Source organism: Gossypium arboreum, chromosome 8 (genome assembly GCF_025698485.1).
Source record: "Gossypium arboreum isolate Shixiya-1 chromosome 8, ASM2569848v2, whole genome shotgun sequence".
Taxonomy (NCBI): Eukaryota; Viridiplantae; Streptophyta; class Magnoliopsida; order Malvales; family Malvaceae; genus Gossypium; species Gossypium arboreum.
Window position 1 is genome coordinate 2217144 of NC_069077.1, and position 141418 is coordinate 2358561.

The 141418-nt window shown below is 32.4% G+C and overlaps 17 protein-coding genes across 24 annotated transcripts in view; 8 read left to right on the forward strand and 9 right to left on the reverse strand.

Moving 5' to 3' along the window:
* Positions 1-4480, reverse strand: part of LOC108469994 (probable RNA-binding protein ARP1) — a 4849-nt gene extending 369 nt beyond the window's left edge. The window contains exons 1-6 of the mRNA XM_017771162.2: positions 4056-4480; positions 3782-3914; positions 2677-2794; positions 2166-2205; positions 898-1147; positions 1-822 (exon numbers count right to left, since the gene is read on the reverse strand). The exon at positions 1-822 is cut by the window's left edge and continues 369 nt beyond it. Coding sequence (XP_017626651.1) covers positions 899-1147; positions 2166-2205; positions 2677-2794; positions 3782-3914; positions 4056-4235 — 720 coding nt within the window. The 5' untranslated portion in view covers positions 4236-4480 and the 3' untranslated portion in view covers positions 1-822; position 898. The remainder of the gene's footprint in view (positions 823-897; positions 1148-2165; positions 2206-2676; positions 2795-3781; positions 3915-4055) is intronic.
* Positions 4481-7860: 3380 nt separating this feature from the next.
* On the forward strand, positions 7861-10520 carry LOC108468482 (uncharacterized). The gene is made up of 5 exons (XM_017769362.2): positions 7861-8067; positions 8170-8240; positions 8312-8417; positions 9324-9456; positions 10368-10520. Exons 1-5 carry the CDS (start codon positions 8006-8008, stop codon positions 10491-10493), a joined length of 498 nt encoding a protein of 165 aa, XP_017624851.2. The 5' UTR covers positions 7861-8005; the 3' UTR covers positions 10494-10520.
* A 569-nt stretch (positions 10521-11089) lies between these two features.
* LOC108467644 (single-stranded DNA-binding protein WHY2, mitochondrial) lies at positions 11090-15052 on the reverse strand. Its single transcript, XM_017768360.2, has 8 exons — positions 14908-15052; positions 14430-14512; positions 14240-14337; positions 14041-14139; positions 13766-13860; positions 13505-13578; positions 12019-12107; positions 11090-11440 (listed from the first exon to the last, which is right to left on the reverse strand). Exons 1-8 carry the CDS (start codon positions 14937-14939, stop codon positions 11321-11323), a joined length of 690 nt encoding a protein of 229 aa, XP_017623849.1. The 5' UTR covers positions 14940-15052; the 3' UTR covers positions 11090-11320.
* A 3290-nt stretch (positions 15053-18342) lies between these two features.
* On the forward strand, positions 18343-19968 carry LOC108468929 (peroxidase A2-like). The gene is made up of 4 exons (XM_017769796.2): positions 18343-18610; positions 18690-18869; positions 19149-19311; positions 19399-19968. The coding sequence occupies exons 1-4, from the start codon at positions 18401-18403 to the stop codon at positions 19812-19814; spliced, it is 969 nt and encodes a 322-aa protein (XP_017625285.1). The 5' UTR covers positions 18343-18400; the 3' UTR covers positions 19815-19968.
* A 3902-nt stretch (positions 19969-23870) lies between these two features.
* On the forward strand, positions 23871-29382 carry LOC108469463 (uncharacterized). The gene is made up of 12 exons (XM_053031662.1): positions 23871-24184; positions 24276-24362; positions 24991-25124; positions 25774-25832; positions 26297-26351; positions 26450-26500; positions 27113-27152; positions 27348-27399; positions 27802-27892; positions 28307-28354; positions 28586-28705; positions 28891-29382. The coding sequence occupies exons 1-12, from the start codon at positions 24136-24138 to the stop codon at positions 28951-28953; spliced, it is 849 nt and encodes a 282-aa protein (XP_052887622.1). The 5' UTR covers positions 23871-24135; the 3' UTR covers positions 28954-29382.
* A 342-nt stretch (positions 29383-29724) lies between these two features.
* On the reverse strand, positions 29725-30945 carry LOC108469383 (probable carboxylesterase 18). The gene has a single exon (XM_017770273.2). The coding sequence runs from the start codon at positions 30846-30848 to the stop codon at positions 29817-29819; it is 1032 nt and encodes a 343-aa protein (XP_017625762.1). The 5' UTR covers positions 30849-30945; the 3' UTR covers positions 29725-29816.
* Positions 30946-33841: 2896 nt separating this feature from the next.
* On the reverse strand, positions 33842-34905 carry LOC108468483 (probable carboxylesterase 18). Its single transcript, XM_017769364.1, has one exon. The coding sequence runs from the start codon at positions 34844-34846 to the stop codon at positions 33842-33844; it is 1005 nt and encodes a 334-aa protein (XP_017624853.1). The 5' UTR covers positions 34847-34905.
* Positions 34906-38596: 3691 nt separating this feature from the next.
* On the reverse strand, positions 38597-43004 carry LOC108468132 (uncharacterized). 3 transcript variants are annotated; one of them, XM_017768995.2, is made up of 4 exons: positions 42805-43004; positions 42138-42378; positions 40441-40612; positions 38597-38829 (listed from the first exon to the last, which is right to left on the reverse strand). In XM_017768995.2, exons 2-4 carry the CDS (start codon positions 42310-42312, stop codon positions 38736-38738), a joined length of 441 nt encoding a protein of 146 aa, XP_017624484.1. In that variant the 5' UTR covers positions 42313-42378; positions 42805-43004; the 3' UTR covers positions 38597-38735. The 3 variants fall into 3 exon arrangements, with proteins under 3 accessions (XP_017624484.1, XP_017624483.1, XP_017624482.1); XM_017768994.2 differs by having other exon boundaries at positions 42138-42410; positions 42805-43003; XM_017768993.2 differs by lacking the exon at positions 42805-43004 and having other exon boundaries at positions 42138-42562.
* Positions 43005-44745: 1741 nt separating this feature from the next.
* On the forward strand, positions 44746-54290 carry LOC108469785 (CLP protease regulatory subunit CLPX1, mitochondrial-like). The gene is made up of 15 exons (XM_017770822.2): positions 44746-45852; positions 45933-45994; positions 46123-46220; positions 46317-46396; positions 46769-46819; positions 47698-47772; positions 47912-47989; positions 48867-48923; positions 50360-50430; positions 50523-50622; positions 50784-50888; positions 52300-52362; positions 52659-52781; positions 53045-53203; positions 53925-54290. Exons 1-15 carry the CDS (start codon positions 45046-45048, stop codon positions 53997-53999), a joined length of 2004 nt encoding a protein of 667 aa, XP_017626311.1. The 5' UTR covers positions 44746-45045; the 3' UTR covers positions 54000-54290.
* LOC108469786 (uncharacterized) lies at positions 53802-58577 on the reverse strand. Of its 3 annotated transcripts, none has more exons than XM_053031802.1 (6): positions 58059-58576; positions 57856-57986; positions 57693-57763; positions 56843-56924; positions 55347-55408; positions 53802-54025 (listed from the first exon to the last, which is right to left on the reverse strand). In XM_053031802.1, exons 1-5 carry the CDS (start codon positions 58432-58434, stop codon positions 55388-55390), a joined length of 681 nt encoding a protein of 226 aa, XP_052887762.1. In that variant the 5' UTR covers positions 58435-58576; the 3' UTR covers positions 53802-54025; positions 55347-55387. The 3 variants fall into 3 exon arrangements, 2 of the variants coding, with proteins under 2 accessions (XP_052887762.1, XP_052887763.1); XM_053031803.1 differs by lacking the exon at positions 53802-54025 and adding an exon at positions 54714-54927 and having other exon boundaries at positions 58059-58577; XR_008287131.1 differs by lacking the exon at positions 53802-54025 and having other exon boundaries at positions 55358-55408; positions 57673-57763; positions 58059-58577.
* Positions 58578-59166: 589 nt separating this feature from the next.
* On the forward strand, positions 59167-61229 carry LOC108470227 (rhomboid-like protein 14, mitochondrial). Its single transcript, XM_017771506.2, has 2 exons — positions 59167-59564; positions 60277-61229. Exons 1-2 carry the CDS (start codon positions 59346-59348, stop codon positions 61054-61056), a joined length of 999 nt encoding a protein of 332 aa, XP_017626995.1. The 5' UTR covers positions 59167-59345; the 3' UTR covers positions 61057-61229.
* Positions 61230-61969: 740 nt separating this feature from the next.
* Positions 61970-71577, reverse strand: LOC108467464 (ATP-dependent DNA helicase Q-like 2). Its single transcript, XM_017768079.2, has 20 exons — positions 70849-71577; positions 70520-70740; positions 70250-70396; positions 69924-70139; positions 69228-69332; positions 69012-69116; positions 68796-68918; positions 68144-68232; positions 67408-67444; positions 67297-67330; positions 66819-66871; positions 66671-66748; positions 66521-66586; positions 65846-65912; positions 65719-65772; positions 64762-64869; positions 64053-64117; positions 63318-63396; positions 63018-63235; positions 61970-62499 (listed from the first exon to the last, which is right to left on the reverse strand). Exons 1-20 carry the CDS (start codon positions 70910-70912, stop codon positions 62293-62295), a joined length of 2136 nt encoding a protein of 711 aa, XP_017623568.1. The 5' UTR covers positions 70913-71577; the 3' UTR covers positions 61970-62292.
* A 4163-nt stretch (positions 71578-75740) lies between these two features.
* On the forward strand, positions 75741-86323 carry LOC108468485 (formin-like protein 14). Of its 2 annotated transcripts, none has more exons than XM_053031822.1 (18): positions 75741-75974; positions 76285-76359; positions 76457-77160; positions 77249-77470; positions 77682-79324; positions 79693-79819; positions 80791-80862; positions 82013-82111; positions 82862-82903; positions 82986-83066; positions 83147-83197; positions 83314-83395; positions 83480-83574; positions 84064-84135; positions 84228-84344; positions 85319-85387; positions 85476-85542; positions 85633-86323. In XM_053031822.1, the coding sequence occupies exons 2-18, from the start codon at positions 76287-76289 to the stop codon at positions 85845-85847; spliced, it is 3831 nt and encodes a 1276-aa protein (XP_052887782.1). In that variant the 5' UTR covers positions 75741-75974; positions 76285-76286; the 3' UTR covers positions 85848-86323. The 2 variants fall into 2 exon arrangements, with proteins under 2 accessions (XP_052887782.1, XP_052887783.1); XM_053031823.1 differs by having other exon boundaries at positions 75747-75974; positions 76190-76359.
* A 561-nt stretch (positions 86324-86884) lies between these two features.
* Positions 86885-89205, reverse strand: LOC108469629 (nascent polypeptide-associated complex subunit beta-like). The gene is made up of 6 exons (XM_017770572.2): positions 89058-89205; positions 88399-88466; positions 88068-88216; positions 87923-87979; positions 87800-87838; positions 86885-87253 (listed from the first exon to the last, which is right to left on the reverse strand). Exons 2-6 carry the CDS (start codon positions 88464-88466, stop codon positions 87072-87074), a joined length of 495 nt encoding a protein of 164 aa, XP_017626061.1. The 5' UTR covers positions 89058-89205; the 3' UTR covers positions 86885-87071.
* An 8667-nt stretch (positions 89206-97872) lies between these two features.
* LOC108469588 (mediator of RNA polymerase II transcription subunit 13) lies at positions 97873-116778 on the forward strand. 2 transcript variants are annotated; one of them, XM_053031821.1, is made up of 23 exons: positions 97873-98257; positions 99110-99183; positions 99311-99450; positions 99566-99652; positions 99885-99972; positions 100269-100349; positions 103326-103403; positions 103507-103586; positions 103881-103959; positions 104102-104413; positions 104675-104734; positions 105588-105822; positions 106531-106579; positions 106661-106800; positions 107493-108857; positions 109061-109328; positions 109427-109559; positions 110921-111008; positions 111118-111196; positions 111763-112058; positions 113088-114183; positions 114557-114925; positions 115771-116778. In XM_053031821.1, exons 1-23 carry the CDS (start codon positions 98234-98236, stop codon positions 116376-116378), a joined length of 5829 nt encoding a protein of 1942 aa, XP_052887781.1. In that variant the 5' UTR covers positions 97873-98233; the 3' UTR covers positions 116379-116778. The 2 variants fall into 2 exon arrangements, with proteins under 2 accessions (XP_052887781.1, XP_017625990.1); XM_017770501.2 differs by having other exon boundaries at positions 106531-106800.
* A 1976-nt stretch (positions 116779-118754) lies between these two features.
* On the forward strand, positions 118755-128177 carry LOC108469795 (sister chromatid cohesion 1 protein 4-like). 2 transcript variants are annotated; one of them, XM_017770840.2, is made up of 15 exons: positions 118764-119668; positions 120717-120978; positions 121091-121188; positions 121278-121324; positions 121969-122018; positions 122308-122392; positions 122532-123426; positions 123558-123914; positions 124038-124179; positions 124753-124889; positions 125540-126363; positions 126880-126913; positions 127167-127275; positions 127468-127597; positions 127747-128177. In XM_017770840.2, the coding sequence occupies exons 1-15, from the start codon at positions 119545-119547 to the stop codon at positions 127843-127845; spliced, it is 3393 nt and encodes a 1130-aa protein (XP_017626329.1). In that variant the 5' UTR covers positions 118764-119544; the 3' UTR covers positions 127846-128177. The 2 variants fall into 2 exon arrangements, 1 of the variants encoding a protein (XP_017626329.1); XR_008287138.1 differs by lacking the exons at positions 126880-126913; positions 127747-128177 and having other exon boundaries at positions 118755-119668; positions 127468-127573.
* A 4790-nt stretch (positions 128178-132967) lies between these two features.
* LOC108469048 (protein HEADING DATE 3A-like) lies at positions 132968-136377 on the reverse strand. Its single transcript, XM_017769937.2, has 4 exons — positions 136087-136377; positions 135905-135966; positions 134555-134595; positions 132968-133388 (listed from the first exon to the last, which is right to left on the reverse strand). The coding sequence occupies exons 1-4, from the start codon at positions 136282-136284 to the stop codon at positions 133165-133167; spliced, it is 525 nt and encodes a 174-aa protein (XP_017625426.1). The 5' UTR covers positions 136285-136377; the 3' UTR covers positions 132968-133164.
* Positions 136378-141418: the final 5041 nt, after the last annotated feature.

The following is a 141418-nucleotide window of genomic DNA, read 5'->3' on the forward strand; positions in this document are numbered from 1 at the left end:
GCATATTAAAATCACAAAAGAAGAAACTATTTACCATAGTTCAATCAGAAAGGGGCTAAATACTCCCAAATTAAGTTTTAGCCACCTTAATGAATTTACAAAAGAAAACAAAGCTAGGGTAAGTTTGTACTTAAAAACCATTATCTTCCCTTTCCCCAAGGGAAGATGGTGTTTTGATATTTTTCACATATTATTACATTTAAGATATGAAGTGATGTTGGTAAAAAAAGCATTTTAAAATATATATATGACTACATGGTCCTAGTTTTTAAACCCTAAAAACCAGATGTCAATGCACAAAAAAAGAAACTAGGGGGCATTGAATGCCCCCAGTTTTTAAAATAAAACTGCCTCATTGACAAAGAGGTGATTAGCCATTTGAAAATGAGTGGCTTGCTTTTTAGTGTTGCTAAATTTACAAATTTTGCAAACCATTTTTCTATTTATTAGCCTTGCCTAGGCTAAAAGTAAGAAAAAAAAGTCTGTTTTTACTTGGCCCTTTCAAGGGCTGACAGTACAAAAAAGATGGTTACCCCAACTTAGCTGATCCAATAGCTAAAGTTGAGCATTTAGATAAAAAAAATGCTTTGGTTCTCTTCAAGGAACCCTTGTTGACAAGATGCAATGGAAAAAAAACATGCATGATTCTCCATTTTTTGGAGGTGATTTATAGCCCCTACGGGGGGCTTCAAGTTAGATAGATATAGAGGGAGAAAAAAGAACCATGGTTAGGCCCAAGGTTGAAGACTTTAGAGCAGCTGAAGAAATGTGATATCATAAGCTTGGAATGAAGTCTCCTAGCATGAAGAAACAAAGTCACACCTGTGGCACAGGCAAAACACAATGAATATATAAAAATAGTATATATATGGTTGTAGTAGTACAATGCAAACAAACCTTATTGCAAGGGTGGAGTAGGTGCAAGAGCCATAGGTGCACCATAGTGCTGTGGATAGTTCCCAGTTGAGTAAGGAAACAGGTGCTGTGGAAACTGGACACCGTATCCTTGGCCGGAAGAGTAGACCGGGCCGGCCATTCCTTCTCCGAATTGAAGATAGGGATAGAATGCTGTTCCTGCACCAGTCATCAAGCCACCACCATACACTGGATACTGGCCAGTGGCCCCTCCATACAGACTATAGTAGTTCTGAACCATAATGACACAATTCCCAACAGTTAGGAATATTATACATATTTCTCTATACATGTGATCTCTGACAATGTAAAAAAGGGATGAATATATATATAAAAAGTAAAATTATAGTGGTAGCAGTTAGAGACATTTTTTGAAGACTGTGAAAGTGTGAGGGATGGACCACAAGTTCTATGTTCTAATTAGGAAGTCGTAGATAAGGTAAACACAGCATAACTGTATGCAAATGCAAATACAAAAGCTGCTAGCTGGAACTATTTTAATACTGCCTCTACTTCGTGTATTGAGCTAAATGTTATGCTAGTTGTCCGGCAAAGAAAATTTATATACTTTTGGCTTTGACTGAGCCTTGACTTTTGTGAAGAAGTGATTAAAGCTCGTGTCAGGCACCTAAATGTACCCCACCCCATTCCCCCAACCCCAATATGGTATTAAAAAAAAAGCCTTTGGATTTTATCATTGCTTTTAAGTATTGATATTTTTTTTTTTCTTCCCTATTCAAATAACAAGTATTAAAGTACTTTGTAATGGGTTTTCTTTTCTAACACCAAAGATGAAAGTTAAAATAGAAAGTGTACTCCCAAGAGGGGCAAAAAAAGAAAAGTAAGGCTAAGTTCGGTTCAGTTCAATCAAGTTATTTGGATTTTTGAACAGTTAGATTCTCCATTTTTCCATTCTAATTTTGAGTTTTGGGCTTTTGCTTTTTATTTTAACAACATAGGCTTGTTTCATGTCTTTTAAAATTATTTCGTTAAATCTTCATAAAAAATTTTTAATTTTTCAAGGAAATAAAATAACTCTTATATAATATTTTTTGAAAAATGATTTTTATACAAGATAAAGTTATTTTCATTTTCAAATATAAATTATTTATTTTACATAAAAGAAGAATTAAAATTAAATTTTGGTTAATTTCATATATCCACAATTTTTTAACTTGTAAACCAAAAATTCCCAAGACTAAAAATATAATATAAATAAGAAAGATTAAAGAGAAGGATCATGTGCAAACCGTGGCATAATTAGAGTAATCAGGTGAGCATGGAGAGTACCTGAAAGAGTGCAAAAGGGAAAATACAGTAAGCAAAATCTGTTTAAAAACAATCATAGTTTAGGTCACCGTTCTCATTCAAAAAATAGAATAATTTATCTATATTTATTTTGAAATTTTCGGTCAAATTCTGATTTTCATCCCTATACTATTCTCAACTTGAAAATTAAATCCCTAAACTTTAATTTAACATAATTTGATCCCTACTATTGTTAATATTATTCCTTAGTCCAAATCACTAATTTTTTTAAAAAAAATAATAATCCAAATCATAAGGTTGAGCTGGAATTTCTTTTAAATAAAAAAAAAGTGAAATTTGGATATTTCAGTAATCGTGCCAAATTATATCAAACTAAATTACATGAACTAAATCTTTAAACATGGTCCAAAGACAGAAAACTTTCAAAAAAATAATAAAGGCATTTGACAAAGTGACACTATTTAATTCAATAACAGTTAAAAAAAAGCATACCCATAAAGATTAAAAGGAAGTCCTTGTGGGATGCCATAATAATGAGGAGGGAAGGTTGCTGCTGAAGAAAAAGCTATTGCTGTGGGAAAACACCTCATTCCCCTCAAATTCCTTCCTCCTGCATTCACCATTTCTATTATTATTATAATTTCTTTCTTTCCTTTTCTTCTTTAATTATAACAAAACAGCTAACCTAATATTCTTACATATATGTGCATATATAATTAATGCACCACCAATGCATGCCTCTCCTATTGACAACCCAACTTTCATTATAAAATATCTACTTTTTTTTGGCATGCCATTTTGTTTATTTCTGCAATTTTTACAAGGGAATAAATGTACTGTAAAAACATATATACTCATTTTTGTTTATTTTGCATATTTCTTGGCATGAGTTTTGTTTTTCAAGATTCTACACCATCTACTTTTCTTTTCCTCCAAAACCACGAGTTTGGATAAGATTGCCCCATTTTTACCTTCTTTTTTTTTGTAGGAATATTCATTGCTTTTATGTATTTCTAGTTAAGTTACTAGAGATAAAGTTTTTACAAATAATGTTAAAGGAATTATACTTGATACATTTTCTTAAGAACCAAGACATCTTCCATATTTATTTTATGATCTATTACTGGACTTGTGACTACCAATCTCAACAATGCTATCTACAAGGTTTGAACTTGAGTTCTCACTTTTAAAAGTGCAATGTGACCACTGCACCCAACATTTTATTTATTCTACATTTGATGCATTATCATGATATAAAAGTGTCTTTAAATGTATATATATAGTCAATCAATCAAATGATGTTATATCATTAAAATTGAAATCATTATGATTCATACATTATATTGTCTGGAATATAAACTACTATCAATAAACTAAATTATGACATATCTTTAAAAAATAAAGTTACTTTCAAAAAAAATTTCATGACATTATCTCATTCAATGAGGTAAATCCATATATGATATCATTAATCTTTACTCCAAATGTGTTAAACATGCAAATGCATTCATGAATATCCCCAAAAACCCTAAACTCATCAAGCATTAAACCAGATCAATTAGAAAACAAGTAGAAAAGGCAAGAAAAAATTGTTCACCATGCTTTGGAGTAGAGGGTTTAGATCTTTGAGCACCCAAAAACCCAAGATTGCAATTAGCCCTTCTCCCATCAATCACAGGAGCAGCATCAACACAAGCTCTCATGGCTGCTTCTGGTTCACGAAACGTGACCTACAAAAAAAAAAAGAGTCAAATTTCCATTTCGCGTAAAACCCATCACTAATCACCATCAGATCTCCCATTTTCCTCCAAGATCCAGTAATAAAAACAAGGTATACAAAAGACAGTGAAAGAAAGAAAGCATTATCATACAAATCCATAGCCTTTAGATCTGCCAGTAGCTTTATCAGTAATGACGACAGCTTCCAAGATATCACCAAATTGTTCAAAATACTTCTTCATTGTATCTTTCTGGGTTTCCCAAGCTAAACCACCAACAAACACTTTGGTGAAAGTGGTATCACCGAACTGCCCTCTCTTATCACAAGTCATCTTCTCTTAATCACAAGCAACTTAAGATCAATTTTTCGCTGCTCTTTGTTTGATGGATCTGAGGGGATGTGATGGGGTTGTGTTGATTTTAGAATTAAGAGGTGAAATTTGAGTTGGTGGTGTGTGGTTTTTAAGGGAAATAGGAGGGAAGAAGAAAGAGAAAGCAAAAGGAAAAAAAAAATAGAGGGAACACACACTCTCTGAGTATCATAATACGGACGTCAATTATACAACACAGCACATCCCCACATGTTCTTTTTCTGCATTTCACTCCCTCACGCGCTTTTTCTTTCATTTGGATGAGAGATGGTAACGGGCCGGGCCGGGTGGGTGGTTTTTTCACCTGTCCTGATTTGACCTGATATATTCTTAATTTGAGTGTGAGCTGCACGTATTTAAATTTATTTTTAAATTTAAAAAGTAGTTTAATTTTTCTTAAATTCGACCTAATTTAAGAAAAATAAATTTAGGTCTGCCCATATTTAATTATTTTAAATTAATTTTATATAAAAATATTTTTAAATATATATAATATACTAAATGCAGTAAAGAAGTTAAAATAAAAGTATTCTAACATATTAAAAATTATTTATATTAAAAATATTGTCATAAATATAATAAATGTTTTATTATATTAAAAACATAAATAAATATAAGAAATATTTTATTGTATTTTTAGGATTTTATATTTTAGTTGGGTAAGATTTTTTTTAGGTTTTAGATAATAGGTTTAATTGTTATTGGGTTAGTGATTTTAAATATATATAATTATTTAACATATATAATTAATATAATTATTTTTATAACATAATATATTTGTATCGGTCCAGGTTTAGGCCAAAAAGTTTTGCTCAAAGCTTGGTCCATATATAAAACGAACCTTAAATTTTATCTAAGCTCATTTTTTGGGCCTCATATTTATTTCTAAACCCTCGCATTTTTCAAGAGAGCTTTCGGCCTAAACAAATAATTTGGCCCATGAGTAGGTCTATTCCTAACAAAATATTGAGACTTAAAATTAAATATTATTTTTATTCTAATCTCAACTCAAAAATCAAAGTTATACATGACTTGAACTTGACCTAATATGTCAATTTTTATTTTTTTAATGATACTATTAATTGTTTTCTATATTTACTTATAGTTATACTACAGAAAATAGTAATATAAAATTCAGTCTAAAATGTATACTAGTCATCCATTTCAAATTTAGTCTCCTATTTTTATTTCAATTAATTTAGTTACTTACTTTTCAGATTTAAAATGTAAATATAATAGTTAACACTGTTAAATTTATTATATTAAATTAAAATTTACTACAACGTCATTTTCCTTGTTGAATGGCCATAAAGTAAGTATTTGTTTATTTCAAAATGTCAAACTAGTGAATTTAACAAAAGAAGTTTAATAAAGTTAATCATCGAACCATAATAGAGTTAATCATCGAACCGTATTTTTGAAATTTAAAATGTAGAGAAATTAAATTTCTAGAAATAGAAATAGATGAATTAAACTCTAAAGCTACAAATAGTATAAAGACTTGTAAATTTTATTATCATATATTTTAAACTGTTGATAGCCATAAGGGTATTTTCATCATTATCCTAGAGTTGGGCAAGGTTGGTTTTTCTTAAACCCAATCTCGATTCAACCAATTGAAGAATTAGATTTAGACCACCTAACTCGTCTTTAAATCGAATTAAAAAAAAAGACAATTTAATTAAATCAAGTTGGTATAAAGATTAAATTTTAAATTTATTAAGAATACACGTAGTTATGATATATTTTATCATATTAAAAAAACATCATATCTTTAATCTTGTATGCGATAAAAGTAACTTTTATTTTACATCTAACTTATTTTGTTAACACAAATCCAATTTACATTTAAATATAAATAATAAATTATTTTAAGTGATAACCTTTTAACCTAAAAAAAAGATCAGTTTTATACTAAGGGTGTTACAACGCGCCTCTGCTGAAAATGGGCATAAATAACTGCAGATTTTTTCATGTCGGCCTAGCTGTTCGTCTATTATTTTGATGGAATGACCGAAATGACTACATTAGCCTCTTACTTTTGACATATCTACGAGATTTTCCATTCATATTTGCAGGTATGAGCTGGAAAGTCAGTAGTGGTAGAAACGGAACCGGGAATTTATGGGAACGGGAGGGAATTAGGGGAAACACGCGGGAGGTCAACGGTCAACCATCCAATTGCTTTGCATGCAAAAAGCAATTGGAGATGGAATTACAATTTGAGACCAAGGATTGAAAATAATTACCCTTTCACGTATTGAAATAGTTGGGCTGCTGTTGATTTTTTTGGCATACAAACCAATAGCTATAAGAATTAAAAGATGAGACTCGTATTATTTAAGCACAAGATAAATTTTAGTTATTGTTTTAAATAAATTTTGGGATTTATTTATAATATTATTTAAAATTAAATTATGAGTGAATATTTAATACACTATCAATGAATAATAAAATTAATTTTATCATGAGTAAAACAAAAATATTGAAAAATTTATAAATATATTTTTATTAGATTTTGAGTTCAAACTTAAGATTTAAGTTTTTTATCAATTTTTGGGATTTCAAGTTTTAAACTTAAAACTATAATTATTATATTTTTATTTGATTTCTAATTTCAAATTTAAGATTTGGTATTTATATCAACTTTTAGGTTTCAAGTTTTTACTTATGGTTTATGTTTAAATAAATCTATTAGCATTTTTACAAGTTCAGCTAAGCTTTAACCAAAAAAAAAAACCTGAAATTTGATGTAAAATCTTAAATATTAAATCTTAAACTATAAATTTTAAACTCAAAATTTAATTACATTTAATCATATTTAAATAAAGTTATTAGTATATATTTAATCATATTCAATAATGGTGCATGAAATTCGTTTGCTCAAGAGCGGTGATGCGCTAGATGATAATACAAGCTGAAATTGACTTATCTATTTATCGTATAACAATGAGGAAATATTAAATAAAATAATTAAAAGTAATTTAATTGATACCATGTATTATAAGAGTAAAAGATTAATTTATTCCTAATTAATGGAAAAATTAGGAGGGCTGGTAGGTTCTGACCCTAAAATGAAATTCTTTTCATATGGCCCTTTAAATTTTTTAAAATTTTAAATTAGTAAGGTAAAATTATACTTTGCCCTCCAAATACAAAAATTTAATTTAATTCTTTAAAATTTATAAAATACAATCTATTAAAATGAATGAAATTGCATTTTTTCTATTATAAAAATTACAATTTAATTTCGGTCCCCAACAAATTTTCTTAATGTATACATTTTTACTTTTATAAATTATACAACAAATGAATTTAGAATCGAAAAATTCAAATTTATCTTCCAAAATCAGCCATTACGTATTTGATATATTACATATACACAGCACAGCTGTTGCACGAAGCTATTTATTTTGCATAATTTGCTCAACCCTAAATAATTTCAATCATAATACATTTAATTATTATCTCAATTTATTTGTAGACTTAAATTACCTCCTCAAATTCTAAGGCTTGTTTAATATTTAGAACTAAAATAGAATTATTATTATTATTTATTAATTATTGATTTAAAAATGATCCGGAGTAATCGATGATACTATTTATAGTTTACTTTCTCCTCTTACATAAATTTATTATTTAAAATTAAAGATAAGAGAAAAATTGAAAAAAATCTGAGAAATTTCTCATAATTTTGTTGGGGATTGAATTGAATTGAAGTTGGAATAGCAATGTCAGTGAAGGGGTGGTTGAATGAAAAGATTGTGGATCCTATGATCCAAATCCTCCGCAAGTAATCTAAAATATATATGTTTTTATTTTATTTTATTTTATTTTTATTATGATAAGTAAAATAATAAATTTTTATACATGAATGTATAAAATGAAATTGCAGAGGAGCACAACCCAAGCAATTGGCCTTTTCTGCAGCTTTGGGACTTACTATAGGAGTATTTCCAATTTGTGGTAATTTATTTTATTTTATATATTTGAAGAAATTAAGAAAAAAAATGAAAAATGGGGAATGGGAAATGCAGGGGTGACAGTGGTGATGTGTGGGATGGCAATAGCGGTGTTGGGATCATTGGCCCATTCTCCAACAGTCATGCTTGCTAACTTCATTGCCACCCCTATTGAGTTGAGGTGCTTCTTTTTTTCACCATTTTTATCCCTTCATTAACAGCATATATTTATATAATATTTTGAGATTGTAATAATTTATTTTTTATATTAATCATTGGTCATTTATGTAAAGCTCAAATCTATCGAGGGTCAATGTCTTTTGAATATATTTAACTAAAAGCTTTTCATGTGCTTTGCTTTACGCAATTTATAGTATAAATTTAGGTAAATGTTAATGTGTTTAGAATATAATATGAGATAATAAATTCGGATATTATTTAAAAGGAAAAAATTATAATTTAAAATATTATATACGGATTTGAAAAAAATAATTGATTAGTTTTAAGCAGATACGACACTTTATCATTTTAAACCATTTAATTTTTATATTAGTGATTCCATAAAAAGTTTGGCTTGAATTTTAGCCTCTTGATTAAATGGAAAACTTTTATTGTTGACCACTCTCATTCAATTTAATTCATTTTAACACAAAAAATTGAAATTTTATTATTGGCATATGTCACAATTTGACCATAAATTATCTCGTTTCCTCACATTAGTACCTAAAATATCATGTTCGTTCTAGTTCACCTCCTAAAAGCCAATTAGAATGTGATACATGGTAAATTTTAGGGGTAAAATGGGATGAAATGATAGTTTGAGTATTAAAGCACAACAAAAAAGTTCGAATATCCAAAATGAAAAAATGAATATAATTTAAGGTCAAATCATGACTTAAAATTTTATAATTTTATCTCAATCCCCGACACAAAATACTCAACTTCATCTTAACTTTATTATACTCATATCGTGTTTATATTATCTTGTAATCTTATATACTTTATTATACTCGTATCATGTTTATATTATCTTGTAATCTTATATATATGTTTGTTACAAATATTTAATTTTTATTGTGTTGTGCAGCCTTATGGTGCCGTTCTTGCGGTTTGGGGAACTGCTTACAGGTGGGGAGCCATTTGAATTAACATCAGATGCTTTAAACAAAGTATTGACTGGCCAAGCTTCAACCGAACTCCTCTTTAGTATTGCCCGTGCTGTAAGTTTCCCCTTCTCCTTCTCTTTTACTTTATGTATTGTCCTCCCTCTGTATGTGTCACTTTATTATCTGTCATGCTTTTCAACATCATCACATTGTCTTCTAATACATTTGTTCGTGGATCAGATCGGGTCATGATCCAATTTAAAAAAAATAAAATTCCAGTCCGTATTTGGTTTAATCTGATATCACAACTTGTTTCATTTAGTATTGTTGACTGTGTTCTAGGAGTGAGTGAAAAGAGCTCTCTCGTTTCTATTAGCTTTCTTTTCTGCTGGGAGTTAATCTCCTCAACTAAGTCATGGGAAAGGTTTATGCAACCTCAAGCCAGTGGGACTTTTAAGTGCCACATGTTGGTTGAGTATAGCCTATTTATCTGTAACCATACAGTACTTGATATGGTTATCTCAGTGGTTAACCAAATAAGGTCTTTGTGGTTGATCTGACGAGGTCTTCCAAGCACAATAATTTTGATTATATATATTTTGTAATTAATTTAAATTTAAAAACTTGTTATGTGACTAACCCTAAAATGTTAGGAAATTATTGAAGGTATTTGGTGATATCATAGATTGAAATACAAAAAATTTATAAGGGGCAGCTAATCTAGGTTTAAGTGCAAACCAACTTTTGGTTTATTTGCATTTAAGCCTTTGGACTTAATTGAATTGTTCAAATAAGTTCCTTCAATTAAACCCTAAATCCTATTTTAATTCCTTAAGGGTTAACTAAAAGTAACATGGGTCGATGTTTGAGCATTGTCATGTTTGGTATTAGCAATACAATGACTAAAAATCATTTAAGAAAACCTGAGTGTAATACATAAAGATATCATAATTAAGTTAATTATAATCCTTGATATATTATATAGAAAATTGGTCCCTCATTTGAAATATGATTGGTGGTTGCAGTTGTTGGGGTGGCTTGTTGCAGCACCCATTGTTTTGGGCACACTCTACTTTATATTCTTGCCAATGTTCAAGTTCCTAGTCCCCAAGTTCAGTGGTGCTCCAGAGAAAAAGGAACATGATTCATAATTTACAAAGGCAAGAGAAGGGGGAATGTTTTCAATTTTGTAATTTTTGTACAATTGTTTAGCAGAGTATATCAATCAACATTATTATAAATTATAAATATTATTATACCTAATATAATACTTATAAGCAGGGATGTAAATAGAGACCTTGGTCTTCCTGATTAATGATATAATTTTACCTTTAATCCCTTTTAAGTACAGAGAATTCAATTTAATCATTTTTTAGCTTTAGCCAAGTGAAAGAAAGCTGCATTTTTTAACCTTCCAAAATTTTAATTATTAGCCATATTGTCCCTGCTTATAAGTCTCCCTTTTTGTAAGCTTAATATTCTGTGTAATGGTTATGTATTTTATAAAATCATTTGCAATAAACTAGTTAATTCAAACACCATTAGTATTTCCATCAAAATTTACCATCAATATATACTCATTTAATGATACCGACTTCAGAGGTAAATCATTATGAACTAAATGAAACGGTGTCCACGATTACATAAGAATTTTTTAATTAAAAAAATAAGAAGATTAAATTTTTAAAATTTTAATGTAAAGGGGCTAAAAATCAAACATTACAAAAGTACAAGGACCGGCAGCATATTTGACCGAAAACAAAACAAGTGCCAATATAATATAGTAGAAGATGCATATAGCAAGTCTAGTTCAGACTTTAAACATGACAGATAATAGCACTGCTCATCACAAAGTAAAAATTAACATAATAAAGGCTTTTAACTGACAAAAAGAGAACCTCTAGTTCAGCATGTCCATACTAGCAAACTAAGGAAAAGCAATGCTAAAAAACTTTTATATAGTTTTATACTTACACTTTCATCTATCCCACTCCAAATCGAAATGCTGCTTTGAGTTCACCTTTGAAGGACTCCCCTTGATGCCTTTAGGTGACTGATTCGTCAACCGATCCCAACCCATGATGTGAGGCAATGCAAACTGTGACAACATTGGAAAACCACATAGCAAAAGCTCTTTTCGTTTTACAACCGCATAGCAAGGGAGCAAATAATTTAACCCGAACCAACCCACTTAAAAATAATGCCCAAGAAAAGCTCAAACAAGGTTTATGATAATCTATGGTCATTACCGGTACATTATTTCAGCCTGACTAAAACCAATGTTAACATATCATGAAATTTAATTATCATATAAGAACATATTAACCTATTTTAAGTGCCATATAAGTCCCATAGCTCTTCAATGCTATGTCTAGCTTTGAAATGACAAGATTACTCTTCTATAGTGGAAGTCCAATATCACATTAAAAATAGGCTGCAAACTATGTAAAGCATTCGACATTCTAATTTGTATGTGCGCATGTATGTACATGTGAGATCAAAAGTATTTCTTTCAAGCATTGTAGAATTTTGAAAAAGGAGTTCTAGCCCTAATTACTGATTACTAAGGTAATTTAGAGATTTCTAGTGTGATCTCACGCAGATACCTACAATATTTATTGAAGATCATTAATTCAGGGAAATAGCAATAAAGTTGAGTTAGTCATCATAACATACACTGCATGCTGTCTTCAAGACTGCGAATTCCGCTGTTGTAACAGGTATGTTAAAGCGCTCGTTTGATTTTAGAATGTTGTTGGTAACAGCTGCAAAGAAATTACAGAGGAAGTTAAAACTTACATGGAACACCCTGACAAAGAAATAAATGTAATACCAGTTACCATATCTTCTTGTGGATTGCCTTGCTCAATAACAAACGGATAATAGTTGCTTAAAATTGAGGAAACATAGTACTGGGGAGAAAATGAAACGAAAGAACGAACGGTTGTTCTACACTTCCATCATAAAGTCTTAATTCTTCAAAAACAAAGCATTGCCGATATGCCTAAGGAGAAAATGATCTATTACTTTTTCAAGCATTAATCGATTTTACTTCTAAAGGGGAAGTTTTTTCAAAAAACAAATTACATTATATGTAGGTGATAATGATTGCATAAATGAACATAATTGACATATTATAAGAAGCTAAGTTCCTATAGTTGCCTAAATAGCATTTGAGGCACTAAACAAGGTATATAACGAACATTTGGTCCAAGAAAGTCTCATAACTGTTCTATACAACAAACATGTGTAGGTCACCAATCCCCTAGATGTATGTACATACATAGCAGAATTTTATGTTCCCATGAGTGTAGCTATTCTAACACAATCTCTATCAATCAACCATTATCCTTTCAAGCGATCTCAGAGAAAGCTGTAATAAAGATTAGTATTGTCCTACACAGTTATGCCCTTGATTCCTAGACCTGTCCTGCCAAGATTATTCTTGTAAATATTAACTCAACACTCACTATTCTTTCAAAGTTAAGCCAAAATATAGCTTGCTCTCCTTTCACAGTAATACAATGTTATCAAGTATACAAATGATACCATATGTTTCGTCCAGACTATTTGATGCTATTTTATTTTAGGAAATTTCTTAACACTTAAAACGCCAATTGTCCCCATCCAACTATTTGCCAACCTTATTCTAAGAACCTCTTCCCATCCTCTGTTATTGGGCCTTGGGTCTAGTATCAGATAGAGGCATATGTCAGATACCTAAGTTTTTTCGTGTATTTGGAAAGATCTTGGAGGGTCATATTACCATATCGATGTCCAAAAATATGGAGAACACGGGTGTTGGACACGAGTACTTCAAGAAAAATGAAGCATCGGAGCAACATAGTTCTAGCAACCAATAGTAAATTTCCGTCCACTACAACTACTTGAGTGTTGATCTGAGATCAACCTGATCTCATCAAAATACCAACTTTTAACTATGTGTAGCACCATTGGTGATGATGAAACACTCCTAAACTGCTTCATATAAGTATTTGTTCTTTACAGTAATGCTACTCTTTCTTGCAAATAGTTTGGAAGTAATGTCCAGCTCTTGGACAAGCAAATAAATAACAACAGCAACAACAAAAGGTAAAGTTGCTTTGAAAGAGAGCAACATTAAAGTTGAACACAAAGAAAGAAATTAGAACAGAGTACTTACTCAAAGAAATCAGGTAGCCATTACCGCCATCAAGTGCCTTAATACATAACTTCTTGCTTACTTGACCAGCATTGCTGTAGCAGAAATAATTTGTCTTAAATATATATAAAAAGAAAAACCTTGCATGCAAGCATTGCTTTTTCCATTTGTTATTATTTTTTTAATTTTTGAAGCACACAAATGTGCCACTAAAAGTTAATGGAAATTAGAATTGCTTCCAACAAAATGAATATATAAAAGAAACAAGTGCGAAAAACTAACCTTGATTTCATTGAAGGGTCATGGAAGAATTCAGAGGCATCATGAGCACCCATGCTTATCAAAGACCCAACCTCCGTCGGTGACAAAGCAAATTTCTGCAATATGTTAAAAATCAGTGTTCCTAGCAACATACTATGCAAAGGCCAAGAGCAACAAGAGAAAGTGTTATCATAAACAAAAGGTATCCAGCTGGGAGTATGCTAAATATGAGCTCTATCTATCAATGCATTAGAAGTGCAATGAGGAAAACAGATAGGATTATAAGAAATACTTACCTGTCTCTGTTCCCAATCGTACTTGCGCTCTCCAATAGCAGGGCAGAATGTCAACATCATGGAACCACGGCGATTAACTTTAAGGCCACCAATGTCGGACTGCAAACACGAGGCAAATGAAAGTCACCATTCACTAAAATGAAAACCACGTGAGGAAAATAATAACTACAAATATTTAGGAAAGGCAATGGGAGCATACATCCATCTTAACGAAAGTTGGCAGAACAGGAGAAATAGAGAGTGAAGCTTTCCCCTTGTATATCGTATAAGGAGCAAACACACGACCATTGGCATTTCCTGCATATATATGAAAAATAATAATAACAAACACGAGTTATGGTTAATCAATATTTGTGAAATAAATGCAAAAGTGAGGGACAATTCGATACCTGTAGCAGCGAAATCCTGTAGAGAAGTTGAAAAGGCAGCTCGGGATTCAAAGCCATCACCCCATTTCGCAGATTGCAGTGACCTGTTTGCAGTGAAAACATCATTAAAAACTAACTCAACTAGAAAGGGTTCAATGGCCGTATTTTTATTTGTAAAGTAAAGAAATACTAAGTCATTTTTGCAGAACAATGAAAACCCTTTGCTCTGAACGTGATGAAATCCATGAAAATTAATATTTACCCAAAAAAACAGAACCTCTAACTCTGAAATATGAAGATATTTTTTGGGGGGTTTAGAGGAAGAAGACGAAGTTAGGGCTTAGTTGAGGTTTTAGAAAGTAACAAAAAAAAAAAATTGAGTGAAGGGGACAATGTAATATAGTAGAATAAACACTTCGATTCTTCATTCTCAAGCACCATAAATCTTTAAGTAAAACAATATAATTAGGGTTTTTGAATGTAAGCTAAAAAATTGAACCTGGAGAGCAAAGAGCGACATTGTTTCAACATCTTGGCGTAGGCGCGTGGATTGACGGGGATATTGCTCTGGTTATCGCCCGAAATTACTTTATAGTACCCAAAATTATTCTATTAAAAATGGGGTAAATTAATCTCTTACATTTATCAAAAAACAAAATCATTCCTCTATTAAAATTTTTATCTATTTTTATATCAACACGTATTTTTGTTTATTTATTCTATCAGCTAAATTAATTCTTAACAACATAAATATCTGGAATTTTTAATAAAAAATTTAATTTATTTTTTATCTTAATTTTAATTAATTGATTCCTAATATCTATCCATACTTTCAATGTTAAAAGATAAAAAGAAATCAGTCAATTGGATGACATAATATAATATATATATATATTTAATATTTCTTTCTTCTTTTTCTGTCAAACCAAATATCAATAAAATCTTTTCTAGATTAGTCTAGCCTTAATCTATTTATTTTAGTATTTCATTAAAATTTGAAATTATTTTATAAGTTTATCACCTTGATTCTATTTTATAAATAAAAAAAAAGTAAAGATTCCTTCTTTTTTGGATTGTCCATTAAGTAGTATATTATACTTATTTCGACTTATTTTATATTTATTATATTATCTTTATTATTTATTCTGTTATTAGTAAATCAAAAAAATAAAAATTTTGAAAAATCTGGAAAAATCGAAACTAAGAATAGAAATCTTTGATGGTCTTAGAATTGTTATTATTTCGACACAAGAAAAGGGTGTATGAAATTCCTTTTCTTGTGTCGAATGCTAGAAAGACGGAGAGTACTCCCTGTAATTATTTGTTCCCCTCATTTATCCTTCCTTTCTATTCTCCACTTACTTATATTTAGTATCTACTCAAATTGAATTTAAAAAATAAAACCCATTCTGTAACATTTAAATATGACATAATGATTAATTTGTCTATCTTTTAATAAAAGAGCAAAATGCAATTTAACTACTAGTACAGGGGCATCCATTGTACTTTTACCGTTTTATTAGTTTTCTTATATTGTGCATCATCTCTATAACAACTTCATTTGTCTGCTCAATTTTTGTGGTAATTGTTTTACACTTATAATGACATATTGTTATAGATGTTATAGAGAGGTAATTGTTGTAAACTTACCTTGAACTTATATCATGAATTTTCATCAAATAAAGAAAGTCAAAATTAAGTTCAAAAAAGAAAAAAAAAATGGGAATCGAATCAACGAAATTAAAAGACGTATATTAGGTGCATGCATTATTGCTTTTATGCATATTTTATTTTACATTATTTCACATGATCAATTATAAACTTCATAAATCTAACAAGTTCAATTCATCAATATAAGTTATCAAATTAAATAATTTAATTTATAACGAGATATTAAATTCAAGTAATCTATTTATAGATTTATGATGTTCCAAATTCATAGTAGAATGATTAATTAGGGAACTTAATAATTTATTGAATTGATATTTTTAATTCTACTTATTGAAGATTTTTTCATTTAATAAAATATAATTAATTTAATCATTTTATTGAAACAATATTTTAATTAAAACCATTTTCATTTAATAAATAATAATTAATAGATTTGTTTATATGAAATAACTATAATTTTAGTTAAAATTTTAAACAACATATTATAAAAAACTAATTTAATAAATAATGTACTTCGTAACTATGGATGTTGTTGTTATAAGTCAAAAGTTGTTATAGAGTGTTAAAATAAAATATAAAAAAATTATGTTCTACAAAAACTTTGTTGTTATTGCAAAATATTGTTATGGTGGGTGATTGTTATACGTAAGATTAACTATATATATTAAGCATTGAGTTAGTATTAAAACTCAAACGAGTACTAATTTAGTTGGATTATGTTATATAATTTTTTACAAAATAAAGTATATTAATTTGAAAGTATTTTAATTATTTTATATCATTTAGGCCCTTTTATAAATTATAAGAATTTAAATTAATAAAGGTAAAATTGCACTTTAGCCCCAAAATGATAAAATTTGATTTAATCATTTAACAATTATAAAAATATAATTTATTAAAATGGTGAAACTGTATTTTTACTATCGTAAAAATATATAATTTAATTTCAACCTCCTAAAAGAATTTATAGCTTCACCTTAGTGAGTTGTGGGGACAAGTAAACTAATATAAGAGTGATGATGAATTTAGTAATTCTATCTTGCTCTATTGTCATCCTTAATCTCTATTATAATAAAATCATTAATTGAATTGAAGTGACTCATCAACCGAGTTTTAATTCAGTTGATAAATTATTAAAATTTATTATTTTTACAAAAAATTATATTATTATATAAATTAATAAAAAAATTAGGTATAAAAATTTTATCATTAAAATCAAAACATCGACTCTTACATAAATTTTTAATAAATATATTTATTATTGATAATCTAACGTATAATAAAATATATTCTAACATAATAATAAAAAGCTCACTACAAAAGAGATATACACGTACATGGCGGTGTTAAAAATAACATACATGCATAGTATTTTTTGTTTACATCATTTGACCTAAAAGGAATAAGAAGCCTTGTTCACACACACATGAATATATATATATATATCCACATGCATGCATGGACAAAATATAATGGAACTAAGTCTACCAATTCCACGTCAGCAGCAAAAAGAAGCCAAATTATTGGTCAACTTTTGCAACCATGGAATCTGCAGTGAGAAGCCACCCAGTAATTTCTCAACTTGAAAATAGACATTCATCATGGATAGATAAGAAAATTTTTATAAAAGCCCTAGAGTTTGTCGTTTTATTAAAATAACTTTTTATAATCACTTACATTTAAATAATCTTTTATAATCGAATTATGGTTTATTGATTGATGTTTACCGTTTAAAATTGTTTAGGTTCGAATTATAAAAAGATTATTTATTGTGGTGTATGTTGATTTTTAGGGTTAAAAATAAATAATAAAATTTTGGAGAGGGTAACCTACAATTTATCAATATATTAACAAGTGATTTCATTAATTTTGAAGGGTCTCTGTAAAAAATTTACCATTTTAGGAGGGCAGAGGTATTATCAGCCCTTGTTCCAGCCCCGGTAATGATTTGCTCTTGTTCCCAAGTAAGCCTACGTTAATATATATAACTACATTTGGATTAGGTCTTGATTGTAAAGAAAAACAGTGTAAAATGATATTTAAAAAGAAAGACATGCATGAACCCCAGATGTTAGGCTTTGAAAGTCAAAAATTAAATAAAAAGAAAAAAGATGGCAGACACGCGTTTGCATTATTGATTATCACAGAATATTACTAAAACTAATCATGATTCACACTGCAAGTCAGTAGTCACCCTATAGCAGATATACTCAAGATGCAACTTGCTAAACCCCCCAGCTATAAGCCTCTCTACCCTCTATATAAAGGACCTTCAATGGCGTCTCTTAAAGCATCTCATTCATTTTCCATCTTCAAAAAAAATGGCTTCGTTTCATATGATTACAACCCTTCTTTTTCTGCTAACAATAATGCTGGGTGCATCAAATGCTCAACTCAGTGCCACCTTTTATGCCAAAACCTGCCCTAATATGTCCACCATTGTTAGTAATGTGCTGCAACAAGCTCAAGGAAATGATATTTGGATATTCCCTAAGATCGTTCGCCTTCATTTTCATGATTGTTTTGTTCATGTAAGAACATAATATTTGTTCCATTATATGTATGTATATATGTACATGCATGCACTCATGGTGATATATATACATGCAGGGTTGTGATGCTTCGTTACTGTTGAACGGTACGGACGGTGAGAAAACGGCGACCCCAAACCTTTCGACGGAGGGATATGAAGTTATCGACGATATCAAAACGGCGTTGGAGAAAGCTTGCCCTCGTGTCGTCTCATGTGCCGATGTTTTGGCACTTGCTGCTCAAATTTCTGTTTCTTTGGTATGTTTTCCATTTTTAATTATGGTTAAAAATAAGTTTAGTTAGCGGAATAATTAAATTGTTACACATGATGTGTTATATATATTTCATGTTTACATACATGAACCGGTTTATAATAGTGAAAATAAATAAAAATTTTAACAAAAGTTCAGGTTTGTTATTTGATCTATGGGACAAAAATTAATTTGCTATTTTTTTTATTAAGGGTCTCTATAGTACTTTTACTTGATTTGGTTAGTAGTAAGACAATGTTGTTTAAAGAGTATGTTTTGTATATAGGGTGGAGGTCCGACATGGCAAGTTCCGTTAGGGAGAAGGGATAGTCTGACTGCGCACCGGGAAGGGACCGGAAGTATCCCGACCGGCCACGAGAGCCTTGCTAATATTGCAACCTTGTTCAAGAGCGTGGGACTTGATTCTACTGATCTAGTCGCTTTGTCCGGTACGATTACTTTCTATTGAAAAGATTTTTTCAAATCACTCCATAAACAAACATTTAATTTTTATTTTCATGATGGTTGGTTCTTAGGTGTTCACACATTCGGAAGGGCTCGATGTGCGGCGTTCATGGACCGACTCTACAACTTCAATAACAAAACGGGGAAAACCGATCCTACCCTCAACGCGACATACGCAAACACACTCAAACAACGATGTCCTAAAGGCGGAGACACTAGAAGTTTGATCGATCTCGATGAACAAAGTTCGCTTACGTTCGACAACAAGTACTTTTCGAACCTACAAAACCAAAGGGGATTGCTTCAAACAGACCAAGAATTGTTTTCCACTAAGGGGGCTGAAACAGTGGCCATTGTTAACAGATTTGCAAGCAGTCAAAGCCAGTTCTTTAGTAGCTTTGCAAAGGCCATGATAAAGATGGGGAACTTAAACCCTTTGACTGGTACCAATGGAGAAATAAGGCTCGATTGCAAAAAGGTCAATTAGAGATTATGCCAAATGGGTTTTAACTTTTAAATTAAGTTTAAAGTTTGAGGTTTTTTTTTTTTTTTAGTGATGGGCTGTTTCTTTTAAAGTGTGCAAAAAAAAGCATTATCCTATGATGTTTTGGAATAATAACAGTGAAAATTTTAGTTAATAATTAGAATTTTGTATTAATAATTGAATTGCATATTGTTTTCTCTACTTAAAAATAGATAAATTATTTTTACACATTTGATGAAAGAGTAAATAGATTTTTCTATTAAAAATTTCATCCGCTTCTACTATTAAAAAGCTAAATGATTATTCATCACCACACTAATTTTTAATAGTAAAATAGATAAATTTTTAAAAGAAGTGATTAGTTTTTATTTAATGTAATATACAAATACTAATTTTAATTTATTCTTCTTCTTTTTGTTAAATAAAAAAAATGCAATTAATTCCTAATATAAAAATCTTCATAGTGTTTTTACCATCTTTCATCATATAATGTGTCATGATATTGTATGAATTGTAATAAAGACAACACTTTATAAATCAAAACATTTTTCTTTAATAACATAATCCATAACTCGTGAATTAAGTTCAATAATTATGTTGAAATTTGTACAATTAAACAAAAGAAAGTAACATACCATATATGAAGAGAATGTTCATGCGATGCAACCATCGTAGACTTGCTTGGGGGGCCATTGACGCAATACATTAAGTGGCAATAAATAAATAAAAGAGTAATGATCCAAATGAAAATGATAGGTGGTCCATTTTAATTTGTTTTTTATGTTTTTATTTTAACTTTTCATATTTTAATTATTAACACAATTAAAATTATTTTGTTAATTTTAAATTTATTATCTTACTAAATAAATATTTCTTTAAAATATTATATTAACAAATTTAATTTAAAAATAATGTTAATAATTAAATTTAAATTTCAAATTAAAAAAAATTCTAAAACACCCTTTGATTTTTTTTTTCTTCACCTTTGGACCGTAGTGTAATATTTCTTTATTTGGGTATAAACAAAACCTAGAAAAACAACGGAACCACTATCTATGCGACGAATTGGGGCCTGAAGGCCATTGACATCTCTGCAGGGTCAAAGACAGTAACCTGCATATTGGACGACAGCCAACAATCCATTACAAAAATATTTTAAGATTTTATATTATTGCTACAAACAAATACAAACAAATTCACCAAGTGTATTAAAATTTCAGTTTGCTGCATATCACATCATTATATGTCCTTACTGCAATTGCACATCCCACGTACAAATTTGAAGGTTGTAATCCTATTTTAAAAATCATATATAATTACATAATATTTTAATTACATTAAATTATATTAGACATTAAACTTAAATATTAAAATTAAGTATAATAGAAGGATCAAAATTAAATTTTAATTTTTTTTTAACATTGCAAAAAAAATGATAAGACCAAATGCAAATCTAAAAAAATAGAGCATTCAAATGATATATAATAATAAAATATTTTAACAGAAAAGTTAATATTATAAAAATAGAGACAATTTTATATTAAAAATAAAGGATAAAGATTAAATTTTAAGCTTAAACATATTAGAGAGGCCAAAATTAAAATTTAATCATTTTGGTAAAATACCAAAAAAAAAAAAAAGAAGAAGAAGGAAAAATATAACTAAAAAATAGAGAGACCAGAATTGTAATTTGACTATTCTTAACATAATGTAAAAAATAAAATAATAGCTGGACACATGTCAAAGAAGGACCTTCCTTTTATATATGTGTATATATACTAATACTATAACAATTTGATGTTACAATAAAAGAAAAACATTTTTATGTGGCACATTTAAAATTTGCAATTTGTCACTATGAAAATTTAAAATTTACCATGTGTAATTATTTATTATATTAAAAATTAATGTAATGATTTAAAAATATTTTACTAAATTTGATTATATAGTATTCAAATATCATTAATTCACTTTAGTAATACTTGCATAACAAAATAGTATTGAACAAATTAACCATGCATTAATTATCACAAAATAATGCTATAATTTTAGTATAGTATCTTTATATAAACTAATATTTTATATAATTTTACTATAAAAATTGAATTTAAAATATCATCCGTGTTATAAAAATGGGAAAAATTGTTCTTAATTTAAAATTTATATTTTATTAAATATATAATTAAAAAACTTACCTAAAAGTTATTTACATAAAATGAATAAATAAAATACTAACAATTACTCTATATGATATGTGTTGATATAGTCAAATGTTTAATTTGATAATAAACCGTTATTGCATACATTATACCATACGAATTAATTTTACCCTTTTTATATGCAATGCATCGTAGTATGGTAAGTAATTAAATACAATTCAAAATTGCATAATGGAAAGTGCTAAAATTAGGTCATATATTTAGTAATTCCTTTTATTTTAAAAATATTTTTAAAATTACTATTTTTACATCAATTTTATTTTTTATTACAATGATAATATTTAATTTAATGCAGGCAAAACACATAAAATAATAATGCACTATTATGACTAAACTTAACTATTTTAACCGATAATATTAATACATATCCCATGCATAATCTGTCGGATGAATTACTAATTGTGATGTCGAGGAACTACTTATTTTCAAAATTAAAAGGATTAAATTACTCTTTTATTTTCACGGAGATCAATTTAATCAATATCAAAAATAAAAATAAAAAGAAATCTTTTACCTCTTTTAAAAATTCCATGTCATTTTTAAATTATTATTCTATCATTTATTTAAGTTCATCGGATAAAATTAACAAAGATTTTCATCCTTTAAAAAGAAGAAGATAAATTCACTTTTTCTAAAACTTAAAAACTCTTTTACTCGTTTTAAAATATAAAGACCAAGTACAATTCATTTTATGATACTAAAATTTATGTGTAATTAAACAAATCAACGATGCTAGAACTAAGCTGGATAGTAGTCGGATCAAACATATGATATAAAACCATATATAAATCAAACAGTTTTGAACTATAAGTTAGCTTTAATATTTTGTACCATATCATAAAATTCATTTTAGTTCCTCTATTATTGAAAGAAATATTTTAATCTCTGAATGTTTAAAAAGCTCACATTCTAGTCCCTACACATTAATTTTGTCATTAACTGAATGTTGTGGCTTAATGGTAGCTAATATGTCATTAAATCATATTAAAAGGTTCGCTAGTCTTGAAAATAAATGAAATGATATGGATCAAACTCTAAATAATTTAAACATAACAACCACTTAAAAAAAAACAAATAGAATCAAAAACAATTTCGAGGTAAAAGCAAAATTAATTTTTTTACCTCTATTCATTCTTAAAACTGTTGTTTAGCTTTTTAAATTTAATAATTGATTTAATGTCATGTCAACCACCATTAAATTACGATATTCTATTAAGAATAAAGTTAATGTGTAAGAATTAAAATATTTACTTTTCAAATATACAATATTTATTTTAATAACAGGAGACTAAAATAAACTTTATGATATAATACAAAGATCTGTAATAAACTTTAACTTTAGTAAAAACCGAAAATCAAGATAAAAATAATGGTTCAATCAATTGAACCAAAGCTTCAATTGGTATCATCTAATCGATTTGAGCCGTTCCCATTTTTATAACATTAAAAATCTGAACTATTTGCTTAGCCCAATCAAACTCAAAGAATAAAAAAAAATTATTAACTCCAATATTGAAATAACTTAAGAGGTTTTATCTAACTGTGTCAACAAATAATTTAAAATGACTCAACTCTTTTAGAATGGGTTCCAGTCAAATAGTAATGATTCAAAGCACTTCTTTTTACATTATTTCAGAAACTCAATAACTCAATAATATAGATATGTAAAATACATGATTTTTAATCTTAAGAGGAAAGAGAGGAAAAAAATACTCAATTTAAAATGAGTAAATAAAATTTCATACTCAATCTCATAAATACATATAGAATTCTATAAAAATCTCAAAAGTAGTATATAATACTTATAAAAGAAAATAAAACCTTTCCCACCACCACATGAGCAATATCCCATCCAATCAACCATGGCACTAAATAATTGGATGTAACCATTAACTATGTGATAAGAAAGTCCTACCTAATAAATTTCTGCAAACTTTTTTTTTTCAGAAACCTATATAAGAGATTTTAAAAATTTTTGATACCGCGAACGAAAACATTCACGGCATTGTGACGCGGCCTCGTAGCAATTTGTTAAAAGGCAAAAAGAAAAAAAAAACTGCTCGAATTCTTATTTGGACGAGGAAGACCAAAGCCGCGAGTAGAAAATGGAAGAGTATTTGCAGTACATGAAAACTCTCCGATCTCAGATCAACGGTTCTTTCTTCTTTGATAGTTTTCTTACTCTGTTTGTTCCTTAATTTTTATTTTCTCGGAAAATGTTAATTTGTGGAAAGGAAAATGGCAGATGTGGAGGATCAAGCCGCCAACGTTTCAGCTGAAGAGCAGATCCACTTTACTACTATTCAAACCTTGCAAAATGATATCCTTTCCGGTACTTTCTTCTTGTTGTTCTTCTTCTTTTCTCCTTATTTTGCTAATCGATTCGGCGGGAATATAGAATAACTTGACTGTGCTTTCGTTTCCCTTTCATGTATGTATGTATGAATGCGCGTGCTCGCGCGGAATACTGTACACTTTTTGTAATTTTCATACATTTATATATATTTAGTTTGATCTTTATAATCTTTTACTTGGATCGTACAAGAATACAATATGAATCGAATTTTAAGTAAATTAAAATATTTAATTATTTGTTCTATGTTAGAATGTTTCAGTAGTTGGATTTATATTGATAACCACAGTATTCTTGATCAATGACTTTATAGGCGCAGGAGTATAATTATATTGCCAAGTTTAATAGTGATTTGTTTAACTATTAATTGTGTATGAAAGAGTGTACAGCTTATTTATTTTTCCTCTACTGAATTACTTTTCTTGTGTGTATATTAAAAAAAGGAAAAGAAAATATCAGGGAAATGATAGGTATAGTGTTTTTGAATATATTTGCTTTTAAGGATTATATATCTCATTTTCTCTACTTTTGAATTCAAATAATCCAATGTTTTGTATTGAATCATTTGTTTCATTCTATTAATTACCGTATTTTCTGCTATTTGCAGCAAAATCCATGAAACAACAACTTATAGAAGATATCGAGAAGATGCTGACAGCAAAGGGCCAATTATGTTCGCTGATAATTGAGAAACAGAGAAAAATAGCCTCTCTAGACTCTGATTCAACTACACTTGCCCAGGTTATTTCTCTATCTCTCTCTTTAATTGTATGAGTGACTTCTCATGTGGTCATCAGTTTTGAACTTTGCTAAGAACAAGAAAGCAAAACTCATAGCCAGAATAGAAGCTATATATACTAAACCCAAAAAATCAGTCTATATAGGAATAGCAATGATAATGCGGATTCAAATATTTACGGATATTCAACATGTAGTTAATGTGAATATAAATAGATATGGCTTCTAAAGCGATTAAGCAGATATAGATGTAGATATTGTAAAAGTTTAAATTCAACCCGTTGTTATGCCTATGTCCGACTGAGAATCTCTACTGTGTGTATATATATATGTTTTTACCTTTAAACAAAGAAGGAAAGGAAACCTTTATGCAACTAATTTGAGAATAGCCATAATGTAAGATGCTGGTCCAATGAGATTACTGTTCTAATTGTTTACTGAATAACAGGCTCAAACTCAGAACTTCAAATACAACTCTAATCTGGCCAGAACAATATGCATGTCAAACTTTAACTTTTTACCCCAAATGCGTATGTTGGCTACATATTTGAAATGTTCACCTTTATTTCTGCAACTGAGATGAGGTATCCTATTGCCATTATGTTTTTTACCAGCATTTCGCTTATCATTTTTGTCTCTGACTTGCATACAGACACTGGAGCTTATTCAACATGAAAAAATCAGTTTATCTTCCAAATTACTAGAAAAGAGGTAATTCAAGTGAACTTATAACAATTTAATCTACACTGTTTCATATTGTGAATGTCAAAACTGTCTTAAACTCCAAGATGATGTGTAGCTTGTTTGTCAGCATGCTATCTATGTTTAAATTGTGCGTTTCTTGATCATTTTTTTGGAGAAATGTCACATATATTGACATGTTGCTCAACATATGAGGCCTTAAGTCCTTCACAATGATGGAAATCATAATACTTGGTTCTATTTTTGCTATGGATTTGAGGACTTTGCTTGACTCATATTAATGTCAGTGGACCATGTAGTTCTGATGGATGGCTGCAGTTCTTGATTTAATGTTACAGTCTTTTATATGCTTGATTTAATGATTTTAGGCTGAACCTTGTCAATTACTTATACTCACATACTTTCATATGCTTGATTTATTTATCTTCCATGCTTTATGTGATGAATCCCTATCTCCTTTATCCTGATAACAGTGCTTACTACTCCAAGGTGGTCGAGGATCTTTCTTACAAATTGCAGCAACAACAGGTTTGACTTTTGAGTTCCAGAATCCACTTCTAGGTTTCTGAGTTTTGCATTTAGCTCTTCAGCATGCAGTTGGTGATATCCTCTTCATATGTGCGTAGGACTGGGTCAAATCTCAGAAACATAGAAGACAAATGGAAGAGCATGATTTGGTACATTACTACATCTTCTATGCTTTCCTTTGTTTTAGGAATAAGAATCAATTCTTGTAGTACAGAGCTAGTATACTCATCTCTCTTTCATCTTATACAATTTTTTTAAGCTTTTGGCTAATGTTGGTGAGTCCGACTTGACTGAATAAGTAACATAACATGGTATGTTATATAGTAATTCTTGACAACACAGACTGGTTTCTAAGGTATCATACAATTTGTATCATTTTTGGTCTTTGGCATAGTAATAAACTGATGTCCCTTTGGCAATAAGCATGCATATAAAATATAATGTTTGAATGCAGATTTTTAATATGAAAATTCATGTAAAAGTTAAGTTCCTGTTTGCTGGGAGATCCACATGAAATTAGTTTAAATATCTTTTTCGAGCTGATCTGGTTAATTCATGATTTTGCTTGAGAATGGAAAAGAGAGAGAGAGCCCTTATGCAGATAAATATTCAGGGATTACCCTATTTATAAATCAATCTGTAATGGTTAATAAATTCATGACATCTTTTTGCTTATCTGAGTGTTTGGGTAGCTTCTAATCATTGTAAATAGATTATTTATTTATTTATTATTCTTAAATTCTAATAATTAGCTCCTGCAGGTCAACAATAAACTTGACGAGAAAATGACTGAATCTGAAGGTTTGGGTTCAAGACTTATTTCAATTTATTGTTTGAGGAATTCTTTGAACTGTTTATGCGAGTTATGCTTGAAAGTTGATCCTAAGCATTTGTTTTCACCCAACTTCCATGTTCTACAACAAATGTTGGTAATTTGCGAAATTGATCCTTATAACTATGTCAATTATTTCATACTGTTTTGGATTAATCTTGCAGGTAACATTAGTGTTGGAAACTGTTTGATCACGGACAATGAGGTAAAAACCTTGCGCCAATGACTGAAAAAGATTTCAGGGGTTAGTTATTTGCGATAAACTATACATCCATTTTGATCTAATATGTATGTCATACATGAAATTTAATTTTATGTGATTTTATATATAAAATTTTGATTTAATTTAATTTTCATAAATTATTAATAACATTGTCGAATTAACACCATCTTAGATTGATATATTACATTGACAAACAATTATATTAATTCAATATGAAAATAAATATATGTATTCAGTTCTTTAAATGTATACATATAAACCATAATTTAAATTTCATGTGTATAATTGTACCAAAAATAAAATTCATGTGTCAAATTACATATTAGAAAATTATAAATATTTGATATTTATCCTAGCTATTTCTAATGACTCCTTTTAATAACAGAATAATGAAGGAATGACTTGATTATCAAGTTGGACTTGGAAAAAGCCAAGCTAGATGGGATTAAACAAATGAAAGCCAAACTCGTGAGAGATAATAAAAAGGTTAGTAGATAAATTGAAGCGGACACACACTACATAAAAAATAGCATCAATACAAATGTATAAATGTATCAAAATTTATATAAGACGAATTATTAACATATCAAAGTTTATATAAATATATAAGACCTTAAACTTTATTATGATATATAAAAATACATGAATGCTACATAAATACATAATTCCTTTTACTAATGTGACTCAATTATATGTAAGTTATTTCATTTGGATGGAAGCGGTTTTATCCATTTATCTAAAATACAAAGTGGATTGCTTTCTATATTTACAACCGAAGCTTATTTTTAGCTTCCTTATTTTTAGAATTCTGATTGTTCCATTTTAAGCAAAATATTTAAAATATTTCCGGATATTATTTTCCTTATTTTTAGAATTCTTTCATGGTTTTCCTTTTTTCAGATTAAGGAGTCTATTGAGCAAGCAAAGCTCGGATCAAACCATTTTAAGGTGAATTGCTTACTGAAATTCTTTCATACAACTGTGAGCTTGTTTACAAGCATGAAAGTTATACAAGTATGCCATTAGAGAACTGTCATTCATAATCCTTGCAAATGTTTGATTGAGTTGCATACCAAATAGTATATGATGTGAAATGGTTGCATACTTGCTACTTTATGTACAGTTTATGTATCTGTTACAGTTTTCTTCGTTTCGTACAAATTTTGTTTGTAACTATAGCCGGAGCTGTTGGAAATAAGTGTAATGGCACTTGAAGAAGAATACAAAGCACTTCTATCAGATAAAGACGGAGAAACTGAGTATCTTTGCTCACTGCAGGACCATCTTGAACAAATAAAGGTAGATATATGGTTTTAGATTATGCTTTCTGTTTCATGAAGCGGCCTTCGAATGTGGTAATTCAGATGGTTGAATGTTTCTGGTTCGCTTGCACGAGATAATTCGATGATTCCACCATCTTAAAAGTCTCTTAGGCCAGTTCTTTTCCTAGCAAGATTATTAATAGGTGCGTACTTGTCTTACAGGGGATTTCTCATGTGATTAAATGTGCCTGTGGAGAGGAATACATGTTGGACTTTCGTGCCTGATCAGGTAATGTACAACTCAAAACTGATAGGCTAATATGGTAAAAATGTTAATAGGCTTGAACCAAGGGAGCCATTTATCACAAGTAAATGCTGAATATTTTACTGGAGAATGAATATCAGACACATGCCATTGCTTTCATATTATGTGCCAATATTGGTTCATGTGCTCTTGTGCCAGTTACCTACCCCAGCCATTTTGAAATGCACCTGTTGAGTTCGTAGTCCTTTGGTATGCCATTGCTTAACCTGAAATGGGAAAAAAAAGGAAAAAATTAAATGGGGAGTTAAAATGAGAAGACGGGATTAGGGGAGTGGAAAGAAAGAGAGAGAGAGCAGCAAAAACCTTAGAAGAAAATGGAAGAATTGAAGAAAATAAAAGAGAAAAACCAGAGAATAAATTTTGATAGAGAAAATGAAGAAGGAATTGGGGTACTAGTTGTGTTCTGCGAGAAGAAAAATGGATGAAAAAAAAGTAATTAACCAATCAAAAGTGATTTTGGTTTAAGAAATGCTAAAATTTTCCATACCAGCAAAAGGATTTTTTAGAATTTGAGCAGTTTTTTAAGGTTAAAAGTACTTTTTAAAATTTAGTCTTATTTGAAATTTATTTTGGTCCACGTTAGGTTTGAATCTTGATAATTTTTTTTTTAATTTAACTTTTAAACTTGAATTTTGTTAAGATTTAGATTTAGATGTCACACTATTCTGCCACATTATCACTTAAAAGTTTATATATATTTAATCTAAAATATAAAAAAATTTATTAGAAAATTTTAAAGTAATTAAAAAGGAAAATTAAGTGATAGATTTGATATAAACTCAATAGTGTTGCATTATTATCTGACCCGACTGATGGGCGAGTTCTAACTGCACCCCTCTTTATTTAAATTAATTAATCTCTCTATGAAGCCCTTCACTGCCTCCATTAACAGACAAGTCTCTTTCAATTCTGGGACACCATAAAAAGTGTGAAAAGCATGGGGATACTCAATCAAACATGCTTCTTTCCCGCATTTCTTCAATCCTTCGTAGTACCTTATTTGCCAATCATGCATCGGGTCAAACCCTCCGACCACCACCATTGTCGCCGGAAACTTCAACCTCGATATATCATGCACCGATTTTGGCCCAAACACATTGCAAGCTGGATGGTTCCGATCCGACCCTTCCGGCAAAAACGCCTTCCATAACCAGTCCGTACCCTTCACTGATATAATCGGCGCGTCAACTATTCTGGTCTCCGATTCCGTCCTTTCTTCCCCGCCGAAGAACGGTTGTATTGCTACTAACCCTATCAGCTTCACATTTCTTAATCCGTACTCGCACGCTTTCACTGCCATATGGTGCGCCAAGTTGCCGCCGGCACTATCGCCGGCGATGAAGCACTGCTTTAAGTTAACATTGAAGGGAAGGTTTTTGGTATTAGCCTTGTCGTCGATGAATTTCAAGACATCAAATCCGTCATCGTATTGTGATGGGTATTTATGCTCTGGGGCCAACCGGTAGTTTACAGATATAATCACTGCACCGGTTTTCTTACAAAGCCTTCGACAAAAGTCATCGCAAGGTATGGAACTTGCCGACAAATATGCAAAACCACCGCCGTGAAAATAGACGATGACTGGCACGTCGTCGTCTTGATTTAGGGAAGGAAGAAAGAGGCGGAAGTATAAGTTGCGAGTGGCGTCGACGACGGTGTCGGATGTTTTGACGCCGTCGAAGAGTTGTTGGGAGGGAGGAGCTTTGAAGTCGAAGAGGTTCATGATGTAGCGGTTGATGGTGCCGTCGGAACGGCGAGAGAAGTTGACGGCGAAGCCGATCATGGAACTGAAAAATCGATGTTTCCATGGCACGTCCTGAAAATTGGAAGTTGGATTGTTGGACATCTTGTACATGCAGATCTTTCTAATGGCTTTCAACTCACTTCATTCAATTCACTGTTGATTCAAACTTTAATATTTGTGTGCAAATAACTATGGATTACGTACGACTGCGGACATAGATTTAATAATGCAAATTTAATTTATGGGTTTGAATTCAATATTTTTATATTATGAAAAATCATTTGTGAAAATCTCATTAAATATTCAGTGTTTTTATAATCTAATTGATTAGGTGAGGAATTCATTGATATATAAATCTAAAATAATATAAAACTCGATTAATTTATGAATTAGTATAGATTAATTTGTTCGATTTAAAAATTAATTAAATATTTAAACGAATTGAAAATTATTGATCTGATTCTGAAACATTACAAACATTGTCTAATATCTATATTATTATTCTCAATTGAGCTTTAGTTTCATAGCAATGTTGAGTTCAAGTTTTAATGAAATCGTGAAATTTTTATATTTACTCTGGAATTAAAGGTTTTATAGATTTATTTAGGTATTCAGGTAAAAGAAAAACTAATTTAAAATTATTTCTCATACATTTTAAACTATTAACTTTATCTTTAAACTTTTAAATTTAAACGTAATAAATATATGTCTGAATCCACCTTTTTTAAATTATTGTAATAATAACATTAATTAAACTAATATTTCATTAAAACTAAATTATAATTATTAAATTTAGTTCAAACTAAAACTCTCGTAGTCAATGTCTCATTATAGTGTGAATTTAAAGTTCCTTTTTGAAAAAAATTAATCTCTAGTAGTTGTAACCAAAAGGTGACCGATTAATTAAATGTGCAAGAAGCAGAAGACTTCATAAATGCAAACAAAAAGCTTAGGTGAGTCCATACATATATATATATTTAATATTTATGGGTTTTTTCTCTGCGTATGAAACTGACCGATTGATAAAAATAATCATATTCAACCTTACATTCTTTAATTTAACGCAACCCCACTAAAAATTACCACATTGTTAAAGCCAGTCCCACATTCATTTTTCAAGATATAAAAATTAAAATATGCAACGTATTTTTTTTATATTTGGAAAATTTTATTTATTTCCTTTAGATTTTAAAATTTAAATTTAATTGTTAATATATTAAAATTATTTATTAAATTACGAAAATATATCACAAGGCTCCATGGACGAGCAGGAAAATCCTACCAATCGCTATTCAACCTACAATAGAGGACTGAAAAAAAAAAAACAACAACAACAACAATGGATGAATCATAGTTTTACTCATCTGTAGTAGATGTGGATGTATTTATGAATTAGTTTTGAGTAAAGATTTTTGCTTTTAAAATGTACAACTCAACTTGATTTTAATTTAAAAAATTTATTTTAAATTTAATTATAAAATATATAAATATTAATATAAAATATTTATTATTTTAAAATAATTATATGAATTTTTTAATAAATCAAATATATTTTTTAAATTTTATCATTCATCCATCTCATAAATAAATCTATTTCATAAAATGAAAAGGAAACATAAAGAGAGGGAGGAAGGTTTCAGGGTGATAATATGCTTAGGGAGGTTTTAACAATCTTATATTATGATAAAGCATATGACACTTTTTTTTAGTTCAATTTCGGGTGAGTTTGGATGGGCGGTGCATTTACCTACGATTAGTGTAAAAACAGCGGTGGCGGTGAGATTAGATACTGTAGCGATACTATTGCGTGAGACAAAAAATAAGCTAAACACACTGCACCGCACCCAATTGCCCATCCAAACTAAGCCTTAATGTAATCTAATTACTTTTTTTTTCTCTTCCACCAAAAAAAAAACATAAAGAGAAAAACAGAGAGGCAAATTGAAAACGAGTGTTCGAGTGACGCAAGCATTAAGGGAGCTCGAAAGGAAGGTAGGTTAGGAGATTTATGACTAGGACACATTATAAAACTTTTGTTAAATTCTATTATTAAGTCATGTAATTTATGAAAGTTGTGGATTTAGTCTATATAATTTAATTTGATTAATTTTAATAATTTTAATAATTTTACTTGTTGAATTATCTAGTCGTCATTGTACTTTCTGAATTTTGAAATTTTAGTCCTGAATCAAATAGTACAATTACATTCGTTAAATTAAATTCAATTACTAATCATATATATTATGTGTACAGATGTATATTTAGTTCATATTCTCCAATAAGACCATTCTAATTTTTTATATTTATCGAATTTTAAAATTTCAGTATTGATACAAACGACAATTATCAATTCATTTTTTGGATATTGTACAATTGGAGGATTAGTACACACAGAGTAAGGATACACCCACACTGCACACCAAACACGCACACACTACATCCAAAGAGAGCTACCCAAATAAAGGTCTACCCTTTGCTTCTTGGAGGCTTAAAATTGGGTGGGTTCGATGGGTAAATATCTCTTGGCCATCAAGCCAATCACATAAGTTTATAATTGTTAATCTATTCACAAGATTTTTAGTGAGTAATATATGAAAATGATAAATTGATATGACATTACACATATGATAGTAAGTTTGTCGCATCAAATTTCAGAAACAACTAAACTTAACTTCATAAAGTTTAAAATTATAAACTTTGAAAAGTAAAAACTAAAAATGACAAAATTAAAGTGCATGGATTAAATCCATAACTTTCATAAAATACAGGAATTAATGACAAAAATTTAACCTAAAACCTTAAAAATACAAGTATGTAGACAATGAAGTTATCATCGTGATTGTTTGAACCTGAATGGATCGAGAACCAATTAAGTTATCAGTTCGAATAAATGCATTAGACTAATTGATTTGGGAATTAGTACAAACCGATTAAACCAAGCTAAAAACCAATTAGATTGGTTGAACTATTTTTTTTTATTATTTTATGAATTTTTAATGATTTATTTAATTAAATCGAACGAATCAATCGAACCAATTAAACTAACAATTCAATAAAATGAGTAATTCAACTATCGATCTAATTCTAAAAACCTGAATGTAAACTTATTTAATTAATTTCCCTATGAAATCTTTCACTTCCTCCATTAACAAACCAGATTCTTTCAATTCAGGTGCACCATAAAATGAGTGAAAAGCATTTGGATACTCAATCAAATATGCTTCTTTCCCACATTTCTTCAAACCTTCATAGTACCTTATTTGCCAATCATACAACGGATCAACCCCTCCGACCACTACCATCGTCGCCGGAAACTTCAACCTCCTTATATCATCAACAGATTTCGGCCCAAACACATTACAAGCGGGATGGTCCCGGTCCGACCCTTCCGGCAAAAACGTCTTCCACAACCAGTCCGTACCCTTCACTGACAGAACCGGCGCGTCAACTAATCTATTTTCCGATTCCGTCCTTTCTTCCCCGCCAAAGAACGGTTGTATTGCTATTAACCCTATCAGCTTCACGTTTCTTAATCTATACTCGCACGCTTTCACCGTCACGTGGTGTGCCAAGTTGCCACCGGCACTATCACCGGCGATGAAACACTGCTTTAAATTAACATTCGGAGGCAAATTTTTGGTATTAGCATTGTCGTCGATGAACTTCAAGACATCAAATCCGTCGTCGTATTGAGATGGGTATTTATGCTCCGGGGATAACCTGTAATTAACGGATATTATCACCGCACCGGTTTTCTTACAAAGGTTTCTACAAAGCTCATCACAAGCTATGGAGTTCGCCGACATATATGCAAAGCCACCGCCGTGAAAGTACACGATGAGTGGCATGTTGGTGTTTTGTTCGAGGGAAGGAAGAAAGAGACGGAAGTAGAGGTTGCGAGTGGCGTCAACGACGGTGTCGGAAGTTATGACGCCGTCGATAGGTTGTTTGGAAGGCTGAGCTTTGAGGTCGAATAGGTTCATGATGAAGCGGTTGATGGTGCCATCGGAACGGCGAGAGAAGTGGATACCGTAGCCAAGCATGGACCTGTAGAATCGTTGTTTCCAAGGCACGTCTTGGAAATTGGAAATTGGATTATTGGAGGACATAGCTATTTTCACCTTAGAGCTCACGGTTTACTTCTGTATTACATCTGCAGCTATATATATTGGACGTGCAGATATATATACACCCAGTTTTTATAGGATATATCATATACGTACGGCTGCGGAGATACTGTATAATTCATTTTTTACTTAAAATTCATATTTAATAATTTATATGTTTGATTTTTGTTGAGGAATTTTTCTTTCTCTTCTTTTTCCGTTGATATTTATCTATTTATATGATATGAATATTATTCACTGAGATGACACGTTAATTATAAGCTCTATGCATACAAATACATACTCTACTTTAAATTTAACATGTGTTAGGAATTTTCATGCACATATAACATTGCAGGGGAGTAGGTGGCAAACGAGCTTAGTCTGGGATATCATCATGTGAGCTCAGTTTATAACCTTGTGGGTTTGGACCGAAATGTTTTGAACTGTACTGGTAACTACCCTAACAAGTTTATAATTTTGTCTTTTTTTAACTAAAAAATCATGCAAATAATAATAGTTAGAATTATATGTTTTTAATGTATCAATTGGTAATTGAATTTGACATCTGAGTTTATTTCGATGTCTATATTTTTTTAGGATACTTTAGTATTCGAATTCGATAATTAAGTTTGTTTTAATTTCTAAAGTTGAAAAACATAAAAGTTTAATGATCTGATGCTATGAGATTATGTCACATTATCACCTGAAAATTGAAAAATATATATTTTTAGGTGATGATGTGGTACAGTCTTAAAATGTTACATTCAGTGCTTTAATAATTGGATTGGTGGTTAAACAGAATAGACCACAACTTTAGGTTCAATCAATTTGATCGGTTTAATCATCAGACCAACAATAATTAAATAAACAATTAAAAATTAATAGAAATCTAAAAAAAATATTAAACTAGTTAAATCTGTTCAACTATCGATTTTTGTCCTTTTTTTTTATATATCAATTTCAAATTATTTTTAAGTCAACCAGCTCAACCTTTCTGTTTGAACCGTTATATCATTCAATTCTCAGCCCATCTGACCTAGTCCTATTCCATAACACTAGTTATATAATCAAATATTCACAAAATCCAAGTTTAAGAGCTAAAATGAATCTAATTACTAAATTTAATGACTAAACTAAAAAATTACAAATACCAAAATAAACTTAATATCTAAGTTTAAAGTCTCTAATTATTAATAATGGCCGGCCAGCGGATTGTTTTTTCAAAAATTTGATGCCTAATTAGTTAAAATTGAGGGGCATGGCTTTGAGACAATCAATTTAAAATTGTTGGTAATTAAAACAAATCGATTAATTAAATGTGCAAGAAACAAAAGACTTGATGAATGCAAACAAATGTTTAGGTGAGTCCATAGAATACATTTTGTTTTGTTTTTCATTAGGTATCCAATTGACCAATTGATTAAAAAAGTTCACATTCACCCTTACATTCTTTAATTTTGATCATTCTTTAATTTTATGCAACATGACAATTAGGTAATTAGGGTTTAGATATTTGTTCAAGTTTTAAAAGATTTATTTAAAATTTAAGAAGATTTGTATAAAAATATTAGGTCCAAAAATAAATTTGAATAAAAAATAAACTTACTTAAAATATGAATTGAGGTTGAGTTTTAATTGTCAAAACTTGAATACGACTAATCTAATTTTCAAGTTTATAATATGTTAATTTTTTCGTTTCTTTTATAATGTAAATATTAAAAAAATGTGTTATGTTATTTATGTTTAGAAATTTAACAAATGAAAAATATATAATAAATTGCATATAATTGTTGTTGCTAAATATTAAACAAAAAATTTATATTTAAAAAAATTATAAATCAACCTAAACAAGCTCGGATTAATTATTTATAAATATGGATAAATTTAAATAAAATTTAATACTCAAATTTTAAATCAAACCAAACTTAAACAAATATAAATAATATTAATATCGTTCATAAGCTTAACCCAAATATAATCCTTCCCTTTAGACTTTTGTAACATTAACCCTTCAATTAAAATTAAAATTTAGTTGCAACTTAAACTTGGTTTACAATTTATATTTGTTAACCTCTATGAAGAAGATGCTTTGGAGGTTGTTTTAGAATAGAAGGATGAATCGGCTTGCAAGGTAAAAGAATTGTTAGAGCGTTCAAGCTTTTATTTCAAAACCTCTTCGATACTTAATGAATTGAAATAACAATAGTATGAGTGAAGATACTTATGAATATGAATGTATTTGGGCTTTTATATCGAGATCCACTAACATTATAAAGTCGTTGATTGTATCAAAGTGCGTAAATGACTCGCACATGTGATCCGTAGGAACTAATGTCCTTGATCTAGAAGATTGTGCCTCCAAACCCTTTGTTGATTCTACTCTTTAGCCTATGGTGGTTAAGTGATCCTACACTATGACTAGTACGGGTAATCTTACTCTTTGACCTATGATGTACTAGTTAATTGTTGCCGATGTGGTGTGTTTTGCGTAAAGGTGTTAATAGACCGAGTTTAAGCATGATATTAATATATGCTTGTCCAAATCTAGTTCAGTTCAAAATGTAAGTTTAAAATTTTATCAAAACTCACTTATATTTGCAAAAAACTAAACCCAAGCCCATTTTTGCTTAAATCCATTTTTCAGCCTAATATTTTTCACTAAACACTCCTAAATTTTGGACGAACCTTCGAACTTAAACGGGTAACCCAACTTATGAACAAATCTAGTTGTGTGCTAGCTGGCTATTTGTAGGCTTTTATCTTTCAGGTTTTACTAATTTCTTTAGGATTGAGGCATATTCTCTTAAGCTCGAATCTTGTTCTTTTAAATTGGTACAACAATAATTATTTAGTATAAATTACTAAAATAGTCACTTTTATTTGCCTTAGCCACTTATGTTTAAAATTTATGTTTTAGTCACGTTATCGTGTTGTAACATTTTAGTTACTGAACCGTTAATTGTCATTAGCGGTGTAGTGATAAGCTGACATGACACATTAAATCATCATTTCAAACAAAAAATTTAAGTTAAATTATACAATTGGTCTTTATACTTTTTGTTTCCTATAAAGAAAAAAAAGTTACATTAATATAAAAAAATTAAAAAATTAAATTGCTCAAAACAAAAAATATAAGAAATAATTGTATAATTTAACTTAAAATTTTTGTTTGAAATAATGATTTAACATGTTATATCACCTTACATTACAGTATTCAAAAATTAACAATTTAGTGACTAAAAATTACAATACGATAATGTGACTAAAATATAACATTTCAAGAAAACTAAAATGTATCCTGAGCCAAACAAAAGTGATAATTTTGATAATTTACACAATTACTTACTAATACCATTATAAAATTTTAAATGAAAATGTATCCAAACATTTAAGCCAATTAGTTGTATGATTAATTACACATGCTAATTCACTATCTATTTGGAAACCACTTAACATTGACTGGTAATTTCGAATTTTGGCTAAAAAATTGTATATATTATATAAAAAAATGTAATATAATTTTTGGCTATCGGTTAAGTCGGTCGATTAAGTTACGAATATTCATAACTAATAACCAATTGAGAGTATATTTTAAATGCTTATAAAACCGCCTCAACGATCATAACTAACTTGACCTAACTGACTCGATTGAGAGCTATCGGTTAAGTCGGTTGGAACCGGCTTTCCTACTTGACACGACACTAGCATATCATAAAGATCATATTTTTGTAACCAAAGAAAAGAACAAAATAAATATAAACATGAACATATATTAAACTTATAATAAGTAACATACATCCCTACAGGTATTTTCATGCAAACACTATACTGCAAAATAAGAAATACTTGCCTTTTAAACATTCACAAATGACATATCCTTCAAGTTCATTCATCTTCTCCACTTCTCAATTTCTCTAGAAGCTGCTACAGCTACCTTCTTGGTATTAATCACGAGCTCATCGATTAGGCCACTGATTTCATCCCTGACCGTATAACAATGTATACAAATAACAAATAAAAAATTGTTACTAATGAAACAGAAGTGTTGGTGACATTGTTTATGTAAAATGCAAAATGCAAACAACATATAGGTTACTATGCATTTTTATAGTGCCATTCGATTCTACAATCATTTAGACGCTCGAAGTGTCGCGAGAAAACTGTTAATCTTGAAACCTAATGTAGCATTTCAAAGCAGGGGAGGAGTCGTGCTTGATATTCAACTGGTGGAACCAATTACACTATTGCTCAGTACAAATGAACTGGTTTCTAGAAAATCTATTGCCGCAAATGCGGACAGCATAAAACAAAAATCAAGAAGCAAGGATAAAGGGAATTTAATGTGCCACCACTACAAGAAGTCAGGTCACACAATAAAAAGTTGCTGGAAATTTGATATAGACCAGGGTATTCTTAACCCAAAGCGACAACAAAAGGAACAAGCACACCCTACTCAAGCCAATATCATCACTACTTTAATCAGACCACTCCATGTAGTAGAGAGTTCAACAAAGATGATATTAATCGGCTGAAAGTCCTTAACTCAATAATTAAAAAAAAAACAAAAACTTGAAGTGCATGTTCATTAGCACTCTCAAGTAAGTTTCCCTCTGCATGTGCTCTTGGTGTTTCAGATCCTCACTCAGCTCTTGGATCATATACTTGAGCAACCGACTACATGACTTACTCATCTCATAGGTTTTCCACTTATAGCCCTTGTCCTTGAAATAAAAATATTATTATAGCCAGCGGTTCCTAAATGATGGTAAACAGGGAAGAAGACATTCACATAGGACAATCCTTATATCTATCCAATAAATTGCAAAACATCTAAACTACTGCTTGACTTCTTGCCTAAACAAGTTTTTCGGGATCAAGTTATGAGGAACACAAATGGGGATTCTAAGGCCAACGGACTTTACTATCTTGACTTTACAGATTGCTATGTGAACACTGGGATAGTTACTCATCCATGCTCATCTATAAAACAATTATGCCAAGTTAAGACCAGATCTGGCTTTCACATTTTCAAGTTGTTACTGCAAATGGATGATACAATGGAGTGTTTTAATCAAGTTTTATTCCCATTTTTTCAAAAGGAGAGAAATATTCATGAATCATCCGGTTTTTATAAACTTAACAAAATGGAAGCTGAAACCTCCTTGGAACAAACTGCGCCCTCCTTTCTCAGAGGAAAATTCCAAACAATTTTTGGAGGAAGCCGTACTTACAGCCATTCATCTCATTAATGGAGTATTGGAGTTCCAAACAATTTGTTTTTACGCCACCCCCTCAAAGATAATTTTTTTTAACTTCATCCTTTTATATCCAAATCAAAATAACCTGGCTTTAATAACTTTAAACCCCATACTCTTAGATATCCAAAAACCTACTTCACCAAGAAGGATGAAAGTAATCAACTTGCTAAGCTAGAGAGTAGGGTGACAAAGGTATTTGTTTCACGTCAGGAAAACATGCATTTAAATTCAAGCAAAATCTTCAGTGAAGTTAATTGTATTATTTCTACAGACAAAGAACTTAGAAAGATATAGCAGAACAAAAACAAATACACATATATAAATAAAAATACTCACTGCATAGGACGATGCTGGTTGCCAAATAGGCTTTTAACATTAGAATATGTACGGTACTCATCATGAGCAATGCCCCTACCGACACCATAGCCAAATCCTAAACCAACCCCACATCCAGCACCAAAACCAAAGCCGACTTGCAAGCCAGGAATTCCAGGACCAAAGCCAGCACCTGATGACAAAAACCATTCAACACTTAGCTAAGAAATTAAGAGCAGATCATCATGTGACACTGAATAGAACAAACTTAGAATTGAAGAAAATAAATAAAAACTGCAGCTTTAGGTCCGTGCAATCCCAAAGTATGAAGCACAAAAAACTTATGATCATTGACAAATTAAAGTAGGCCAGTAGCCTTTGATCTTCCAAAAGCACACAGTAAAACTAGCATCTAATCAATTATTCATTTATTCAACAAATGTTTTTCAAGTATAGATTAAATATTTGCAATTCAATTAATAAATAGATTGTATATGTTTTTAATATGCACCTTTAACTGAATTACACTGTCGGTAGCTATCTTTTAAACCATCAAATATGATACTAATTTGTTTTTTTTTTGGCTTCCACTAGTGCTTATTGCACATTATATCAATCCATGATGCTTAGCTTCCTTAACTTATATCCTAATCAATCCTCTATTTTATTTTCTTTCATATTAAAGCTGGGGAAGTTTATTATGTTACCCAGTCCCAGTGTGCTTTATGAAAGATCTATGTACAAGTGTTTTTATGAAGCTGATAAAGCTTTCGGTCAGGAGTCTTTCCAAGTTGTCCTAATATATATATAGCTGTTCAAGTGTATGTTTATAACTTTGGGGGTCTTAACCTTATCTAATAGCCTTTCTTGCATGTAAAAGAAATGCAGTTTGAAGTAATATGAACTTATTGCTAAGTTAGATATCTTATCAGCTAATGACTCTACTAGTATCTCTGTATGGCTTCAAATGGTTGAGGCCTGTAAAACTTGTTGTTTTAGTCCCCAACAATTCAGTTAAATTTGAGATTCAAGACATGAAATGGACAGGGTTTGAGACTGCCTCTTGGACGGAGCGGTAAGGAGCTCAGTGATCCTAAGCAAGGTTCGGATTTGGAGTTTAAGAGAAAATAGACACCAAGAGAGCTTTCACCTGTTTGAGGTCCGACCCGAGGCCAATTTAGCTACCAGATACTAGGGTCAAGAACAAAATAAAAAAACGCATATACCTACCTATACACACAGTAACTTTGTTATCAGAAATCACTATCTCCCTAGCGATTTTCAAATTGGTATGCTTGTTCCTTTCAAATCAGGGAACACTAGCAATCCGATTCAGTAAAACCAATGTTCCTATAAGCCTATAGTTGATTATAAAACTATTGAGTAAAACATACAATTCATCAACTTCCAAATTTATTTATTTTAATTATATACTTATATACACAAGCATATATATAGGAGTTCTAAAAATTATTTGCCAACAAATCGTTCCTACTAAACGAACTGGAGAAGTCTTAACCCTAGAGAATTAGGTTTTATAGAAGTAGCAAATTTCGTTCTAGTTTCCGTTCCTCGTAGTGGACTGATCCGCCAATGCACATTACTATCCCAAAAGGTTGAACAAAATGATAATTCTCTAAAGCAGGGAAATATTTTTTTTTAAATGTTAAAAAAGGGAATACGAAAATGAATTGAGGGGAAAATAGTAATGAAAATACCTCCAACGAGGCCGATACCAAAGCCGAGACCGCAACCAGCGCCGAGTCCGAAAGCAGGACCAACCTTACCCACTTCCTTCAACTTCAGCTGCGGAAGTTTCCAAATCAAACCCTTGTCCATTTCTTCCACTTCTCTTCTCCGCCTCCTGCCGTTCCCGTTGCCGTTTCCGTTCATGGCTCCTCTGCTCCGATTACGGCTTTTACAATGGGATCGGTGCCTCTCCTATCCGGTTCGCTTCCACTGAGAGCAGTTGGGAATATCGAAATTATGACCTAAATCAGAGGAAATGAAATGAAAAACAACAAATTTGAAGAATTATAATGCTACAAGGCTCTCTAGTGAACACTAGCGTCAACCGGTTTGACCAAAAGTCAAATTCGAGTTTTTAAAATTTATCATTTTTTTTTAGTTTTTGTTTGAAACTATTTTAAAATTTAAATTTTATCATTGTAAAATAATATACTTATCTTTTGTTAGGATTTTTATTTTATACACGTGGGTGAAATTTTTCTAACCCACAAAAATTTTATTTAAAATTAACTTCCATTCAAAAAAAAATAGAAGCAACAAAGGATGAAATTGAACCGATGTAGAATTAATATAAAGCAAATTGAATGGAAACAATAAATTTAAGATAAACCATACAAAAAAAAAAAAGTGAGAGACCTGAATGATCTGGAATCCAAATTTGGGAACTAAACAAATTCTGCTTGAATCAGGCCGCCATTGCCAATAAAGAGGAGCAAGGACGAAACCCTCACTTGTATGTCAGTGTTCAATCATCGAGTTGGAGGAGCCATTGTGATGCGCCCTTTCACGTTCTCACCCCAGTTGAAATGGTCATACCTCTCGCTAACCTGAAATAATAACTATAGATTATGTGTTATGCATTAACTATTTTTGTTCCTTCATAAAAGATCAACATCGTTAATATTTTGAAGTAATTCGTATAACACTTAACAAGTTTAGAAATCAAATTAAATAAAAAAATTTAGATACCAAAGTAAAAAAATATCAAATTCAAATACTAAACTAAATAAAAAACTTAAATATTAAATTAAAAATATCAAATTTAAATATCAAATAATATATTAAACAATGCATATATTTCAGGCCACACCAAACATAAAAGCTATTAGAATCATAAAAAAAAACTTATGCGAATACAACAATAAAACAATAGTGTTTAAGTATATTTTGTATTTGTGTTTGTACATTTTAAGGTTTTCAAAATTAGACTGATGGTTAAACCAGTCATGCCATCGATTTTCAGTTTGATGGTTCAATTGAATTAATTATTAAATAATCCAAAAAATAGAAGAAAAAAATTCAACAGGTTTGACTATTCAATTCAATCTATTTGCAAGTCAATTGGTCTAACCCCTTATATCAAATTGGTATGGATACCCTAATCAAATTTCAATCCAATCGGTTCAACTGATCGGTCTAGTTCAATACTTAGTATGACTTTTTAAACTTCAACTTAGCTCAAAATATAATTGAACTACTTGATTTCAACTCAATTATACTCATTTACTTGATTCTCATACTTAAACTTGATATTGAATTATTTTTTTGCATATACAAATTTTAATATTTAAATTATATATTATAAACAAAAATTCATTAGATTTAGAGGCGATTCAAATTCAACGCAATCAATAGCTTGAATTGCTTTATCTCAAAATTTATCGAATAAAATACGAACATTTATTGAATTGAATTCAAATAATTTATGAGCACAAGTATGTAACCGATGAAGTGTTGCTAAACAAATTATTTTTATTACTTTCAATGTCTTAAAAACTAGATTAGTGGTTGAATCGATTAGGCTAATTTTTGGTTTAGCTAATTAGACCACCAATCCAACAATAATTAAATGTTAACATATGCCATAAGTCATTATACTCTTTACAAATATAGAATTTATTTATTGTACTTTTATTTACAAGAATTTAATATCTCAACTTTTTAAATTTTACAATTCAGATCCACTATTAACACTATTAATTAGTTTTTTGTTAAATTTGTTAGTGTAATATTTTGAAATAGAAAAAACCTCACTTAATAGTCGTATAACTAAAAATTGTTGGAATAAATATAAATTTAACAAAATAATCTTTACACACTAACAGATTAAACTCAGTATTTTGAAAACATAAAAGTAAGGAGACTAAATTCATGAGGACTAAATTTCAAACTTTTGAAAAGTATAAAGATTTATGACATATTTTAACCATAAATAAATAATAAAAACTTTTATAAACCGGTTCTATGGTCTATTTTGATCTAGTTTTTAAAATTTTATCAATTTTGAATAATTCGCTCAAGCTAATTCAATCATTTTGTCTAGATCAATATATTAATTAATTTTTATAATATTTTTAAAACTGGACCTGTAGTCAAACTGATCAAGTCATTTATTCTCGATTCACATCAAATTTTTAATTCAATTTAATTGATTTACAATTGGTCTGATTTATTCCTCTAATCAAATCGATCTCCAAAGATCAATTAGTCTGACTAACAAATCTGATCCGATTTCAATGGGTTCAGCTTAAATATTGGATAGTTGAAAGCCTCAAAGATTAAAAAAAGATAGAAAATAGGAACACGTGAAAAAGTAACATCCATGAAACCTCCTTTAGACACTCGCTCTGCCAAACTACCGTCCGAACAATGCGTATTTCTTTATACGTGTTATATAACTATTTATATTTATATTTATGTAAGTAAAAAATTCCCTTTCAAGCAAAGAAAAGAATAAAAATAAAAATAAAAGGTAAAAATAAAAATAAAAAATAAAAAGCTCATTTCTATAGGGGGGGGAGGGGGAGAGAGAGTGAAACAGAGGAGTGTTATCTAAATCTAAATCTAAATCTCAAAAAATCAAAAGACAAGAAAGAAATGTCTGGAGGACTGTGGAGGAGATGGAGGAAGCTAGTGGTGATGGAGCATTTGAATTGTTTGGGCCATTGGAGGAGGATTGCCGTGGGAATTGGTGGAATTCAACATCGATTCTCCAGTGGCGGAGGAGCTGACGGCGGCGGCGGCGGCGGAGGAGGAGGTGACAATTATGATGATAATAAAAAAAACGATGTTGCTGCTGGTACTAATGGAAGGACAAAGAGCAGAGGTAAAGCTAGAACGAAAAGCAGTGGCACTGCTACTTCGGCTCTTACTCGTAGGATCAAAGCGGAAATAAATTGTCCGCGATGTTCTAATCACAATTTCTTCAATTTCAATCTTCCTGATGCTTCGTTAGATTCTTCCGATGGTAATTCTAGTAATGGAAAATCCACAATTAATTTCTGTCCTACTTGTAGGACAGCTTACCACTTTCGTCCCCATCGGATATATCCTCTTCAGGGAACTTTCTTGGAGATTAAATCCAATTCGAAAGCTGTTCCTACTCCTCCTCCACCTGCTCCTCATCCTCGGAACGGTGTTAAGACGTCGTTTTGGGATAATCTTAGATCCGAGAATTCTCCGCCAACGCCACCCGCTGGGAATGGCCTCGCTGTGCAAACTCCGCCTGGACCGCCCTTTCCTCCCGGAGTTAATTTCGTGAGAGCTGATGGGCCTAAGGAAGGTCATGCTCATGGTAATGGCACATGGTTGGGCGGGGCCAATTTTGGGAAGGATTTGCCTACACCGAGAGAGATTTGTAAAGCCCTTGACAAGTTCGTTATTGGGCAGCAGAAGGCAAAAAAGGTGCGTAATTTTTGAATTTATAAATAAATAGATAAGTAAAACCTAAATCCTCATTTATTGCTGTAAATCCATTATTCCAGGTGCTGTCAGTTGCCGTTTATAATCACTATAAAAGAATATACCATTCCTCCTTGGAGAAAGGGTTAGTTCCCATGTTCATTTCTGAAATTTCAACCTGATATTTGTTATCGTAGCTTAATTGTGTTCCATTGGGTATACTGATATAGAACATAGTCATTAGAAAACTTAGGTCTCGGATTTGAATGCTAGGTCAGGAGTAGAAGAAGGAAGCTTAGAAGCACTTGAGGACAACGAAAATGTGGAGTTAGAGAAAAGCAATGTGCTCTTGGTCGGACCAACTGGCTCTGGTAAGCACTCTTCACTGTTCTTTGGTACCCAGTTGGATTTATGAAATTCAAATTCATTTACTGGATTTCCTTAACTTACACACGTACATACAACAGGAAAGACTTTATTGGCAAAAACTCTGGCTCGCTTCGTCAATGTTCCTTTTGTCATTGCAGATGCAACAACTTTGACACAGGCAAGTCCATTGTCCATGTTAATCTAGAAAATCTTGTAAAATACAGATTTTGGACAGGGATGTGTGAAACCCATTGGCCTTGAGCTATGTAAGGGAAGATGGTCCCATCCCATATTCATCACTTTATTCTCCCCTAAATTGTTTAAGTATTTTAGCTGATGACTTGAGTTGTTCGATATCTTCCTAGACATACAAAATCTTACCATAGAAAATAATTGTTGCCTTTTGCTAAACACATCTGAGGTCCTAGAAGTTTTTTTTACGATTCCTTTTTTGCCTTCATGATTAATTAAAGGTCCCACTTTTCTTAACTAAATATTCTTCTTTGTTTTTGCTGTCCCATTTAATGAGGGAAATTCTTCCTTTTTGCAGGCTGGTTATGTTGGTGAAGATGTTGAATCGATATTGTACAAACTACTCACGGTATTAACTTTGATCTTTGCATCGTAGGGCTTATAGGTAGATCCCATCATCATATCATTTAGTAGTACTCAAAATATCTCAATTAGTATGATGAGGGAGTGGGGAAGACAAACTTCTGGTTTGAGGCTTCTTCTCCGATCAATGAGACTTTGGTACCTTCAATTCTAACCCAAACATGCTGATTCCCCCCTTCTCTTCCCCCTAGTTGTTATACATCACAAATTTTCTAGTTGCTCAATGCCTTTGAGCAAAATCGAACATGCTAGAACTAAAGAATGTGAAGGTGAACCAGAACCACTGATGCCATTCCTTCAAGATTGTATAATAAGAATGTGGGAGAGAAAGAAAATTAAGCAAAGAAGTTCGCACCTCTTTAACGATCCTTGACCCCAGGAACCACGTGAAGGTGGTAACCAGAATTCAAGAGATGTGAGAGGCTATATATGCGGAGAAAAGGTGGTACGATAAAGTCAGAGAGATTGGAGAGAGAATAAGGGCTTAGAAAAATACTTTTATTGAATAAATTACCCAATGGCTGTTGAGAAGCTCATAGCTTGCTTTTTAAAACTTTTGGCTCAAAGTTAGAACATGTTCTAGAATAAAAGTGTATTTTTGTTCGGGTTTATTGCACCGTTGAGATAAGATAATGAGAGGAGTTACTTTCTTGTTCTTTTCTCTTGATGTGGCTTTCAGACTTTAATTTTATATCATAAGATGGATGGTTATGTTCCAAGTTAATGATATCCTTACAAATTGTTTTCTTTTTCTATAAATTCATGTACAATCTTGAAGAGAGAGTGGGGGGTTAAAGAGTGAGAGCTAGGTTATCTATTCACATACCAGTAGTCATATATATTTTCCTTTTGATGTGCATCTAGGTGGCTGAGTTCAATGTAGAAGCTGCTCAACAAGGAATTGTTTACATTGATGAAGTTGACAAGATAACTAAGAAGGTTATACAATTACTCAGCTCTAATTTACCCTTCTTCCTTTTTTTTAAAAAAAAAAGCAACTCAAATTGTCAGGTTCATGTTTTAATCTTGGATTTCTTTTGGACCTAAAATTTTCTTAAACATTGAATTGCTTTTGCAGGCTGAACGCTTAAACATTAGCAGAGATGTTTCAGGGGAGGGTGTACAACAAGCATTGCTTAAAATGTTAGAAGGAACTGTGAGTTGTTGTTGTTGGTGTGTGTGTGTGTGTGTTTTGAAAATAATTTCATTGGTTGTGGACTGGTATGTTATTATTAGTTTATATATGTAATGCCTTGTGGTTGCTCGCTTCCTGCCAAATTTCCTTCCAACAAAAGTTCTTAAGTGGTTGCTGAGTTTCTAAACTTCTCCTCCTAATTCATTAGTAGGTAGTCTAATAATTATCTAGGGTTTGAGTGAACAACTGGGATACTGGTTATGTTTATAATTTCTGAGCAATATGTAGAAAGAGAAGCAATTCTTTCCCTAAAAGATAACAGAAAAACAATAGTTTGAGCTAGATTATCAGCTGAAGAATAATGGTTTGCTTTCACGGCACTGAGGAGAGAATTAGTTATGGAAGTAAATGTTTGGAAGAGGCTTAATCTTGAGAAGAGATAGTTTGAGATGAAGCTAAAATTGGTCAGTTTCTAAGAGGATAATAAAGTCAAGTATTGCTTTAAAACTTTAGTAGACTGATGTAGATTATCAGAAATTGCAAATTATCAAATCCTATAGACTAAATTCATATTGAACTCTGAAGTCTGACCGTATAAACTAGTAATCTTTTCAATAACGGTACTGTAAATATTTTTCCTATAATTAGAAGGAAATGGGAAAATTTCTTCAAAATTCATTTCAGTTTTTTCTTTCATCTTGTGGAAGAATTTATGAATGAAATGTATATATTTGGAAGTGACAATAGGGATATGCAACATAGTATAATCTACAAAAAAGGTCAATTAGTTGTTGTTTTGCCTCTTTTCATCCTACCTAATTTTGCATTAGACTTAATTTGAGGTTTTCAGCAGCATCCTCTCTAGCTGCCTCACAGTTGATAAATATTTCTTTGGCAGATTGTAAATGTTCCAGAGAAGGGAGCAAGGAAGCATCCTCGGAGTGACAATATACAGGTATTCTTTCGATTTATCATGTCATTCACAAATGTACCTTTATCATGAGCATGTTTATGTTGTGTATCTGCAGCCCATTGTATGCTTTTTCGGTTCAGCAACAATATTATGTTTTTTCTGATATATGGGACAAACTGGTTCAAAATTTAATGGCATAAATTTCTTTAATTCCTAAAAGAAATTAAATAGAATTATTTTAAGTAGTCAATGCATATGGTAAACTTGATAAAGTATTCTTTCCCTTGGCATAAAGGAGAACTAGAACCATAGTGCAACTGGAAATATTTTTGTCTTGCCTACTGTTGGAAATTCCTTGAGATGATTGCAAGAACTTGAGCCTTTGTAAGTGGTAATTTCCGCAAGCCTGAATGAACTGTTATAAAGAAAAGATGCTTTTTCTTTCTTCAATGAATCTCCCTATGTGTACTTTTTGTAGCTTTCGACTATCATACACCATATGATCTTAAGACATGTCACATCACTTGAATGTTTTACCAATCAACTTATAAAACATCTGAATATAATATTAAAATGAGATGGCCAAGTATTATACTACCAGAAGAGATCTTTGTTGTGTTAAGGAAATCTTTGCGACATTCGTCTGCTATTGAATATCAGCACTTTAAGTTTCCTGTTATATTGGGAACTTAAGAACTCTCAACTAAATCCAGAATCTGAAGCTTATTGGAGATCAACATGTCGAATTGAAAATTGATCTACTGAGATTTGAATCATGTTACAGTGAATCTCCTTTTGTCTCTTCAATCCCAAAGATATAACCTGCTACAGCAAATCCTTTCTCAAACCATTAGTTATGATATGACTTGTTAGTATTTTGAGTGGAAGCCCATACAATACAAAGATCAAATAAAAATCATTGCAAATACATAAATATTTAATTATGCACAAATGAAATGGGTATCATATATTGTTATTGTTTTTTTTCTAACTTTGTGCATGCTGTAAAGTTCATTATAGATATGAAATAGTAGGGAATTTACAGAAGTTCAAAACATTGAAATCTGTTCCTTGAAATTATCCTTATTTCTATGCTCCACAGTGTCAAAACCAATCAGATAAATCCTATTCCACTTAACACACTTGTACATTTTTTCTTCGATCATACATCTCTATGATCCTCCCTAAATTTCATCTCTCGTAATTCCTAATAACTGAACCCTCTGTTTGCTTTCAGCATCCTATGCGTGTGCACACAATTTTTAACCTCTAAGAATTCTTCTGTCATATAGGCCCTTGTTGAGCTACACATTAGGGGAGTGTTAAATGGTTTTATTCTACATTTATTATGCATTGTGTTCTCTGTGATCTTATATTCAAGCTGGGTGCCAATTGACGTTAAGCTGCTTGCTTAGCTCCTTCATTTAGAAGAGTTAATTTTTGCAACTACTCTTAAATGGGATGTAAATAATATGCAGATAGATACGAAAGACATCCTTTTCATTTGTAGTGGAGCATTTATTGATCTTGACAAAACAATTTCTGAGAGGTAAACCCTTATCAATACTTACCAAAATGAAATTCTCTGTCAGATGTCATTTTGTTCATTTTCTTAGGGGATTTAATTATTCGTTGGTGCAGACAGCAAGATTCTTCAATTGGTTTTGGAGCACCTGTACGTGCTAATATGAGGACCTCGTGGGTAACCAATGCTGCTGTGACATCATCTTTGGTTGAATCAGTGAGAATAAAGCCTTTTTCCTTGTTTCTTTCTAATGTCAAGACAACAAAAATAACATGTAACGTTATTTATATATCTAAATTCTCTCCCAAGCTAACCCTAAAAAGGACAGCAATTGCATAAAGTTCCACTGAGATCTTTAAGCTACATTTGCATTTCAGGTTGAGAGTTCCGATCTTATTGCATATGGCCTTATACCAGAGTTTATAGGACGCTTTCCAATACTAGTTACTTTGTCAGCTTTAACTGAGGAGCAACTTGTGCAGGTAACATTTCATATCACCTTCTTACCTTGGTCTACACATGTCCTGGTGTGTGTGTACGGTTTCTTGTTACTCAGTTTAATCCTTTCTGGTACATGGTACAGATCATTTTGCTATCTCTAAGCATTAAAATTGTTGTTCACTTCTTTCTTAACTGTTGATGGAAAGATGATTAAAATGGTAAAATGCAATGTATTAGATAAGGGACTGTTGATATTAAATACTAAGTTTATTTTTAAAAGGGTTAACTTAAATATTTGAGATCATTATATTTCTATATAAGTCGTATAAATTATTTATAAACTATATATTGATAGAATATAGTGCAAATATGAGCCAAATTTGCAGAAAAGAAAAAAGTGTGACCAATTAGTTGAGATAATTAGATACATCATACTTATGCCCTTTTTTGTGGAGGAATTCAGTTAAAGAATGTTTATGTATAGACAAATTTAGTAATTTGGGTTTTGTTCAATTTATAAAAATAAATTCATTAAACCAATTATTTTCTAATAAAAACTATATCTTTAAGAATATTCATCTCATATATTTATTATATTAGGTACTAATAAAATTATTATAATATAAGTCAATGAAGTTTTCGTTTCAGGAATATATATATATATAATATCCAGGAAAATGCTTATATGATCTTTTTAACTTTACATTAACGCCAATGACACGAAGGAGCAAGTGATTAAAGCGCTATGTTGGTACCTCAAAGTTCAGGGTTCAAGTCCTAGCTATTACATCCCCTCCCCCAAATTGTAAACCTGTAATGGTACCAAAAAAAAACTTTACACTAACAACACTTTAGCATAAAGGAGTAGTGGTTAAAGTCTCTTGGTGGCATCCCAATGACTAGGGTTCAAACCATGTTGTTGTAATCCCCTTCCTTCTAATTTAATTTGTAACTTACTCAGTACTCAAAAGAAATCATCATGTGACAATAAAAAGCCAAGGAGTTTAAAGACTCCAGCAACAATATATAGGGTGATATTTCATAATACATGGATATGAGGATATGACCTTCAAGGATCCTCCAAATACATGAAAGAACTTCAAAAAATCTGATCACCATGTAGGACACTTACTCGTCTCCGACACTCATTTCCGAGTCCAAATAACAAAGATTTATCCTTTCTTTTTCTTTATTTTGTTTTGAATTTTGAAGTGCTGATCACCATGTCCCACAAGTCTCTGAACCCTTTAATTTTTTCTGTCGCATTTGATTGTATCTGATATACATGGACAAGGACACCACTAATACACAGGTTACTTGAATTCCATGCTTCATAGATAGCCACAAATTTGGATTCTAGATTTGGGAAGATCAATAGGATCATCATTAGGCAACTCATTAATAAATTACTCCTTTTATATTACTATTTGTTGAGAAGAATTCGTGATACAGGTGCTTACAGAACCAAAAAATGCTCTTGGAAAGCAATTCAAGAAGTTATTTAGCATGAACAATGTAAGTTGTCTCTGCCTGTTCAAGTTCTCTCAGTTCTTACACTCTTTTTTTGACTATGTTGCTCGGGTTCTTCATTTTTCTTGAGGTACCTGTACCCGAGACATGGATAGGAGGATATGATCTCTACAGATCCTCCAAACATGGAAAAACTTAAGAAAAATCTGACCATACCCATGCCGGATACTTACCTGTATCCAACACTCACACCCGAGTCCGAGTAACATAGCAATTTGACAAATATTGCATTAATTTGAATCAGATCTCATACTTTCACATCATTACTGATCTAATTTCAGGTGAAGCTACATTTTACGCCAAAAGCATTGAGATTGATTGCTAAGAAGGCAATGGCTAAGAACACAGGTGCAAGGGGTTTGAGAGCTATACTGGAAAGCATTCTCACTGAAGCTATGTATGAGGTATTTGAGGGCCATAAGTTTTGAATAAATTATGTTATTTGGGTTTGTGTGCGTCTATCAGATACAGATATGCTGCATCTGACTCAGGCATTGTTAGATTTTTATGTTTTTACATATTTGAAGAATCTTTGATGGTCGTGTCTCCCATATTCATGTGTCAAACATAGATACTTCAACAAAAATAAAGTCATAGTACGTAGATTCATATCCTTACGAAATTAGAAATTTCATGATATGAATCGTTTGACATTTGTATGTTTCAGATTCCAGATGTAAAGACGGGACACAATAGAGTAGATGCTGTTGTAGTTGACGAGGAATCAGTGGGTTCAACAGATAACCCTGGATGTGGAGGGAAGATTCTTCGTGGAGATGGTGCTTTGAAGCATTACTTTGCCAAAACCATGTTGAAGGATTCTATTGTAAGTTTTAGCGTCATTCTTATTTTTCGCTTTGTGCATATTATCAACCTCTTTCAATCGTATATCATTATGCTGGGCAGCCCACACCACCTATTCATTGATAATATGATGATATTTACTTCATTAATGCCCATAGGACCGAGTGGTATGCTCCTTATGCAAGATCTCAGTTTCGAGTCTTTTGAATAGCGAAAATAGGTGCTGGGATAGCTTGCTCCCTATTTGGGGTCTGACTTAGCTTGATTTTGAGATTGTTCGAGTACAATGTGGTTATTGGATACTGAACCTATTCATTGATAATATAATGAGATTGGCTTAATGCCTATAGGGCCAAATGGTAAGAAGCTCAATGCTCCTTTAGCAAGATCTCGTTTTTGAGTCATCTGAATAGAGAAAATAGGTGTGGGGAGAGCTTACTCCCTACTTGGGGTGCAACTTAGCTTGATTTAAAAGATAGTTACTGGATGCCGAAGGTCTTAGACCCCCAAAAAAAAAAAAAAAACCTTCCAAAAAAAAAGAGAAAAAAATTCTTAGATGCCCTTATGGTTAGACTATCTGATGTGGGAAAAAGCATCCTTACCCAATTGGACAAAAATAATTTCATATTGGAAGTCCTGACACAATTTGCTGTATTTACTTGCTCATCAATTCTCTTATGGATCAGTTTATACATTCATTACAAAATTTGGTAAACATGATTGTGCTTGTGCTTGTATTTTAGGAAAACCTTTCATCGGTAGAAGGACAGTCGCCAGAAGCTGAATCTGAGGTTTCAACAAGAGCCGTGAGCTTGTAGCATTTTTCCCACCAAAGCTGCTGCTTCTGTAATGTGGTAAAAAAATAATAACTATTATTTGTACAAGTAACATTCATTCATAGGTCCGTTTACCTTGTATAACAACATAAAATTTTGCTGCCATAGTTGAATAGAGAAGATACAAGAGAAAGTAAAAGGGAAAAAATCAAAATGTAGCATCTTAGAAAAACAAGCAGCAACTTATGTAAAATTTTTGGTCTATTCAAGTTTTACGTTGTAATATATTGTAACATCTTCATTCATTGAATAACATGGAGAAACCGTGGTATATCATTTGGTGTTCATTAAGATTAGGGATTGCAGTTCGGATTCGGATAATATTTAGATTAAGGTTTTAGAATTACTATCTGTAAATAGACGCTTCAAATATCTATTATCCGTATTTGCTTATTCCGGTCGGATAACTGATGTGGATTTTCAAATCTACGGATTATTTTAGTTTTATGATTTAAATTAGGATTTTGCGAATTTAAATATCCCAAGCATATTAAAATAGGGAAATTAGTTTTTTGCAAATTAAAATATTCAATAGATAATTTAATTCGGATTTAAACTTTTAGATAATTTTGTAGATTCAAATTTGGGTAGTTAAAAAATGAAACATTCGATCGACTACCATTCCTAATTATGAACTATATTTTCAATCCAGAATTTAGGATTTGTATAACATAATTATATATTTTGATTGAAACATTTTAATTTCCTAAAATGAAATTATATAAGCATAAATTAACTGGATACCAAATCAGTTGTAAAAATACTGAAAACTCATTACAATGTGGATGTACCATAATCTATCATTTAGTAAAGTATGGAAGATTTAAGCAAAAAAAAAAAAAAACATGATCATGATACATGCGTTAGCACTAGTACATTGTTGAGACCCTCATTTGTGCTACTTGCAAGGCTGCAACAATGGTAACCACACCATGATGCACAAAACCATGAAAACAACTACATATCCATCGGCAAAAAATGAAAACCCCCATATGCCACTATAATCTTTTAATTCAAGAGTTTGCAATTTGTATACTAAAGATTGCTCCTCAATAAATGAAAACCAAATAAACATTTTAAAACGAAAAAATAACAAATCATTTGAAAAATTATTCATTTCACTTTTTGGTTATCTCCAATAGTTAAATGTAGATTTTTTTGAGTATAAGCACAGAAGTTCTTATTTGTTTCAGCTTCAGACTAACCCAGTTCAGGGCGAAGTGGTATTCAAGTAAAAACCTTTCAACAATGAGTTAAATGTAGATCTTTAGTAGCAACAAAAGCATGCCTCTTGCATCATTCATTAAAAAGATAAAGAAATTGGTGTACCTGATATGCAGAGGAATAATTAGCATCCACATATGATAGTGCTACTTCAATGGCTTCATACCCTATGGAGTTCCAACACAATTAGAATAGTTCCTTTTCTAATTTATAGCTACAAAAAAAACTAAGATGTTAATAAGGATGTTGAAATTCATTGACATAAATTCTTTGTTTACCAAATGAGCCTACATATGTGACACTCTTAACCAAATCAAGAAAATTTACCATCAAGATAATGTTAAAATAAAGAGATGGTGTGCAAATTTACTACAATAATTGTGTGAGTGATTCTAGATTTACCATTAATCTTTTCAACTCATGCAATATTACCATCACACTCTAATTTTAGAGTAACTTCATGATAATTATTATAGCATATTAAACAAAAGGTTAAAAAATGCCACAAGTCTTCTAACCCTTCGAAAATTTGAAATTTAGTCTTTGTACTTCTATTTTTAGGAATCTAGTCCCTCTACTTTTTAGATTTCAAAATTCAAGTCCAACTATCAACGATATTAAATTTTAAAAAAAATGACATTTGTAATGAACCTGAATTTAACCCCCCCCCAAAGAAATACCAGTGTTAACAGTTAGACCTGAATTTTGAAATTTCAGAGGTAGAGAAAAATAAAAGCACAGGGACTAAATTCCAATTTTTCGAAGAGTATAGAGACTTATGAGATATTTTAACCTAAACAAAAATATAGATTATTATAGCTTCATGATGTTTTCCCTTGCTATGCATGTCATTTTCAAAATTCTTTTATTTACTTATAGACTTAATTTTGAGTGCCCTACAGCAACATTATAAACAACTCTGGTAACACATGCATATGACACTGGATTTGATAAGTAAGGAAAATGGAAACCACAATGTTCAGAGGTGTGTTTTGCCTTTTCCTAATAGACAATCAAAAGGGTGAATGTACCTTAAAGGTCCCTCTATTATAGGAATCTGATCAAATTAGTACCTCTATTATTAAATGGATCAATTTAGTCCTTATACTATCAAAATGACTCAAATAAGGCCAAATTGGAACAAAGTTAACACTTATTGTTTAAAAAATATCATTTATTGTTTAACAGAGTCAACATTTTCAATGAAATCTTTTGTTTGGAATTGAACTACAATTGAAAAAAATAAATTTCAAGACATTTTTTATACAATAAATGTTAACTCTATTACAATTTGGACTTATTTCATTCTTTTTAATAGTATAGGGACTAAATTGGTCCATTTAATAGTAGAGGGACTAATTTGATCCAGCCTCTAAAATACAAGGACCTCCCAAGTACTTTAAACCAATCAAAAGGTAATGTTTAAAAAGTGAGAATGTAGTAGGATGCACTATGAAACAAGATAATCTGTTGATAAAAAACGAATTGGGGAAAAATTAGAATGGAGCAAAAATGATAACCAAGTAGATGTGTCCCCTTTTTTTAGTTCGGAGAGTGAAACAAGCTAAAATCTTAGCTTTTATCATGGTTAAGTGTTCTACCTTGGACGCCCTCAACTTATTTACTGCCTTCCAAAGAGAATCATCCGATAGTATTAACCGCGAAAGTGCCCCTGTACTCATCCTGCAAGATTAGACAAATACAACTGTAAACATGATGTGTAAGCAAACTAACATGTATTAAGCAACACAGCAAACTACAATTCAAAGCTCACAATTGAATATCGATAGAAAATTTAGAATGATACAAGTGTTTTCCTTTACTGACATTTCCTGCCAGTTTCCCTCCATAACTATGGCTATTCATTATGTAAGGGGTGACTACCAGCAGTCTATAATGTCAAAAAAAGAGGAGATAGATTTCGAGTCATTCTTGAATTATCAGTATAGAACATAGGTAAAAAAGACGAGTCAACTAGATTGGCCAGAAATTTGAACCAAACCCAAAAGTTCAAACTGGATCCAATCTAATCCGAACATGAAAAGGGAATAACCCAAACTGGCTCAACCGAACCCGAAAATAATTCAAATTCCAAATGTTCCAAACATAAAATGATCCAAAATGATATGAATCCAAGATTATCCAACCTGAAAAACCCTAAAAACGAATGAACCTAGTAATCAAAAGGCAATAACCCAAACTGGCTCATTCAAACCTGAAAAGAATTCGAATCCAAGATGTTCCAAACACAAAAGGATCCGAAATGATATGAACCCAAAGATGATCCAACCCGAAAAACCCTAATGATCAAAACCAAAAAGAACACAAACCTAAATTGATCCAGAAATATAATAACCGAATTGAACTACTGAAAAACCAACCCAACCCGTCCAATTGTTAAGTCTAGGCAGAAGGAAGGCAATAAAAGTACCAGAGGTTAATATAACGCACCCCAGAAGCTTTGCAGCATCAGATATAGACCCATCAACTGCAAAGATTAGATCAAGCAGAGCCTGCATACCCTGTGAAAAGGGGGTTAAAATGAACCACAATTCATCAGTATGTAATGCTGAAATTAACTAAATTTAAATGGGGAAAACACACATATATATACCAATATAAACTTGGGATTGTTAGGCCCAATTTGGGGACCAGAATCAGATCTCCTATGCGTTGAGTTTCGGGGAAGAATTTGAAGAAGCTCGGGAGGCGGTGAATACGATTCAAGAGAGACCGGATTTCTAACTTCATTCATATCAATCAAACAGCAATTAGCTAATAGCAATTAGCATTGAAGAATGCAAAAAGAAAAGGTACCTTTGAGAGCAATGAGAGTACGAAGACGAGCTAAGGCAGAAGCACGATTCATGTGTTGGGAACGGTCTTCAACGGCCTGAGCAATGATACCGGTCGGAAGGTGCTTGAGACGAACGGCAGACTCTCGCTTATTACGGTGCTGACCGCCGGGCCCTGAGGCTTTGAAGGTATTCAATTCGCACTGTCGCATAAGCTCTTCGTCTTTTAATGTTAAGTAAGTATTACTGTTGTTGTTATTGGTGTTACTGCAGCAGTAGAGTTGAAATCCTTTTAATGGCCATGGCCATGGCGGTGCCGCAGCCTTACCCACCAAGGAAACGGTGTTACTTCTCATAATTTGGTTCATAAATCCACCACCCATTGCCGCCGTTGCCATTTCCTTTCACCCCAAACAAAGCTTTTTCAGTGGTATTCGTTGTGGCATTTGAAACTTCTAGAAGGCAGAAAGGATATTTGGAGTTTATTAAAATATGCCCTACACCTTTATCTAATTTGAAATCCGAATAAGAAATAAAAAAACGCAGCGTTTTCTGCGGGCCTGTGGCCCTGTTTAAAATCATAGTCGATAAAAGGCTTATTACAAAAATTAGCCCTCATATTATACCCTTTTTCATATTTATGTACTTACAATTTTAAAAATAATTTGAAATCTAAATTATCAATTTCGTTTTATTTTACTTTAAAAATTATAATATCCTATTAAAAAAGTGTCACATGCCATGAAAGGCATTTTATTGAAGATAGAAAATTATTCGACATGTTTGCCAAACTATTAATAATGTGAAATTAATTAATGACATCTAAGACACGGTCTCATCTTTTGTACGGGTAACAAAGGAATTAAAGACTATCAATGATGGTCTCGTCTTTAAGTATAAAAGATTGATTTTTTTTTTTGAAAGTTTTACCAGTACATTATATTATAAGAATCGGAAAAGAATCAAATCAATATAAAGTATGGTAGATGAAAAATCGAAAAGAACTAAATTAAGACTTGAATAAAAATATTTGCATAGTTTAATTATTTAAATTAAAGTTTTAAATAATTTAATGATTATATTATAATTTTTTAAAATTGAGTGACAAAAATATGATATTAGACCTGATTTACTCTAAAATTAAACAAACGTAAAGAGAAAATTTTACAAATAGAAACTGAAGGAAGAGTCTGGAAAAGGCAATGCTAACCATATATAGCAAGAAAGCTTCTCTTTCTTTTAATCTTTCATTGAATGTTTTTTTTTTGTTGATTCACAAAGTGAAAATTGCAGACAAAAACCGTAGCCGATGGACAGCGGAAGATGGAGGAGACGGGCGGTGTCTCGTGGAATGCTGCCGTTGTTGGCTCTTCACGCCGTCAACGAATATTACCGGCTGCCGTGGAAGCCGCCGGTCACCGCCGGTCTTCTCGCCTCCAACACTCTCATTTATCTCAGGCCTTCATTCCTAGATTCTCTCCTCCCTTTTGTTGATGAGGTTTGGTTCAATCCTCATCTTATTCTCAAGGTACGCTTTACAGTGCGTGATTTCTTAACGCCTAAGGAGAAATCAATAATCAAGTAAGAAAGATTATGAATCTGGAGAAACATATAAAGATTTAGGAAATCTTTGAGAGAAACCGTAGATTGATCAATCAGAAATATGAAAAATCTGAAAATTATAGGAAATTATTTACCTAATTTACGAATTGTAATCAATTCTCAAGTATATCGATGCTCAGTAAATTAGTTTTCTTCCTTGCGAAATTGTGTGTTGCAACATTGATATACTATCAACTAGATCGAATGATTTGAAAAGGAAAAAAAATTAAGGCATTAATGCAAATCAAATGATTTTGACAATAAAATTCATCATCTTTGTAGACATTGAGAGAGTTCACTGAAGGTAAATCCCGAAAATGGTAAGAAAAGAAAAAAAAAATAATGGAAGAAACCCTTTGAAAGCATAGCCATTGAGAGGGTTCTTTGAATGTCAGTGAGCCTTGTTCCTTTTAAAAATGGTTTAAGATTTATAATTAATCCCTTGGCATAGAATGGTTTGAATCTACTTCATAAGTATCCTTTCTTTTTTCTTGTGTTTTACCAATTGTTCAAAGCTGATGCCTCGTTTTAGCTTCAAAATCCATAGTTTTGCGAATTTAGGTATCTTAGGCACTTGAATATTCCAAAGTAACCCGATTTCTTAGCAAGTAATCTGTTGTCATGTTTTTAATATGCAGAACAAAGATATGAAACGCTTCTTCCTGTCAGTATTCTACCATGTCGATGAATCTCACCTGGTCTACAATATGATGTCCCTCTTATGGAAGGGGATCCAATTGGAAACTTCAATGGGGAGCACCGAGTTTGCGTCTATGGTTGTTGCGCTGCTTGGTTTGTCACAAGGTATCAGCCTGCTATTAGCCAAATCCCTACTTGTCTTCTTTGATTACGGGAGACCTTATTACTCTGAATACGCCGTTGGATTTTCGGGTCTCCTGTTTGCCATGAAAGTCATCCTCAACTCTCATTCAGAAAACTTCACTAATGTGCATGGACTTATCGTACCAGCTCGTTATGCGGCATGGGCTGAATTGATTCTTATCCAAATGTTTGTCCCTCGTGTCTCGTTTCTTGGTCACCTTGGTGGTATACTTGCTGGGATTCTCTATTTGAAATTGAAGGGTTCGTATTCTGGTCCGAACCCATTGACTACAATAATCAGAGAGCTCACCAGTCTGTTAAGGTGGCCTGTGAGATTTATAAGGAACACATTCCGATTAAGGAGACGAAGAATCTTAGGCCAGGGAACTGTTGGTGGGGGTGAGAGAAGAAGCTTATCTGGTACATGGAGATGCCAAGCTTGTACATATGATAATTCTGATTGGTTAAGTAATTGTGAGATGTGTGGAACAAGTCAAAGCAGCGAGAGCGGTGGGTTTTCGCGGCAAGTATCTCGCCGTTCTCGTGATCTTTCTTTGGAAGAATTACGGCGTCGAAGAGTTGAGAGATTTGGTTAACACTTGATATATGTAGATGAAAGAGTTTGAATTACAGAAACAGAAGATTGCATTACAATTGCACAAAGTTTTAGCAATTTGATTTGTTTCCCTCCATACATATTCATGTGCAGTCTGCCACGGTGAATTATATTTTATTGATTAAAATATACCATAGTTTAGTTGTTCTAAAACTTGAGATTGAAATGAAATTTTAAAAAATTAGGGGTCAAAATTAAAAATTGTGTTAAAATTGTTTAAATTAAATTATTAATTTTCTGTCATTTAGTAAGGGCTTAAAAAATTGAATTGAATTATTATTTTATAACAAACACTAAAAATGCAATTGTGCCATTTAATCTGGATAATTGATTGTTAATGTCAATAAATGTTAGTTAGGAAAGCATAATGTTACCCTTAATTTTCGAAACAATGATAATGATATAATAACGTGTGGAATATGTATGCATCTATATTTGCAGGGCATGTGGCAAAGGTCCAGATTATGATTGTTGTAATTGTGTATGCATGTGTGTACATATATCGTATTCTACCTATTTCTGGTACTTTTGCTTTGCAGCATATTTGCCTGAGGATGTCTTATTAGGGGACGTGGATTGAACTCAAGGATGAATACAAGGAGCCCTTGGATAATGAGGCTAAAATCTATGTCAAGATTCGTTAAAGAAGGAAATTTTGATAAATGATGAGTTATATTTCAACATAAATTTTTTTAAAAAAAAAAGTGATAGAAATCAAGCATACGAAACACACATTAAATATCATATCAAACACAAAAGTTACAGAATGAGTGAAGTCAATCTGTCTCTTTAAAATATATATATGTTAAGACATTATTGAACAAAAATTCAAATCAATCACATGTTGAATGATATGTTAGACAAAATTTACAAGTTACATACAACAAATATAATTTATATAAGGGAAAAAGGATGTTTTAATTTCTTTTTTTTAAATATCTCTGTTTCTGTTTCTTTTACATTGAAGAAAAACCCGAAGCATTGTCTCAGGTAAAAAGTTAGTCACAATGGAGAAGATAACATAGTAAATGACATGACAAGAACAAATCTAAGAGGAGTTCCAATTAGCAAAAGCTTAGCTATATTCCCTTCTATCAGTAGAAACTTCAAGTTCCAAAATGTTTGGTAACAGCCCTGAAATGCCTGGAAAACTATGGTGAAGCCAAAGGATAGATGTAGGTCTAGGGGTAGTGTGGAAAGAAGCATAAGGAAAATATCAATCAGATTCATCATTGCTGCTGTCAACCATAATAACTTGTTTGTTGGCCTTCTTCAGCTTCTTTCTAGGAGGTCTTATTTCACTGCTTTCTTCTTCATTCAACACTTCATTATTTGGATGCTCTGCATTACCATACTTTTTTACTTCTTCAAGAATTCTCCCCCCATACTTCTCTGTCTTCAACTTTCCAATAATCTTTTCCAACTGCAAGAAACAATATGTATATATATATATAAACACACGTGCAAACATACGAGTTATGTATTCTCTTTCTCTTGAGACACAAAAATAATAGAATGAAAATGGTGAAAGTATTTGGCAGGTTACTCTATTATAGGAACCAGATCAATTTAATCCTAGTTCTATTAAAATGAATAAAATAAAGCCAAATTTTAACAGAGTTAACTTTTACTATTTAACAAATTTAATATTTTGAAAGCTTTTATGGTTCTGTAAAATGAAATCTTTTACTGAAAATGAAAAATAATTTTCATGTTTTAAAATAGTAAATGTTAACTCTATTATAGTTTGGCCTTATTTGATTCTTTTTAATAAAACCAGAGGTTAAATTAGGACTAATCTGATCCAGTCCTTATAATAGATGGAACTCAAGGATGAGCGGTAAAATTCCTTTGCATGGTAGCAAACAAGAGTTTTGTCCTACCAATTGTTAAGCATAGGATAAATACACAAGAAAAGAGTTGAGAAAGTTTTGGACTTGCCTCTTCAATTGAATTTGGTAAATGGGCGCTTATGCTGCTGATCTGTTGGCCTGACAACACAGAATGAGGGAATATTTCCTTGTCATGAGAAGCGAGTTCCTTCCTCAGCTCATCTAGCTTGAACTCCAATCCCGATGTGACACCATGTTTACTGGATTTCCTATAGCCATCCACATCCTTCGATGTGCTAGTGACATCCATCTTAATGATTTTTTTCCCTGCAGGCTCAAGTGTAAATCAACCATGCCAACCCAACATACTTTCAATAACTAGCATGTATTATAGAACAGATGCACACACCTTGCAAAACTTGGTTTGCTCTTGGTCCTACTGTAACATAAGAATTTGTAGCATAGGCTGTATGCTGAAATTCTTCCTTCTGCATGATTGAAAAGCAGCATAGAGATGTGAAAACAGACGAAGATCACAACATTACATTTAAAAGCAAGATCTTAACATCCAGAATCACTGCAGCACCCTAATGGAAAAATCCCCTATATCTAGAACTATCTGATCAATAACTATTAATCACGGTGGCAATCAGCAGATTTTCTTCCTAATAACAATGCGTTTGTTTAATATATGTTCTTGTCTTATTCCTTATTCTCCCAATAACTAGAACATGAAGATGGGCCATTTCATACTAGAAATTAGATAAAAATGAAGCGAACAGGTGTATGCCCGAAAATTTCAGATTATAGGGAGCAATATAACTTCTACTGAAGTAAATATTCCTTTAAATACCCTCTTGAGGGTTTTAAGCCATGATGAACTCCAGTTACTGAAATAACCACTGCTCTTACACCATTCATTTTGCACAAATTCAAAGGTACAGTAGTTTACATTTAAGTCATATAGCACATGATTTCTTAATGTAATTCAGCACACCTCGAGCATTTAACTCATAGAAATGAACCATTTCAGCAGCGAAGTATTTTCTATAAATAACTAATCAAGTTTATATGGTGCAGTCAGATTAAATAAATAATCACAAGTTACGCTAGATTCATGGTCCACAAAATAAGCGACTCTTACCAAAACACGATCTAGTATAAGCTGTACTACAAGCTGTTCCATCTCTTCCCTCTTTAGTTCAAAATCTGGTAAATTCATAAAAAAATGGATATAATTATGTTGCTACAATAAATGGGAACAGTCAAGAACTTAGGTTACCTTAACGACAATGAATGAAAGAGAACAAAAGAAATATGATATTTATCTTTCATACAGAGAAACAGATTTATGTAGCTCACATGTTGAATATGACATTAGACATACATCCCAAACACCACCAATAAGGAGTTCCAATAGCAAAGCCCACGTGATTAAATATTCTTAGCTCAACTAATTTTGAGGGTACTCTTGGGAGGCATAATTTGCCCATATGAATAGCCACAAACAAGTCAGGCTTTCTGACTTTTTATTAAACACGAAATACAAGATATGTGTTTCTTAAGAGTGGCATTATTTTCATGCACCAACCAACAGGAATACATGCCCACCACCATCTAGAGGTTATAATTTCATGTTTATACTTCACCCCAATGAATGTTATGCCCTCCACTCACATATAGAAAAATCATCTTTTTGCTCCTCTTACACCTTACAAGATAGAAAACAAAAAACTTCAAAGCAGTGTAGAAATTATACAATAGAAATGCAAGTCTATATTGACATCTACAATGGAATATAGATTTATCCTAACCAAACTTATTAGATGTAGTATAAGAAGAGATGGATGAACCTAGTTGCTTTTGCTTATTTTTCACTCTGTCCACCAATTGCAACATTGTCACTCTTTGATCTTTCTCTTGCATCTCACGCACCAGAGAAATCAAAAGTTTTGAATGACCTGCAAAAAAATGATCATATGAAGCAAAATACCACTTATTTTTCCAAACCAAATAAAAAATGCAACATATAATCCCCAATACAACAAATATTTTACAAACTGAGTTGAACATATGGAACACTTTCAGCACCTTTCTGAGGGTGTTTGAACCAAATGTCTTAGGTGCGATTGCAAATGAAACCCTAGGTGAGATTTTCGCAGATTTTTTCACTTCCCCCTATTCTTTGTTTATTTCTTTTCCAAGCAAAACACATCTATAATAAAAAAAGGAGGGGAAAGGGGGGCAGCTGTAGAAGAAAGAGAAAAATCCAAGCACCTAAAGTTAAAATCAAATGATAATTGACATCTGTAAAGAGACCGCGTCTCATTTCCATTAAATTTTGTCAAATGAAAAGTTCAATTGCATTTTAAACTATATCGCTGTGTGTCTGGCTAACTAAGGAATTATAATAACATCAGTAGCCCAACTCCTGGAGTAGAAAAGTATAGGAAATCAACACTCTGTTCAAGAAGCTAATATAAAGACAGTCTTCTTCTAGAAAAAAACTAAGTAAAAAAAACACGTTATTTTGCTCAATAAAATGTATTTGCTTTTCACCCTGTAATAGGCAAGACATAAATTTTGACTTGTGTAGGGAATACAAATACCTCACACCACAGAATGAAAGTTTAGCAACAAAATGTAATTAAAGGAAGAGGAGAAAAGCAAAATGAGATGGCCAAGCAAGAAAAGCAGAAGGTGTCATACATATAATTGAGTTGAAAAGAAAGGTGAAGAGAATATTACTTAAAGGATAAAATTTAGATACGAAAAAGTAACTTGAATGAATAGAAGTCAAATAAACATACCTGAAGCATCCACTTCTTTAATCTCACTTGAGAATGCACAGCTGTCACACATCCCTAACATAATATGAAATTATGATTATATTGACCAAAACTGGCGTAAAAGTAATACAAAGTAAAAGAAAAATACCATTGCACTCTTGCAATGGCTCAGCAAAATGCCGGAAAAAGGCACTTCGGCGACATTGTCTTTTAGACTACAAAAAGAAGAAAATGTAATACTTAGTAGCTCTCTTGAAATAAAGGATCTAGCACATGCAGACACTAGTAACGTAGTCAAATCCAAATGCAATAAGTACCGATTCTTAAACAAAAACTGGTGAACAACTAATGGCAGCCAAAGAACCCAATGATAGAAATTAACCAGTGGTTCTTCTAAACCCTAAAAGCGTAAGGATTTATAGTAGGAGTTACCAAACTTAATGTGTGAAAGAAATCGTAATATTGCTATCTTTTCCATCCTAAGCATATGGGCTTGTGTGAAAGAGATTGTAATATTGCTGTCTCTTCCCTCTTCTAACGTCTACAAAGCATAAGGATTTGTAGGAGTCATTGAACCAACTTTTAAGAAGAAAAAAAAATCCTACATTTGTTCTTTTTCATCTTAAAAGGGTCTTCGTTTCATTTTACTTCTCCCCATTCTATCACAGATAGCTAAAGGTTAAAAATTAACCAGCAGTACAACAAATAAGGTGCAAAGAGTAAAACTAAATCAATTGTCTGATTATTAAACTCATTCTGGCAGACAAACTTCCTAATGTGTATATATATATACACGGCAGAGTTAAAAGACAGATGATTATACCTGACAATATTGTACTATGTCATAAAGGTTCTGCAATCCAGAGTTTTCATGGAAGACCATGGAGCTCTGTTAAAACAAAGATCACAATTAACACAAGTCCGAAGCAAACATGACAGCTTTTTTTAATAATAAAAAAAGCCAAAAAGTTACCTGTCTAGGCATGTCAGCCGACCTGAAAAAGAGTAGACACTCAGAGGGGAGTCCATCTCTTCCAGCTCGGCCACTTTCCTGTAGCAAAGTAAGTCAGAGAAAAAGAGAATGTATGAAGGAAAAAGTTTACAAAGGGAAGGCCAAAAACCTGGTAATATGTTTCCATTGATTTACTCAAGCTATGATGGATGACAAACCTGACTACAAACAGTTACAATATCAAACACTAAACAAGTGTTAGATATAACAGAAACAGGTAAAAATTATATTGAGTAGCATACACCTAGTAGGAAGCTTGCTGGCTAGAAATTAGAGAGAAAAGGAAAATAAGAAAAAGGAATGACAAAAAATGCTTTTCTAAGTGCCTACTAGTTTATCTTCCAATGTATATGGCTACCAACTTCATCTATAAAATATGGAGACTGCCAAGATATATAACTCGGGATGCTTTAGCAGGGGGATTGCCAGAAAACTATAAAGGTAATTGCCATATAAGGAGTACACGTATAAACTATAAAAGCTAACTTCTGCAGGCTACATGACCATTTCAATCCACATTAGAATGCCTGATTCAATACAACTTTCTTTCTCCAGTAAGTAGTATCTTTTTCCCTAATCATACTTACCATCAGGTTTGTTGATTCCCATTCCAAATGCAACCTGCATAAAAGTGAAGGTATAACAACTGAAAACAGAGAACCGACAAGATATCTAAAAAGGGCTGATGGTAAACTTACTGTACCAACAATGATCTGCAATTTGTTTTTGCTCCATCTACATCATGAAACACGAGTAAGAGGCTGACAGAAAATAAAAATATGCTAGTTTTGAAATTTAAGTTACTTTATATTTTATGGGTCCGATTGTAATCTTTACATTGTTTAGGCTAATTAAGATTCTTTGGTTACTTTACATTCATTGGTACTTCTTTTCTACATGGTAGGCTTTATGGTATAATTGGTATTTTCTAGGTTTAGTAACAAGTACCTAAATTCAATCAATTTCTAGCAGGTTTGGTTTGAAGTTATTGATATGTTCTGCAATGTAGTTGGAGGAAGAGAGCATGACCTCTAGGAACAAAGGTGAAGAATACTCGGCCATTTCAGGATCTTCACATTTGATGACTGAAATAATTTTTTTAATTAAAATTTAATTAAACCTAAATAAAGTTATTAAAACATAATTTCTAACACCTGACTACTTCTAGTTTTAGAAATAATGTGTCATCCTATGATAATTTATTTATTCACCAGTGGATCAAACATAAACCAATTACGTAATCCCAAACGTGTCACACCCTTTAATTGAAAAAAATATAGAAAAGACGAATTATATAATTCATACTGCAGTGATTAGTCACTTCCAAGTATGTGGTGCAAATCTAGTAAGGTAAGAAAAATAAAAGTTCACTCTGAGCATTAGATAATTTGAGCATAAAGGATCACTATTAGAAGTTAGGACAGTTGAGATTACCGCATGTGAACTTTCTCACGAGCATTTACATCCATGTCAGCATGGTAATAATCAGCAGATATTCCCCTCTCACATAACTCACTTGCAACCTACAGCTCTTGATAGAGTGAAAGGAATATATAATACATACCTATGTACTCACTATAAATCTAGAAATTAGATACTGACACCCTATAAGTAAGACTTAATAGCTTGACAACCAACAGATCAATTTACTGTTTTAACTTGCAACACAGCTAGAACATCTGAACATAGTCCAGACATTATAAAAGACTGAATTAAAATGGATCCTTAAGATGCCTGAGGATGCAATATGACAAGGCAAATAACATGCTAACAGGTAGTAAATGATCATGAATAATATATTGGTGAATATGATGGTATGGCATGATTCTGAGAGCATTTATTAACAACATAAAGGTTAGTGCTTCTATGCATCTCTCCATAATGTGGACTTGGAACTAAACTAAGTGCATAACTTCTCTTCCTAGGAGTAGAACTATCAACTGTAAACAATAATCAAGTCAACAAACAACCTCCAATTATGATGCCCCTAGATAGAGGACAGCAATAGCAAACATTTCAAGACATGAAATGTTCTTTTATGGGTACAGGGTTGTGTGAGGCACCTCCGGTGTAAAAAAGCTCATACCTGCTCACATTCCTTTCTGGAAAAGCAATAAACTATGCCAGATTCCTTATTTGGATAGGATTCCTTTATGTATTTAGCTATTTCATCAACAACAATCTTTCCAACAGATGACTTCTCTCGGACCTGCAATTTAAGAAAATTCCTTTATCTAATAACATAGTTCCTACATAAACTCTTAACAACGAAATGGCCATTACTAATAATTGTTCCAATTACCATATAAAAAAGATTTGGCCGGTTGACAGTGCTGACAAACTTTACGCATTTTGGAATATGCAGCATCTCAATCAGATCATTTTGGACTTTCATTGTGGCAGTTGCCTGCAAAATATGTTTAAAAAGTAAGGTCATATATTTAGCCAAAAAATTGCAGCTATGCAAACAGCAAATATACAAATGCGTGTGAATGTTAAGGGGCAAGGAACTACATACTGTTAAAGCCACTACAGGAACATTTGGAAACTGAGTTTTTAGTATGCCAAGATTTTTGTAGTCAGGGCGAAAATCGTGACCCCACTGACTACAACAATGAGCCTCCTGCAAAATAACCAACATAAAAGTAACATTGGGTCATGCAAACTATTAATTTAAACATAAATCACCTACACAAAATAATAATGATACATACATGCATGCATGCATATTGTTATCAACAGTCTAGCCTGAGGATTCATAATGTTGGAGTTGCTTGACACTTGCAGCTTTCTATCAAATAATTATGTTTACTATGTATAACCAGTAGTTCAACACGTTTTGAAAGAAGAACATGTACAAAGTATATGTATCGAACCTAGATTGTGTAATGCATTTTAACATATAAAAACCCAGGCATAGTAAAATGTTCGTATTAGTTCATATCATAACCTCCAGCTACTTCCGATTCTTATATAAAAGATAAAGGTATGGATCTAGAAGAAACAAGTAAACAACCAATTTTAGTAGCCCTCACAGCATAAAATATTTAAAACTAAAATCATAACAATATTGGTAAAAAGGAACCATGCATGCTTAAAAGATATGAAATGTTTAAAAAGAATAAGAAATTAAAATAAGCAAAAGGATCAAAGGAGCAAAGATATACACATCAAAATGACAAGAAAAGAATATGTAGAGAAAAGGAAGACTAACATCGATGGAAATAAGAGAGAGGCGACCAGCATGATGGCATTTTTCAAGCTTAGACATAAATCTCTTGCTTTTGGATACTTTCTCAGGTGTGACATATAATAATTTTAGGTCTTCTTCACCTTTCTCGAGGGCCTTGTATATGAACTTCTCATCTTCCTTACTTGTGGTGGATGTGAGCATATGTGCTGGAATGCCTGAGGCAACCAAACCCATTACCTGAATCGTTATTAATACTTGCAGTCAATATTTTGAAGGGAAAGAAAAAGAAAACCCAAATAATGTAGTATCAGATATTCATAATAACTAAAAGAAGGAAAAAGAATGACCTGATCCTGTATTAAAGAGAGCAAAGGACTAACAACAAGAGCAATTCCTTGACGAAGTATGGCAGGGAGCTGGTAGCAAAGGCTTTTGCCACCACCTGCAGCCATTATCACCAGAACATCTCTTCCACTCATCACTGCATTTATGATCTACAAAACCCTTATTTTAATTAGTAACTAAATCACATTTTTAACCTTCATACCATTATCATGTCCCAAAAGAAAAAGAACGATAAAAGGGGTGATCAAACATAATGGAATCAAGCAACCTACCTCTCGTTGATTTGGACGATACGAAGATATGCCGAAAACATTGAACCTAATATCTTCGGCTTGAGAATCCCAGTCAAATGACCTTGACCAATCTTCCGCTTGTACGTTGGTCGGAGCGGAGCCAACTTTGACATCTATAGGACATGTTTCCAGTAAAACTTGCAGTTCCGACCGTCTCTCGTACAACTTCTCTTGCTTCTTAATTAACTCCCGTATTTGTTCTAAAGCATTATTGAAATTACTCAATTAAGCAACACGCTCATCCATATAATTCCACAAACAAAGGTATATAAAATAATTTAATCATGAAAATTGATAAATTATATCACCTTCAACATCATGAATCTCAAACTCAATGTTTTGCAGCTCCTCTGCTATCTCGTCTGCTTCCATTTTTTTTATGGAGAAAAATAAATAAATAAATAAAATGAACTTTGGCCTGGGCCTTTAGCTTTCCCTGTCCCCCCTTGGTCGGGTGGTGCTTGTGTAGGGATATATGACCTGAAATCGGGTCTTTCGATGGAGAACTAGTTTTCTTAATTTATATATTTAAACTAGACAATAACGAAAAGTGAGCACTTGGCATTTCTAGGGCAGCAACTTCAATTAACGTAAGTTAATATCCCTAAATGTGGAGATTCCCGAAACAGAAACAAAAGCAAAAGCCATCCCCGGTGAGATATATCACATGGGAATAAAGACAAACAGATGGTATGTGACTCGACAACCTGAAAATCGTCACTGATCTAGAAAGAATAACGAATTTTCAACCAACATCAGCAAGACCAAGCTCACTGGTCCCTAAGTGGCAAGATTGGCTTACAAAATCGCAACATCCGAGATAATAGTCCGAAGATGGAAGTTGACAGCAAAGCGCATCAATGTCGCCACGTTCAACATTAGTCTCAGAAGTTTTATTAAATTAGCTGTTAAGTCGTGACAATAGACCTGTAATGTCACGACATTGAAGCTCGAGGGGCTAAAATTTTCCAAAGAGCCTTAGGTAGATGAGACTCAGAGTATTAATTTAATTTCGCTTAGTTTAGTTTCATCAGGTCGAAAAATAAATAGACTACTACGAGTCAAAAGATATTTATTAGATTAATTATTAATTAATTGGTAAATATCTCTAACTTTAGATTAATTGCAACTATTGACATTAATCAATCTTTGCTTGTTAATTTAGAAATTTTGTTATTTATAAAATTTAGTTTTTTTGCGTTGAAACTTCAATTTTAGCATTTAGCCATAATATGACCAATAGAGTAGTAGCTGCTTAGAATTAACTCAATATTTATATTTACTGTTAATTCAATTTAGATAGAAATCTTTTTGGTACATTTTTTGGAATACTTTCAGTACATTGTTGTAAAATTCTTTGTATTACAATTTGATTTATATACTTATAAACACAGCAAGTATTTATATATATATAATTGCATTATTCTAAGCCCTGGAGCATACACGCCAAGACGCAATCAAGTTGTTAGTTGTTGTTATCAAGGAGATTTCGATGTTAAATTGATTTAGTCATAAAATTTTGTATGCTAGTTGGGATAAATAGTGAATTCAAAAAGTATAGATACGACATTTTTATTTTTGCTATTTATTTGCAATTTGTTTTTCTTTTATTAACTTAACTATTTTGTCTTGTAATGTATGACTTAAAGCAAGAGTGACCTGATTGAGTCAAACCCTAAATTTAAGAAGACGTTACGTATAGCGAGCAGAGCTTTAGTTCCGAGAGAGGAGCCGCAATACATAGATCTACTTCAGAAAAATTCATTGTTCGAGGAACAGCCAGAGCAAGTACCACCACCTAAAAAGCCTATTCAGCCAATAAAGAAATAATAGTTGACTGTGATCACATGTTGCATGACTACACAATGCCCAACCTAAATGTACAGCTATCCTCTGTAAAAAGTATAAAAAATCAAACCATAATGTATAAATCTCCCTCAAACTAAGGAGAAATAAACCATCACAATAATAAACCCAAAACTCATATACCTATAAAACAACTTAGTATTTTTTTTAATATTTAGATTATAGTATAGCATATTTAATTTTTTATGTTGGCGGCAATAGAGGAAGATAGACGATGAATTGACCCCCTTTGATAATCTATCTTCTGATGTTACTGACCTGTGGCTAATGTTGTGTTATATGGAAAGCCACACTCTCCTGGTTTTTTGCTGATAATATTGGAGGAGATTTTGGTGGAATACCAATAGCCGAAACTCTGTTGAAGATAGGAAACCGCTTTCAGTCTTTACTTTATTGATTGTAGCGTTGGACTATTTTATTTTATTTTAATAATAAACACTCCGGTATTACCTTTTAATTTTTATATAATATAAATTACATAATATATATAAAAATAATATATTATAAACATAAAACTACTGCAGTTGGGCTGAGGCTTTGATTATTGGAGATTGAATTTGATTATTGAATAAACTTTTTTTATCTAAATTTATTTTTCAAACATAGTAATCTTTTTTCATTTATACCACTGTGAAGTGAATCTAAATTTAATAATAAAATTATTATTATAAATTTAATATAATATTATTTATTAATTGCTTTCTTCTAATAAGTTAAATTTACGAAAACATTAAATAATATTACAATTGGCGATCATTATAATTATTTATTTCAGTGTTAATCGCCTAATATATTGACTTTTAACATTTATGTTTATATTAATTTAATTTTATTAACATGCCCATAAAAAAAAACCTTATTTCACACACATTTAATAGCCTGTGATGATTATACTGAATCATATAATATATATATTAGTAAAGTTTTAACATACAAAAGGAATCTTATTTAAGTGGAGTTATTTAAATTTTGCCAACTGAGATACTTTGCTGTATTACATATTACATTTCTTTTACATTTTATTATTAGCTAAAAATATGAAGCCTAAATAATATTAAATTTCAATTTTTCATTGTCACAATTTATCTGCATTAAATCACATTAAAGTTTTAAAATCTTTATTTTCATATTTACATAAATAAAATAGTTCAATTCAACTTTGTTGATACAAATCTTAATAACAAAAAGGTTAAAGAGGAGGATGTAGTGGTGATGTAAGGGAGGTCAATTCACCTAAACAGATGGAAAGTCGGACAAAGACAATAGAAGGAGGAAGGTTGTTATGAAAGGTAGAAAGGTTGAATGCAGATGGTAAGTGCTCAAGATTGCTAATAGGAAGAAGATCTCATTCTCGTTGTCTGGGAAGGTATTTATAAGATATACCCATTGTCTAGTAGTGGTGATATAACAAGGTGATTATCATTATGAAGTAAGTGAGGGATATGCACGATGGAATTCTTTCTGTTATGCCTTTTGAGGGAGTACGATGTTATTATGTTCAGGTATGTTCAAGAGATTATTGAGGGCAATGCTCGCACGTGGGGAAACGTTCAAATTGCGAGTAGCTTGGCAAAAGGAGATGTTGTCTCTTAGGACGAATTGTTTTCACGGCAGATAGTTAGTTTTAGGAGGTTGAGCAATTGAGGATGTCCTGATTGACGACAAGTGGAGAACCATTTTTAGGCGTCCACTTGGTGCCTTCCGAGAATGACATATGTTCAACTCAAGTGGTGCTATAACAAACTTGAAAAAACTCAATAAGTAGGACTAAGGGGTGACAAATCTCCTACATGGGTATATTATAATACAAAAATATAAATATTTTAAAAAAATAGACACATGTCAATTTTTTAAGATTGCTTGTGGAATAAAAAAGTACATTGTTAGTCAGTGGTGGAGTTAGAATTTTTCTAGGTTGAAATTAAATTGTATATTTTACGATAATAAAATGTAATTTCATAATTTTAATAGTTTATATATTTATAATTTTTAAAGAATCAAATCAAATTTTTATCATTTTTGAGACGGCCAAAGTGCAATTTTACCATTAATAATTTAAAATTTTATAAATTATAAGAGCTTAAATGAAAAATTTTTCATTTTAGAGAGATTTGGCCCCTGATTCCACCATTGTTGTTAGTTTACCAAATACTAACTCTTAAAATTTATATTAATTCATTTTAACTAATTCTATAATTTCATTTTCTCTAATTAAAATGATTTGTTTATCTTTTGATAAATAAATAAATAACAATTTGTAAATGAGGTGAAGTTACAATATTTCATTTTATTATTTTTATATCAAAATATAAACACAATTTTTATTTATTTGTTTATAATATATATACCTATTTTTTCCCAATGTATTATTAATTAAAAATAATTAAATAACATATTATTTTGTTTAAAAATAACAAATGATTAATTCATGCATTACACAACAAAGAAAACTAAATGTTATTTAATTTCCAAATATTTCAAAAACAACTTTACCAAAATAAATTATCACCAATTTTGTAAAATTTATAAATTCCTTTTCAACCTCAAAGGTTTTTTTTTCAAAATTTAAATTATTAAGCAGATAAAGTGTTTATCTAAAACATTTATTTTATTTTTATTTTTAGTCCCTATGCTGTTATCAACATTGGGATTTAATCTTTTGTTTGACTTTAACAGCTTTTATCCTCCTATTATGATTTAATCCAAATTATTAGCATTGTTAAATAGTAACTTTTGTTTGAAAAATATTAAATAATACCTTTAAATGACCCGATGCATAATTTAAAAAAAAACACCCAAATCATTGAAATAGATTTTCTAAAATCATTTTATATTTTTTACATTATATTTATTAAATTTAAAATTTAATTCATATATTTTTTATAATCATAGACACAACTCAAAATTCAAAATCGTAAAAATTGTGAACATAATAAATAAAGTGGTATTTAGTTCCTAAATTTGACAATTTTTTCAATTTAATCATTAATTTTTTAAACATTAATCTTATAATTTGACAACTTTTTCAATTTCATCATTGTATTTTAATTTAGTTAAGATATGATAAGGTGGCACTATTATCATCACTTTTCTTAAAATTAAAATTTTCTTTATACTTTTGTATTTTTAGATTATATATATTTCAAAATCTCAGGTTATGACATGACATAATCTCGTAGTGTCATTTTATTATACCTTAACATAATTCAATTTTAAGGATTAAATTGAAAAAAAATCAAAATTTTGGGACCAGTGTGGACAAAAGATCCAGGGCCCAAGTTGAGAAAACGTCAAGTCCAGGGACTAAATACCGCTTTATCCAAAGAAAAACCGTAAAGAAACATGGTGCAAAAGTTTGCGTCATGCCCAAATCTAGGGGATGAGGAAAGGGTAAATACGTAATTACATGGCCGTTAAATTAATAAGAAAAAAAGAAGAAAACCCAAATATTTGAAGTTCAAAATGGAAGAACGCTCTGTAAGATTTGAAAATTAAAAACCAGTAGAACCATAGAGTTGGAGCTTGTTTTCACCAATCTTAAAAGCTTATGCATTTCTTTTAATCACAGGTAAGTAATTTTAATCCTTAACCTCAACTATTTTTTTCTTGTATTATGTGTTTTTTTAAGGAATAAATGGTTCGCTTTATTTCAAATCGAAGTCATTGAGCGTGGCTCTGCTGTTTATAAATTTCGTTTCTAGTTGAATTGCTTTAAATAATTGCATATTTCTTCTTTTTTGTTTTTATTTTGCTGCCGTTGATTTTTCTCTGTAAAATTGCAAGCACGTGGCAACAAATTGGAACAGTTTCGCGGGTTCTTGTTCTTATTGTTGTTTGTGAGGGTGTTTTTAGCTCATTGGGTGAAATTGTATTGGCAGAGATGACACTTCTTAGTAGGTTTTTTTATAGAAGACCCCCGGATGGGTTGCTTGAATTTGTTGAGAGAGTATACGGTATGTGCTAAAAAAATTCTTTAACCTCAGCTTGTTTGATTTGGAGTCTCTTTGTGTATTTTTTATTGTTAAGTGAATTTGATCTAAATTAATGCAGTTTTCGATTCCTGCTTCTCCACTGAAGCCTTGCCTGATGGTATGTACCAAGTATACCTACACGAGATTGTGACTGAGTTACATGAAGAGTTCCCGGAGTCATCTTTTGTGGCTTTCAATTTTCGCGAAGGTGAAAAACCAAGTGATTTCGCGGAAATTTTATGTCAATACGATGTTACTGTATTGGACTATCCACGACAATATGAGGGTTGTCCCCTGCTCCCATTGTCTCTAATTCAGCATTTTCTTCGTGTTTGTGAAAGTTGGCTTTCACTTGGGAATCATCAAAATGTCGTTCTTCTACATTGTGAAAGAGGGGGGTGGCCACTTTTGGCATTTCTGCTAGCTAGTTTCTTGATTTTTAAAAAACTGCACAGTGGAGAGCGCAAGACCCTTGAAATTGTTCATCGAGAGGCTCCCAAGGGTTTCTTGCAGCTCCTTTCACCTTTAAATCCCTTCCCTTCTCAGCTTCGCTACCTTCAGTATGTAGCTCGAAGGAATATAGCTCCTGAATGGCCTCCTCCTGAGCGTGCTCTTTCTTTAGATTGTATCATTCTTCGAGCCATTCCGAGCTTTGATGCCCAAAATGGATGTAGGCCAATTATTCGCATTTTTGGTAGGAACCTTCATAACAGAGATGGCTTGTCCACGCAGATGCTGTTCTCCATGTCCAAGAAAAGGAAGATGCTTCGACATTATCGTCAGGTAAAAGTCCCCCCTCCCCAAATTTTTTGTATTAATTTTTGTGTTCCGTGTTAACTTCTGAAAAATGACTTTTTTTTCCTTGTTGCAGGCAGACTGTGATGTGATTAAAATTGACATCCAGTGTTCAGTGCAAGGAGATGTTGTATTGGAGTGTGTCCATTTGGATTTGGATCCTGAAAGGGAAGTTATGATGTTTCGCATAATGTTCAACACTGCATTTATTCGATCCAACATATTGATGCTGAACTCTGAGAACTTGGACATTCTTTGGGACTCAAAGGAGCGGTTTCCAAAAGGATTCCGAGCAGAGGTAAATATCTTTTTGAGCCTCTTTTAGGATTTGGATGCATCATGAGAAGGAAGAGCAAAGGCCAACCGCGATAAGCAATTCACTTTCTTAGCCACTAACCTCCTACCATATTTTTCCAAAACCTAAGGTGTTATTAGTTTTAGTCATGAACTCATGATTCTTTAGTTTCTTCAACATTTGTATCTCTAATTCAATAAACTTCTAAATTCAGGTTTTGTTTGGGAAGGTTGAAAATTCCACCCCACCTAAGGCTCCTATAACAGTTTTGAATGGTGAGGAGAAAGGGGGATTACCTATTGAAGCTTTTTCTCGTGTTCAAGAACTCTTTAGTGGTGTTGAGTGGGTTGATAACAGTGATGATGCTGCTTTGTGGCTACTTAAACAACTTTCTGTCTTGAGTGATGTAAAAGAATTGTCCAGATTGCAGAACAAAGGAAATTTATATGCATCTCCTGTTGATTCTGAGGAGGAAAACAATGCATCTAGCACTGCTGATAGTTCAGATGAAGCATTTGACGTGATCAATAAGCCTTTGGGGGATCCAGCAAGATTTCTGCCACCAGACATTGTTGATAAAGTTCCCTTACATTCAGAAAGTGATAGTTTACAAGATTTAGATCATGCATCAGTTGAAGCTGTTCAGGTAGTGTCATGTTCTGGAATGCCATCTCATTCATCTCCACTGGAATCTTCAGCACCTGTTGTACCCACACCACTAGCACCACCTCCGATACCTAGTAAAAGTCTTTCTTCAGGATTTGCACCTCCTGGACCACGACCACCACCACCACCACCACCTCCTCCTCCTCTACATCTACCTTCATCTGTTAACATCATTACATCGAAGCCATCTGCACCCCCACCTCCACCCCCACCCCCTCCTCTTCCTGGTTTCTCCGAAAGGAATCCTGCAATATCTTTGCCTGCCACTACCAAAAGAGGTCCTCCACCACCTGCACCACCTCCACCTCATAGTTTTTCTGGTAGAGCCTTTTCAACATCACCTGAATCTACAAACAATGATCCACCTCCACCTCCTCCTCCTCCTCCTCCTCCCCCACCCCCTTTCAACTCCTCTCAATTGCCATCTCCACCCCTACCCCCACCCTTGCATCCACCATCCTTCAGCAGCAAATCTAAAATGCAAGAGCCAAACCAACCACCACCACCTCCGCCACCACCTCCAATGGTTGTCTCTACTACTAGTTCCTCTCACAAGGGATCTGCTCCATCTGTCCGATGCCATAATACTAATGTCCCTCCCCCGCCTCCACCTCCGCCAATTGCAGGACTTGCAAGGCCAGGTTCTATTCCTCCTCCACCCCCTCCACCAAAAGCTCCTCCAGTGCCCCCTCCACCCCCTCCACCAAAAGCTCCTCCAGCGCCCCCTCCACCAAAAGCTCCTCCAGCGCCCCCTCCACCAAAAGCTCCTCCAGCACCCCCTCCACCGAAAGCTCCTGCTGCACCCCCTCCTCCTCCACCTCCACCGAAAGGTTCCACGGTGCCCCCTCCACCCCCTCCACCAAAAGGTCCTTCTGTGCCCCCTCCACCTCCTCCACCAAAAGGTCCTGCTGTGCCTCCTCCACCCCCTGCACCAAAAGCTCCTGCTGTGCCTCCTCCCCCACCAGGTGCACGGCTGCCAGGTGCAAAGGTTTCCAGTGTGCCTCCACCACCACCTGCATCAAGTGGTAGGGGAAAAGCTTTGGGACAGACTGGTCATGGAAGAGGCCGCGGCATTGGCGTGAGTAACACCCCTAAGAAAAACTCGTTGAAGCCGTTACATTGGGTCAAAGTCACTCGAGCAATGCAAGGGAGTTTATGGGCTGATTCTCAAAAGCAGGATAATCAATCAAGGTGCATGCATATATAACTTGTATATCAGTACCAAATTGTTTCATAGGTTCTTATAATTGCCAAAAGTTTTTATTGATGCTAGATTGCACAATATGTGCTGGAATGTGGATAAAACATTTTATAGTAGTTGCATTTTGTTGGACATTCACTTGAATGTTTTTGAAAAAGCGCTTTGTCATGTTACATGTCCATTTACTTTCTATCTTGTTATGTGATAAAGAGAGAAAAAGGAAGCATAAATTCTTGGTCAATCTGTCCTTTTTCTGTTTCCCCTTTTATTTATCTGTAGTTTTACTTGGATTGCTTTTTCCTCTAATATGGGAAGATGATTACTTTCTAACCCTATAGATCAATTTCTTTTGGTGTAGGGCCCCTGAGATTGATATGTCTGAACTTGAAAGTTTATTCTCAGCTGCCTCTGCTTCAGACGGCAGTAGTGCTAAACTTGGAGGCCGACGAGGTTCTAACATCAATAAACCTGAGAAAGTGCAATTAGTAAGAAATTTTCTTTCTTCTAACTCCTTTTATGTATGAAATGAAGGATATTTAATCAAATATATGTTAACTTTGGCTTAATATTTTTACAAAACATGCATTATATAAGGAAAAACACAGTTTAAGTGATCCTAATTGGCTTGATTAAAATATGAAAGAAAATAAATAAGGAACATGATATGGGGTTTCTTTTCCTGAATAATGAGCTTAGTCAGACTTTGTAATTGGTTACATAGTTTCTCCAATTTTAAGTTTACTGTCCTTTAAGTAATTGCCTTGTCAACTATATACAGAATACAACTATGTATTAAGCATTAAGAGAATTTCAATGGCCTTTAATTTGTGGTTCCTCTAGTTAAATGGCACCATCATGGCAAATAATCATTAAGCTTTTAGCATACAAATATTAGAAGTGATTGATTCTGTTGTGGCTGCTGCTCTAGTTGTACCATCATTGTCATGCTTCCCTTTATCTTCACTACATCTTTGTTATTGATTTTTATGTCTGCAGCATGAATGACATGTTGGTTTAGTTACATGACTGTATGAGTCATCAGGGTAGAGTATCATTGTTGCGTACTATTTTTTTTTTTTTAAAACTATACTTGCTACCATAGCTGTGCAATGCCGTCCTATTCTAAAATCAGAAAGAAGGTCCTTTTGCTGCAAATTACATATTTTACAACCTTAAGAAAATACTATAATAGGAGTTCCAAACACCATTTATTTGTCTATATTACAGCTACTCTTTTATGACGAATATTTAAGTTTGTAAAGATCCTCTGCTGCTAATGATGGATGATTTTATCCTTAATCAACTTTGAACTTGACCATCTACTGCAGATTCATGAAGTGCCACATGTAGCCATCTAATTCCTTCTTTCATCATATAATTTCTTTTATATGCATTTTAAGGACATTAAGTTTCTTTACCCTTATTTTGTGTGTTTGGTGCTTGTATTATATCTCAGGTTGAGTTGCGCAGAGCATATAATTGTGAAATAATGCTCACAAAAATAAAAATCCCTCTGCCCGATATGATTGTAAGTTTTTTAGCTTACCCTGCTAAATGTTATAAGTGTGCTAAATTGTTATCTTTTTCTTTTATTTTATTTTAGTTTTTAATTGAAATGGTGTTGGAATATTGGAGATTTAACCCCTCCCCCTGTCCCTTGCCCTTTAAATTGTCTTTTTTTATTTTATTTTTTTATATTACTTCTAATATATCCCTATCTGATGTCTTCTATTTGATTTTTTCCCGCATGTAATATTCCATGGTAATACTATCTTAGTTTCTGATAGGTTAAGTTCTGTGCATAAAGCTTTTGCTGGCAACCAGATTCCTGGGAGCCGGAATCTTTGTTTATGCAGCATATTCTATAATTTGATATCAAAATTGGTAACCCGCAGCAGCAATTATGAATTTTAAATTTATTAATCCTCAAGCTTCTTATTGGTCACCTAGAGCTCATGATCTTTTTGTTGGAGTTCTATCTGCTGAAGGGCATTGGGTTAGGGTTCCATCAATATAACGTGATTCTTTAGGGAAACATGTTAGAGCTATGTTAGGGATGTTTAGTAATGTTGAAAGGTGAATTCTTTTGCCTGGGGGGTAAAAACGTATTTGGTATAATAGATTTAAGTGATATAGTTTATATTAATTTGGATTTCTTAGTTTGTTTACAATGTACTACTAATACCAACTTTCGAAGCTTCATTGTTTATCCTGTAGCTGTTAAAATAGATGGTATATCTATATTGTAGTGAACTCACTACAACTGTTGATTAGGTAAATTGGATAGATTTGAAATGTTTATTATGGAATGCTTTTATAGTTGAGGGTAAAGTTGAATTTTGTTTGTTTTACTTGGACCTTTTTGCTATCTCCATGGGAGGAATGAATGACAGTTGGCTTTGCTGGATCTGGGATATATCATAAATAAACTATTTGTTCTTTTTCTGTGGCCCAGATTATATTGCTTTGTAGTTTTTCATTTCCATTTTAACCACAACCAAAGTTTGATACTGAAATTTCTGTTCCTCCGTAACACTTAAATTCATTCTCTCTGTTGGTTCTTTCTTTTGCCTTGCCAAGTTGGGTCAAACTTTTGCTACAATATTCTCAATTTCCATTTTTGCTTTTACTTCTAAAGTTGAGTCGGTCATTCTAAATATAGTGCCCTCTATTTTCAGAATGCTGTACTAGCATTGGATTCTTCAGCTCTTGATATTGATCAGGTGGAGAATCTGATTAAATTTTGTCCCACTAAGGAAGATATGGAATTGCTAAAGGTAATTCATATATACTATTCAACATTTTGGTTGCATATATTTTTAAATGCTACATTTTCCAGTTTGTTTACTGTGCTCTTTAAATGATACTGTAGATTTTTAGAGAACTCATTACATATCATCACCTAAGAAATAGCATGTTATCTTTTATACGATAAAAATATTTGACTTGGAAAGTCGCATATCAACGTGACAGTTGTATTGCCACCAATCTCTTATGAGTTACAGGCAGTAGACCACTTCATGGAAATTTTAAAACTGCCTTTTGTTGTTTTTTGTTCGAACTCCTGACTGAACCTGAACCTTTTCAGTTCTAGGAGGACCATTTAAACATCTGGATATTTTTCTTATTAGTTATGAGTAAGGCTACATTCCGAACTAATTGCAACCACTGTAAGGAATCAGTTGTAGGTTGATTTTGACCCCATGCCAGAAAAAGGAAAGACCACTATTTCATTTTAACTTAAGTTCTGGTCTGAGTGAGGGAAAGGGAAGGGAGAAGGAAGAGAGGAGTGGTGCCTTCTCCCAGCTTTGGAAATAATTTAACACGAGAGAGGGATTTTTGGTTTACCCATTCAGAACCCTTGAAGTCTGAAGCCATCCTTTTCTTTAAATTCCTTAAATTGGGACCTTTGGGGGGAAAGGATTCCTCTTTACAACTTCTATTAGATAGCCCTTATTTGAACATTTTCTTTAACTTACAAGGATGTAATTGTAAAAAAAAAAGTTTGCTACTTTTGTGTTTGGTAGAATTATACAGGTGACAAGGCAATGCTTGGAAAGTGTGAACAGGTGTGTTCCATTTTCTCTCTTTTAAGACATCCGATCCCTTAATTTGATCAGTTGTTAATATTATAATTGATAAATCTTTCAGTTTTTCCTAGAGTTGATGAAGGTTCCACGAGTAGAATCAAAATTGCGAGTATTTGCATTTAGAATCACCTTTTCCTCTCAGGTATTGTCCGGATAATTTGTATATTCGATATTTTATTCTGGGATTTATCATTAATCTATATTCCCTTTCATCTGTTTCAGGTGGATGACTTAAGGTCTAACCTGAGCATTATTAATAATGCGACCAGAGAGGTACTGCTATACCTATACTGAATCTCAAATGGATGCTGCATAATTGCTCATTTTGCATGCTAAATGTCTAGCATGTTCTTTTTCCTGCATCTAAAATGTCAGAAACTTATTTTCAGGTAAAAGAATCTGCAAAATTGCGTCAGATAATGCAGACAATTCTCACATTGGGAAATGCTTTGAATCAAGGCACTGCACGAGGTACTACCCAGCTGGTCTATACTTAGGATTTTTGACCATTTTTTTAATGACGCCACTTCATCTTGTTTTTGCTTTTATTCCCAGGATCTGCGGTGGGATTCAAATTGGATAGCCTCCTTAAATTATCTGATACGCGTGCAAGAAACAACAAAATGACTTTAATGCATTATCTATGCAAGGTAGGACATTGAAAGTTAGACTTCTATACTTGCACTGGAAATTCGGAATAAGGTTTATTATTAAGGTTATGGGGGGTGGGGCCAATGATGCTGTAATTTTGTGCCCTTAAAATGGTATTTGTGTGACATAGGGAAAGTCTTCTAATACTGTGGTACTCTCATGTAGTCTTTGAGGAGAGAAGCTAGATGCTCTTTATTACTAGTATATGTGCCTGGGGTATGGGATGGTAAATCTTGACTATAAATAATCTTTTGCATGTAACTTGTTTTAAAAGGAAAAAGCTATTGGGTTATTGCTTTTTCCTCTGATTCAAGTATGTTTGAAACCTCACTCTAACCAAATTTACCTTCTTGCCCCACATGAATGTTTCATTTTAGGCAAAAAACAATTTGCACTCTGTTAATTCTTTTGGCATGCTCTACTCAGATTTCTTAAGTCACATGGTTTTTTTTTGTTTTATTTATTTTTTCACTTATTGCATGTGTTAGCTTCTATCGGAGAAAATGCCAGAGTTGCTGGATTTTGATAAAGATCTTGTTCATTTAGAAGCTGCTTCTAAGGTATGTTTTATATGGTTATAGTTTATTGGATTCTTTTCTTCTTAAAGTTGTTAATTTCTTTTATCCACTTGATTTTCATATCATGTGGCTAGATTCAATTGAAAAATCTTGCTGAAGAAATGCAAGCTGTGAGTAAGGGTCTTGAAAAGGTTGAGCAAGAACTCTCCGCTTCAGATAATGATGGTGATATCTCTTTGGGCTTTCAGAAGGTGAGGAAGAACAATTATTATTGCTTAACAAAGAATCTACTCCATTTTGTCACTTCCCACCCTATTTGCTTGCATACAAAAATTACCTTGCTCACTTTTTCCTGTCATCATAGATATTCGGATTTGGCATGATGTTGATTTGCTAGTGAAGGAAACAAACTCTTCTGAATTTTCACAAACCCTTAGGGTGTGCTGGGTTGGGTGGAAAAGTGAACGATGGAAGGAGGGAGTGGAAAGAAAATAAATTTTGAATATGCTTGGTAGGGAAGAAACGTGAGGAAAGAAAATAGGAGAGATGGTCATTTTCTGTCCTAATGCATAAAAACCATTCTTTCCAAATTGGAATGATGAGAGGAGAGAAAATGAGAGAGAGATGTATTAGTTCAAAATTATGCATTTTTCAAATGTTCTATTTTCTTTCCTTCCATTTTTCAACTCTACCAAGCAGTGGATGGAAAAAAATTACTTTTTCTTGAATTTCCATCTTTCCTACCAAGCACACACCTACTGAAAGAAAAATACCCATTCAATTTTCCATCTTTCCAACTTTCTTTTCACTCTGCCAAGCAAAGCCGTATTATTATCACCTTTCATCATTTATAGAATTTTTTTCCTCTTTAAAGATTGACCAAAAACATCTTTTCTTTATTGTGGTTTTAGGTTTTAGGAATTAGAGTTTTCTTTTCAAGAATCAATTAGATACTATCTTCTTCAGAAATTGTTGGCATGATTTTATGTTTGTTTTCATTCAATCGCGCTGTTCATTGTGATCTATGTGCTGCAGTTTAGTCATTTGGAAGAAAATGACCATATGGTGAATACTTTGAGATGCTTATAAATAATTAAGACCACTGACACCATTTCTATAGTGATCTCCATTGTCCGAATGTTTGTATGATATCTTTTTCCTGGAAATCACTGGAATTTTCTTTGAGCATGTACAATTAGTGTTTAATAGAAGTTGTCGGTTCTAGGTGTTGAAGAATTTCCTTGATACAGCTGAAGCTGAAGTGAGGTCACTTATCTCCTTGTATTCTGAAGTGGTAAGTACTTTCCCGATTTGCAGTTGCTCGAAGGATATTTTAAACTTGCTGTGCATTGCAGTTTAGTCTGAAGTTGTATGTCTTGCAGGGAAGAAGTGCGGATTCATTATCCCAATACTTCGGAGAGGATCCTGCACGATGTCCTTTTGAACAAGGTTTTCCATCTTTAACAATTATTGTTCATATCGAAAACCTACCTTTCAAACAAACGCCTGACTGGTTGAGTTTGTTCCTTGTTGCTGCAGTGACTCAGATATTGGTTGTTTTCGTTAAGATGTTTAAAAAGTCGCGAGAGGAGAATGAGAAGCTGGCTGATGCTGAGAAAAAGAAATTGGAGAAGGAAGCCATCAAAGAACGAGCAGCAGCAAATGTAACTGTAAAGAAGGATGGGACCGATACGAATGAGCCGAACCTTACTTCTCATATCCTGAATTCTCACCTTCTGAAACACGCTCCCTAATAGTAATGAAGCTTTTGCAATCAAGCAACAATGGAAGCTGCATATTTGACTTGCAGCTGACAAGGACACAGTTGAAAGCTTTGAATACCACATTCAGCAAATAAGCTTTGATATTTTGGTGGGTCGAGATGGGCGGGCGTGTGAGCCGGGTCATTCTTGAATAGAAAAAAAAATTATTTGCCCAACTTGACCAGCAAAAAATCCTTTTTTACAATTTCAAATGTATTAATATTTTTTTGATATTAATATTTGAAGCGCTTAGAGCTTTTTTGTAATTGATTGAAGTGTTTTTGCATCAAAAGCTGTTTTGAAAATGCAAAAACTCTTTTAGTTTCAACTTGTAAAAGATTAAAATTTTAGGGATTTGTCAATTTCTCTTGAGATCAGACTGTAAATTTGCTTTCCCACGAAAAGCATATTGTAAAATTTTCAAAATTCATACATGGTGAAGGTACAAAAGATTCAATGTTTTCAGAGCCATGGTTTACCATTACAATTTGATTTCTTTTTTCTAGATTACCTATAATTTTTCGTTCGGATTCATACCCTTTTAATTGGTACAAAGTAGTGACTTATTCTTCTTAAAAATAGTCTGAATTCAAATCTTAGTTACAAAAATATATATATGGTAACCAAATGAGGAGTTAAATTCTTTAATCATTCAAACTCCTTAAAATTTAAGTGTTCCATCAATTTTTTATTTAGGGAGGGAGGTGGCAAGAAGTTAATAAAACACAAATTTAATATCCAATTGTGACTTCATCTATGACTCAATCCACGTATTTTCATGTTCTTTTTCTATATATGTTAAGCAATCATAGGTTAATTGGATAAGAGGCAACCTTACCAGCAATATTATCTGGCCAAACTCAACATACCCTAACAATGTTCTCCACTAGCAGTGCTCCTAATTACGGTGCTTTTAGTGACAAAACTCCCTAATATAAGCTTTAATTGGGCAAAATAAAAATGATACTACAAAGCCAAATGCAACTTTCTTAGCTGCATAGATTAGCATTTCAAGACAACTATTGGTCTTTGGGAAAATGCATCTCTAATCCATTGGCAATAATAATAGGAATTCTAGAAGGCTTACTCTGAACCAAACCATTAAGAGTACATGGTAGAGCAAACAAAAACCACAAATAGAGAAAATTTGGAAAAAGAAACAAATAGTTAAATTCATCAAAAACATATAACAAAATAAAATTAAAGATAAAAACTCTATTTAGCAGCTTGGCCTTCTGCTGCAGCTTCAAAGGTCTCGCCAGGTACAAGATCTGGTACCTCCTCATCGTCCTCTTCCTGAGTAGTGGCTGCACCGGTACCGTCACCAGCACCGGCAGCAGGTGCCTGCTTCTGGAATTGCTCTGCCAATTTCCTCAAGTTGTCCAAGTTATCAGGTCCTATAAGTTTTAGAATAAGAGTCAAAAAGACGGCCAATATCGATGTCAAAACATGAAAGACAGAATTTGGGGTGTAATCAAGCTGAGCAAGCCCCAATACTGCCAAGCTTGAGCTCAAGCTCCACTCGAAATTTGAAGCTTGATACTCAGCTCAAGCTCGATTGAACATCTGTTTTTAAGATCGAGCTTGGCTCGAGATATGTTTGAGCTACTCAAGTTCAAGCTTGATTAAGCTCATTTACCATTTTTTGTACTCAAACTCAAGCTCAGCTCAATAATTAAGCTTAGTGTTAATAATATGTATTAAGGGTAATAACATAATTTAATAATATAAAAATATGAAACACTCATTAAGGCTTGCGAGCCATTCGATTCAAGTATTCCTAAGCTTGAATTCGGCTCAATTGATAGCACGAGCAGCCCACGCTCGGCTTGATAATTACCAAATCGAGTTTGAATTTTTTTTGCTGAACTTGAGTAGTTTGCGAACACCAATGTCTCATTTACATTCCAAAAACAGAACTACTCAGGGTCAAGTGTACATACCCAACTGGTTGATGATTCCGGGGAGAATATCTTGCAATTCTGGAATAGGCGAAAAACATGAATGTCAGATCAACAAAGGTAAAAATCAACTATGGGAAGCTTTCAATGTTAAGAGGTGCATACTCTTTGTTTGAGGAGAACCGCTTACAACCCAGGTGTTGGCAGCAATAGATGCTTGAACTGAAATACAGACCATCATATACGTTAGTTAATTTTACAAAACCTATGAGAAAATTGCACAGTCCACTTCGATAAAAGACATATCTACCTTTGGGATTAATAAACTGGATAACAACATCGTCCTTGAAGATGTTGACTTCCTCGATTGCGGGAATAGCATTGACTCCTATTCTCTTGAGGGTGCTTTGTAACCGTTTGTCGTCTGTGGTAGTTGTCTTGTGGACAGCCTTCTTCTTTCTATTAAACACAAGTTCCAATAACAAGATAATGATTAGTATACAAATTACAAAGAGGCATCAAAATTCAAGCACCTATTACTCCTAATAACTGCAACAATTACATCCTATATTCAGAGATGATAAAGCAAAAAACATAATATAGCTGGTATATCCAAGGAATTTTCAAACCATGAACATTACCTTCTCATGCTACCCTTCCCGCCGGTGCGGACTGCACCGGCCATTTTCATGAGCCTCTCCTTGTTCATCTGCCCAAAGAAGCAAACAACAAATAAATAAATAAAAGTATGATAAATCAAGACCCAAGATACACACAATAAAAACAAAGAGAATATTGAGGTAATAAGCTTATCAAAAGCACTAAAGCAAACAAATCAAACACAATACATATGAAGCATGTGAAACAATCAAGCACTATATAATATACAAGGAAATCTAGGGAAAACATAAGAGAAATTAACGCCTAGCTCACACTTTATCAACCCACCAGAGAAAAAAAAATTAGAACAATATATAAAAATATCAATGACCCTAATTTAGTTATTGTAATTGTATTCAAGTGTTAAACCCTAAAGCATAAACTAGGCTAAAAATCTAACCTTTGGCAGCTGAAAGGAATTTTAAAGATAAGCTTCTTCTTTTTTTTAAGACAATAATTCCCCCCAAAATTTATAAACAAAAGGGTCACTTAAAACCCTAAATCAAAACAATCTAAAGATAAAACAAATCAACCGTTGAAATTAAAATAGCAAAAATGAAATAAATTTAAGTTCTTTATTTTTTTTTCAAAACGTATATGCCGAATGATAAGAAGAAACAGAGAATTAAGAAATTGAAACCTTTACAGTAGGGAGTACTAAAAAGGATATGCCGCAACTTCGACTGCAACTAGGAAAGATAGGGTCACAAAATAAGGGGTTTTTTTTTTTTATATAACCCAGTGAGCAGGCACAAGCTCTTTATGCCTTTAGGGTTTTATCTACGCCGTTGGATTTTTAGTATTTTCATTCTGACGGCTTTGAAGCCATCAGGTCCATGTTTGTCTTTGTACATGCCCTTTTTTTTCCTTCAATTTTATTTTGGGTTAATTGAACCAATTGTTTCACCCGCTCTTAGTTTAATCGGTTAAATAGATTTGATTATCAGTATAATAATAATTAAAAAATAATTTAATCAATTATTTACTGGTTTTGAATGGTTTGCTAAATAACCAATTCAACCTATTTATCCAAACCAACCATGGTTATTCGAATCAGACTGATTAGGGTATTAATTCAGATAAAGACATTAGACTAGTTGATCTAAGAATCAGTACGGACCAATTGAATCGAGCAAAAAATCAGTTTGAACTAGACAATTAAACCATATTTTTTATTTTATAAAAAAATTTATTTTTATTTAATCAAACCAAATAAACTAATCAAATCGATTGAACCAATGAACTAGTAGCTTGACTGATTCAACCACTGATCAGATTTTGGAAACCTTGGCAATAGTATATTGATCAGTTTCTAGTTCAACCAACTAGTTTGGTCCTACTCCAATAACTTTAATTCATGCATAACTTCGAAATGTTTTAAATTAAATCCCTAAAATATTATTATCGTATCAACAAGTCATTCTATTAGCTTAATTATTAGCTTGGGAGTTAAAACTACCTTAAATTTGATATCAAATATATTTAAAGTATGTGAATAAAAATATTTAAATGTGCATTTATCTCATAAATAGCTTAGGTCTAACATGTTCAAAATGAAAATTATTGCTCTTGAATCTAACGAAACTATCTATTTTTCAATATATCAAATTTAAATTGTTCATGCTTAAATGTCATCTTATATATGATTAGGGTTAAATAAGAAAAATAAAAATCGATCCAAATCAAAGTGTTTGAAAAGTTAATAGAATACAAATAAAATAAAATAAAAGACAATTAACCGAACCAATTTGAATTCCATTTTAATTTAATTTATTAGTAAATTATTTTTATCATATAAAACAAATATTTAAAATAATGAGAGTAGCTTAAAAATATTTAAAATATTTTTTAAAATACCATTTGCAAAGACTTATTTGAAAAAACTTGAAACTTTGTTAAATAATATTCAAAAATCATAAGATCAAATTCATTTTTGTCAAAATTAGTTCAAAAACTCAAACATATCACTATAAAAATATAAAATAAAAATGAGTCAAACTAAAGCAAACCAAAATCACCTCTAGATATGATGCCTAGTATATTTAAAATAAATGGATAAAAATTTAAACATGTATATATCTAATGTATGGATTGTTTGAATTTAACATGTTAAAAAGTAATGCTCCAAAAATTTAAAGGTATCGTATTTTTTTAAACATGTTGTATCTAAGTCATCTATGCATTATTTTAAAATTTAATCCAAATATTTTAAATATATTTCAGTTTATACTAGTTTATTACCTATCGATGCACAAGTTGACCTTGTATCATAATTTTTTTAAAATATAAAATTTTGAGAAGTCTTTGAAGTGTATCCTTGAGGACGCTAACTTAATCTCTTGACAGTGGAAAGTATTGTAAGGGTTTTGCCCCCTCCGCAGAAGGCTATGTACGATTCACAGAGGGGACCCTTGACTGTACATGGATGTACAACCTCCCATCAATAAGCTTAAAATCTTATTAATTATAAAAAGTATTATTTATATTGCTATTTAAATATTTGATTAAGTTCATATTACTTTTAATCGATTCTAACTTAATTAAAATAATTATAATTTTTATAATTAAAGTATATTATTGTGAAAGTATCTTTAATACCTTGATGTTAATTAAGTTAATACTCAACCGATTAAAAATAAATAAAATTATATTAAATATACTTTTTACCAAATCAAATTTTTTTAACAATCTTATTATAGTTTTGATTATATCTACTCTTTTTGACACAATGTCTAAAACTGCCAATAGCCCCTCTCAAATCCATAAATAGAAAGATAATGCACTTCAACGTACTTAGAACCCAATTTTTTTGCATTGACAACAATGCTCATACCAATCGAGTTAAGACTCAATCGGCTTACCAAATCAAATTTATAAATAACAAAGTTAAATCATATATATTTTTGGTAGCAAATCATCCTATAATTGGAGCAAATGATCCTAAGGGTCCACCATTAAGCTAGGGTTGGGGTTATAAAAGATGGAAAAATAATTGCATGAAAATGTGATTCCACATCATTCTTATAATATTCTAATAAGAGAATGATAAATCAGATTTTTCCTCCTAATTTTTAGTATTTTTAGTTGGATTTGAATTTTTGTAAGAGGAGAAAAAATATGATCTATCATTCTCCCATTGGAAAGAGATAAATATGACGTGAAATCACATTTTCATACAATTTCTTCTCGTAAAAAGACCATAATAAATTAGATTTTAAATTTGCAATGTGTTTTGATTTTTTTTGGATAAAAGTGTTATTTAAAAGGGATAAATATTAAAATTATACATGAACTTTGATTTAATGTACAATGTCATATATGAATTTTGATTTTGTGTGACTTTATACATAAATTTTTATTTGATTAGATTTTCATAAATTACATTGATATATTGCATAAACACAAAATTATATTAATCCGAATTAAAAATAAATGTATGTTTTATTTCTCTTATTATGTGTACAATTGAATCAAAACAAAAATTTCATATATATATATGAACCACAATTCAAGTTTCATGTATATAATTACACCAAATCATAATTTATGTATCAAATTGCACATTAAAATAAAGTTCATATATAAATTTGATATTTATCCATTAAAAAAAACAAAACTTTGTTATAAGGGTGAGTATTCGATTGATTCGAGTAGAATCAAGTCAATAGTTTTTGAGTTAGTCGAGTTAACAAATCTTATTTTAGCAACCGAACTCAATTTGAATTCTTTTCAAATCGAATCGAGTCAAAAAATTTCGAGTCAATCGGGTCGAGTTAACGAATCCTATTATTTATACTTAATGTTGCATTTAGATGGACCGGTTATTTAACTAGTAGGCGAAGTACAATATTATTTAACTACATGAACAATATAATGATTTTACCTTTTAACTTAATGGGTAAACATGTCACACGTGCTCGTGTCCCTGCCCATGTGGACAAAAATAGGCTATTTGTAAAACCATTTTGCCACCCTATTTTCATAAGCATACACAAGTATAAATGACAACATTTCATAACCCAATAGGTAGCCATTGCATAACATTTCATGCACATAAATACCAATACAACTTAGCACTTAATTACATAATTAACATCATGCATTATCCATTCATATGTCAACTACATATCAAGACATTATTTGCACATTTTCATTCCATCTATTTCTTGCCAAAACATACCATAATTGAACACTTATACACAACCAAAACATAGTACCAAAATAAGCCAAATCACATGGCTTAACTTATACACAAATTATACCAAAAACATAATTTTCAAGTAACCATAACTATCACCTTTTAAACTAGCCTATACATACCATATTTACAATTATCCACTAGTTCAATAGTACCAATCGACAATTGGATAGTGTGATGTGAAACTCTGACTTGTCCGAAACGAGCGAGCTATCGAACCTGTATAAAACATAGAAAAGAAACAGAGTAAGCTTTATAGCTTAGTAAGCCCGTATAATTTAGAATTAAACTTACCATTTATACCAAATCAATACAAATAATTAAGGTAAACTCCATACAATTTCCAAATGCCTAACACAACATTCATCCAAATGTTAGTCATATAACACATGAAATCATCCATTATCACAATTCAATACTCAATATATATTGTATTCAACATTTCATTCTCAATCATATAATCAATCATTCATTCAATAACAGTACTTATCCATGTAAACAGAATTTATGGCCATTGAACTTATTAGAATCTCGAAGGACACTAGGGTGATATACATCAGTAATCCGTCAATTGATTATCATTTTCGCTCTTTCGAGCCATGATCAATAATCTCCTATTGAGCTGATGAACAGTAAGCTTTATTGAGCTAAAATAGTAAGCTCTAACGAGCTGAAACAGTAAGCTCTTACGAGCTGATATATCGGTAAGCTCATACGAGCTATGGTGAATCCACAACAAATGCTAGAGCTTGACCAAAACGGTAACCCTAGTGACATGTCACTAGTATTATACGAATTCCTACGGTTCAAACGGGGCTCGGTAACTGATAGATTATATCGATAAGGCATTCATATTTCAAGTATATCAATTATTCAACCACATACATTCATTTCAAATACTTACGAATATATATAAATTCGATTCTAATTATATGAGCTTACATCGAGTTGCTCAGATGGAAACTATCAACTACTCGTCTACTTTTCGTTTTCCCCGATCTAAACTTAATCTCAAATTTGTGGTTCCAAAACCACTGTTCCGATTTGACAAAAAACGGGCTGTTACAACATGGTCATGTTACACAGCCGTGTGTCCCCTGATGTTGAAATTAAATTGAAGTCAGAATGCTCCACACGGCCTCATACACGGGCGTGTGGCTGGTCGTGTGGTACAAGTCAGTATATCCCCTAAATGGCACACGGCCTAGCACACGGGCGTGTAACTTGGCTGTGTTGCATAAGTCAGTATGTATGCCCTGTTTCCATACGGTCTAAGACACGAGTGTGTCTTTTAGCCGTGTGAAGCACATGGCCTGTTTACACGGGTGTGTGACACTTGAAATGTTGAAATTTTTCTAAGTTTCCAAAATTTTCATATGTTATCGGTTTAGTCCTAAATCACTTCTAAAGTATGTTTAAGGCCTTGTAGGCCCTTAAAAGGGACAATATGTTTGTACGAATGGAATTTGTATGAGATATGTATATTAAATGATGTGTATTGATTGGTCATACCTTATAATCCTATTTCGGCGACGGATAAATGTTAGGGGTGTTACAAAACATTTATCAAAACAACGTAGGTTTGCATTTTAACTTAATTATTTTGAATTTTAACTTTTAAAAAAATAAAAATTTATCAAAACGACGTAGTTTTGTCTTTTCTTATTCGGATAACTCGAATTGTGTAATTCATATTCGAGTTAAATAAAAAAAATATTTGAGTTGAATCGAAAAACAATTTTTTATTCGAGTTGATCCGAATAACTTAATTAACTCAAATAACTCGAACTATTTAATTCAAAATTTAATTTTTTATCAAATTTTTCGAATCAAAACGGATTTTGCTCACTCCTACTTTGTTATTGTTGTTTTCTTACAACTGTCATGCACACACTACAATAAAGTAATCCTTAAGATTTGAACCATTGATGTGGACTATGAGGTAAACATTTATGACCCATAAATTAAATGTCATGGTTCAAACTTTGGTTCATTATTTAATCGGTAAAGATAAGAAAAAAAAATCCTATGTGATGGTCTAATGGTTAAGAGTGTTCAATGTCTCAAGCGTGATTAGAGTTCGAGTCGCACCAATCGCATTTGTTGTTCAGGTTTTACCTTGTTATTGTAATTCACCGTATATATATATATATATATATATAGATATATATATATTGTGATTTAAATAAATAAAAAAAGGGATAAAGAAAAAAAACTATTTATGAATCGACTTGAGTTGATGTTATTTTATTTGTGATGTGAAACTCGATTAATCAATATTATAGACATTCATCTTACCTGTGGGTAAAATAATAAATATATTTTAAGTGAAAATAAAAATAATGTTAAAAACATGAAAGGAATGAAAATATTAAAATTAATAAAAGAGGTGAGTAAAATAAAGACGACTTACATGTTGTAAGCAAGGATAAAGTGTTTTTTTTAATAACCCAAAAAGATCGGAAATGAAAGAGTTGAATGTGTTTTTCTTGCAAGTGAAGTTTTAATAATTTTTAATTATATAACATTTGATTTACTTTATTTTAGGATGTTTTAATAATGTGATAAATTTTAAAATTATACATGAATTTTTATTCAATATAAAATGTGATACATAAATGTTAATTTGGTATAATTATATACATGAAAAATTTATTATAATTTAAATGTATATATGAAACTTTAATTTCAATTTAATTATACATGTTTAATGAAATAAATACATCAATTTATTTTTATTTAGATAAATATATTTATTTTTGCATGCAATATATTAATACAAAATGATTTCACATTAATAATATGTTAATAATTTATGAAATTTGAATAAAATCAAAATTTTATGCATAAATTTACATAAAATCAAAGAACATTTTATATAACTACACATTAAACCAGAATTTATACACAATTTTAAAAACTTAGTTCATCAAGTTGACATCGCTTGATTTATAATTTGAGATGATAACATGGCAAATATGCCCCATCATAACTCAACCTTATCCCGACATAGAATCAAGAGATAAATATGTCCCATAAATTTTAATATTTAAAATTTTTATCAAATTAAAATATATTTTAAAAATTTTATAATATTTTTAATGGTACTATTCATTATTTTTAAAAACAATTATGCTGAAATAAATATTAACATAAATTTATTATCATATATATTTAAACTAATATTATATATATAAATGAAAGCGTGGGAATTATTTTGAGAGGGTACACATATTTTTTCCTAAATCCAACCTAACCAGATGTGACTAGATTAATTGAAAAATTAGACAAGAGTAAAAACTCAATTTCAAGAAGGGTTAATATATACAAAATATTTGAATTTGATCATTTATATTTATTTGATATCTAATTTTTTCGGCTCTAAGTAGAATTTAAATTTGGTACTTTTTTTAAGTACTTGACTAACTTAAAATACACTCACGTGCCATCGACAATTAATATTATGGCGAACTTGACATACTCATATTTAGGGCTTAATTAACGTTAACATTGTTACCAGTGTAGGAGAACATGTGTTTGAGTACGTTGAAGCGCATTATCTTATTATTTAAGGGTTGGAGAGGGATTATGAGTAGTTTTAAGCATCATATAAAAAATCAAATATTAGGAATCGTGAAACCACACTTATATGAAAATAAGTAAATTAAATATATATAATTTAATTTTTTATATTTTTGTCACTTTCCAAAATACGAGATTGCCTCACGTCACTATGTTATTGGTCGTTAGTACTACGTTAATGCATTTTAATGGTATTAGATACCTAAAAATAAGTACCAAGATAACATTAAGTAAGTATAACTTATCAAATTCAGATATATTTATTTGTAATACCAAGTTTTCATCAAATGTTCTATAAATATTATTATTAAGATATTTTAATAATTTAATAAATCATATTGATATTACTTTTACATGTGATCATAGACGTAAGTCAAAGCTAATTTATTAGGGAGATATTTATTTATACTTAAATTAAGATTTTAAGTGAGATAATTTCACTTGTCGACTGAGCATCAATTAATTTTTTTATGTTTAATTTATAAATTATTACTTAAATTATATATTTTTTATTTGATTATAAGTGATGCCCAAATTAATATTTTCCTCAAGCTAGTATCTCCTTAGTAAAACTGTTAAATCTACTTTAAATAAATGTTTAACTTAAAATTAGTACTTAAACTATATATTTTCTCCCATTTTGGCACGTAAACATTATTTTGATTACAAGTGGTACCGAAATTATTTTTTTCCAAGTTGGTACCTCTGTCTAGTAGGTAAATCTATTTAAAAACAATAATCAATTAAAATGTGAAACATGGAAAAAAAAAACAAAAAAAGGTGTTGTTTTCTCTTATATATATTCATTTTCCTTTTTTCTTTCTTTAGAACTAGACCGATCGAATCAGTCAGGTCACCAGTTCTCGATTTGATTAGTTCATTTAGTTCAATTAAATAAATTACTAAAAATAATAAAAAATATTTAAAATTTTGAGAAAATCGGTTCAACTAGTTTTTTAGCTTGGTTTCAATTGGTTTATATCAATTCACAAGTCAATCAGTTCAACCCCTATATTCGGACCAATATCTGAACGGTTCTCAGTTGAGCTGGTCTAATTTTAAAAACACCGATTTTGATTGATGAAATAAAAATTTTGATCCCCTTGGGTAGAGCAAGCAAATAATAAAGTTTGAAAACATAATTAATTCTTAGCGTCTTGACCTCAGGATGACAATTTTCGAGTTGCCAAACATTATAAAAGTAGAATAATGAAAAAAACTGAAAAATACAAAAAATAAAAGAGAGAAATAACATAAAAGAAAAAATGGAAAATAGAAGAATTAAAAAAATTATTAAGTTCATATAATGTCGTGGTTTATTATTGGACAAAAAATTAAATATCAATTTAAGAAAAAAAGTACAATTTAGATACTAAATTATGGTCAAGATCCTTTTAAAATAGATTTAACGACTTGATTAATGCTTGGATCAACGGAAGTATCAACTGAAAAAAAGTGATTTATATACCACTTTGATAAAAAACAGGTTAAGTATCAAGATGAAAAAATGATATAATTTAGGTACCAATTCCTGAATTAAGCTTTTTTTTTAAATAAAAGACAATTTTATTTTTAATTACATGGACTAAATCGAAAATCTATCAAAGTATAGGGACTAACAGATATTTTAACCTAAAATAAACCATATTTAATTATTATTATTATTATTACTATTTTCGTTTTCAGAACATTGTTTTTGTTCCATCCTCGTCCTGGATCTACATATTTCTGGTTATTGTTATATATACTAAGTACTAACCAGAAAATTTCTAATGCTGTTTTGTGTTACGAAATAAATGAATACAAAGTGAAGTATTTTTTGGGTATTGATGGGCTTTAAAACAGTTTCGGTTGAAACTTGACACACAAATAGCGGAACCCTAGAAAGCTTTATTCCCTTGGCTCTTTAATCTGCAAAAAAATAAAAAAATGGCAGGTAATTCGGGGAAAAATCAATTTCAATTTTGGTGAAACTGAAGAAGAAGACGACGAACAGCGAGAAAGAGAGAGAGCTTCTTTGCAGTTATTATCAAGTCATGTGGACGAATGTTTTTAGAATCGTATGTCGCTTCTTCGTTTCTCTTTTAATTTTCTATGTTTTTTTTTTGTTCGTTATGATCGAATTAGGGTTTTGCTAGTGCTTTTTAATTTAAATAATTCATTTTGCGAACTAGAGGATAATTCCTGATTGAATTAGTTTGAATCTCGATTAACTTACCTTGTACTGCTCACGTATTACATGGTAACTGACTTGTTTGTGGATTAACAGTTAGGCATTTGATCTCTCAGTTTTGTTTTTACTTTATTTGAACGCACTTCGCGAAAATTTGAAGGTAATAAAGGAATTTTTAAGCTGTTTTATATCCTTCTGATTTACTAAAAATTGACTTACATAATTCATTTAACTTGGATTGATCATCATGATCACGTGCCTGACTCTTTAAGCATTTTTATCAGGTTGCTGTAAATTTTAGTGCTGTTTACTTTAATAATTCATTTGCTAACTAGAGAACAATTCCTGGTGGAACTAGTTTGAATCTTGACTAACTAACTTCATACTGCTTACTTATTACATGGTCTCTGACTTATTTGCGGATTAGCAGTTAGGCATTTTATCTTTCAGTTTTGTTTTTACTTTATTTGATTTACTATTTGCGCTGAAAGCGCTTTGCGAAATTTTGAAGGTAACAAAGGAATTTTTTAGTTGCTTTAAAGGATTTGCAACCTTTAGGTTTACTAGCAATTGAATTTCATACTTCATTTAACTTGGATTGATCATCATACACATGTGCCTGACTTTTAAAGCATTTTTATCAGGTTGCTGTGAATTTTGTAGTTACAAATGATTTTGAATTTTAATACCTATAAGGTTAAATAATTTCTTTAACATGGAACATGGGCCATTTCTACAGGGAGGTCTCAGTCAAGTATCGTGGTTCCAGTTTCACCCTGTTGAATCTGATTTAAGCTCCCTCCCTGACAAAAGGTTAGTAACGAGGGTATCAGTTTCTTCTCATCTTTCTACACTCTTCTTGGAGCTTTGAAGAAGTAAATATTCAAGAGTTAATGTGTAAACAATCAGAAATTTATAATTTGTTTTTGAGGCTGCACAGAATAAAAGTAGAGCAGAAAGATGCTGCTACATTGTTAGTTCTCTCGTCCCATCTGCAGCTACAGAAGGAGGGATTTCTTAGTGCATGGACCAATTCCTTTGTTGGACCCTGGGATCCATCTCAAGGTCTGCATAATCCAGGTTAGGTTCCAATCTTTGGTCTGTGACAATGAACTCTGCTGTAGTTTAACTTTGAAAGAAAGAGATAAAATACACTAATTTCCTATATCTAATGGAGTTTTATGATGCACTGCAGATGAGAAGATTAAGCTGTGGCTTTTCATCCCTGGACGTCATGCATCTGTTGTGGACTCTGCTCAATCTGCAGTGTCCAGGTTAAGAGGTATCTCGTAGCCCTGAGTTTTTATCATTGACTTTGTTCTTTTCTTTAGTTATATGTGTGTCTACATGCTTGCTGGTGTATTTAGTACTTGCGTATTAGGGATTTTGTAGATTAGAGTGGCATCCTTCTTTCAGTACTCAGTTTCCTTTTGTCATCTGCATGAAACACACATATAGACACTTACTTCACGGTGTGAATGCACTATTTTACTCATCTATTTATTTTGTTGAAGTTGTTGCTTCGGGACTCTGGTTGGCACCTGGTGACTCAGAAGAGGTTGCTGCTGCCCTTTCTCAGGCTTTAAGGAATCGCATAGAAAGGTTTGTTTCCATCCATTTCCTAGACCATAAACAGTATGTCATATTGGATAAGTCTAGAGTGGACCTGTCAACATCGGATCAGGCCTTAGACATGATTTTGAGGCCCAGGTCTGACCCTATTTAGTATTTAGTTAGTAAAAAATATATTTTTAAATTTTTTGAATAGTAAAGTGGGCTTCTGGGCCCAATGGACCAGGCTGGGCTTTGGGCAAGAAAAATTAATGGTCATCTAAGTGTGGCCTGTTCCAGCCCATGGACTGGACTATTCTTGACCATGACTATATTAAACTTTACAGGGCACTTTTGGGACTCTCGTACATGAGATTTGGTGATGTATTTTCAAGGTATCATCCTCCACAAATTGAAGAATCTATCAGGTAACTTTATATTTATTGTTAGATGCTAATAATTTAATTTTTACAAGTAGATATTGTGTGGCTCAAAAGGCCATTGTTACTGCATTCAGATTAACGTATGAAATAAAGAAATCATATAATGGTTATGTAGGTATAAGACTTGATATGCTGATACATCCATCATTGTTATTGAGATAAGCATCTGATGCTACTTGAAGTGCTTAATTTTAATTTAACGTATTCCACCTTATTGTTATGTCTTTGTTGGCATTACTCATGTTTTATCTGTTTTTGTTTAATTAAATATACAGTATGCAATGTCAAAGGAGGTTAAATTTATGGTAAATATCCTGATTGCTTTTACTCTCAGTAGTGGAAGCAAGATCATGCTTTTCTGATTGCAGTGAGTTTGCATTCAGTTGCAGTCTTTTGCACTAGAATTTTCAACTGCAATCACAGTGACCAACTAGGCTTAAACTATTATTTTATGTTGATCTTTTTTTACCTTTATAATTTGTTTAGCTTTGCTATATTCTTTATGTACCTCAATTAAACTGGCATAGGAGAAGCCTAATCTGTTTTCATTCTTGAACGAATTTGTGAACAAGTTTTAGGAAGAAGAATGATTCTCTCTTATTACTTCTAATCTGAATACAGCCTTTTAAAGAATAGCAGGAAAATAAAAAGGAAATAATCTCTAGAAATTAGCCTATCCTAAAAATTAGTAATTTGATTATGGCTAATAGTACAAGGAAATTCCTAGCACTAATGTAGAAAATCTGCTTAATTTAAGGAATTCCAACACTCCCCCTCAAGCTGGAGTGTAGATGTGAATCAAACCCAGCTTGCCCATAATTTCTTCGAACATTTTTCTTGAAATGCAACCCCTTACCAGGAGTCCCTTTTAAGTATCTCAATATCCTGTAGGCAGCTTCCAAATGTTTCTCCCGTTGATATCTCCTCCTGTCTACTTCTTCTCCATCCTTATCAGTTCCTAATTTAAGGTTGGGTTCCATAGGAGTCTTGTCTATGTTCTTTGGAGTTTCTACAGAGTCAACATTAGAAACAAAGGCATTGTAGGATTTAGACAAGTTTCCATAGGATACAAACCGAGAAATTGGATGTTGAGTGCAGCTCCTAGTGCCCTTTCTTACTGCAATTGGAAGATGGATGGAAGATGAAGGAGGTAAAACTTCTTCCTCAGGACAGTCCTCGGGTAAAGATGGCATAGGCACTGCTGTTTCGGTCTCAGGCAGCTGATGTCTCCGAGAGTATACACGAAGTCCCTGAGTTTTTCCTTGTTGTTTTTCAGAATGAGTGGGCTGTTTTTCTTCATTAGTATGATTAATCACCCTTGTTTCTTGTTGCTGAACAGTGGAGATAGGAAAAACAGGTTCCAAAACAGGAATAACAGTGGCTGTAGGATTTTCAGCAGGTTTTGTAGTTGTGGTAGGGCTGACAGGTTCCAAAACAGGAATAACAGTGGCTACACCATGGCCTTTTTGAACCAGAATCAATTCCATCTTTGAACCTTTGAGATTGAGGGCCTCTTGAAATAAGAGCAGAGTTCTCGGAAGGATGATGACCAGCTACGGTCAATAGTTTTAATTCTCTTGCGTCTCCCAACATAATAAGACGCCGTTTCTCTTCCCTCCTTACTTCAGCAAATGCTTCTCCTATGGTTGGCAGTGTGGTTCTGCCTAGTATTCGTCCTCGGACCTCATCAAGATCACGATTTAGTCCTGCTAGGAACTCATAGAGACGTTCTTTGTTAAGATGATCCATGAACTTGGTGTGTTCCAAGCCCTCGCCCCAATCAACTTCATAATACATGTCTAACTCCTGCCATAAGATCTTTAGGTTGTTGTAATATTGAGTGACTTCAAGTGTTCCTTGTCGAATATCTTTCAACTTTAATTTGATCTCGAATACTTGGGAAGTATTTCCAAGATCCGAGTAATTCTCCTTGATTGCATCCCACATTTCTTTGGCAGTTTTGAAAAAAAGATACGTTCGGCTTATATGACCTTCCATCGAATTTATAAGCCAAGCCATAACCATTGAGTTGTTAAGCTCCCAAGTTGCATAACCAGAGTCTGTTGATGCTGGTCGAGGAATTTGTCCATTAATGTACCCAATTTTTCCTCGGCCACGAAGAACCATAAGGACAGATTGTGACCATTGCAGGAAATTTTTTCCATCTAATCGATGATTTGTGATTATAAGAGAAGAGTTAAGGTCACCTTGTGGGATTCCTTGACTGTGATTTTGAGTTATTTGTGAGATCTCAGTCTCAGAGAAATTTTCGGTGTCACCCATGGGAGTAGTGTTTCTAACAGAGAAAAACAGAACAAGAGAAGAGAAGAAAGAGCAGGATCAAATGGATTCCTGATGCTCTGATACCATGAACAAGTTTTAGGAAGAAGAATGATTCTCTCTTATTACTTTTAATCTGAATACAGCCTTTTAAAGAATAGCAGGAAAAATAAAAAAGGAAATAATCTCTAGAAATTAGCCTATCCCTAAAAATTAGTAATTTGATTATGGCTAATATTACAAGAAAATTCCTAGCACTAATGTAGAAAATCTGCTTAATTTAAGGAATTCCAACAATTTGTTTGTTTGGAATGCTTATATCTGGGTATTTAATTCTCAAATGCTTGCTGGGAGGATTTCCAGAATCACAGTAGTGGGAACTACTTAATGTATGTTACGGTGCAATTGGGTGTTTCTTTTCCTTGTTATTTCTTGGCCAATCACTTTCTTCCTATATATGTTATTAACTTTCTACTCTTTTAAATCTTTTTTTCCTTTTCCTCTCCTTTTGTTCTCTTTTTAACCACTCTGTTGCCTCCTCTCTCTGCATTTAAAAAATTGAAAATTTGAGATAAAAGCACTGGAAAGAAAGCTGCAAAAATTTCGCAGCATAACTTATCAGTTGTATTTTCCTTCTGGTTATTCTTCACTTATGGAATGATATTTATTATTATTTTGCAGGAGAGCACAGCCTACAATTGAGTTCATCTTTGCTGCTACAGAAGAATCTATTTTTGTACATGCTATAATATCCTCAAAGTTCGTGAAGCCTGGCATCTTAATTTTCTAGCAGTTTGCACTTGGGTTGCTTTATTATTTTCCCTCTAACTTGCTTTGATACCTATTTTAATTATATTTTCAGGCATATCCGGACACTTTCAGCTGGTGATATAGAAAAAGTATTAGAGCATTCTTCTAATAATACCAGTTACCTGCTTCCTGGTTCGTTCAGTGCCCTTCACAATTCTGGTTTTTGAAAATGACTTTGAAGAGGCTTGTCTTTGTGCTTTGGTGTGTGTATGTGTAAGAGTGAGAGAGATGTCAGGTTTGGGTAAAAAAGTGTAATCAAGCTGATAAAACTGACTGTGCTATCTTGTATGATTGGTTAGTTAAGTTTCCTGCTTTTTAGAATACTAGTTTATTCATTACATCAACCTGCTTTTAAAAAGGTCAGTTATGCAATCTTTGCTACACCGACTAGCTTGTGATTGTATTTATTTTGATGTTTGGTTGTAGTGATTATTTCCCCACATGGAATGTGTGGAAAACTCACAGGATGTTGTCCAAACGATCTTGTCAAGCAAGTATATTTCAGGTGGACTTTATTTATAATCTGTTCATTTGTAATTTTTTGGCACTATTACCTTCTTTCATTTATATAGAACTTACTCATTTCCCTATAGTGATCGTGCCCGGATTGATATTTTCTTTCTGCTGTTAAATTTCTTCTTTTTCAGCAACTCTGGCAAAATTGGTCTACCACACCGTACTTCTCAAAGTTCTGGCTGCCAGTTGAGGGGCCAAAACTGCTATGTTAAAGTTAGTCTTGGATGCTCGAAATCTAGAGGTGACAAGTCACTGAATCCAAACCCTGATTATATCCGGAATTTACCCAAGCACCAGTCTACTGAAGCTTATGCAATGGGAAGAGTTGATCAGAAGGGACCACTAGGTCTCTTATCAGTACATGAGAAGACATTTATTTATCCACCTGAGGCTGTGCTTGTCCCTGTCTTGCAAACATCCTTTGCTAGATCCTCTCTGAGAAGGTATGTTTGAATTCTGTGGTAATTCTATTGCTGCCAGTGTTGATTTGTGTGTAATGATCCAGCTTGAGAACTGGTGAGGCCAACTTTTTCAAGCAGGCAGCATCTGGGTTTTTTGTCATATATAAAGCAGCATCCTTTTAAGACATTTCATAGTGTTTTCATCTTTGTAAAGATGAAGTGATGACAGTAACCATATTACTTGTTCCTCTCTTGTAAATTTATTTGTGTGACACTTACAAAAGCTTATATGTGAACTTGCAGATTCTGGTTACAAAACTGGATAGGACCTTCATTGGCTGGTTCATCCTTTTTTAGGCATTGGTTAGTGTTCTCTCTCTTGCTTCCCTTCTTACCCTCTTATTATCTTATTTGTTTGTTATCTTTCATGCTTTGCCTCCTTGTGGTATTCATTAAAGATTTAAGCATAAGAACTGCAAACCAATGAATTCACAATCAAAGCAAGAAAGCCTTGTGAAAAATGCATGGAATGACCATTCTAAATGAAGAAAATAATTGTCGCACAAAAGCTCCTTAATATTTGCTCTAGCTAAATTTAATATCTATTTTGAGACAGATGAAGGTAAGCCAAAAACATGATTGATCAATTGAACAAACAGAAGTAATAACCAACAGCTTCCTATTTTGTGCCTCAATATCACAATCAGGGTGCACCGATTTCAACACATTCACATAAACATTAGACACGTGGGACATGCTGTAAATTTTACTTGTTTAAATGAAGAAGGAAAACTATATATGGAGGTAGGGCTACCCTAACAATCATGAATCATCTATTCTTTACTTAATACCACAATTGAAGAACTTTTTTTTCCTGCACGTAGTTATTTTAAGGATGCATGTCATCTTAATTGTGCTGAAGAAAATTCTCTGATTCTTTTCTTCTTCATTGCAATATAATAGATGAATGCAATAGATGTTGCATTCTTTTCCTAAGGTCTCTTTGACGGGACTTTCGGGCCCCCCTATCTAAAATGCTTTCATCTCAAAACATCCAGACTTGACTATTTTAGTGTTATGGTGAATCATAATCGACAATGACTAAGAATATGCGAACCATAGTTGACCTTGGTTGCAAGCAATTGTAACTATGATAACATCCAGAGTTATCTCTTGAATCTTCATGTCCCCCTTATCCTGTTATTAGTTTTTGCAGTGATGGCAATTTAGATATTCTGGAAAAATCTTGGGCTGAATTCAGTGGAATACACACACAGCATTGCTATATCAGCAGCAGCAATAGTAATAATAGCAGCATAAGTTCCTTAAGTAGTAGTTCCAGTGATAGTGTGACCACAGGAGCTCGTGACCTGGAGGCAGATGCAGATTCGTCCTGTAGACAGTCTGGCTTATCTTCTAATGATCAGATGGAGACTGATTGCCTCAAAATGGTGAGACTTTTATCTATGTTTTTTTAGCTACTTTTTTCTTAATTTTTGTGTGCTACTTGTGTCAATTCTGGATGGAAGGGTGTCATCCATGCAACCATAAAATATCCACCTGATGATGCACTAACAAATACGTTCTTATGTTATTATATACTTTTTAAAGCTCAGTAGACGAGAGGAATGCAAAAACATATATAGCCTATGTTTGTGCATCCATATTTTAAATTATTAGGGTTGTATGTGCTATATTTGAGTAGCCTTGTCTGGAGTGGACTTCTGTTATTTGTTGAATCATAAATGTATCAAAAATGAGAAAGTCTGCTTTCCGACTGGCAAGTTTACAGTCCGCTTTCCGACTGGCAAGTTTACCCATTTAGATGGGAAGTACTGCAATGTTCTTCTGAGTTTATTGTTACTATATTTAATTTAAAGATGCTTAAAGCCCAAATAGTGGGGTTTAGATTTTCTCCTGAATTGTGAAATCTTCGTATCTTTTTCACTACTTGTATAAGGGATTGAGATGGGCTTCTTTTCTTGCATATTTTTAGCATTTAGTCAGGAAATAACAATGACTTGTATATGGCTTTTGAATGTGAAGCCATTTTGACTCTTTGAATTTAAAAGTCAATGGCATATTTAGTAGTTTTATTCTCTCTAAATTCATAAAATTTTGTTTGATCTCTGAAATTAATAGTTGTAATTCCTGTGTAGGGCTCCAAACGGCCACGAATTGGGATGACAGAGTCATATGGTCAAGCAGGTACTGTTACAAATGCTCCAACTGAAGATGTGTATAAGTCTAATATTAGGTCCATGGAAGTTAACAGGTCAGTGATTACAGGTGTCGGAAATGACCAAATTGGGTCTAATTGGGATTGGGATGACGACGACAGGGGAATTGTCATGGATATCCAATCTCTTCTCTCTGAGTTTGGAGACTTTGGGGACTTCTTCGAAAATGATGTACTGCCATTTGGGGAGGTAATTTCTTATCCTTCCATATATTCTATAATAAAGGCTTTTTATCTGATATTTGTACCATTCGGCTTAAATCACTTGGAGTGTGTTTGGATGAGGGATTTAGAGAAAGAATTTCAAGATGGAATTATAGCATCTCAATTTTTTGCAGTCTTTAATATTATTCTTCTTCCTTTATAATCATCCTTTTCTTGTAGTCTAAAGAATTTCAAGATGGAATTATAGCATCTCAATTTTTTGCAGTCTTTAATATTATTCTTCTTCCTTTATAATCATCCTTTTCTTGTAGTCTTATCAAATTCCATTTTTCATTCTAAAAAATATTTACCCAAACAATCTTCTGGTTTTGAGCTGCTGCATAACAAAATGCCTTCATTTCAAAATCCCCCTCCCAAAGTTCACTCTTTGTTTAGAGAAGCAAAGTTTTTAAATGCTGTATATTGTTTCATATGCATTTGTCGAGCTGTTTTAATTCATGCCTTCAAGCTGCACACATCAACTGGATACAGTGAAAAGTTCTTTTTGAGTAAACTTTATGAATGTATTTTTTCTCTTAAACACCTCTTTTTTAGCTCAGTATATGAAGTTACAGCTGGTGTTGGCCTGCATTTGGCATTCAGTCTTGTCGTTAGCACCTTTTTGCCTCAAGATGATTAAACTTTAAATGATCTCCTTATGGTCTTCCTATTGTGAAGCCCCCAGGAACTGCAGAGTCATCGGCTATTATGTTTGGTGCTTCAGATTGTGGAGATGTAGGAAGTAGTCCAGCTGGGGTGATGGATACTTCAGATCAGATGCTTTTGCCTGTAGGTCTTCCTTCCTTTGATAGCTTTAATCCACCTCTTCCAGTTGTCACAGAGGAGTTTTTGAGCAAAAGTCAAGAGGTCACAAATAGTGCTGTGACATCTGGTCCATCAAATCAAACTCCAGCTTCTTCTACTGGTGAGTTTGATCATTTAATGAAAGCTGAAGCACTGATGACGTTTGCAGTTGAATATGGAGCTGTAGAAACTCCTGCAAGTGATTCATCATCAGTTTTTAGAAACCCTTATCTCCCGAAGTCTCGTAAAGTGGAGAGTTCTAATTCAAGCCAAAGTAATTACAAATATGCTGCAACGCCTCCTTCTTTCCCTTGCTTTGGTGGATTGGATGAGAAGACTGGTATGCCTATGAATCTGAAGGCCCACCCTGGAGGGCATGATTCAAACGCCATGCTCCAACTGAAGAAATATTACACTCATGTGGAAACTAGGGAAGAGAGATATAGCAGGAGGTTGCTCACACATAATGATAGCAATGCTACAAACGAGATGTCAGGAACATCTCAGTTTGGTAATTTGTATTCAATCAATTCAGATAAGTCGGCAAGCAGGAAAATGACACAAGGTGTATTTGGTGGGGAGCGTATCCTTCTATCTATGAAGACCGTGCTTGGAACTGAAGTGGAATGTTCCATGTTCCAAGCTTCCATGTTAAGGATGAGGCACATACTTCTGTCTCCCACTAGCCCTGCAACTATTAGCTTGAGTAGGCCTACAGCAAGTTCTGTTTTAAACCAGCTTCCTGATGATCCTAGTACCATGGCAGACAATCTATCTAGCCGGTATGAGGTGAAGAAAGAATCTATACCTTTCAAAAGTGCTGGTGATATTGATGGAGTAATGCTAGACGGACACCTTAATGCACCTGTAGGTGTATGGCGCACTGTTGGAGCTCCAAAAGTTTCAAAGCTTGCTACTTCAAGTATTGAAGCTAGTCCATCCTTAACCCATAATTTGTATAATGAGGAAAGTATGCTCTCTTATGGGCAAAGTCAACCACTTCAGGAACTTCTTGATGGCATTCCATTACTAGTCCAGCAAGCTACTTCCTTTGTTGATTTGGCTTTGGATGCAGATGGTGGCGACTGTCCTTACAGTTGGCTTGCATTACAAGAGCATTGGAGGCGAGGGTTTTGTTGTGGGCCTTCCATGGTTCATGCAGGTTGTGGGGGGACTTTGGCTTCTTGTCATTCCCTGGACATTGCTGGTGTGGAGTTAGTAGATCCACTTTCTGCTAATGTGAGCTTTCTTCATTGTCCAGACTACTAATTACACTAGTATCTATGGGTCCTATAATAATTAAGAGTGAACTCCATGTGATATTGCTGATAGTTATCAATGTCTGTTACTTTTCACTGTCTAAACGTGTGTGTGGATGTGATGGATTAGAGAACTTTGACTATTTATCATATGAGTCTCATGCAAAGAATATTTTCTTACAGATTCATGCTTCTTCCGTAATCAGTTTGCTGCACTCTGACATCAAATCAGCCTTAAAATCTGCATTTGGCAGTTTGGATGGTCCTTTGTCTGTCACTGACTGGTGCAGAGGTCGCGGTCAATCAGGTGATGTTGGAGCCTCTGCTGATGGATCATCTACAGAGTCCAATATAAGTGAATGCCGAGATTCTTCAAGTACCGTAACTCTCTCTGTGGGAGAAGCAGTGAGTCCATCCCAAACTTCTGTTGGCGGATCATCTTACCTTAAAGGTATGTTTACACACTATTATGTTACATTTATGGGAGTTCTGAAGAAACTTGACACGCCGAAGGGGTTTTCCTTATTGATGCAATGACTGTTGCAATAGATGGAGGTAAAGTTGATGAGACCAGCCAAAGGAGATTGAACCAAGAAACCTCTGGTTCTGAGTTAGAGCAACAACAAAGCAGCCGGCTAAGACCAACTCTTTTTGTTCTCCCATCACCTGCCTTACTTGTTGGGTAAGTGTCCTCTATTTTTTATTTCATGAACAATTACAAGTTTGCTTAAGTCGATTGCAAATGGCCTAACAAAAATATTTAAAATTTGGCATCATCCTTGTTGTCTATGCCTCATTTACCAACTAAAATAATTTCTAAAAGACATTTGACCGAGCAAAGTACCTTTGTGCTTTGCTGTTGAACCCTAGGGCTTAAGTTAATGTGCAGTGGCTAAAAAGTATGTTTTATTCTTCGACACAGCATCCATGCAGAATCCTTTTTGATTCATCCGGACAGTAGGCACAGGGCCCTTTTTTATTGACCTGCCTTTGATTTCATGCTGGGGTTTTTTTGGCCTACTGCATATGAAAATGAAGAATACCTTGAAAAAACAAATATTATATATATCATAATTTCTACAAGGGCATGATGATAAATGCCAATAAAATTCACTTGGAATGGGTGCATGAACCATCCATGTGAATGAAATTCATTTTGGTGCAAAGAAATTCTCAACAGTCATAATTAGACAATTGAGTCTACAAAGATGATGCAAATTCATTTGGCTTGAACTATTCATATGAATGACATTCAATTTTAAGGAGGCTCTTTATGCCCTAGAAAGTATATTAAGTTTGAAATGGTATCTGGTACAAAGAAATCATTGACAATCATGGTTAGCCAATTAAGTCTAGATTATTTATTTATTATCATAACTTTTTCTGTTAGCAAATGTTAATCAACAACTCAAAGCAGTCACTTGCATTGCTACTGGAATGAGTCTTTAGACTGAGTTCTTCATTTTTTGATTTCCAAGATTTAGTTCGCTTATAAGCATGATCTGTTGGTAGACACTTGTGGAGATTTCTTCTGCTCTCTCTCTCTACTTGAGAAGGAACACAATACCGAGCACATATTAATAGGGCATTAAAGGCAGGGTGTATCGCTGGGTATTATCTGCAGCTACTGCTAGTCTACTATTCATGCATTTGAGGATAGTTCATAGATGAGAGTTAACTTTGCTATCCGGTGGTGCATGGAACTTTTTTTTCTGACAGGAAACCTTTGATCCATTATGTTGATATAAAATTGGCAGATTAGAGTAGAAATCTATTATGAGAACATATCAGTTAAGATTAGAGTAGATCAGTTGAATTTGTTGAGATATATAACATAATTTTTGAAATGTAAATTATGTGCATAGCATGACATGACTTGCAAGTGGTAGTTTGAACAGTTTTGCTTGTGAAGATAAGTATGGGGTATACATGTAAGCCAAGTAGGCCATATTTCAAATGAAGTTGATACTTTAGTCAGTGTTTGCAGTTTGCTCTATTTAAGTTATGACATTCGAACAGATAAGTGCAAATGATGACTTGTAGGTACCAGGATGATTGGCTTAAAACTTCAGGAAACTCTTTGCAGCTTTGGGAAAAGGCTCCTCTTGAGCCATATGCTCTACCAAAACCTGTAAGATTCTTCACATGGCTTGCTCCAGCTAAAACAAAAACTCTTTATTTATTGGGTTGGTCTGGTTTTAGAAATTGCTCTGTTTATAATCTGAACTTGTGGTTTGCAGATAAATTATTCTGTTATATGCCCAGATATTGATCCCCTTACTTCTGCTGCTGCTGATTTTTTTCAACAACTAGGAATTGGTATGGGACTTTGATGCATTATTTGTTTTGTTTTCTTGGGTTTGAATTGTTTCAATTGAATATGCTGGCTATTGCTCAATAATTCAATTTAGCTATTGTACTTTTGATGCATACCTGGTGAGAAAGAAAAGGTTATATGTTTCCCAGTATGGCTTTGTCAACCCAACAAGGATTATGTTGAGAAGCATAATCTCATAAATTTTTATTGGAAGAAATGAATGGTTTTGGACCCGTGTTGACTTTGCCCAGGTGTTTGATCCTTTTATCTTTAAGGGACTTGAATCTCCCTGTACTTGATACCAAGGATGTCTTTATTGTTGGCTCATCTTTGTCTTTAGATGTTATTAACTTTTTACAACTTAGTGCAGCTGGTTTTTGCTCAAAAATCCGTTTTACAGTGAAGTTGGGCAGGGATCCTATGAGTTTCCTGTGAATTCGGTCCAATTAAGATTAGTGAACATATTGATGTCAATTACCAATGCAGTTTGTTTCCTGCTCTAGTTATCATTTTGTATTTTCTGAAGTAGAAGCATGCTTATTTGATCTTATTGTTTATTTTTTCTCAGTATATGAGACATGCAAACTGGGAACTCACTCACCTCAGAGTTTGGGAAACCAGATGGAGATTGATTCGGGGAAATGGTTTTCTTCTGGTTTTGTCCTACTTGATTGCCCCCAATCAATGAAGATAGAAAGTAGCAATGCATCTCTCCTGGGATCGATAAGTGATTTTTTTCTCTCTCTGTCAAATGGTTGGGACATGACATGCTATCTCAAATCTCTTTCTAAGGCTCTTAAAGCTTTGAAAATTGGCCAATTTTTGTTCACAAACCAAAAGGAAGGAATAAGCAGCCCATGCTTGGTAAGTATGATGTTCCTTGTATATCTTTTATGGAAGTGGTTCTCTCTCAACATGTTCCTTGTTTGATGATGGTTGGATGATATTTAACTCAGGCAAAGGGGAAAAAAATTTCTGCTCTCTTCCTTCCACTGATTTATTAATTATGAAAAATGCATGTGAGAAATTCACTAGTCTTGACATAATACTTCAATTACCTTAAACGATATATTCGTGTATTATCTTTGAGTTTATATTTTGCCGACTGTCAAGATCAAATCAGTATTAGTTCTACTTCACAAAGTGCATGACTTTTGTTCCTAAAAGATATATACTGTTTATTCAATATAAGATGCTGCATTTTGAAACCTTCTCTCTGGAACCATATGCTTTTTGTCTGTATTCCTTGTTTTCTTTGGAACATATGGTGTCTAGGCTAGACCTTAGTTTGGTTGTCCTTTACCTGATGGTACATGTATTGGGCAAGCTCCTTTCTTCTATTGATTTCTTTCTCACTTTCATAATTTTATTAGCATTTTTATGGCATTCAATTGTGTTTTCATTAGAAGGTTGGAGGATTTAGAATACACTTACAATAGGTATTTGATGTTCATATTTGAAAAGCACCATATTTGAGAAATATCTTGCCTGTAATGATTTACATGTTCTTCTCAAGTATCATAACTGTTCTCATTAAAAAAAGGGGGAAAAAGAACTTGTAGGAATAGAATGTTATGATTTAAGGGTACAGCAGAAATTTCAGTATAGAAGTTTATATACTTCTGTAGTGTGACTAAGATAGAAGTTAAGTTTCGGAGAGAGTTGTATTTTTGTGGAATTGATACTATATACCATTACCATCCCATTTTGTAATACCTAAATTAAGATGATTTGTTTAATTAAATAATAAACTCTTGAGCAGAATTTGTGGTCCATGGCCTTCTGTGACTTATACAATCAATTATTTGACTGCCTCGTAAACTTGCTTTAGTCTTGCGTAATGTGACCAAACTATTTTATCATTTACCTGATTTGTTGGTTTCTTGTATTTAGGTAATATATGTGGTGTGCCCCTTCCCCGAACCTACTGCAGTCCTAAAAACGGTCATTGAATCTTCTATTGCTGTTGGATCAATTATTCTGCCCTCAGATAGGGATAAGAGATCACTACTGCACAGTCAGATAGGGAAGGCATTAAGCAGCTCAGCAGCTGCGGATGAAGCATCGGTATCAAATATTCCTGTAGTTTCTGGGTTTAGTGTTCCAAAAGTGGTTGTTCAGATCGTAACAGTGGATGCCATTTTTAGGGTTACAAGCCCACCTTTTAATGAACTCGTCATTCTTAAAGAGATGGCTTTCACTGTATACAACAAAGCTCGACGAATTTCACGAGGATCCATGAATGATCTGGCTCTTTCATCATCATTATCTAGATCTCATTCGGTCTTAACTCCTATGACATCTATTCCAACAATGTGGAAGGATTCTGTTGGTTCTCGAATCCCAGGGTCTTCTATTACTAGAGAGGGTGAAATTGATTCCAGCTTGAGGGGTGGTGCTTGGGAAAATTCATGGCAAACAAGGACGGGAGGATTAATTTGCGACCCAAATAGAAATGGGGATTTCTTCTATCCTGACGAAGTTCGTTTCATGTTTGAGCCTCTTTTTATTCTTGCAGAGTCTGGTTCTTTGGAGCATGGAGTTTCTCCTACAGCTTTTGGTAATTCAACCTCTGAAACTTCAAAGATAGTCTCGGACGAAAGTGGTGGCGGCTTCATGCAGGCTGCAAATTCTGTAGGAACTGATCCTGGCTCAGGTTCTCAGCATGTTGGGTTGGAGCCTGATGGTCTTGATTCTAGTAATCAAAAGATTCCGAGCTTACATTGTTGTTATGGATGGACAGAAGATTGGCGGTGGCTGGTATGCATCTGGACTGATGCTAGGGGGGAATTGCTTGACTGCAACATATTCCCTTTTGGTGGAATTAGCAGTAGACAGGACACAAAAGGTCTACAGTGCCTGTTTGTACAAGTTTTGCAGCAGGGCTGTCAAATACTTCAGGCATGCACTTCATCCGATACTGGTGTTGTCAAGCCCAGAGACTTCGTGATCACACATATAGGAAGTTTCTATGAGCTTGAATACCTTGGTATGTCAGTTTGGTTCATCCTGTTAGTTTTTATTTTATTTTTCTCTCTCATGCCAAAAAATTGCTGCTCATGACCTTGTTGCATTTATGGCTATCTCTAACATTCAAGCTGCCTTCTGCAATATTATTGAATGAATTGGCTATGTTATGCATATGTTGATTCTGAATTGATAATTCTGCTTCCTTCTATAAAGTTGTTTCTACACTTGCAATTATAATCTGTTTAGCCTATTATTAGTTACAAGCTTCTAAGGATGTGGTATTCTAATATACCTTTTTTTGGTTTGAAAGTATGCTAATATACTAGAGTTCAACAGTTGTTTTTTTCTGTTTACTCGGCATTAATACCTTTTTTTTTGCACTGTGACTAAAGAGTGGCAGAAAGCTATCTATTCAGTTGGTGGATCTGAGGTGAAGAAATGGCCTCTTCAGTTGCGCAGATCTGTTCCTGATGGCATGCCTGCTAACACAAATGGAGCTTCATTGGATCAGCAAGAGATGAGTTTGATTCAAGAGAGAACATTGCCTTCCTCACCTAGTCCATTGTACAGTTCTCACACAAAGGCTAGCTTTATGAAAGGTGGTTTAGGACAACCCGCCGCAAGAAAGCAGCTTTTGAGTGGACAAACATTAGTTGACAACTCCAGGGGATTGCTTCAGTGGGTGCAGAGCATCAGTTTTGTTTCAGTTTCAGTTGACCATTCTTTACATCTAGTGTTGCAAGCAGATTCACCATCTTCTGGTGAGCTATCATTAACTCTTTTGGTTGATTCTCTTTTTTAGTAATATAAATGATGCTTCAAATGTTCTTATTTGCTGTTCACAACATGACTACATTGAATTGTTTGGTTAAATGAAAAGGGGACCCGAGTCTGCGGCGTAGGGGTTACCTGTCCTGTTAACCATAGTCTCTCCCAAATATTTTCATCATTCAAACCCTCATATTGTTATGCATTTTGCAATCAAGTACAATTGGTAACTCTTTAATACTAAAGCATTAAGTGTGCTGATGTGGTGCTGAATTGTGAACTTTTTAATTATGAAAACATGATTTTGGAGTCTCCGAATTGGTTGATGCAAGATCGGGCGGATTCTGGAGTCTCTCCCACTAGTACTTATAGGCAAACTATTTATAAAAAGAAGGCTCTAAAGAGGGAAAAAATGTTGAAGGGAGAAATTGCAGGAGTGAAGGCGTCAAGGGGAGATCGACATTTGGCCTTCCATCCTACACTGTCAATGCAGTACAATTGGATTGGCACCTTTTAGATTTAGTGATAACCAAACAATTTTCCTGTAGAATAGTATTATCTCATTGGGTCCTGATGTTTACAGGGATGGATCGAGATCTGGCTCTATGAAAACATGTAGGCTAGAGTCAGATCTTGCCGACCCTGTTGACTACTTTTTCTATATTTTGCTACACTATTGATTAGACTAGCATTCAATTTGGTGTTGTCTTTTACGAAGGAACTAATCATCAAGTCATTTCTTTGGTTTCACTTTTACATTTAAGGAAAGTGAAAATGAGATCTGTATGTATTATTTGTTTATACTTGTATAAACTAAGACCATTTCATTGTGTACCAGGAACTCATAGTGGTACTGGTCCGGGTCAATCAAGCTACATAGAAGGGTTCACTCCTGTCAAATCTCTTGGTTCAACTTCTGCTTCATACATGTTGATCCCATCACCCAGCATGCGGTTCCTACCTCCAACCCCTCTTCAACTGCCAACATGTCTAACTGCAGAATCACCACCGCTTGCTCATCTTCTTCATAGCAAGGGCTCTGCGATCCCTCTCTCAACCGGTTTCGTGGTTTCAAAGGCTGTACCTTCTATGAGGAAAGACTACAGAAATCACCCAAAAGAGGAATGGCCTTCGGTTCTTTCCGTTAGTCTCATTGATTATTATGGAGGTAATAAGGTCACCCAAGATAAAGTAATAAGAGGAATCGCAAAACAGGCAGGAAGGACTCCGAGCTCCGAATCTAGAGATTCCGAAATTGATAACCATTTGATTTTGGCATCTATTGCAGCAGAGCTTCATGCTCTGTCATGGATGACAGTTAGTCCGGGATTCTTAGATCGCCGGACAGCCCTCCCGTTTCACACCGATATGGTGTTGAGACTCAGAAGATTGCTTCATTTTGCTGAGAAAGAACTCTCTGGGCAGCCTGATAAATCCCAAGTTTAAGAAGCATTAACAACAACAATGCTCCATCAATTTATGTAATACTTTCTCTCTGTCCATACCTCACTCACTGTAAAACTAAAATTATATCATGTTAGGTGTATTCATGTATGTATGTATGACATCAGCTCACAAATTGGTCCCTTAGAAAAAGAGAAAAAAGTAGTGTGATCCACATCAGTTATGGCAGTGTCTGCCAATCATAGATTACGTAACTTAGGATTATTATTTCTGTCATATACACTTTTAACTGTTAGAATATAATTTAGTTCTTTTTCTTTAGGTAATTTGAGTTTGAAGGGAGTCTCAAGCACAAGCTTTGAACATTGAACAACTTGGGTTTGAGCTCGAATTCGAATATTCAAACCAATTGAGTTAGAAAGTAAATGACCTTTCTTTGAAATTTTCCACTTTTTGTTTTTGTTTTATATGATTACTGTTGTATGTCAGATATGATGTTTTTAAGCTTGAGGAACTCTTAGTCCTAGACATGCTCTTTCAAGGTTTATAAGTAAATGAGACAAATTGAACAATCGAAGCTCCACGGAGAAATGAAAAGGGTAAAAAGTTTGATCGAAAGTTACAGAACTATTGGTGGAAAAAAGCATAAGATTTTGAAATCTGATCTGGGATTTTCTGTTATCCAGTTTAATTATTGTCAGACTCGCTTTACCTGCCTTACTCGGCTTAATGTTTGTGTAAGCTTGTTTATCACGAATTCGATATATTCGAGTTTAAGTTTCAGCTTTATTAATTAAGTTTAAATTAAAGGCAATGTAATTTAATTGTATGAAAATATTAAAAATAGAAAATAAAAATTTGATAAAGATCACAAGCCGTAATATGTAATATATATGATATTTAACTTGATTGATATTTGATAATTATTAAATCGAGTTTGAATTTTTTTACCGAATTGAACCCAAGTAATTTGCGAGTACCAATGTTTTATTTATGGGTAGAGCATTTTTGGTATGATAGAAAATGATCACTTTTCATGAAATTTTATTGGTTGGTATGTGATTTTAATGTTTGATATGTAAAAATTAATTTACTTTCCTTTTCCATAAATAATGTAAAGTGATTCCCTTGATGTTTAGCAATAATATTTTTATCAATCACGTTCCATTAGAATTATGATATTGAAAAGTACTAAATATCTTGTAATTTCAAATTTAAAAATAAAAAAGTACTTGAAGCAAAATGTAAATGAAAAAAAATGTTTTTATATAAATAATCCTAAAATATTAAATAATACCTAAAATAATTTGAAGAAAAATTGTATACTAAAATGACTCGTTTGCAACAGTACTCATTGGTGTCGTTTGACACGCTAATAATACCATCTTCTTTTCCCTCAATCATCTGATGATTAAAAAAAAAAAGAATTTTTTTGGTGTCACCACTGTATTAGGTGACACCTATATGTATTTTTTGAAATACTAATAAAAATATTTATATTCACAGTGGAAAAAAAAATGGCGGCACCAAAACAGAAATGGAAACTTGAAAGGTTAATGAGTAAAAAAGTAAGCCATGAAGATAAAGTATTAAAGCCTAAAACTTGTTGTTAATTATTTCAAGTCTGTTTTCAAGGTCAATGCCGTGAATAAGCCGGACGTGAATTCGAGTGGATTTATTTTCTTAAAGATTGAAGAGAAATTATAAATATTTTTATGTATTTATATAAAAAATTATCAAAATTCATGTTTGAAAAAGTTTAAATTTCTTAATTTAACCATTTATTAATTTAAATTTTTTAAATCTATATTTTAAGTTATTTAATTTTAACAAAATATATGAAATAAAAATTAAAATGATAACTTTTATAAAATAACAAATTTCTTTAGGACTCTAAAAAATCAAGCTTCTTTAGGTAACATACTAATTAGTTTTTAAATTATTAATTAATTTAGTGTATTTAAGTTGTAACATTAATCATTTTAAATTCATAATTGTATTTATGAGTTTTAAAAATTAGTTTTGTTGAACATTAGTTGCAAGTGAATATTGAAAATTAAAATTTAGTTTATGTAGTTTTATTTTTAAGAATTTTATTTTTTAATTTTAAAATTTTAAAATTTAAATTTAATTATTATTATTGTTAAATTTTTTAGTTTATTATTTTGAAAAATAAATTTACTTGATAATAACATAAGTAAAATAATGACATTATAATAAATTTAAATTAATAAAATAATTTAATAAATTAACAGTTCAACTTAAATTTTAAAATTTAAAAATAAAAATTTAAATTCTTAAAAGTAAAAGTATAAGGATTAAATTTTAAATTTATAAAAATTAACGGATTAGTTTTCCAAGAATGTGTAAAATATATTTTGGTCCACATGGAGTGTTTAGATAATAAATTAAAAGTAGTTTAACCAATCAAAAAAGAGTAAGCGCGGGCTACTAAGCTTGTTTTAGTTTTATCTTCAAAAATCGAATCTTTTACTATTAATTTACATTACATTATAACAGACACAGCGCTACTCCTTTTTTTTTTTTTTTTTCTCTTTCCTTAAACACCAAACACGGAAACTCACCCTCTCTCTTCTCGTGTCTGTCCGATCTGACTCACTATTCTAACTCGTTCTCTCTCTCTCTCTTCAATCCCCTCAACTCAGTTATGGAGCTGTAGTTTTCCTCTCCACGAAAGCTTCGTTTATTCGAGGGCTAGGGTTTACGCATCGAAGCAAAGCCCAAGTTGGGAGTTTTTTTTTTCCTTTCTTTTTTTGGTCGATTCTTATGGTTCGATACTTTGGGATGTTCTATTAAGTGGTGGGTCTGTGAATTTAGCTGAAATGGTGCCCCTTTTTTTATGGGTTACGGGGTTTTTCGAGTGTGTCAATGGTTGCTTGGTGGATAGGGAGTAATTAGGGTTTCGTTCTTTTTATTGAAATCTAGGATGTTTTGAATTTCTTTTTGTTCATTTTCGTAGCTGGGAGTGGAAAAAATTAAGGGTTATGTTGGGAAATTTTGGAAATTTAGGGGGTTGTCCTGGGAGCTATTTGAGCATGTTGAATTTGTACCGAGGATTTGAAGTTGATTGCTTTAGGGTTTATTTTTGATTAGGAGGATAATTTTAAGATTAGATAATAGGTTTTTCTTACATTTAGGGGTGGGGAAGTTTGTGTGAAAAAGTAGGGATCGTATTGGGAGAAAAAAAATGTTTTATTCACAGTTTATATTGGCGAAGAAAGGTCCCTTGGGTACGATATGGATAGCAGCTCATCTGGAGAGGAAGCTCCGTAAGAATCAGGTGGCTGATACTGACATCGGTGTTTCTGTTGGTTAGTACTTTCTAATTTCATTTTACTTGTTTAGTTTGGAATCCAGAGTTCAAATTTAGAATCTTTATCTCTCTATTTGCATATTTATTTTCTTTGCCAAATTGAGGAATATGTATGTCTTCTTAAGGAAATAAATAGCTAGAAGTACTTAGTTAAAATTTATTTATTTGATTGGTAGGTATGCTTATTTCATTTCCATGATCTGTAATTTATTATTCATTAAACCAATCATTGGAATTAATAACTTCTATGTTTATTGAGTATTTCTAACAATTTGATCAAATCCAAACATTTCTGATCAATAAACAAATATTAGTAAAACTGGTATTTGGGAGTTGGAAATTATAAATACTGGGTGAGCTTGAAAATTAGCGAGCTTGATGGCATGGCCATACTATAAGGTTAGGTTAAAATGGACTCTCTAGAAATATGTCGGAGGTAGTGTGCATATTGGAATGGTTTGCTGCTCATATGCATTTATTGCCTACCAGTTTCTGAAATAGAAAATTTTATTTTGAAAGTTTCTTTTAATATTTATTAAAGATAATTTTTAAAAGCTCATAACATCCTCCTCTTCATTATTATTCTTGTATGAGCTTATTTTCTTCAAGTCCTTGCATGCTTTTTCCTTGTCATGGCCCTGCTGGACATACACGGAGGGGCTATGGGCAACTCTATTTGTTGTTTTGAAATTTATAATCATGTAGGAGTAGTTTCCCTTATTGGCAGGGTAAATAACCATGGTGTTGGTAGCATCTTCATAAAATATGGTTTTACTTGGTTACTCAGGAGAGGAATTTTCCATTGAGTTTACTCAGCACTTTGTTGGTTTTGTTGCTCATGGCAGATCACTGCACTAATAGAATTAGATAAGGCTATACAATCATGATGATGATAGGGTTGCTATGTTTTCATGTTCCAATATCAAATTTTGTTCATGTTTACAGGGAACCTTCTTACTGAGGATAGGTGCCTAGGCTTATCTAACTTTTTGAATTCTTTTTTTAACTATAATCTTACTTCTTTATTGTTATATGGCTCTGAGCAGACTCTATTCTGTTTCCTGATGTACCAATTGCACTACGATTGTCAAGTCATCTTCTTCTCGGAGTGGTGAGGATATATTCTAGAAAGGTGAATTACCTTTTTGATGATTGCAGTGAAGCCTTGCTTAAGATAAAGCAGGCTTTTCGCTCCACTGCAGTTGATTTGCCACCGGAAGAATCAACTGCGCCGTACCATTCAATCACTTTGCCAGAGACTTTTGATCTTGATGACTTTGAGCTGCCTGATAATGAGATCTTTCAGGGGTTAGTCATGATGTTTTTCTGTTGCTTTGGTGATACGAGATGCACATTGAATATTTTCATAAGCTATCTGGGGAAGTACTATATGTTTGTTAACATGTAGCTCTTTTGGCAGTAACTATGTTGATCATCATGTTAGCTCAAGAGAGCAGATTACGCTTCAAGATACCATGGACGGTGTTGTTTACTCCACATCACAATTTGGATTGGATGGTCAGTACTGCTCTTGACTGTGATACACTGGATTTTTTGGTTGGAAAAATACTAGTAAATATAAATCTCTTCATTTTGAATATTTTCAGAACGTTTTGGTGATGGTGACACTTCTCAGATTGGTCTGCTTGATGAGGTAATCTATCATTCTTTCTTCCCTATCATTTAGGGATTAGTTTGGCAGGTGGTTTGCAATCAGAGAGAGGCTTACTAATGTAGGACCTAGATTGGAGGCTTACTAATGTTGAGGTCGTACCTACTAAAAGGTAATGAAATGAACTAGATAAGTGGGTTGCTGGGGAGGAACAATTTTAAAATGATGCCTTAGCAAAGAAGAGGGGTAAAAGAACAAATGTTTTGTAAATTTACTGCGTTGTGAGAGTAGGTGGTGCAGTAATATCATCAGATTAATAGCAGAAATGTATGTCCCTACCCTCAGTAGTAAGTACAAGTGGACCGCTTATGATCTTTTAGGGATGCACATCAAGTGGATCAATTTACTGAAACCATTTCATAGGTGATTAACTTCAGAAACCCTGACATCTTGGTTTTTGAAGTTGAGAATATGCTTCCATGGATCCTCTGGTCAGCAGAACCTTTAAATTGCTGACTTGCTGATGGTTTCATTCATTGTCCTTCAAAGTTGATATCTTTGGGGTTGTGGTATTTAGCTTGTCTTCTTTATGAATTGACTGACCTGATTTTTCATATTCATGGTGCTATTTTCTCTTTATGCTAATCATCTACTGAAAATTCTTGCCTTGAATTAATCTTAAGCAGGAGCTTGTCCTGGATAGGGTTGCATCATCCAAACACGCTGGAGTGTCAGAGTAAGCTTCACACACAGACAAACACGCATAAATATACATGCAGATGCACACACACACAGTCGCACTTTATTCTTTCTCCGATCATGTAGCATATCAAATACTTATGCCTCATATATGCTTTTTTATCATATTTTCCTTTTTTTCATTTTGGTAGTGTGGTTTCTCAACTCCCTATTGGGTAGGTTGCAAAGCACAGCCAATTACTAATCAGTCATTAGTTTCACTAGTTAATTTATGCAAATATTTTGATAATTTTGTATTTATTGCTTGCTTTTAACTTTCATTTCAGATATGATCCCCAAGGGTCAGATGTACCACAAGAGCAAGTCCCAAGTAATTCAGAAGCTATGCCAATGGATTGCAGTGGGGATCAGGTTTATTTTATATTCAACATAACTGAAATCTCAATTTCCTTTTAATTTAATAGTTTCTGTCCATCTTGTAGAAACAATTCATGTTCTAACCATTTTATTATCTTACTTGCCTTAATAAATATGTTCTGCTTGATGTTAGGTAGAAGATCTCGCTGCAAATTCAGAATTTATTGATTATGATCAAGATCCAGGTACTCCTGGATTAGTGGAGGTGCCTAACTTGTCTGGTGTTCATGAGGCACTGGCAGGTGGTGATCATGCAGAACCAGAACATGACAATCTTACAGAATTGGCCAACTCAAAGTGTGTAGAAAATGCTTCTAATAAATCAAATCTTCACCATGAAGATAACAAACCATTGGATCAGTCATTGGAAAATGAAATAAATCATGATGCTGTTGTTATCGAGCCTCCTGAGAACAATTGCCATATTAGTGACATGGAGAAAGAACAAAATAAACCACAGGAAAGTTCTCTCCCTGATGCTGTGTCTGTGGAGTGTGCATCTGCTATTGGGACTGTCAGAGGACCTGATGGTTTGGATAGGGTGGAAGAGATGCATAATGGCGGTACGCACTCAATTGATAGAACTGACAGGGAATGTGCAGAATCTCCTAGCTGCTCCAATGTCACCTTTGATTTGGATGAACCTGCTCGAAGAACAAGTTCAAATAGCACCTGTGTGCCTGTGTCAGATGGCAATTTGGAAAATGATCAAGCATTACAAAAATTTGAATTTGGGAATCAAGCGGAAGCCGCTGGTAATTTGGAAGAATCACATGGCAAAGCAATAGCTTCAAATCCTTCCTGTCCATTGGAATCACCTAGTAGGCCAACAGTAATTGATGGAGAAGCTCAAGCTTTTCAAGAACCGAATGTCTCTGAAAATCTTAAAGAAACTGGTATTCATGAAGAGGTGTCGTCTGTTCAAGTTCTTGGGAGCAATAATTTGGCTGCTGCTGAGCAGAACTCTGTGGATCTGTCCCAAAGGGAGGAGGAAGTTCATGCTTCTGGAGCTCCAATTGAGGTGCAAGGTTTGTTTTATGAGTCTCATGCATGTTGTCTTACATAGACTGGGGATCTTTTTAAGATTATATATGACAACATTTTTTCTAACCATAATGACTTCGTTTTAGATTGTTTCTTATTAACTATCTTCTTGCAGGTGAAGTCTGCCAAACTCAGATGGTGGAACCTGCTTTTTGTGGTCATCAGTTGGAAAATTCAAATAGTTGTGCTATGTCTGACTTGCCTGCACCTGAAAGGTTACTCTCTGCACCGGAAGAACTGCTTGATAAACCAAGTGATTTGCTGGTTGAGTCTACCCCAGACAAAGAGGTCCTAGCAGGGAATGATGAAATTGATGCTGGAACGAAACTCATTTCAGGAAAAAAGCGAAGTTTAACTGAAAGTACACTAACTGTAGAGAGTATAAACTCGGTTGAATCATTTGGCAGGCCTCAATCCATGAGAACTGCAGAATCAGTTCCTGATGATGATGACTTGTTGTCTTCTATTTTAGGTAGCAGCACTTTTAACTCTAAATTAACTATTATCTGCCTTCTATTGAATTACTAGAATAGCATGGATTGTAAGGCTGTTCTTCATAAGAATATTTTTGTAAATGAATTTTTTATTGCTTCAGTTGGGAGAAAATCTTCAGTTTTTAAAATGAAACCAACTCCTCAGTTTGAAGTTGCATCAAGGAAACGCACACGATCTGCAGCAAAACCTAGTGCCACCAAGAGAAAAGTTCTTATGGATGATACTATGGTTTTACATGGCGAGTATGTCATTAATATGTTTTTATTTCTTCTTTCTTTCTTTCACTAGTTGATGTTCTGATGATTGCTCTCTTCTCAAATGAATTTGAAAATTCAAATGCAATATTCTTTTTGCAGTCATATATAACATTGTTTGTTTTATTTAACCTCACTATTCTCTTTGATTATATAAATTAAAATTTATATTATGAAATTCATGCACTTGGAAGTTTCTACCTTTTCATGCTTTCTTTTGCAACATTTTCATCATTTGACATAGATTGACGCTCTTTCTCTGAAGCAAATTTTTGTTTTCTTCTGTTGTCAACAAATTTTACAAAAGGGACTTGCCATGTTTTGATGTACCTGGTGCTTTATATATAGATAATAATAATCTATTTGCAGTATGACATTATGGTTTACATTGCATTAATTTGCTTAAGAATTGAGATTTGATCAAATTGTGTTTATTCTTAGCATGGCACATTATGAAATATTCTTGAATGGAATTTATTCTGAGAATCTTAGTGTTGCATTTATAATTTTAGATCTAGTGTTTAAGTACTGATTAATTTGTCCTTGCTTTTTTCTATCAAGTACAATACGTCAGCAGTTGGTTAATACTGAAGACATACGTCGTATTCGCAAGAAAGCACCTTGCACTCGCTCTGAAATTTCATTGATTCAGAGACGATTCTTGGAAGATGAAATCTTTAGTGAATCTGTACTTACTGGTGAGATCAAAGTCCTAAAATCACTGTATCTGCATGCTTTTGTTGGGTCATTGAAATAAAAGAAAAGAATTCCAACTTGTTCATTAATTACAATGGGTGAAAATTAATAGTCGGTGTGTTTTAATGTACATAGTGGTGAAAGAGGGAGAATGATCATACTGCATCGAAACACCTCCCCATCCCCAAAAAAAAAAAAAAAAGAGAACACCACACACCCCAATATTATGTTGCATCCCTATGTGAGGAAAATTTATTGATACACCTCTAATATATCTCCTGAAGGCCTTGTTTGGATTTGATTTGTTTTCATTGGAAAAAGTCGTGACATTTAGATGTTTGTTTAGTCTAGGGCATCCTCTGGCCCTATTCAGAACTATACTGCCTGCTACTACATGCATTTTTCCTATTAGCATATATACTATTACCTCATTTCTACGGAGTATTTTCTACATGTAGACTTAAGTTTTCGCATTGATTTCATTTGTATGAATCTAAACTCAACCTTTAAATTGTATGGACTAAGATTTAACTGTGATCGTTTTAACGGTTCTCTGTCTTTGTTTTGAATTTATGTTACTTGAAACCATTCTGCCTCAAAATTTTAATACGTTGATTATAACTTGGTGAGTTGCAAATGGTGTACCTTTCAGGTATGTCGGGTGACTTGACACGTTTGCACAGTGAACAATATGATCTAAGCAGTATCAGGATTTCTGAAGGTGATCAAAACCACGCATCAAATGAAGTAGCTAAGGATTCAGGGTGCTCTGTCAGACCTGATATTGCTGAAGGTGGAATTGAAGGGAGCTCTGTGCCTTTAATTAATGGCCATGATGAGCAAGCACAGTCTGTTGGTATTACTGTTCACACCAAAACTCAGCTGGGTGAATACAGTGATCTGAATGAGGGTACTACTGTTCACACTGAAACTCAGCAGGGTGAACACAGTGATCTGAATTCTCAACAGGATAGAAATCCTGTCGATGGGATCACAGAAATGGAAATTGACAAAGATAATGCTGAAGCTGTTAATGCATCAAATCACTTTGTTCTAAATGAGTTTGGGTTGTCATCCCCAACTAATCTTGGTACTGAGTTTTTGTTGGAAGAAAGTAAAGCCAATACATCAGCTGATGGTAGTATAGCAGAATGCTTTGCACCTATTGAAAATGGGACTAATTCTCTTGTCACTTTACAAACTGGTGAGTCTGTGAATGGTTCTCAAAATGCATATGAAGCTGAAAATGATAAGGTTGATGTGATAGATGAGGCTCAAGTTGAGGTTGCACTCTTGGATCATGATGACAAGGACCCTATCCGTAAGGATATTGAAGAATGTAAAATGGATTCTACATATTCAGAAAATGTTGATGTGGTTCTGAACAATGCTTCATTAAATACGGGAGAAACCTCAACCTTTCAGGAAGTCGATGCAGTCAATAAAGAAATGACCTCTCTTGTGGATAATCAAGCTGTAAGTGCTCTTAACTTTTTCCAAACTGTTAGCAATTTCTATTCTGTAATATTCAAGTAGTGCTATAACTTTAGAGCAATGGCTGAAAGTAATTTAGGCATCAATATTGAGTTGTCTGATCCACTCCAGATTGATTAGTTGATAATATTTCCTTAGTTGAAAAGGAAAATTATTTTCTAAATATATTTTAGTTTATGTTGAATATTTAACATTGTCCTATTCGTAAAACATGGTTGACAGTGATTCATTGAAAATATTTCCATAAACAACCAAACATATATTTTCTAAATATATTTTAATTTATGTTGAATATTTGACTTTGTTTTATTCATAAAGCATGATTCACATATAGATAATTATTCCGATCCTCAACTTTGTATTCATATTAACTTACTCAGTCATTGTGCTATTTATATGTATTATGTTGCTATGAAAGTTGTATTTGTGGTAGTTTTCCCTGTTTTAATTGAGGCTCTAAGAATCCCCTAAATGACTGTTTGGCCTTGTGGGGTGCAGGAGTTTGAGGATGTTGCCATTGGAAATGATACAGGTTTGATCTTATTGCCCTGTTTTGCTTTTACATTTCAGTGTTGATGAGCATTACTTGAAATTATATTTATTTGAATTTTCTTTTTAAGTAAAATGAATCACAGTTTGTATATATAATTTTATTTTAGTAATGAAAGGTTCAGGCAGGTGGACTTTGGTTAGGATTTGGACCATAGGGTGCTATTGCTTCCCAATGTAAACGATGATTGGACATTTGTTTACCGAACATTTGTTTTCTTTATCTTTCTTGCCAGAATTCCTGAATGTAGATGATGATGAGCTAGGTGAAGATGATGATAATGGCATGCCGGGCGGTGATGAAAGTCGTCTTCTTGAAAATAGTGGATGGTCTTCTCGTACCAGGTCTGTATGCTCCCTGTAGTCATTGATATAACTGGTTTTTTTTTTTTTTATATTTTTATATTTTTTTACTTTTTTTACTTTTTTCTCATTAATTTCAACAATAATTTAGCATTTGTCGAAATAATTTTGTACCTTAATAACTGGAATGATTCTAGATCTCATCTTAATGTTTTCTGATACTTTCTCTTTAAGGGCTGTTGCCAAGTATCTCCAGAATTTATTCGAGGATGAAGCTGTACATGGACGTAAGACACTTTCTATGGACAGTCTATTGGCTCGTAAAACACGTAAAGAGGCATCGAGGATGTTTTTCGAAACACTGGTATGTCTACTAAAACTTATCTGAAAGTAACATTTTAAGTGCACAACACTATCCATCTACGGATTAATGAACAGATTTCTGCTACTAAACTACATATTAACATAAATTATTCTCTTTGTTCCTTGGTGTAAATATTACCCAATCTACAGGTTCTTAAGACAAAAGATTACATCCATGTAGAACAGGGGAAACCCTTCGATGATATCTGTATAAAGCCTCGATTGAAGCTCTTAAAATCAGATTTCTGATCCCTTTGCATAGGAAAAATAGCAGATACAGTGGAAATTGCCTTCTTGGTGTTGCTGTCATGCTCAGTCTGCGGTGCTGATTATTTTGTTTCAATCAAAATGTTTGGTTATATTTTTATTATATAAAAAAGATGTTGATTAGCAAATGAAATTTAAATAGCTTAACAGTGGGGAGGGATGTCACACGTCATCTTTCATGTTTGATTGTAACGAGTAGGTAGGACAGTTGGACGGTAGTTATGTGTGTGTATGTATATATATTTATATATGTAAAATATCTCAATTTGCAAATGAAGATGCTAATTTATTTATATTATTTCTTTGTTTCAAGATGCTATTTGGCATTTCATTGATATTCTTTTTGAGTTGAGTTGCTTGTGCTTTCCATTAGTTCCAATTATACAAAAATATTACCTGATTCTATAATTCATTCTTCTTTTTATATTTTGTATGAATGCAGAAAACATTACTCATAATATAAAAATATTTTCTAATTATACAAATTATTACAATATTTGTAATTTGTAATTTTTTATAATTATACAAAACATTACTTGATTATATAAATTATTACAAAAGTGTTGTGCAACATGACTAAATTATCACAAACTATTACGACTTTTGTGTGACTTTGGAGCTGATGAAAAGGTCTAAGATCTTTTAGATTTTTGGTAATAACATCTTTCCAATCCCTATCAAATTTGAAATTGAGCAAATTTATCCTTCTCCCAAAACTTGGAGCAATTTAATCCTTATCAATATCGAAAATAAGCAAGTAAGGACATGACGTTAATGTTCTTTTATCAATTGTACTTAATTTTGATTAGTATAGTAATGAATTTAGCATTTGATTTTTACATATATTGTGTAAATGTTGACAAAATGTGTAAATTTTACAAGTTAAATTTGTTAAATCAAGATCAAGTTGACAAAATATTTAGATGTTGCAGTTAAATTTGTTAAATTTAGGATCAATTTGACAAAATGTGTAGAATTTGAGGGCTAAATTGACAAAAAAATATTAACATTGTGATTGATTGTCTTTAGTTTCTAACTTTAGAAATTGACAGTGATCAATTTGCTCTAATTTTTTTAAAGGGACTAATTTACTTAACATCGAAATTGAGAAAGACTAGAGAGATCTTTTTACTTAAATTTTTCATAGTAATTTTGATAAATTTATAAAAGTACTCAAAATTGTAACGAGCAAGACTGATTTTATTTTTCAACTTAGGACTAAATTCACTATTAACATAATTATATGTTATATAAATACAAAATCTCGATGTTATTATTAAAGCTTTGAATCTTGATCTTATTATTAGAACTTCTTAGACTACAAAATTTGTTCTCAAATTTCTTTAGTCCTTCAAAATATTATGGATCAACATTTCGTCTATTTACTTTTCAAGATAATAAAAATAATAAATTATAGATTCATATTTTATCATCACATTCCAATACATTAAATATCATTATTTATGTGTAAGAAATATTGCTCTAACCAATGGCGTACTTAAGAAGGGCTGGCAGGGTCCCTACATCCCTAAAATATTTTTTTTTCATTTAAGTCTTTTAAAAATTTTAAAATTTTAAATTAATAAAGATAAAATTATACTTTGGCCCCCTAAAAATGACAAAATTAATTTAATCCTTTAAAAATTATAAAGATATAAACTATTAAAATGGTGAAATTACATTTCTACTATTATAAATATTATAATTTAATTTCGATACCCAAAAAAAATTTTCTGGCTTGTCCCCGATCTTGACGCATAGAATATGTAAGATCATACTTGCTAAACTTTAATTGCATGCAATGGGTAGAAAAATGGGGATAGAAAGCTTAACCTACAATGTGACAACTACCATTAAGCTATTAATTTCTTAAAAACAAAAAAAATCCAACTGAAAGCAACATTGGATGTTTACTTAGCTCTGGCTTGAGCTCTTTCCTCCAACCTTCAAATCTTTTTTGGCAGTCGGCACACAAAGTCTCGAGCACATCCTCCCTCGCCAGAAAGACCTTTTAGCTTTGCTACATTCCATCTTCCTACGAGATATTCCAGTACATCGGCATAGTCTTCAGCGGAATCTAATTGTCACGTTGGGTCTCTACTAAATCAGCAATCCAAGCCCAAGTCCAGATCGCCCAAGAAGTAACGCTAGCACCGATTTTATCTCCGTATTCAACATTGTTTGGTAAGTTGGAAGAGCTTCTTCCGTGATCATATCGCCCACCAGCACGACGAAATAATCATACGAGAGCTCTTTACCACTTCCCCTCAATTCTTTAACTTGATCACACACTCGGGTTTGGGCAAAAAGTTACTCGGTCAGTCGGTTGCCAACTACTCTGGACCTTCTTTAAGAGTGCCTAAAGGTGTCAAATTGCAGGAGCCAATACCACACAATGCAGTGAAGTGAATAAGCATTAATAACATGGAAAATTGAGGTCCAGCAGAGAGTGCTTATAGAGATATGATCCATGGGTTCTCAAGAAAACATCAGAGAATCAACGAAAATACAAATGCGAACTGCAATGCCTTGACCATCACGGAAGCAATAGGTTTTCAACATTAACCGAATGACAACATAATCAAAAAATGTAAGACTTTATCTGCCCTTAAAGTCATATAAGTACAACATTCATTAATCCATTCATGGACTGAGTTATTTGCCTACCTCAATTAGCTCAGTCTAAACTCGGAATAAATTTTTAATAATACGGGAAGTTTAGTATAGCTTGCCTTACATATTTTAATTAATATTTTTGAACTCTACCAACAACTTAAAGAAGTAAATAGTTGAAGCTTTGTTTGGTAACTTAAGGCTGTCGAGGTTCTTTGGTGGAAAGAGAAAGTGTTGCAAACAAATGAATGAAATGTATTGAAAGAAGGCGGAGAGAAAGACTAAAGTAAATCTGGTCATACTAGAGAAAGGGAAATGTGATTGATGATCAAACTCAACAAAGAAATGAGTTGAGAGAATTTTAGAGAGAACTTTGAGTCCAAAACGCCAAATTTCAAAAAGTCTTCTAATTAGTTGTGAAGAGCTCCTATTTATAGTGTCTTAAGAGGAGTTACAAAATTAACAGTTAATAGGAGTAATAAAATTAATTTTCAATTATAATGACATTAATGATTAATAAGAGATGGTGATGATGAATAGTGAAGAAGAGTTCACTATGTTTCTATAAGAAGAGAGGAATACGCAATGTTATAAGAAAATGTTAAAAAAAAAACGTTTTAACTACTTCCATATATGATCTACCAAGCTAAACTCTTAGGAACTTCCTAAGAGTGAAGATAACCTAAAAACCTGTTATATATTTCGAGTTTACTTCTACTTCTACTTTAGTGAAGTAGTATTATGTGAAACATCTTCCACAAGATGAAGATTGTTTCCAAACATGGGTTATTCTGACTTGTTTTAAATGTGAGTTGCTCTTAAGTTGTTATCAATGTAGAGGTTGTTTCGAGTAAGAGTTGTTCTATGGTGATACTCTTTTAGAGAGCTTGTTTTGAATAATGACTTTTTTGAAAGAATACAATTATTCTCAACAAAAGTTGTTCTTAAATGACAGCTACACTGGATGACAACTGTTTTAAATTGAAACCCTATTTTATTTCGGACATAATTATTCTAAAACAACAATTATTCTAATAAGTATTGTTATTCTAAAAGAGATAATAAGTAGAGCAATGCTACTGCTTGTTGTGAGCTAGATAGCATGATTTATTGAAATGGTAGTCAAAATCAAATATTTACAAAGGTCTAGTGTCCGAGCTGGAGCAAAACCATCTCCACCCAATTTACAGTATACCAAACAAACATGCTTTTATCCCAAATTCAACTATTAACACTTTAGTCCGCTAAATAACCTAACATGCTCAACATAACCTTAAATCAGTGTTGTTTAAAGAAAAACATCAAACTAGAAAATCAAAAGGATTTCCAACCAAACAGAAATAAAACAACCAAAAACACACGCAACTACCTAAAACTTAATTGCATACTATACCAATTGAAAATGAAATCACTCACCCAACAATATCTACTTCCAAGGGTATTTGTATATAAAAGCTTTTATATATTCTCCATTTTCGAGGTTGGTGGCAACTCTTTTTATGTGGCAATATAATTTATCATTATATTTAACACTATAAAAGAATCACAAAATCCTCTATATTATATATTGGATTGCATTTTAGTTTTTTTATTGAAATATGGATAAATTAGTTTCTCTATGTTAGATGAGACAGTCCATCCGTTAAAATTTGGTGTTTATATATAAGGTATAATAATAAATTTAACTCTCAATTTTACACATTTATTCAATTTGGTCTCTACTCTTTTGTTGAAAGTAAATTAAATTTTTTGAAGCCAATCGGCTAATCAAAAGACCTTAGTAACAAATTAAAAAAATCAATTAAGCCCTTTAAAATTTTAAAAAATATTAAACAGAATTCATAAAAAAATTATAATAATTTTAAAATTATAATTTTTATTAAAAATAACAATACCGACCCAATAAAAGAGTAGGGGTAATTTTTTTAAATCTTATAACTATTAGATTTTAATGTGTCGGTATTGTTTTTTTGTAATATAACTTTTTTATGAATTTTGTTTATAAATTTTATTTTTTTAAATTTTAAAAGGACTTAATTGATTTTTAAATTTATTGCAAGGTCTTTTTGATCATTTAGCCTTATTAGTTTCAAAATTTTCTAATTTACTTTCAATACAAGAGTAGGGTTAAATTGAATAAATATGTAAAGGTTGAGAGCTAAAATTGTTATTATAATTTATATATAAACACCAAATTTTAATGCAAGGGTTAGCTTACTCATTCATCTACCATAAATTAATTTGTCTATTTTTCTATAAAAAGATTAAAATATAATACAAAGAATGTTGTAGTTCATTTACCCATCGAACACTTATCAATATGTAATATAAAATTTTGTTGAATGAATGGAAGTGAGAGGGATGTAACGTGCCATAATGGAAAAAGAATTGAATAAATACTGTCTTTATAAATTCGGAATCCAACATGATTGGACCTTTAAATCGAAATTAATATCTTATAAAAATATAGGATATACTTTTACGAAAGATGTTTTTATAAAGTGTAAATCACATTTTCTTTATTGATAACACACAATGTACTAAAGTACATTTACGTAGCCACCCATACAATACAATATTAATTAGTGTATTAACGTTGTACGTTCTTTTGTCTTCTAAGTAGCTGTGCGTATTCGTCATAATAAATTGTTCTTGAAATCAAACGTGATCACAACAATATTATTTATTTCATGTCCTACGGCCACCGGATCCACTCTCCCTCTGGCAGTTAAAGTAAACCGCGGCCACTGGCAACCCGAGATTGTAAAGCTCAGCAAAGTCCCTAGTGTTGAAGTTTTGGCGCCACCCTGGAGCGTACACCGTTTGCCTTCCAAGTTGCCGGAACAACACGAACACGAAACGATGGATACCGACCGTTGGTCGTGGGCTCTCATAGCAGACCACCTCTTGACCTACACCATCACCATACATTATATACATTTACATATAAATAACATAAAAGAAAAACACCCCAATAAGCTTTTTTGATATAAATGTCTAGAATTATTTATAACCTCTTTCCGATTCTTAAATAATAAGATAAACACATTTTAACACACTCAAATTCGTATTTTCTTATACTTACAACAATATTAATATAAACCGAACTAAATCTTAATCAACATACCCAACAAACTTTATTGAGAGATATTTTGTGATAGCTAAGATATTTTTTTGGGACATACCACTATTGTCGTGCAATATTTAACTAAAATTTGCCAAGGCATGTATTTGTTGGGTGTGGTGTAAATACTGTTGATTTTGGTTCCCCACTTGTGGACCTTGAAGAAAAGGGTATTCTCCTTGTCGACAAGGAGAAATATATATATATATATATATATATATGTCCTGTCTGTATATCCAATATTTATTGGTCGACAAATACTACTACTGTTTCAATCACTTGACAAAGCTGTACCACTTACCAAGGCTCATTTCATGAAGGAAAAAGACATATATAGTGAAAGACAAGGTAAGAGAAGGTAACAGTATCGTGAGTAATGTATATAAAGAGTTAGATTATATATTTTATTTATTAAAAGAATATGTAAATTAATTTTGTATATAATTTTATTTATTTATCTAATTAAAATTGATGTAATTAACAAATATTAAAAATGTTGAAATAACTAAAAGTACCATGTGGTGTGTTATGTGTATATTATGTTAATATATAATGACCAGCTTTTAATAGTAGAATTAAAGATTAATTTACTCTTTAATCTAATATATAAAAATAATTTATTTTTTTGTGAAAAAATAAAATATAATTTAACTGTTAATAGAAAAATTATAAAATACATTTACCGGGAAGAGAGATGAGGGGTACTTCTTCAAAGCTCAGCCCTTTCTCAGTCTTACATATATCACAGATAAAGAGATTTATTTGACTGTAAATTTAGGTAACGAGGACCCAACTGAATCAGAAACAAAACATTTAAAAAAAAAAAGGTTGTTTCTTAGCCCTGACATGCCATGCCGTGCATGGTCCGATGAATCTTTGAAGCCTCTTCGATATATAATATATATATGTGTGTAATAGAATAATAAGAATAGAGTGTGGAAAGGAAGTACTAACCAAAGCTTGCACCAGTTGTGGCTGGAATATCAGTAACCAACCTGAAAAAGTATGATATTGATGCTAAGGTTAGTAAAAGTATAATATACCGATGAACTAAACTGTCTACAAAGTCTTATCTGATGAGAATAAAATTAATAGACAATTTTTCCTTTTCTGCAATATATCCCAAAAACTACCACTGGATGACCAATCACATCACATATCTATGATACGAGAAGAATCTGTTTTCTTTTCTTTTTGTTTTGTCTTTGACAGATGACAGTGAGAAAATATCAAGGAAGTTTAATTTCTAATTGGGTTAAAGCATCATTTACTTTTTTAATTTGACAATCTTTTTTAGTTTGGTATTTTTTTCTACATCCCATATTTATAATAAAAAATTTACAAGTAATTTTTGGCACAATTTCGAAATGTATGTCACGTCATTATAACTTAACAAAATTTAAATTTAGTGACCAAATTTAAAAAAATTTGACAAATTTAAGGACTAATATAAGTAAAAAAATTACAAATTAAGGTGAGAAAAATTATCAAGTTCAAGGATTAAATTTTAATTCATCCCTTTTAAATTTGTTAGTAAATTTATTATCATTTATTGGTAAAATATGTCATGAATATTTAAAATATTTATAAATGTAAACATGATAAAAGGGATAAAAACTACTGGTCTAAGACCATATAGTGTGGCAAATTCTGCCCGTTCATCCCATCAGTAGTTGGATGGGCAGCATCTATAGTGTCCCAAAGAACTTTGTATTTATTTAAGACTAAATGGTTCGTGTTTTTCTTTGTCTGATTATTTATAGTTAAAAAATGGACTTATTTATAGAGGACATCTTAAATTTATCCATCTGTCCATCAGTGCTCTTAAGAGTGAAAAATATAAAATTAAGGAAAAAAATCTAAACTATAAACCATCTGTCACCCTCAACTCGTTAGCATTTTTTTTAAATTCACTCTAATCCTAGTAATGTTATGTGACAGCATCAATATTGCATGATAGAATAGATTAAAAAAAAAAAAAAACTTTTTTATAAGCTTCGTTTGAGTTGAAAATAATTAAAAATTTTAGAACATGCATAGTTAACTTCAATTTATATACATTAGAATCGGAAAATTGTCAATTTTCTTCCTTTCAGATCAACATTTTTATACGTTTAAAAACATTTTTTATTCTTCATTTATTCTTTCACTTTTTTCCATCTACTTTTCCATTCAATCACAAACACTGTAACTGTTCATCTTTCTCTTAGGTTGTGTGTTTGAGCATGCAACAAAAATAGAGAGCTAGAAAGGGAGGAAAAATAGATGATGGATCTCTTTATATATTTTTATATAAAGACTCACCAGTGCAAGTATTCCCTGAGGTTTGGGTCACTTGGACTTGGAGCATCAGGATCTACCATAACCTACACCAAAATGTGACTATGTATAAGGGAAGCTGCTGGTAATCATTAACAAAAACCAGAAACAAAAAAAACCCTACTCCATTACTATGCATATAAAAAAAAAAAGTAAAAGTAAATTACCAAGGTGTAGAAGGTCCTCAGATCATCCCCACCAATATCAACCCTTGGTTGGTTAACAACTTGAGATGGTTTAAGCTCAACCCCATTGTTAACATCCCTAGTAGCATAAGTGACCCTAAGTGAAATAGACCTTGTAAAAGGGTCCAACACATCTCCTATAACCCTACCAACAACCAAAGGATCTCTATCTCTAGGCATGATATCGCTATTTGGTCTTACTGTGTAGGTTTTTTTTTTTTTTTTGGTTTGTTGGTTTACTGATCTGATCAATACAAGCTAACACCCGAGTGCTATTTATACATGAAGGTGTGGGGGTATCTACTTTAAGACTTTACGTACCATCAATAGAATCTAGCTGCTTTTTTATCATAATACATGCTGTTAAAGCCAGCAGTGATATTTGATTGGAGGATCCTGAATATGCAAACCCAATGTTAAAACCTCAAAACTGTAAAGTGAAGTTCAAAGAGGGGTGGTGCAACCCACTTTAGTTTATTTATTTTTTCATAAAAGCCGGTCCACAGCATCCCGTTCATGGTACATTATGTCTAAATCAGTTCTTTTTTACTTTTTGTTTTCTTCGATAAATTTATTCGATTCAACCCCCCTACAACTGCATACACACCCCAACATCGTTTCAGCTGATGATCTTCGACTATTCCACAAACACACACCCCCCTTTGCTAGCAATATAGTATAGTATATAGAAGATAAAAGGGCATCGGGCTGACTACAAAAAAAGGAGGCTGTCACCCCTACTAAAAATGACTGACTCCATTGTAGCCACAAACTCAGCTTGGGTTAACCATTTTCTTCTTTAGGGTTTTTATTTGCTTGCCCTTTCTGTGATTCCCCATACCTATATCCATGACATAAAATAATTTATAGTACTTACTTTTTCTTTTTTGCCTTTGGGGGTGTAAAATAGGGTAACTCAGTTGAGAATATTTACTATTTTTTCTTTCATTTGAAACATACGGCCACTGTATAACTAGTAAAAGGTATATAATTCGTCTATTTTAAAGATAATATCTTGAAAAATAGTAAATGAATTTTTTAAAAGTTAGTATAACTTTTTTAAATAAGGGAAAGGGATTATGATGTCCAATTTCTATTCCTTCACAAAAGGAATTTGATTGACAAATTTGTTAGTTGTTTTGGCATAATATTAGTATAAACAAGTAAAAATTTAATTAACATCATGAAATAGACATCGGTGGGTAATATCAAGATTTTTAATTTTGAAAATATTTAAAAATGTATATTTTCTAATGACCAAGATTTCTTAATATTCATTTTACGGTCTATGAAGATTAATATTTTTGAGATTCATGATTATCTCTCAAAAATGATATTTCAGTCATATCTTTTACTCGTGAGTATTGTTAATTGGTCTTGGATTAAAATTCTTAATGTGGAAAATGTTTAAAAATGTATATTTTTTATGACCAAGGTTTCCTTAATGTTTATTTTACGGTCTATAAAGATTAATATTTTTGAAGTTCATGATTATCCTCTAAAAAATGACATTTTGTATATATTTTTACATGTGAGTATTGTTAATTTGGGTTTTGAATTAAGAATTCTTAATTTGAAAAATGTTTAAAATGTATATATTTTTTATGACCAAAGTTTGCTTAATATTTATTTTACTGTCTATAAAATACTAATATTTTTAAGGTTCATAATAATCCCTCTAAAAATAACATTTCTAATTTAAAACATAAGCATTTGGGCCCACACATGAAAGGAGCATGTTACATTGTTAAGTCTTTTGACTTGTATCCCATCCAAAAAAGTCTTTAATTGATATTATAAAACTAGTACATTTATTTGAGGTTGCGCACATAGCTGGTATTCAATGAGGAGGAGTAATTCAGATCACGAAGTATTTTTAGGAAACTGTTGGAACGTAGGGTAGCTGATTTTTAGGCTTAGGTATTTTGTTTAGTTATTTTTTTTTACACCAAAAAAGAAAATTTTTGAAGTTGCGAAATTAAAAATATAAAAATATAAAATTTAATTTTAAAAATATGGTAATTGATATTTTACTGAATTTAAATAAATAATATTTAGAAATTGATTTTAAAATATAATATTATAATAGTAGATTATGTGAAATTCTATTTTTATATATAGTTTCCAACTTGATTTTAATTGTTAATTAGTGAATGTAGATTGTTAAATAAATTTAAATATTGGGACCATTAAATAGTTTATTGTAACATTATTTATATTTTAAATATCTATTTCAATTTTAATAGTGTATTTAATTTGTAAAACTAGTGATAAATATAATCAGAATTTTTAAAATTTACATAAAATTGTAAGTTGAATTATTGGATATAAGCAACTGGAAGAACTTATTATGACAATATAGCTTATAAAACAACATTAAAAATTATAAAAAAAAAACAGAGGAGTTTATGTTGCAACTTTTCCCTCCATAAAAACTCACATATGTCAATATATATATTATCTACATTTCATACCTAGGGTTTATGCATGTATTCTAATGTGTTAGGTTCTGCTTGGGCTTAACTCATTTTTACAATTTACAAATTAACACCACACGATTTTCCTTGATAGATTGAATATAAACACTAAACGAGTGATGGTGAAATGAGGAAGTAAAAATGGACCACATTCACTTTGAAATTTCAAGTTAAAAAGAAATAAAAGAAGAAGAAGAAAGAAATGGGGCAACAGAGGGAAACCTGAAAAATATCTTTAAAGCAAAGTATTCAGTACTGTTAGTGAGGCCATAGACAATTACACAGATTGGCCTCTAAGCTTCATAGGGCAATACTACACCCCAAGTGTTGTGATTCCATTGAATGACCGCCTCTATTTCTAGCCACAAATATGGTTTCCCACGCTTTTTTCCCTTTCACCATTGCCTTTCCCCATCATTCCTTTTTGGCCATTTCTAAAAAAAAATTATATTCGGTAAAACCCCCAATTGGTTGCCAAGTGATCGCCACTCATACGTCCCCAATGCTTTGGCTTTGGTAGTGGATGGAAGAATAAACCATTCTCGTTGTTGTAAGCTCAAATACCAGTCGTTTGGGCGCAGCAATTTTGTCGGGAATTTCAGCCATTATCAAATCTCTCATTTGATTAAACCTTGATTGGACGTTATCTTGTATTCTGACACTAGGACAACATTTGACATGCGCTGCCTGCCGCCCATTATCATGTTCACATTTCCCATTTCACTCCGTACCATTTTAATCGACATCATAATATAATGTTACGATATGGTTTTGAATTTGATCGTAATATTATTCATTATGTTTGCAACCGTTCGTTTAAGATGTGTTTGTAATCATAGTTTAAAAATGTGAGAATTAGAGTGAAGCTTCTACTATTTTCTTCCATGTTTTTGACATACTTGCAATCTTGTACTCTCTCTTTATGGATTGGGTTGGATGTATCTAGATTGGAAGTGTTGAAGGCTTGCAAAATAAAGGGTAAACTATAAAGGCACTAGAGCTTATGCTTCGAATGCTCTTGATGCTTAAGTTAAAAATGAGGTAATAGAGGTACTGAAAGTTAAAAGAGTGAAAAAGTAGAATAACGATAATGTTGGCGAGAATATTGCCTTGAGGAAGAGCATAATTGGGTCTTTATGTAAGGGTCTCTACCTATCTTGAGGCAATCATTTATACGAGAGTGTGTGGAGGCCAAGCTGCCGCTACACATGATTGGCTGGGGAGGTGTCCTTCATGTAATATGATTGTACTTCAAGCCCTTTTGTAGATCTTGCCTTCTGACTTTTGCCACATACTATTATTGGGGTTGTTAGCTACTTGCTGCCCAAGTGCTACATGTCAGCTAAAGGTTTATGGGACTTGACTTTCTTGGTTTGTTCGTTTCTTTGGGCTTAAAACATGTTTTCTTGAGTTGATATAACGTTATGTTGCCCTTAAGTCTAAGATAGGTTACGAAAAAACTAAAGGGATATTTGCAAGCAAACTCGATTAATACTACAAGTAATATTTAAGAATAGTGCCAACTGCTTGATCTATCGTAATTCGGTGTAGCAAATTAAACTAGTTTTCGCATTTAAGGAGCTTGAATACAAGCACTTTAGTCAGGTTTTAGTAAAGTTTTTATTACTTTATTTAAATTCAATAATTTGTGTAATTTGAGTTTTTTATTAACCTTAGGGGTTGAACGAGGCCTAAGGGTGAGCTAATATACTTTGTGAGTTGCAGTAAACCATTAGAAGGTGTGCTAACTCAATACTAGTCGCTGTGTTGCAACATAGAGAGTTGGATGTCGCAACTTAGGGAGCAGAATAGAAGAATTTCAAGATTGTCTTTAGTATCGCAACATAGCTTGAGGATGTCGTGACACACCCCTGAAGATACCCTGAAGATGAGCATACTGCTTTTGTTGTCGTGACACAGAACCTAGTGTGTCACGACATAGACTCTATAAGGGAAATAATTATAAGCCAGGGGCATTTTGATATGCACAATCAAACATTAAGCACGAGAATGACAACTTGTCTAGGGTTAATGATGACAACCACTCTAATTCTATAAATAGGCTCATTTAACCATATTATGGATAATTTTTCGTATTGTATAATTTCCTTCATAGTTTTAGTCTTTAGTTTCTCTCTTTTCTTAGGATTTAGGTTTATTTCAGTTTTGTTCTTTACTCTAATAGAAAGATAAGATTTGTTAACTTAATCAAACTCTATGAGGATTCGGCATTCTATTCAATACAAATCAGGCTTCTTCTAAACTTTATAATATTGAATTGTTCTTCATGTCTATTCTTTATATCAAGTTTATACTATTTATGAGATCTATGAGGAACTAATCCTCCTTTGGGGGATTAATGAGTGGAGGTATGATTAATTAACTGTTTTGTAGGGTTTTCTTATTAGATCAGCTGTTTAGGAAAGGAAGAAATTAAACCCTAAGCTTGACGACCCTAGAAAGTCATTAAGGTGGGAATTAACCCAAAATTGGTATGGGCTATCTGTGAACACCTTAACCCTGAATTAGTCTAGACTATGAGGTTGAGAGATAAGTAGTTCTTGTTGACTCATTATTCTAGTGGAAGATCGGAAGATCCTACTAGGGTATCGACTAGTTGATTGAACAAGAAGCCTGAAGCGACAGTTGATTATGACTATTTAAGTGACTTAATCACCCATGTTCAGATTTGATAAATTTTACTATTTGATTTCATTCTATCTATTTGTTTATGTTCTTTTATTATTATTATAAAAAAATCCCAAAAACCTTTCTTTATATTTCTTCATAATATAATCTATCTAAAGTACTAATTAGATCTATTTGTGCTTAGGTTA

Excerpts from the sequence above, each read along its gene's own strand:
- LOC108468482 (XM_017769362.2), top strand. The coding sequence starts at position 8,006 with ATGTCAGTGAAGGGGTGGTTGAATGAAAAGATTGTGGATCCTATGATC. Across the intron at positions 8,068-8,169 it reads ATGATCCAAATCCTCCGCAA|AGGAGCACAACCCAAGCAAT; the intron begins GTAATCTAAAAT and ends ATGAAATTGCAG. Across the intron at positions 9,457-10,367 it reads TCTTTAGTATTGCCCGTGCT|TTGTTGGGGTGGCTTGTTGC; the intron begins GTAAGTTTCCCC and ends TGGTGGTTGCAG.
- LOC108467644 (XM_017768360.2), bottom strand. The coding sequence starts at position 14,939 with ATGTTGAAACAATGTCGCTCTTTGCTCTCCAG. Across the intron at positions 14,513-14,907 it reads TGTCGCTCTTTGCTCTCCAG|GTCACTGCAATCTGCGAAAT; the intron begins GTTCAATTTTTT and ends CACTGCAAACAG. Across the intron at positions 14,140-14,239 it reads CAACTTTCGTTAAGATGGAT|TCCGACATTGGTGGCCTTAA; the intron begins GTATGCTCCCAT and ends TCGTGTTTGCAG.
- LOC108468929 (XM_017769796.2), top strand. The coding sequence starts at position 18,401 with ATGGCTTCGTTTCATATGATTACAACCCTTCTTTTTCTGCTAACAATA. Across the intron at positions 18,611-18,689 it reads TTCATGATTGTTTTGTTCAT|GGTTGTGATGCTTCGTTACT; the intron begins GTAAGAACATAA and ends ATATACATGCAG. Across the intron at positions 18,870-19,148 it reads CTCAAATTTCTGTTTCTTTG|GGTGGAGGTCCGACATGGCA; the intron begins GTATGTTTTCCA and ends TTTTGTATATAG.
- LOC108469463 (XM_053031662.1), top strand. The coding sequence starts at position 24,136 with ATGGAAGAGTATTTGCAGTACATGAAAACTCTCCGATCTCAGATCAAC. Across the intron at positions 26,501-27,112 it reads AAATGGAAGAGCATGATTTG|GTCAACAATAAACTTGACGA; the intron begins GTACATTACTAC and ends TAGCTCCTGCAG. Across the intron at positions 28,355-28,585 it reads TCGGATCAAACCATTTTAAG|CCGGAGCTGTTGGAAATAAG; the intron begins GTGAATTGCTTA and ends TTGTAACTATAG.
- LOC108469383 (XM_017770273.2), bottom strand. The coding sequence starts at position 30,848 with ATGTACAAGATGTCCAACAATCCAACTTCCAATTTTCAGGACGTGCCA.
- LOC108468483 (XM_017769364.1), bottom strand. The coding sequence starts at position 34,846 with ATGTCCTCCAATAATCCAATTTCCAATTTCCAAGACGTGCCTTGGAAA.
- LOC108468132 (XM_017768995.2), bottom strand. The coding sequence starts at position 42,312 with ATGAACGGAAACGGCAACGGGAACGGCAGGAGGCGGAGAAGAGAAGTG. Across the intron at positions 40,613-42,137 it reads TGGTATCGGCCTCGTTGGAG|GTGCTGGCTTTGGTCCTGGA; the intron begins GTATTTTCATTA and ends TTTTGTCATCAG. Across the intron at positions 38,830-40,440 it reads AACCAGCATCGTCCTATGCA|GGATGAAATCAGTGGCCTAA; the intron begins GTGAGTATTTTT and ends TTATACGGTCAG.
- LOC108469785 (XM_017770822.2), top strand. The coding sequence starts at position 45,046 with ATGTCTGGAGGACTGTGGAGGAGATGGAGGAAGCTAGTGGTGATGGAG. Across the intron at positions 46,820-47,697 it reads TATTGTACAAACTACTCACG|GTGGCTGAGTTCAATGTAGA; the intron begins GTATTAACTTTG and ends ATGTGCATCTAG. Across the intron at positions 47,990-48,866 it reads TTAAAATGTTAGAAGGAACT|ATTGTAAATGTTCCAGAGAA; the intron begins GTGAGTTGTTGT and ends TTTCTTTGGCAG.
- LOC108469786 (XM_053031802.1), bottom strand. The coding sequence starts at position 58,434 with ATGGCAACGGCGGCAATGGGTGGTGGATTTATGAACCAAATTATGAGA. Across the intron at positions 57,987-58,058 it reads TACTCTCATTGCTCTCAAAG|TTAGAAATCCGGTCTCTCTT; the intron begins GTACCTTTTCTT and ends ATATGAATGAAG. Across the intron at positions 55,409-56,842 it reads ATAAGTTGAGGGCGTCCAAG|GGTATGAAGCCATTGAAGTA; the intron begins GTAGAACACTTA and ends GGAACTCCATAG.
- LOC108470227 (XM_017771506.2), top strand. The coding sequence starts at position 59,346 with ATGGACAGCGGAAGATGGAGGAGACGGGCGGTGTCTCGTGGAATGCTG. Across the intron at positions 59,565-60,276 it reads ATCCTCATCTTATTCTCAAG|AACAAAGATATGAAACGCTT; the intron begins GTACGCTTTACA and ends TTTAATATGCAG.
- LOC108467464 (XM_017768079.2), bottom strand. The coding sequence starts at position 70,912 with ATGGAAGCAGACGAGATAGCAGAGGAGCTGCAAAACATTGAGTTTGAG. Across the intron at positions 66,749-66,818 it reads CAATGGAAACATATTACCAG|GAAAGTGGCCGAGCTGGAAG; the intron begins GTTTTTGGCCTT and ends ACTTTGCTACAG. Across the intron at positions 66,587-66,670 it reads CGGCTGACATGCCTAGACAG|AGCTCCATGGTCTTCCATGA; the intron begins GTAACTTTTTGG and ends TTGTTTTAACAG.
- LOC108468485 (XM_053031822.1), top strand. The coding sequence starts at position 76,287 with ATGACACTTCTTAGTAGGTTTTTTTATAGAAGACCCCCGGATGGGTTG. Across the intron at positions 80,863-82,012 it reads TCCCTCTGCCCGATATGATT|AATGCTGTACTAGCATTGGA; the intron begins GTAAGTTTTTTA and ends CTCTATTTTCAG. Across the intron at positions 84,136-84,227 it reads ATTTAGAAGCTGCTTCTAAG|ATTCAATTGAAAAATCTTGC; the intron begins GTATGTTTTATA and ends TCATGTGGCTAG.
- LOC108469629 (XM_017770572.2), bottom strand. The coding sequence starts at position 88,466 with ATGAACAAGGAGAGGCTCATGAAAATGGCCGGTGCAGTCCGCACCGGC. Across the intron at positions 87,980-88,067 it reads CCAGTTTATTAATCCCAAAG|TTCAAGCATCTATTGCTGCC; the intron begins GTAGATATGTCT and ends TCTGTATTTCAG. Across the intron at positions 87,839-87,922 it reads CGGTTCTCCTCAAACAAAGA|AATTGCAAGATATTCTCCCC; the intron begins GTATGCACCTCT and ends CGCCTATTCCAG.
- LOC108469588 (XM_017770501.2), top strand. The coding sequence starts at position 98,234 with ATGTGGACGAATGTTTTTAGAATC. Across the intron at positions 103,587-103,880 it reads TACCAGTTACCTGCTTCCTG|TGATTATTTCCCCACATGGA; the intron begins GTTCGTTCAGTG and ends GTTTGGTTGTAG. Across the intron at positions 114,184-114,556 it reads CTATGAGCTTGAATACCTTG|AGTGGCAGAAAGCTATCTAT; the intron begins GTATGTCAGTTT and ends CTGTGACTAAAG.
- LOC108469795 (XM_017770840.2), top strand. The coding sequence starts at position 119,545 with ATGTTTTATTCACAGTTTATATTGGCGAAGAAAGGTCCCTTGGGTACG. Across the intron at positions 122,393-122,531 it reads TGGATTGCAGTGGGGATCAG|GTAGAAGATCTCGCTGCAAA; the intron begins GTTTATTTTATA and ends GCTTGATGTTAG. Across the intron at positions 126,364-126,879 it reads CTCTTGTGGATAATCAAGCT|GAGTTTGAGGATGTTGCCAT; the intron begins GTAAGTGCTCTT and ends TGTGGGGTGCAG.
- LOC108469048 (XM_017769937.2), bottom strand. The coding sequence starts at position 136,284 with ATGCCTAGAGATAGAGATCCTTTGGTTGTTGGTAGGGTTATAGGAGAT. Across the intron at positions 135,967-136,086 it reads TGAGGACCTTCTACACCTTG|GTTATGGTAGATCCTGATGC; the intron begins GTAATTTACTTT and ends ATTTTGGTGTAG. Across the intron at positions 134,596-135,904 it reads CTCAGGGAATACTTGCACTG|GTTGGTTACTGATATTCCAG; the intron begins GTGAGTCTTTAT and ends ATACTTTTTCAG.